General features: G+C 44.7%; 3 protein-coding genes and 1 long non-coding RNA gene across 6 annotated transcripts; 2 read left to right on the plus strand and 2 right to left on the minus strand.

Annotated features, from left to right (window-relative positions):
• The first annotated feature begins 5,724 nt into the window (after positions 1 to 5,724).
• Positions 5,725 to 20,904, plus strand: SASH3 (SAM and SH3 domain containing 3). 2 transcript variants are annotated; one of them, XM_002763250.6, is made up of 8 exons: positions 5,725 to 5,913; positions 13,462 to 13,557; positions 13,918 to 14,064; positions 16,669 to 16,810; positions 18,034 to 18,182; positions 18,333 to 18,542; positions 18,695 to 18,845; positions 19,349 to 20,904. In XM_002763250.6, the coding sequence occupies exons 1-8, from the start codon at positions 5,857 to 5,859 to the stop codon at positions 19,537 to 19,539; spliced, it is 1,143 nt and encodes a 380-aa protein (XP_002763296.1). In that variant the 5' UTR covers positions 5,725 to 5,856; the 3' UTR covers positions 19,540 to 20,904. The 2 variants fall into 2 exon arrangements, with proteins under 2 accessions (XP_002763296.1, XP_008988118.1); XM_008989870.5 differs by having other exon boundaries at positions 18,034 to 18,542.
• A 7,801-nt stretch (positions 20,905 to 28,705) lies between these two features.
• On the minus strand, positions 28,706 to 66,031 carry ZDHHC9 (zDHHC palmitoyltransferase 9). The gene is made up of 9 exons (XM_002763251.6): positions 65,813 to 66,031; positions 53,721 to 53,881; positions 47,860 to 48,018; positions 39,813 to 39,950; positions 38,822 to 38,870; positions 37,977 to 38,079; positions 36,372 to 36,475; positions 35,882 to 35,978; positions 28,706 to 31,902 (listed from the first exon to the last, which is right to left on the minus strand). Exons 1-9 carry the CDS (start codon positions 65,977 to 65,979, stop codon positions 31,786 to 31,788), a joined length of 1,095 nt encoding a protein of 364 aa, XP_002763297.1. The 5' UTR covers positions 65,980 to 66,031; the 3' UTR covers positions 28,706 to 31,785.
• Positions 66,032 to 99,341: 33,310 nt separating this feature from the next.
• LOC128930581 (uncharacterized) lies at positions 99,342 to 118,643 on the minus strand. The gene is made up of 3 exons (XR_008478819.2): positions 118,468 to 118,643; positions 106,969 to 107,114; positions 99,342 to 100,971 (listed from the first exon to the last, which is right to left on the minus strand). It is a non-coding gene; the product is annotated as an uncharacterized LOC128930581 (long non-coding RNA).
• Positions 118,644 to 118,716: 73 nt separating this feature from the next.
• UTP14A (UTP14A small subunit processome component) lies at positions 118,717 to 142,086 on the plus strand. Of its 2 annotated transcripts, XM_035288252.3 has the most exons (16): positions 118,717 to 118,788; positions 120,152 to 120,227; positions 120,752 to 120,823; positions 121,364 to 121,434; positions 121,970 to 122,034; positions 123,848 to 123,990; positions 124,599 to 124,754; positions 131,458 to 131,577; positions 131,678 to 131,772; positions 132,944 to 133,067; positions 133,160 to 133,237; positions 133,675 to 134,068; positions 137,297 to 137,688; positions 138,411 to 138,604; positions 138,733 to 138,832; positions 141,671 to 142,086. In XM_035288252.3, exons 3-16 carry the CDS (start codon positions 120,791 to 120,793, stop codon positions 141,941 to 141,943), a joined length of 2,238 nt encoding a protein of 745 aa, XP_035144143.2. In that variant the 5' UTR covers positions 118,717 to 118,788; positions 120,152 to 120,227; positions 120,752 to 120,790; the 3' UTR covers positions 141,944 to 142,086. The 2 variants fall into 2 exon arrangements, with proteins under 2 accessions (XP_035144143.2, XP_002763308.2); XM_002763262.7 differs by lacking the exon at positions 120,752 to 120,823.
• The last annotated feature ends 2,093 nt before the right edge of the window (positions 142,087 to 144,179 follow it).

Raw genomic sequence — 144,179 nt, forward strand, 5'->3', positions numbered from 1 at the left:
ACAGCCAGGAGGGGGAGGTGCTCCCCAAACCCCCACCCAGCTAGCCTTTGCCCAGAGGCCAGCCCATCTCTTCACTTCCTTGTTTCTTCGTGAAACAGGAACTGAGCAAGCAGCTTAAGTCGGGTAGGATGGGTGGTTGAGAAAGCCCCAGTGGTCCGTGGCAAGGCCACGAAGCTGAAAAGCTGGTTTCTCTCCCAGTGGGTCCCAGGCCGCTTCAGGCCCTCTTGCTTGTCACACCTCCTGTGTTCTAGAACAACTTGGGCTGAGGGATGTGCCCTTGACAAGGTGGAGACATCTAGGATATGGGCCAAAGGGTCATGTAGCAGATTCGGATGGGGACCATGAGAGACATAGAAGCAGGTGCCAGGGCAGGCACGTTGGCTCATGCCTATAATCTCGGCACCTTAGGAGGCCAAAGTGGGTGGATCACCTGAGGTCAGGGGTTCAAGACCAGCCCGAGCAACATGGTGAAAACCGTGTATCTACTGAAAATACAAAAATTAGTCAGGTGTGGTGGCAGGCGCCTATAATCCCAGCTACTTGGAAGGCTGAGACAGGAGAATCGCTTGAACCCAGGAGGCAGAGGTTGCAGTGAGCCGAGATCGCGCCACTGCACTCCAGCCTAGGGGACAGAACAAGACTGCCTCAAAAAAAAAAAGAAGAAAAAGCAGATGCCAAGGGGACACCAAAGGGAAAGATGGCAGCTCCAAATGGTCACCAAGGTCTTCATGGATTTGGAGAGGGGAGAAACTCCAGGTAGAGCCTGAAGTGAACTGATGTGGAATCACTCACCAAGTACCCAGCACTTTCCACTGGGCTGAGAGCACTCACTATGTGCATGCCACCTGAGTAGTAACCCTAGTCACACACCCCCACAAGAAAGGCCCACATTATCACTGTAACTGTCTTCGCTAAGGCACACTGCAGGTGACATCACTTGCCCAAGGTTATGCAGCCAGTAGGTGACCATACAACAGTCTGAATCCAGTCAGGACAACCTGACTCCATTTCTGAGAGGTATTCTGCTCCTTCTCTTCTCTGGAGCCCTGGATAATAGTCCCCATGGGGCAGGGGCCCACTGATCAGAGATGTTTGTCCTTGTAACCTTGGGGCAGAGATTCATGCAGAGTAGCCCAGCCCCTGCTTGTCTCCCATAGAAAGCACCACCCTACCCACCAGTGAGTCATGAGTGTGTTTTAATCTGAGCACCAAAGTCCAGCCTCCTCTTCTGATGGAAATTGACAGAGGTGACAGCAGGTGTTTTGTTTTGTCTTGTTTTTAAACCAAGACCTTATCACAAGTTCAGAGTTCCAAAGATCACTGTCTCTCCCTCCCCTCCCATCAGCCCCTGCCACTAGCTGCCCACTCTGTGTGTGCTTGTGTGCTGTACGTGGGCATGAGGAATGGGTGCAAGTCTCCTGTCCTTGTCTCCTTGCTTTCCTCTGCCTGTCTTCTCCCTCCCACAATTTTGCTCTTTCTGCCCTCCGTGTCTAAAATGACCACCATGAAATTTGCTAATGCGCTGAGCTACTAAAGTGGGCTTCACCTTAGAAATGTGCAGGTATTTTCAAGGAATTATGTGGTCTCTGCTTGGATATTTCTTTTCTCTTTCTTTCTTTCTTTCTTTCTTCCTTTCTTTCTTTTCTTTTCTTTCTCTCTCTCTCTCTATCCCTCCCTCTTTCTTTCTCTCTCTCCCTTCCTTCCTTCCTTCCTTCCTTCCTTCCTTCCTTCCTTCCTTCCTTTCTTTCTTTCTTTCTTTCTTCCTTCCTTCCTTCCTTCCTTCCTTCCTTCCTTCCTTCCTTTCTTTCTTTCTCTTTCTTTCTTGATGGAGTTTCACTCTTGTCCAGGCTGGAGTGCAGTGGTGTGATCTCAGCTCACTGCAATCTCCGACTCCAAGGTTCAAGTGATTCTCCTGCTTCAGCCTCCCAAGTAGCTGGGATTACAGGCATGCGCCACCATGCTGGTTAATTTTTGTATTTTTAGTAGAGACAGGGTTTCACCATGTTGGCCAGGATGGTCTCGAATTCCTGACCTCAGGTGATTCACTCACCTGGGCTTCCCAAAGTGCTGAGATTACAGGCGTGCCCAGCCTGCTTGGATATGTCAGGAGATGGGGAGCTGAACTACTTACCAGAGCTGAACTAGTATCATCTGAACAGCCAAAATTTCTTCCTTGGAATGAATCAAAACCTTCCATGTATCTGTTCCCCATCATTCATGGCCACTTGCTTCCCCACCTCAATCATCCAGGCAAAATGTGACAGGAGTTTAGTACTTCACATTTTGACATGGACTTCCCCATACTTCACCCCCACTTAATCAGCCCTAGCTATTGCAGCTCTGCACATGTGATGCGACTTCCAGACGCCCTCCCCATCTTGTTCACTCTCCTCTGGGCCTGCTTCAAGGTGTCTCTGTGGCACCTAGTGTGGCACCCAAACCAGCGTCAGATGCCAAGAGAAGGCTGCAAGCCGAGGGCTCCATAATTCTGTCACCTCCCCTTTCAGGAACTCCACATCAGAGGCACTTTAGCAGAGTGGTTAATAGTGTGGGCCCCGGCCAAGACCAGAACTGGATTTAAGGCTTGGCTCCACTGCTTACTAGCTGTGTGGGCAATTCATTTAACTCCTCTGGGCCTCAGCTTCCTCCCTGGAAAATGGGGATAACAACAGTGCCTGACTTGTCATGTTGTAGAGCCAACTGCCTGCCATGAAGTATAATAATTTTCAGCTAGATGCGAGGGTCGGAGGGGAGTGGAAAGAAGAAGCTTTGGGGCCGGGTGCAGTGGTTCACACCTGTAATTGCAGCACTTTGAGAGGTAGAGGCAGGAGGATCACTTGAGGCCAGGAGTTCAAGATCAGCCTGGGTGGCTGAGGTGGGAAGATCCTGAGCCCCAGGAGTTCGAGACTACACCAAGCTGTGACAATGCCACTCCACTCCAGCCTGGGCAACAGAGGGAGACCCTGTTTTGAATTAATTAATTAATCAATTCAACTTTGGGGAGGTTTTTCCAGATATATAGGTATCTCTCACTATCCAAACTCTTACTATCTCAAATCAGAAATACATCCATTCAGAGAGTGAGAGATGCTTTTGTACATGGTCTGGATCCCACCTGTCCTAAATATCCCACTCACGATCATCTACTAAATAAGAATTTCTTGGGGCATGCTGGTGTGGGAGCTGTCTTATCTCAATGTGGCCCACAATGACCTTTGTGTCTTTGGTAGTCCTCCATCCACCTTGTGAGGGTTCAGATTGATTTTATCAGTGGAACCCCAAAGTGCACGCGCACGCACACACACACACACACCCTGCAATCCTGCAGTGTTGGTGCTAAATCAAGGTTCTTCTGCCCCAAATCTATACTTCTGTGTACATCTTTAAGTTAAACTACTTGCCTCCGGGGTTTGTGGTGGGATTAATCATCCATCAAGTGCTTGGCAAAGAACAAGTGCTGGGCAAATGTAAGCTTGCCACCCCACCTAGGATGTCAGCTCCCAGGCACAAGGGACCCTGATGGCTATTTATTTTGTACCTCCTCATGGGGCTCAGCAAAAGGCTGTGCTTACAGCAAATTCCTAGGTCCTGCCTGTTGGCCCATTATCAAGTGTAAGATGACCTTGTTCACTGAACTACTGACTCATATCACTTCCTTAGCTGAGGGCTCTGTGTACCTGGAACAACATAACCTGTAAAATGCAAGTATGTTACCCAGAAGGGAACGTCTATTAAACACATGTTTAAGAGTCATTAGCCAGCAAGGACCTGGCCTGTTGGGATTGAGCCAAGGGGATCTGCTGGAAGAGAAAAACGAGGGGAAGGCAAGTCCCGATGGGGGTCCTGGACACCCTGCCTCCACTGGCTCCACCCCAGGTGGTGGGAAGGAGGTGTTGCTGATCAGAGGAGACAGATATGAAAAGGAGAAAGAAGGAAGCCATTGAAAACACTTGCTCCCTTCTGTTCTGGGAGCTGATCACCTCTCTATATTTCTCACAGAGGTACCCTCACCGCCCCCTCGCTACCTTTTCCCAAGCCTTGCCAGTCCTGCGCCCTGGTTTGCTGGTGGCCTTTGAAGGTTCTGTGGTTAGTGTGTGATCTTCAGTCGCTGCCTGGGCTGAGCAAACAGGAAGCGGGCACATCCTGCCAGGCGGCCAGGGACACAGCCGCTGCGCAGACCCGGAAGATTCTGCGAGCTGCTTCCTCCCTCACAGCTCCGGCTCCAGGTGCCACTACAGCGGCATCCCCGGTCCCAGAACACTCTGGGGCTGCCCTTCTGCCCCTGGTCACGCAGAGCCCGAAAGGCCTGATGGATCCCCTACATGGCTGCCAGGCTACTGCACATGCCGAAAAGCCTTAACCAGTTACCATGCTCACTCGTGCCCCTGGGCAGCCTGGGAAGGACTTTCAGGGTGGAAAACACGGGCCAGTGGGGAGGAGATCTGGGGTATGGAATCTCTTCATGAGTCCGCCTGGTAGGCCGAGTAGGTAAAAGAATGTATGGTTTCAGCTTAGGGAAGAAAGAGCTTGTCTTCCCTGAGCTCACCCTGAAGGTTGGATGGTCAGAGGGCATAAAGCAGAATCAGGGAGGAAGTCACGAGAACATCTTGGGAACAAGGGTGGACCAGTAAATGATTTCACAAGTACCACAGAATTGAAAGCCTTAAAAAGGTGCATACCTTTGACCCCAGCAATTCCTCTTCTGGATATTTCTCCTAAAGAAAAAAACTATGGATGTGGGCTGGGCGTGGTGGCTCATGCCTGTAATCCCAGCACTTTGGGAGGCCGTGGTGGGTAGATCACGAGGTCAAGAGATTGAGACCATCCTGGTCAACATGGTGAAACCCCATCTCTACTAAAAAAAAAAATACAGAAATTAGCTGGGCGCATGCCTGTATTCCTAGCTACTCAGGAGGCTGAGGCAGGAGAATCACTTGAACTCTGTCTCAAAAAAACAAAAACAAAAAAAAGAAAAAAGACAAAACTATGGATGTGAATATTTACCATAAGTATGTTCAATGAATAATTTAAGCCAACCCAAGTTCACCAGCAGGGGCTTGGTGAAATAAGCATGGCACATCCACACAATGAGATGTTCAGCAGCCGTTATAAATCATGTCATTGAATATTTCATAGCATGAGAAAATCTTAAAGATACTGTATTCAGCCAGCTGAATACATGGCTGAGGGATGTTAACTGTAGAGGTGAGGACAACAGCTGCAAGTGTGCTGATGGCAGTGGGGATGGCTGCAGGACTGATGGCTGTACAGTGATGGCTATTGAGAAGAGTAATGGTCACAGTGGTGATGGTCACAGGGGTGATGGTAATGGTAGTGACAGCAATGATAACCTTGAAGATGCAAGTTGACCAGGAGCATTGATCCATCTGGCAGACAGATGGTCCAATTTCTGGTTTCTGGATTCTGGTCACTGAGGTAAAGGGCTTGGGTAGGCCATATAATGTTGAGTTTGATTGTCCACCTCTGGGAAGATGGAGCAGAAGGACTGATGATGATTGACATGAGACAACAAAGTAGGGACTTTCTCTGACTGTTCAACCCAAGAGCCATCTGCATTAGAATCTCTGGAGACTGAAGCTTGGACTTCCTTCCTCCCTAGGGGCCGGCAGGGACTGCGATTGCTGTAAGAGCAGGTCACGTGGCAGGGCTTCCTGTATGCTGCTCCCGCCGGGTGTCCATGGCCCGCACCCCCAAGCTGCCACTGCAGCAGTCAGAGTGGCAGCTGAAGCTTCGGTTCATGCCGTGCCCCCGGGCAGTACTGGCAAGGCTGAGCAAGAGTCCTCTGCATCTTGACACCTAGGAGAGCAGAGACGGAGTCTCCCAGGGTGGAGGATCATGCTGCGCCGCAAGCCGTCCAATGCCAGTGAGAAGGAGTCCACTCAGAAGAAAAAGGTGAGGAGCATCTTTGGGAACTCACATCTTCCTTTCCTCCTCTGCTCTTTTGACCCATCCCCTCCAAGACTCTTGGAAGTGGGAAGAGCCAAAGGCCATATTTGAGTCTGTAGGTGAGAGCCACTCACCTAGAGGGCAACGGGACAGGGACCCAAAGGTTACAAGAGTAACAGAAATGCAGAAGAAACATTTAAAATTCTGAAGCAACAGAGTTACAGAAGAAATCCTTAGAAGTCTAGAGTCATGCAATTCAACCCTACAAGGTTGGGAAAAAAGATCTAAAATTAGGGGTCAGAATCTTAGACTAGAATTTGAGAATGACAAAATACAATGCCCAAGCTGAACTGTAAGCCTGTACTTAATTCTCTCACCTCTACGCTGGTCCTGCCGCCACTTCTGCCCCAGCCATGGCCTCTCAGGAGACATCTCACTCTAAGGGCCCCGCTGGGCTGCCCAGCTTGGAGCCATGATGCTCATAGGACCACCCCCAACCCCCCATCTCCACTTTGGCCATGGCTCAGACCCTGCTCACTTGGCTCAGTTCTGTGGTAGCTCCCCAGCCCCACCCGAGATGGAGCCAACCTGGAGATGGGGCCTGAGGCCATTCCAGGCTTGGGGAAAAAGGAGTCCGGAAGTACAGTGGAATGCAGGGGGCATGCAGATTCTTCCTGGGTGGGGAATGAGAAATGAAGCTGAAGTGGTGAGTAGGAGTGAAGGCTGAGGAGCGGGGATTTTAAAGGCTGGGAGGAAAAGCAGCTGCCATAGATGGCTGAGGTGTTCATTGTCCTGGGGCAGAGGCTGGACTGGAAGATTCCCGGAAGCTCTGCCAGATTTAGGATTTTGTGGTTGGATTTAAGGATTTCCAGATTTCTTTGGTTGGGTTTGAGGATTTCTAGACTTAATTCTTTAATTTGATTGAAGGATTCTCCCAGGCAATCATCAAGCATATCCTGCACATCCAGTGGGATGCTAGGATGGTCCCAAAGCACACCTGAGCTAGGTCCAAGAAGCCCAGGCTATCCACCCCAGCTTTCCCTGGAGCTCAGCCCAGGTGACCTATGGCGAAGTGCCTTGTCAGGGGAGCAGTTCAGAGATGGAGGCCAAGGCAGCTGAAAAACTGAGACTCGGGGCACTGGGGTGTGCATCCTGCCCCAGCTCTCAGGTCCTGGGGTGGCTGCCACTTCCGGCTGTATTCTCCCCACCCCAGCTGCTTCTCTAAGGTTGCAGTGGTGGTGGGTGGGGGAGGGGGGAGGTTCATGAATCTTCATACAGACTATGTCATCCTCATCCAAACCCTGCGTGGCTCTGGGCCCAGCAGGCCTGCCATTGGCTGCCACTTTTAGGCTAGCAGGGCCACTTCCCCTTGCTCTCTGGCTGGTGGGGATGAGAAACAGAGACTGCTCTATAGACACCCCTAGGCCCCAAACCACAGGGGCGCTGAGCTGGAGGATAATGTGAAAAAGAGCTGACACTTTGACACTGGGATCCTGTGCCACATCAGCAGGACGTGCCCAGGGGCACACAGAAGCCAGAAGTCCCCTTTTTCTTTCCCAGCTTCAATTACCCAAATTCTGTGTTCAACAAGCAGGTGAGCCTCTGGCATTTCCCCAGGCCTCTCCTAGGAGAAGCAAGATAAGTGGCTCTCTGAGGCCCATGTCCTTTAGGGAGGGCAGTCTGGGCAAACCCCACCCCAACCCCTGGCAGAGCTGATGCCAGCCTCCAGAGCTGGGATGAGCTTGCCTCCACACATTCTGCTAGCCCCAGACTGTGGAAATGCCATCTGAAAAGCCAAGCTTCCAGAAGGCACAGAGAATCTTCCCCAGGCCCAGAGGCAGCAGGCTGGCTTTATCACTGCTAGTCCCTTCCTCTCAAAGACTGAGATAACATGGTGGAGAGGAAGGCACAAAGGCAAGAGAGGCCTTTCTCTCCTGCCCTTTCTTCTCCTCCTGGGCCTGCCAATGGAGAATGTGCCAGGCAGGGGGCAAGAAAGCTGAGCTGGAATCCTACCATGTTTTAGCTGTAGGACCTTAGACAGCTCATTGACTTCCTTTGGGCCTCAGTTTCCTTGTCTCTGAAAAGGAGGATAACTCCTCATCTGTCCCCTCAAGAGGTTGTAGAGCTCATCCAAAATAAATGTGAGAGTACCCTGTCGCATGTATACATGTGCGCATGAGGGGGTGCCTCCTGTAGGCATGGGTGGGGATAGGGAGATATTTCGAAGAAGAACGAGCCATAGCCCCAGTGCTGGTGTGGAGAACACAAGACCTAATAGCACTAATAGCCACCACTGAGTGAGGGCTCATGGGATGCCAAGCACAGTGCTGTGCATCTCTTAGCTTGTTCACTCCCCATGACAACCTGGTGAGGTAGGGGCAGATATTGTCATTATCCCTATTTGACACCTGAGACTCACAGAGGTGAAGCAACTTGCTGAAGGTCACACAGCTAGGAAGCTGCCGAGCAGGGATCCAAGCCCAGATTTGTCTGACTCCAGAGTCTTTATCCCTTCTGTCTCTCCACTCTCTTGACCTCCTGTTTATCTCAAAGGAGCTAGAAGAGTCTGATGAGCGTAAAAGACTCAACCCATCAGTGGAAGAGCTCCGTTGGGCAGACCCAGATAGCTGTGGAATGAGTGACCTTCCAGCCACCAAAGCAGAGGAGGGGGAGGGCCCTCTAGAATGGTAGGGCCAGGACGTGGCATCTCCCATGGATCACGAAGGATCTGAGAGGCCCAGAGTTGGAAGGCAGACCCCTTAGCTGCACTTCGGAGACTTTCACTTCCTTCAAGTTCTTGCTCTGCATGCTCTTTGATCTGATTTCATCCAAAGGCCAGTGTTGAGGTGTAGGAAGTGGAGAGGGGATTTTCCTGGACTTGCTTCCCCTAAGGATGCTCCTACTCCACCACATTCCCTCTTTCTCCATTGCTCCCTTCCTACTGCACACCTCTAGCATAACCCCCACACCCCATCAGCATGCACTTTGTATTTTCAGTGGCTCCTCACTGCCCACAGGATACATGTCCTTGGCCTGGTTGGCAAGAGCCTTCCATAGCCTTTTCTACTCCACCACCCACCATCCCATCACCATGCTCTCAATGTCTCCAACTTTCATTCCTGTTCAAACCCTTCGGAGCTCCACCTGGAGAAATCCTGCCTCCCCTGCATGGCCCAACTCAAAATGCGCCTCCTCCACAAAGTCCCACCTGAGCCCTTCCCTCTCTGCACTCCCACCTGTTTTCCTGGGAGCTCTGTTCAAAAACCACCTGCATGCAGTCAGCGCTGCAGTCAATCCACTGCTAACTTCTACACTGTTGAGGCGGAGCAACAGCATGAGCTACAGGTTTGGTTGCTTGCTCTTCTCCAGACCAGCTGCGTCTACCTGCCTAGGGCACTTCATTCTGCATCTTGGTGTCCGCATCGAGGTGTGAATACGATGCGAGGTTGCGATGAAGCTGGAGTGTGCTGGCACACATGAAGCACTTGGCAGGATGTCGGGCATGCGGGAGGTGTTTAGCCCCTCATTGTTGGAATCACACACACACAGAGGCAGGACCGAGAGCTCAGTATATGCCCGGTACCCTGAAGGAGCAGAGGGGGTGGCTCAGGAGACCCCTGGGGGAAAAGCCAAATTTGCTCAGGAAGCAAGAGAAAAGAATGCTGGCTGGGGTGGTGTGTACTTCTGAGGCATGGTTTCTGTATGGATGCTGCCTTTTAAGCTGGAATTTGAAAATCTTTCTATAGAAGTGTAGTATCCATACAGAGAAGTGGATAAATCATGATTGCACCACCCAATGAGTTTCAATAATGTGAACACCCCATGTAGACAGCACCTAGATCAAGAAACAGAACACTCTCAGAAGTCTAGAAGCTTCCGTCATGTACCTTCCAGTTACTACATGCCCCCTTTCACCCAGGGCAATCACTGTCCTGACTGCCAACAGCATAGGTGAGCTCTGCCAGGCTTTGAACTTACAGGGGGAACCATATCCTGTATATATCCTCTTTGGTGGCCAGCCCCTTTACTCAACCGTATATTTGTGACACTCATTCATATTGTTGGGAACAGTTGTACTTTCTCATTCCTGGGTGCTATTCTTTTGTGTAACTCTGCCACAATTATTTTACCCATTATACAGATGATGGGCATTTGTGATTTTTCCACTTAAATTGGAAGGGGGAGAAGCTACGGCTGACAGAGAGAAGGGCAGAGTATTCCAGTGGGGAGATGCCCAGGGTAAGAGGCTGGAGGTGGGTCGTAGGAAAAAGCAAATATAAACCGACATTCCTCGAGGGACTGCTGTGTCAGACAACGATCCAAGCACTTATATGCGTACTAGCTCATTTCATCCTCACAACAGCCAGATGAGGTCGGTACTTTTGTCTTTAACTAAACTTTAAGGAAACAGAAGCCTGGAGAAGTTAAGAAACATACCCAGCTTTACGCAGTTAGTGGCAGAACCAAGATGGGAACCCTTGCCCTGATGTGAAGTGAGCTTCAGAGAGGTTCAATAACTCGCTGGAGGTCACACATCCCAGAGTTGAATTCAGCAATGTGAGAGTGCTGAGAAAGCTTGCCTCATGCCCCTGCCAGTCACTACACACCCCCTTTCTCCCACGGTGACCACCGTCCTGACTGCTAACAGCATAGGTGAGCTCTGCCAGGCTTTGAACTATAACTATATAGGGGGAACCATATGGTGTATATATATACTCTTTGGTGGCCTTACATTTCAAATGTATTGTATATGACATTTGAAATACATATTGAAATTTACTCAACAATATCTTTTCAATATATATTTCAAATATAACATACAATATTGAAATATTAAGATATACTCAATAATATATTTCAATATGAATTTCAAATGTGATGTACATTTGAAATGTAGCTCTTTCCAAGAGGCCCACACTCTCCTGAGCCATGAAGTGAAAAGGGGGCCAACAGTGTATGGTACCACCTCTCCCGTCAGGCATGACTCCCAGGAAGTCCTTGCTCCAAAGGGAAGCCAGAAGAAAACCCAGCCGGGCTCAAGGATTTCAACTCAACCCTGAGTGGGGTCATCTGTCCCTGAAAGGCAATCAAGATATTTGGGGTTGTCCCTGAGGTTAGAGGTAGGCTTGGCAAAATGCCACCCTAGAGGGTCCTGAAACTCGATCACCCAAAGAACACTGTGTTTGTCCTTTCCATCTCCCTGGGCTGAGAGCAGCCAACTGGACCCAAGCCCTAGCACCATCTCTGTAGTCCTTTGTGCTTATCTCCTCCTGCTTTGGACTAAAACTGGGACAGAGGGACCCTCGCACAAGGCCTGGGAGCCAAAGGCCTCTCCTCCCAGCCCCGAGACTGCAGATTAATGACAGGAAAAGGCCTTGGGAAAGAGCTGCAATTAGAGGGCAGGCAGGCGGTGAGTTTACTCTTCCCCAACAAAGCCGACTTCCGGCCCCACGTCTGCCCTCCTGCTTGCTTTCCAGCCTCACCAGTCCCTAGGGTTTCAGGGGCGACTCTTAGCCTCCTGGTCTGCAGATCGGGCTGAGGGTTGGTGGAGAGAAGGCCACAATAGGCCCCATCGGCCTATAAATAGCAGCCCAGCCTGCCTTCCTTGGGCCCAGGCCAGCCAATGCTCACTCTCTCTCTATTCCCTCTTTTCCATGCAGTAAGAGGAGGAAGTTACCCAGGCAGCTGCGTCCCGGCCGTATAAGAGGAGAAAATAAATGGAAGGTAGAGAGAAAAGGAAAGAAAGGGAGAAACAGAAAAAAGAACAGTGGGAGGAGACAACCAAGAAAGGAAGATGGAGAAGATGCAGAGGAACCAGAGTGGTCACCCTGTGGTCATGCTTGCTCCCCACACCCACTTATCACCCCCTTTTCAGCTGGCCAAGGCAATACAGAGGAGGCTTTCTGACTGAGGTTGCCGGCACCCCACCCATGAGGGCCTGATCGTGCTAGCATCTGCTTGGCCTGACCAGTGACCTAGTTTCTCATCAACTACCTCGCTGTCACTTTTAGGAATGTGTGACCCCTGACCCCCGATTGCTGACTTGGCTTTGGTCAAGACCCACCAAGAATGCTAAACTGCTACACTGCAGTCCCCAGAAATTTGGCCCAATTATATGTGTGTTAGTGGGGGGCAGATGATATTGCCCTTGCCCTGGGAGTTTGTCACTGGACACACAATCCCTTTATTAGGAAAGAGGATGTGAAACCTTCAGTGTTGTGTGGGTTTGGGGCTTCAGTTCCTCAAGCCCTTATCTCGGATGTCTGCAGTCTATCCTATTTTATCTGTCTGGCCATCTGTGAACCCTGGTTCCTGTGTGTATCTTCTGGTCTCGACTGTTTATCTTGATACAAGCTCAGCCTCAACCTCTTGTATCGAGCGCCCACCCCTGTTACCTGCCTTGCCCTGGTTTCTGGCTGCTATCTTGCTATGTGCGTGCATATACATTTAAGAAAGCTCAGCCAGGCATGGTGGCTCACGCCTGTAATCCCAGCACTTCGGGAGGCCAAGGTGGGTGGATCCCCTGAAGTCACAAGTTGGAGGCCAGCCTGGGCAACATGGTGAAACCCTGTCTCTACTAAAAGAAAAAAAATTAGCCAGGTGCGGTGGCTCATGCCTGTAATCCCAGCTACTCAGGAGGCTGAGGCAGGAGAATCCCTAGAACCTGGAAGGCAGAGGTTGCAGTGAGCCGAGATTGCACCATTTCACTCCAACCCTAGTGACAGTGTGAGACTCCGTCTCAAAAAAAAAAAACCTCATATCCTGAAAAATCGCCTCATCAACACAAACCACAAACAATAGGTCATGCCTGAAAGTCCAAACACCGGCAAATATCATGGTTGCCAGCTCACCACATCAGTGGCTAAGATTAAAAGCTGGGAAAAAAAGAGAAAATGGTCTTTCTTCCACCAAATTAGCCCCAGTCACGTGTGTCCTAAATCTGCGGGCCTCTTCTGTGAGCAAGCCTCTACTGTGGTTTTCCAGAAAGTGTCATGCCAGGTCTTGCTGGCTTCTAGTCGGATTGTCTTGCTCTTCGTGGGACACAAATTCATCAGGCTGGAGACCCCAGTGTGTGTGTTCCTATCACTGTGGCTGGGGGCCTGGCTCCGAGCACACCCAGGACGTGGAGGCCAGAGCCACGGGTTTTGGGAGAGATTTGCTCAGTTACACACCCGGCGATCTGCTCCTGCATACTGAAGTGTCTCTAGTGGTAGATACACGTTTACTCTGATTCTTGTAGTCTTTCACTTCAGGATTCTGGAGATCAAACTTGAGGAACTGGTGGAATTTCAGGCTTAGTCTGAGGCCCGATTGAGCTGTGAAGCTCTTGAGGTCAGGAGCTTGATCTGTGGCCAGGGCTGGGGTGAAGAATGGGATGAAGCCAGGTAGCTCCAAGAATATCGAGGACCATTTCCCTGGGCTCTCAGGGTAATGTGGCTCTGCCAGCCTTGGGCTGTGGCTGTTGCATGGCGGGGTGGCAGGGGACGCGAGTGTGTATGTAGGCCCTTGGACAGCCATTTAGCTCACTGATTGCAACACCCATGCTTTTTCCAGCTCTCCCTTCAGCGCTCCAGCAGCTTCAAGGATTTTGCCAAATCCAAACCCAGCTCCCCCGTGGTGAGCGAGAAGGAGTTTAATCTAGATGATAATGTGAGTTTCACGGTGTTCTTGGGGGATCCGGCTGCAGGCCCTGGGCAGGGGAGTGGGGGTGGGAGGGAGGAGGGTGAAGAGGAGATAGAATTGTTGGGGCACAGCCCCCATTAACACAGAGGGCCCACCTCTCCCCACACTAACAACTCCCCTGCATTCCTTTCAATTACAAATTAAATACCAAACTATTTATAAATTTATAGGGCTAAGGACATGGCTGGAGCTAAGAGGGGAAGTGATGGGGGCCTCTCAACTCCACCCCCTCCAGTTTCTGCTGTGACCAAAAGGCCTCTTGTGCCTCAAGTTCCGGACACAGGCAGGACCACTAGGGTCTCTGGATCGCCTCTTTTATTGTCACAGATTCCAGAAGATGACTCAGGTGTCCCCACCCCAGAGGATGCTGGGAAGAGTGGCAAAAAGCTGGGGAAGAAGTGGAGGGCAGTGATTTCCCGAACCATGAACAGGAAGACGGGCAAGATGATGGTGAAGGCCCTGTCAGAAGAGATGGTAAGGCCTGGGGATGCAGGGAAGGGGGTGTCTGGGGGCCGGGGACAGCTCTGGCAGAATGTGAGCATAACTACCTCAATAGCCACTACTCAGACCCGGAGGTCCTATTTGATGCAAGAAGGAAAGTCACATGGGAAGGAAAACTCACTTGCAGCCTCAGACAGGCAGCCAGGAACAGTCTTGGGCTGGGAGGAGGCTGGCTGGAGAAAGGGTGGAGTTTCAGAAGGGATTCAAGTCTGGGCAACAGGGCTGGGCATGGTGGTTCATGCCTGTAAACCCAGCACTTTGGGAGGCTGGGGCTGATCATTTGAGGTCAGGAGTTTGAGACTAGCCTAGCCAACATGGCAAAACACCGTCTCTAGTAAAATTACAAAGATTAGCCAGGTGTGTTGGCACATGCCTGTAATTCCAGCTACTCGGGAGACTGAGGCAGGAGAATCTGGGAGGCAGAGGTTGCAGTGAGCTGAGATTGCACCACTGCATTCCAGCCTGGGCAACAGAGCAAAACTGTCTGAAAAAAAAAAAAAAAAAAAAAAAAGAGGAAGAAAGAAAGTCTGGGCAACAGATGCTTCTTGAGGAGACAGGCCTGGGACAGAGACAGCTAGAAGAATGATGAGATGGCCTGAGGAAATCCATCCCTCAAAACTTTGCTTTGGAACTAGCCCCTGAGATTGGGGAGGCCTATTTTCTCTCATAGGATCCCTATAAGAGAAAACAGGTTGGGGATGGTGGCTCACACCTGTAATCCCAGCACTTTGAGAGGCCAAGGTGGGTGGATCACCTGAGGCCAGGAGTTCAAGATAAGCCTGGCCATCATGGTGAAACCCTGTCTCTACTAAAAATACAAAAAAATTAGCCAGGCATGGTGGCCGGTGCCTATAATCCCAGCTACTCAGGAGGCCGACGCAGGAGAATCACTTGAACCTGGGAGGCAGATGTTGCAGTGAGCCAAGATCATGCCATTGCACTGCAGCCTGGGTGACAAGAGCAAAACTCCATCTCAAAAAAAGAGAGAGAGAGAGAAAAAGAAAACAGAGAAGACTGTCTTCAGCCCCGGGAGGAAAGGTGGCACAGACAGCTGTGGGGCAGGCATGGCCCAAGTAGCTTAAATCACACAGCGAGTCCGGGGTATCACGGCTCTAAAAGGCAGTGGTGTGCTGGAGTTGGCACATACTGACTTATACCAGCTCATGAGAGCAATCGGCCAAACTGTCAGGAATTTTGCAAGCCAGTTGTTAAACACAACTATTATTAAAAATCAAATTATAGAACTTACAATTTGGTAAATAATATTTTTTTAAAATGTACACTGGGTGTGGCGGTATACACCTATATCCCAGCTACTTGGGAGGATGAGGCAAGATGATTGCTTGAGCCCAGTAAGAGTGCAGCCTGGGCAACATAGCGAGACCCTGACTCTAAATAAGTAAATAAATAAATAAAAATAAAATTTTGTAAAAAAGAACAAAAATAACAGTAAATCTTCAAAACTCATCACTTCCTAATTCTTGCACTACCTTTTATTCTTATCAGTGTTGTTGAGGTTACTTGCATCCATAGCATCTTCATGGTGGAAATAGCTTCGCCCTCATTTCAGACAACACATCCAATGACGTCAAAATGGTAGCTTGACATTGGCCATGGTGGGGAGTATTTACAACACAGGAATTGGCAACTCATCGGGGGGCCAGCTGTTAAACAGTTATCACCTCGCCAGGCACAGTGGCTCATGCCTGTAATCCCAGCACTTTCCGAGGCCGAGGCAGGCGGATCACCTGAGATCAGGAGTTTGAGACCAGCTTGACTAGCATGGTGAAACCCTGTCTCTACTAACAATACAAAAATTAGCCAGGCATGGTGGCATGCACCTGTAATCCCAGCTACCTGGGAGCCTGAGGCAGGAGAATCACTGGAACCCTAAAGGCAGAGACTGCAGTGAGCTGAGATCTCACCACTGCACTACAACCTGGGCGACAGAGCAAGACTCCATCTCAAAAACAAACAAAAACAGTTATCACCTCGCTGAGGTGTGGTGAGGTGGGGGCAGCTCTGGAGTCTGGCTGTCTTGGTTGTGGGTTCCCTTGGGTCTTGAACCTGAGTTCCTTTGGCCTGAGTTTACGAATGAGGACTAAGTAACCCTTGGGCCTTACTCTTCATTTGAAAACTCAGGCCAACAATACCACCTACCGTCAGGTGTCACTGTGAGGACTCCGTGAAATGGCAGGCAAGCCTGGCACACAGAATCACAGGCAAAAGTAGTTTCCTCCCCAGCGCCACTGTCTACCCAACTGTGTGGTAGCAATGGCTAGTCCAGGTTGTGCCACCGTGGTCTTTTCTGTATGCACATCGGCACTTGAGGCTGACAAAAGCACACCTACATGACACCCTGGTTGAACTCATTATGTTGAGGTAAGCGGGGCAAGGACTGTCACTCTCATTTTTACAAAAGGCGAAACTAGGGTTCAGGGAGTGCCATTTAGCCTGTAAGTGGCAGAGCTGGGGTTTGAGGCAGCCCCCAGGTCTTCACCAAGCCCAGGCCCATTTCCTTGGCTTCATGCACACCCCAGCAAGGCTCTTACGGTTTCCCTCCTTCCCTCCCTGCAGGGAGACACTCCGGAGGAGGGCTCTGCCTCCCCGACATCTCCAGACTGCAGCCTGGACAGCCCCGGCCCTGAGAAGATGGCGCTGGCCTTTTCTGAGGAAGAGGAGCGTGAACTTCCGGCGCTCAGCCGCCAAGCATCAACAGGTGAATAAGGGATGCGGGGACACCTGCTGAATCTAGAGGAAAGGACTGGGTTACAGCCGTGCTGGCGGCGGACTATCTGGGAGTGGGGTAAGATAAATGAATGCTTACTGTTTGCCTGCTGGGAACATTCCCAGCCCTCTTCACATTAAATCTTCTCAACAACTTCATGGGGCCAGTACTATTATCCCTGCTTTACTGAGTTGGAAAGAGTCTTAGGAAGGTTAAGTGACCTGCCCAAGGTGACCCAGTCTTGAACTCAGATGTACCATAGAGGAACTTCCACTTGCTGTCCCCAGGCCCTGGAGAGGCCCACAGGCAGAAGAAGTCTCAGTCACCCTCTTGGACCAGCCTGTCCCCACCCTTCCAAGGCGGGTAGAGGTTATGGCTCCCTTGGCCTCTGATGCCCCAAGCTGGGGTGGCGTATGAGGTCTCCAGCTGTGAAGAGGCAGCCTCTTGACCCTAAACCATGGTTGCTGGGCTCAGGGCATCACTTGGCATTTTCTAGAAGTCCATGGGGCAGAACAAGAGGTGCCAGCAGGGAACTCCTCCAGGAAGGGGCTTTGGGTCCCGTAGCCCCACTCAGGCCCATTCCAAGTTTCCTGCTCTTTCTCTGGCTCCAAAAACACTTCCCTGCCCCCCACTGAAAGTCATTCACAATGCCCACTACTCTGCTCTTCTCAAGGAGAAGGAGCCCAGCTGAGTTTCTATGTGACATTATAACTAAACATTGAGTTATTAAGCAGGGAAAGTCAAATATTAATGCAGCAGGTAGCTTTCTGTGCGGAGGGAGCATTGGAGCGGGAGTCAGGGAACAGGGAGTCTAATGGACTGAGTCAGCGCAGCCGATCATAAAAGAAGAGGCCTTGGGCAGTTCACTTGGTCTGTGTGACCTCAGATTTTCTCATCTGTTCATTGGGGCGTTGGCCCAGCTGGTCTCTGGAGGCCCTCCTAATTTGCCCATTCTTTGGTCAGTGAGCCGTTTCTCCTCCCGTTGTCAACTCTTTTCATGACCGAGGCCCCAGAGGCGAAGCTGTGCTCCTGCAGGGTAGCCAAGGGGGTGGCTCAGAATCCCGTCTGCAGTGTAAGGCTTGCCAGAGCCCAGCTGCCTTCCCAGTGTATGCCCTTGGGATTTCTAGGCAGACCCCCCTGGAAGGCACTTGCTAGGCACTGTCTCAGCTGTCCTGGGACAAAGGTGAGCCTCTTCCCTGCCCCATCTCCTGCAGGCAGTGAGCTCTGCAGCCCCAGCCCAGGCTCTGGCAGCTTCGGGGAGGAACCACCTGCTCCCCGGTACACAGGGCCCTTCTGTGGCCGGGCACGAGTCCACACCGACTTCACTCCCAGCCCCTATGACCACGACTCACTGAAACTGCAGGTAAGGTCAGCATCTGGGCTTCTCTGGAGCCTGGCAGGCTGCACCCAAAAAGGAAGCTGTACTGATCCAGGCTATGACAGTTTCAGTAGAGGCCAAGACCCCCACCTCCTCTGTCCCCTGCTCCCTTCTCCTCTCCTCTCCCCCCCACAGAAAGGAGATGTGATCCAGATCATTGAAAAGCCACCTGTGGGCACGTGGCAGGGCCTACTCAATGGCAAGCTGGGCTCTTTCAAATTCATCTATGTGGATGTGCTGCCTGAGGAGGCCGTAGAGCCTGCCCGCCCCAGCCGCCGACAGAGCAAGGGCAAGAGACCCAAGCCTAAGACCCTGCATGAGCTGCTGGAGCGCATCGGCCTGGAGGTTTGAGCTTGGACCTCACTAGTACCTAGTATCAGGGAGGCATAATTGCCCCAGGGATGGGGACCAGGAAATGACAACTATGCGTAGTTGGGGAGGGCCTTGGCAAGGGCGGCTGGTAAGCAGCTATGCCGGTGGCCTGCCTCTGCCCACAGGAGCACACATCCACCCTCCTGCTCAATGGCTACCAGACACTGGAGGACTTCAAAGAGCTGCGAGAAACACATCTCAATGAGCTCAACATCATGGACCCGCAGCATCGGGCCAAGCTGCTCACGGCCGCTGAGCTGCTGCTGGACTATGACAGTGAGTGGCTTTAGGAACAGCCTGGCAAGGGGGTGTGCCTGCCAGTATTCCAGGGAGGGGAGGCTTGCCCTGGCCCCACCCCGGGTCCACACTCTGCCCTAGGACCTCTCTGCAGTGAGAAGGACTTTCCAGTTGAATTAGAATTTCAGGGAAGGTGTGTGGGAGAAAGGAGTTGTAGGGATGATTGAGCCCAACCCCCTTTGAGTCAAAGGGGACCCTAAGGCCAAAGAAGGCAAAGCCTTACTTGAGGCCTCAAAGCAGATAAATTACAGAGCCAGGATTCAGGCCCACTGCCTGGCTCCAGCTTAGTAGTGCTAAAGAAGTGTGAGCTCCTGGGCTGCAGAGCTGGCCTGGAAACAGCTCCCACCGACTTCTAAGCTGGAAGTGGTGAGGAGAGAGGCAGGTTGGCGGCAGGTGCCCACAGGGAGAGACTGCCCGTAATGCACTTCCCAAGGTCCTTACCCCCACCCCCTTACTCTGTCTTCCTCTCTCGTTCCTGGCAGCCGGCAGCGAGGAGGCAGAAGAAGGCGCCGAGAGCAGCCAGGAGCCAGTGGCACACACAGCGTCCGACCCCAAGGTGGACATCCCTCGCGACTCCGGCTGCTATGAGGGCTCAGAGAGTGGACGTGATGAGGCAGAGCTGGCGGGCACTGAGGAGCAGCTGCAGGGCCTCTCCCTGGCCGGGGCACCTTGAGGTGGTGTTAGCAATAGGCCAAGGCTGGGCTCCAGCTGCAAAGGCTGCAGGAGTGGGCCCAGCTGCCCATGGTGGCCCAGGCCCAGAGTACTGGCACTGAGCCTGGCCCTGCTTCCCCAGGGACACTTAGGGCTGCAGAGGCCAGGCCAGGGCCCTACAGGTTCTAGGCTCAGCTAGAGTGGCTGAGGAGTCACCCAAGGGCACATCCCACCTGCCTGAGCCCCACCCTCCACCAGCGACTGACAGCGCAGCCCCTCCTGGCACCAACTGCTCCCCCCCATGGCCATGGCCACAGCAAGCGGGGCACTGGGAGACCCTGCCCATGTCCCTCACCACCAAGGCCCCCAAATCCTCCTGCCCCCACACCACCTACCCCTGTTGCACTGCTCCTGAAAAGGGGGCCAAGTCAATGTTTCAGGTCAGTCTCAAAACCAAAGGGAAGCTGGCCATTTAAAAGAACCCAAACTGACCATGGGTAAATCCAGTTTCCCTAAGTAAGGGCTGAAGAAATCCATTGGTACCATACCCACTTTCCTTCTCCTTGGCTTTCTTAGAGGTTTGACCACCAAATCCTATGAGGCTTGAACCAAGTGGCTTCCTCTTTCTAGGCTTAGGATTGGTTGGGGTTAAAATGGGTGATCACTGAAGGCCTTGCCAGCTCTGACATTCTGTGACGTTAAACGTCTATTCTCCTGTCACTTGTGGCCCGGGACACCAGTGGGGTTTATCGAGGGGACCAGAGGGGACTCGGTCTGTCAAGTGAAGTGGCTCCTTGTGCTCACCCACTTTATTCCTTCCCGTGTAACTCAGGACAGCTGCAACTTCCCCCAGCTTAAAACAATGCCCAAACCTCCTACGATATGCACCCTCCCCTTCCATCCCTGGTCCCTTCAAATGAGGCTTCTCACAAGGCTAATTGCAGATGGTCAGGCCTGGCTTCCAAGGACAGAATTGCCTCGCAGAAGCCAGCTGCGGATCTGGGTCCAGAGTTGGCCACTTGTGTGGGTCCTCACGAGCAAAGAGAGCACTAAACTTAACATTGGGGGTCCACCACTCCAACTTTGCTTTCTGAAGGTTTTGGTGTACACTGAGCCCCAGAAGGAAAGGAGAGTATCTGTGAGTGGGGGCCCCCCTTGACCCCAGTACCAAGTCTGTGCCCTGAATCCCCAGAGTAGCCCTTCCCGGGTGCCCAGCCAGCCTGGGGACAAACAGTGTCCACTACATCTAGAACTGCTGGCTAAGTGGACACATTTCTTGACCTCCTACCAGGAACTTTGACAAAAGCTAGCTTTGGGGAAGGGGTTGGGTGTAAATATGAGGGTGGAGGGAGACCAGCTGGTAGCAATAAACATGGGTAGAACTAAACTACTGTCTCCAGTTATCTTTTCTATGGGGAGAGGATTGTGGGGAGGAGCAGACTGGTCTTCAAAGCTGGTCTCAGCACATCGTCCCTCATTGTCCTTTCAGGGCCATCCTTCCCTTCCCTTAAATGTTCACTGCTCTTGACTCTGCTGACCTAAAGCGCCAGTCTGAAGCCCTAGCTGGTTCTGCCCTTCCCTCCAACTAGCCCTCCTCAGAACAAGTCTCAGGCTCCCATGGCACAGGCTTTGCTGGGGTCCAAGAGGCATAGGGAGGAATGGCTACTTCCCTCATCCAATAACTGTTCATTTTAACAGGATCCTTGAAAACCTTCACCCTGTGAAGAAGTACCCACACTGGGGAGCTGTCCAGGGTCTAAGAGGGGGAGATCTGGGGTCAGCGGGGTCTTTCCTCTGAGGGCACCTCTTCCTGACCCCACCCTGTGCCCACTAAAGCAGTACCATCTCTCGGGAGGTGGGATGGAGACAAAGACCCCCAGCTTCCTTTCTGTTTCTGCCAGAATTAACTGCATTGGGCATTGGGGAAGGGAGTTACTGGAGGGACAGCTGCCGCCAGAGTGAGGACAAGGCCACTCGATTTCCAGGGCTTGTTCTCAGCTGCATTCATCCCACCGCCCTTAGTGACTGGGGATGCCAGGAAACTGCAAGCATGATCCTCACCAAAGATACAAGAGCCCTAACAGCCTCAAAGCCCCAGTGGGTACTGAATAATTGCAGTCATTTAGGGAGCACATCCACTTGTGCCAGGCACTGGGCACTTTACATATAGCATCTCATGTCATCTTCACAGTGTCCCCCTGAGGCAGGTGCCCTCATCATCCCAGTTTACAGAGGAGGAGACTGAGGGTTGGGAAAGTTGAAGAAGTTGACTAGAAAGTAACAGAGCAGGAGTCTGCCCGACTTCAGAGCCCATATTCTGAACTCCTATGCTATGCTGCTTCTCCAAAGGCCTCATCCAACAAGCATTCAAAGGTCCTGGGCACTTTGGAGGGCAAGCTGACACTCTGACCCAGCCATTTCCCTTCTAGAATTTAATCAGCCACATAAGCGCAGAAACAGCCACATAAGTGCACAAAGACTTATGGACAAAGATATTCACAACAGCTCTGTCTGTAGTAGTAAAAGGTTGAAAGCAATGCAAATGGGGAATTAAATGCTTTATGGCTTGTTCATACACCACGCAGCCATGACACATGATGTTGTAGAAAACATATTTAATGACATGAGGAAAATCTTTGTGCTTTTTTACTCTTTGATGTTATGTATTTATTTTTCTAGAGACAGAGTCTTGCTCTGTTGCCCAGGCTGGAGTACAGTGGCATGATCATGGCTCACTGCAGCCTCGAACTCCTGGGTTCAAGCGATTCTCCCACCTCAGCTTCCTGAGTTATCTGGGACTACAGGCATGTGCCACCACATCCAGCTAATTTTTGTTTAGTTTTTGTAGAGACGGGGTGTCATTATATTGTTGCCCAGGCTGGTCTCAAACTCCTAGGCTCAAGAGATCCTGCTACCTCAGCCTTCCAAAGTGGTGAGATTACAGGTGTGAGCCACTGCACCCAGCCTTCTTTAATTTTAAATTTGAAAATTACGCAAATAGTGTATAAACATTTTAGTTGTAAAACAAATCTGCATTATAGCAAGGGGAAAAGCAAATCCTAAAACATCAGTAATAGGATGATTCCATTTTTATTTCAGAAGAGGAGAACGCATACATAGAATAAAGACTATGAAGATCTGTACCAAATGACTACTACTGGTGACCTTGTGAGGGCCGTGGGGTGGGACTAGGGGAGTGAAGGAAAAAAATGCTTACTTTCTACATTCTTAGTTTATTTGTATTTCAAAAGTATTATTTTTCTTTTTATGTCTATAAAAAAAGGAAACTGCATTTCAATTTTTTAAAAATAAAACTAAATTAACAAATAAATAGAGACCATGCCTCTGGCCTCCAATATGGGACAGCAGCAGCAAAATCATTATCCTGCTGCCTTTTGACACCAGTTCTGGAAAGATGAGAGGTGAATAATGCCCAAGGAGCTCAAAATCCATACATATCAGGGTGTGCCTATCAGAGGAGATTTCTAAACCTTTTAAAACCCCTATGTCATCGCTATTGCTCTGAGCTGGGGAAAGGAAAATACCAGAAAGAGAGGAATGCCCAGGAACATGATGTTTGGAAATCCTCCCTTTCCCTGGGCAGAGGCAGCTCGGGGGTGGGAGTGTGTCTCAGATATCAGGCGCAGTTTGGTGTATGGGATGATTACAGGCTTGAGGTAAGTAGCTGTGCAAGGACCCCAAGGATCACAGGAGTTTGGGAGGGGCAGGTGAGGCGGGGCATCAAGGGAATGTAGAACAGGCCAGGGCCTGAGGGGCAAGAAAGGCAGTGCTGAACAGGGCCACAGGGCCCAAAGCTTCTCCTCCAGGCAGGGCTGCTGGCACCTCTTGTCCTGCCCCATGCACTTCTAGAAGACGTCAAGTGGTGACCTGAACCCAGCAACCAAGGTCTAGGGTACAAGAGGTGAACTATACACAGCTGGAGACCACATACACCCACCCCAGCCTGGGAGGTCAGTGGCCCAGGGAGCTGTAGCCTCTAGCTCACTCCCCTTGGAAGGTGGGGGACAGGCTGGTCTAAAAGGCTGATGAGGTAGGCTCTTCCTCTGCCCATGGGCCTCTCCAGGGCCTGGGGAGAGCAAACAGCAGCTTCTCTTGGATAGGTAAGGCCTAGCATTTAGGAGCTTCAGGACTACCTGAGTTCAAGTCTTGGCTGTGTCACTTCCTAGCTGGGTCACCTTAGACAAGCCACTTAACCTCCTTGAGCCTCCATTCCCACAACAATAACATAGGAATACTAGCATTAGCCCCATGGGGCTGTTATGAAGTTTTAATGTACTAGTGTAAAGTACTTTGCACAGTGTCCAGCATAAAATACATGCTCAAGGAGTGATAGTGTGTCTGGCTGCCTTGATTTGTTCCATGCTGCTACCTCCATTTCACTCCTTTCAAGGCCCATCTGACCTTTGACCCCCAGTGAGTACAATGGAGTGACCAAGAGCAAAAGGCCTTGGAGTTCAACTAAAGTGTTTTCAAACTCTTGCTATACCACTTACTAGTTATATGACATGAGGTCAATTACATACATATACATTTCTGTGGAACAGGAATAATGATCTAATAATACCTACCTCTTGGGGGTCATGAGAGAAATCAATCAGATAACTCGTACAAAGTTCCTAGCACATAATGACATTAAATGGCAGCTACTTGACTTTTTTGTAACTTTCAGAGTACTGAGCTCAATACTGGGCACAAAAGCCATGTCATTGTCTGAGGACTGACTGATGTTCGGACCTGTCATATCCCAGAGACCACTGATGTCCAGGCCCCCAGGAGGTGTTGGGATTCAGGGATAGAGTGTGCCAGCTCTGGTGCCCAGAGAGGCTGGTGATGAAAAAAGTCCACCTGAGGAGCCTGGGGCAGCCCTGGCTCTGCCCAATCCACAGCAAGATAATTAGCCCCGGGCATTAGACTTCCTTTAGGGAACTCACTTGGACATCGAGGGGCTGGTAGAAAGAAGAGAATAAAGACCAGATTTCAGAAGAAAGAGTTGAACCTAGCCAGCTCCTCACCAGTTCAGAGTTAGAGCCACCTTCTGCCTCTCTTTCCCATCAGGAGAAGCAGCTGGAGGCACTGGTACCGTGTCCTCTCACCTGCTGCCTCAGTATCTCAGCCTCACCTTAGACCACCCAAGCAGGTTTTGATCAGTCCCCCAAAGGCCTCTGCAAATTCCCTCTCCTAAACCCCAAACCCTATGGCACTGTGATCTGACACATGGCACTGAGGCCCCAGTCCCTATGAGTCAGCTTCTAATTTCTTACTCACAGAGCTCCCCACCCACAGTTGGGCCATGAGAGACCAAGGACATTAAAACAAAGGCTAAACGGGGTTTCTTATGGGAAAAATAGGCACTGATCACCATCATCTCAACAAGGCCCAACACCTTCCCCCCTCCCAAGTCAGGAAATTCAGGAAGAGGTATGAGGTTTCCCACTGGGGAAAAGAAGTGGCTCTCCCACCTCTCCTTCACAATAGAGGCTACCATAGCTTCTCACACAACCTGGACCATATTACATATTATTCAGCCAACAACACAATCAAGTGGGAAGGAACTGCCTCCCCTCTAGACTCAGCCAAGACTCCTCGTCCAGGAAGGACCTAAATAAATGGAATTCTATAGCACTTGATACGTAGGCTTCACCTTTTCCTATAACTTCACAGTGACCAATATAGCATTTGTATACCATTGCCTCCGGGACCTGCCAGGGATAGCGTCAGAAAGAGCCCAGAGCAATGGCCCTCACAAAGGGACAGCCAATTTGACTGTGGGAACCTAGCAAGGCAACTTCCTGACTTTCTGTGCTAAAGAAACCACACCATCAGTTCAACCTAAATGCAGGGGTCTGGAGAGAGACTTAAGAGAGTTCAGTTTAAAACAAAAACCCAACAACCATTCTCATATAAGCCCGACTACGTATAGTCAGTCCTCTGTATGCCTAAAATGGAGAGCTCATCAGTACTATTCATCCAAAATGGCAAATAATCCAAAAAATCACTGCTGTTCCTCAGCGTACGAGAGTTGGTAACGCTATTTCTCCTGAAGTTAACCCTAGCACACAGTCAGTCTTCACCAAGTATTTATTAAACGTTAAATAAATGAAAGCTTCATTTCATTCAAGTGTCATGTGTAGTTATTTCAACTCTTTTATCTGTCTACACCTGCTTGACGGAGGACCAGTGGGTTATGCCAGAAAACTCTCTAGACTGGGAGCCAGTACATCTGAGTTCTGGTCTTGGCTCTACCAGTGACTCTCTATGTGACCTTGGGTAAGTTACAGTATTTAATTTGAGGGAGAAAGAGAGAGAGAGAAGCATAGACTACAAGATCAATATGTTCCCTTAAGCTGTGTTGTTCAACAGAATCTGCGTTTTATGGCAAATAATCATCATGTCTCCTATTCGGGCACAAAACTCCAACCCATTTAACCAAGTTGGAACAGTTCAACAGCTGAAGATGGGCAGGGGCTGGCAGAAATGGCAGTGAGAAGGCAGGCGGGGGAGGGGGCATGAAGAAAGTGAAGGGCTTGAATGTCAGGGAGGTAATTCTACTCTGGGTTCTAGAGTTGTAAAGCAACTTCCAAATCAAGCACCCCTTCATTTCCCGGCCCATGGTGGAGTGTGAGCTCTAAGTTCTAATTTATTAATCAATCAGAAAACCCCTTAACACCAGAAGAAAAATAGACAAAAGATTTGGACAGACAATTCAAAGAAATATAAATGGTAACTAACCTAAGGCAGAGGAGAGGTACAGAAAGTGTTTAACTTCACTATTAACTAAAGAAATATAAACTAACACTGAGATATAAGTTTACAACTATCAAATTACCAAAGGTTTGGGTCAGGCATGGTGGCTCACACCTGTAATCCCAGCACTTTGGGAGGCCAGGGTGGGCAGATCACTTGAGGTCTGGAGTTGGAGAACAGCCTGGCTGACATGGCAAAACCCCATCTCCACTAAAACCACAAAAATTAGCCAGGTGTGGTGGCACAGGCCTGTAGGCCCAGCTACTCAGGAGGCTGAGGCAGAAGAATCGCTTGAACCTGGGGGGCGGAGAATACAGTGAGCCGAGATCGCGCCGCTGCACTCCAGGCTGGGTGACAAAGCAAGACTCCATCTCAAGTAAAATTTCCAAAGGTTTAAATGAGATGGGTTGACTAGAGTCTTCTCTGATGTACTGCTGGCAAAACCAAGGGGGACAGCCTTTCAGTAAAGCAATTTGGCCATATTTATCAAGAGCTTTTAAATGAGCGTTCCCTTTGACTCAATAATTTCACTTCCAGGAATCTATGCTAAAAAAATAATCACAGATACACCCATATTTAAGGAAGTTCATCACTTCATTATTTGTAATAATGAAAAATTGGAAACTCTTAAATGTCTGACATTAGGAGGGTTATGTACGTGTTACAAAGTCATTAAGAAGTATTTTCTGCTGTGGCTCACACCTGTAATCCCAACAATTTAGGACATCCAGGCCAGCGGATTGCTTGAGGTCAGGAGTTTGAGACCAGCCTGGGTGAAATGGCGAAACCCCATCTCTACAAAAAATTAGCCAGCTGTGGTGACATGTGCCTATAGTCCCAGCTACTTGAGAGACTGAGGCAGGAGGATTGCTTAAGCCTGGGAGGTGGAGGTTGCAGTGAGCTGAGATCGCACCACTGCACCTCAGCATGGGTGACAGAGTGAAACCCTGCCTCAAAAACAAAAGAAGTATGTTCAAATAATTTATAATGGAATGGAAAATACTAGGTTAAAAAAGCAGGTTTACAAAACTATATTTATAGTTGAATTCCACTTATGTTTAAAAAAACATGTGCACAGAAAAGACTACCAAGAAATGCACAAAACATTAACGGTGATTATTCCATCTTGGTGATGAAGTTATAGGTGATTTTTTGAAATCTTACTATTCTGTACTTCTCCAATTTTCAACAGTGAGCTTTAAATTTTTAAAAAGCACATTAAGGGTGTGAGGGGAAGAGGATGTTTATTTTCTCTCTAAGATTTCCAAATGTTAAGAGTTAGAAAGCAGCCCTGGCACTCCCTTGGTATATGTAGTATTTGTAACACATCCTTTGCCACCCTGAAAAGAACTTTATAGTGAATATAACCTGCTTTTGCACATACTTTCAAAAACAGCAATATATTAATTATACTATAAAGATGAAATAAAAGGAAAGTAATCTGTAACAGGGTATGTAGTTCAATATACAAATACCTAAGGCAAGACTACACTAAAGCATATAATAGAGTAGTGAGATGCTTCTACCTATATGTAAACTCACTGTGAAAGCAACCTCTACAAATGAAGACTCATACAGTTATGTTATATTGGCAACTTAAAGACCCATGAATGGCACTGTCATCAGTGACATGATTTTCAAAAGTTGTGAGTGACTCTTAGTAAAGTTTTGGACAAAACAAAATATCCTTTTCCCCAGCAACTTCTCCACAGTTGTTGCCTTCCTGGAAATTCAGTGTATATATTAAAACTGTAAAAACATCTTGTGTTCATTTGTAAAATAATTAGGTCTAGCTAATTCTACCAGGGTTTTCCACCTATATTAATGTATAGAACATTGAAAGTTTTACGGATAGAGCTTTGTGAAACTCCCACTGCCCTTTCATATTAATCCCAAACATAAAGTTCACAATAATTCTCTTTTTTTGTGAGCTGGACTTGCATCTTTGAAAATGAATGATATTCAGAGCTGTAGCCTTTGACAGTTTCTAAAGCCTATCACCAAGAACAGCAAGAGATTCCTAGAATGTATTCTCCAAATTGACACAAATGCTTTTTGAATTACTGGGAACATGACTCTTCTTTAGTAGCACCAAGGCATGAGAACAAATTATCATTTTTTAAAAACCATTTACTGTGCTCCCTTGGTGATTTTCCCTGGCCTGGCCCCAGCCTCAGGAGTATAAAATGAACTGAGCTGGAAGAAAAGGACTAACAGGGCCAGGCCACCGGGAGAGGGGAAAGGGCTGAGTTGCTAGGTTACCACTCGAGCCGACCCAAGTGGTCCCAGAGGGGTACCAGATACAGGACAGGTCCTTCTCTCTCCCCACTAAGTTGGGGGCCCTCTCAGAGGAAGGGGGTCAAAAGGTTGGGGAGGGAGGCCAATCACTCACACTAGGCAAAAGTAAAGAAATGAGGCAGAAGCACAAAGAAACAGACAGCCCTGTATTTCTAAAACCATTCAAGGCTCCTTCATTAACTGGCTTCCCCCCAAAAGAAAGATTTCTTTATTAAGAAATACCAGAGAGTGAAAAACCCCCAACACATACACATTTGTAGGCTCACACAAAAGTGCAGAGATTTACATATTAAATTGCATTTAAGTTAGAAAATAGATTTAAAAACAAAATACTTTTTTCTCCAACAAGGTAAAGAGATTTGGTCAGTAGGAAAGGGTGCTTTAGGGGTAAAGGCAGGATGGTCAGGACAGGGAGAATGGAATTTAGCTGCTACAGAATCAGAATCCACCTCTAACCCAAACTCACTCCTGGGGGAAAAAGTAAAGGAGGAGACGATGATCTCAGCTCGGGCCAGGAAGGCCTCGGAGCTGAATGGACATGAAGAAATGGCTCAATACAGCCAATTTCCACCTGCCCACAGAGGTTTGGGATCAGTGCCAACCATCCTGGACTGGGAAAGTGGGGTGCAAAGGAAGCTCGAGGAAGAAGGAAGAAGGGGAGAGTTGGAGACGGTGTCAGCCATTGAAAAGACTAAACAATTTAAGGCCCTTTTCCCCTGGAAAGATTGATTCTTTAATCTCCCCTCTGATCAGATAGGGACAGTCCCGGCTGGTGCATGGTATGAATGGGACAGATCTTCAGGCCAACGTCTTAAATACAGAAGATTTACTAAGGAAAAGGAAGAGGGTGGGGAGTACAAAGAAGCGGAAACTTAAAAAAAAATTACTTCACACTAGAGATAAGAGATTTCCACTCTGACCCTTTCCATCAAAAAGAGAAAGCTTCTCTGTCTGACCTAAGGGTCCTCAGGAGCAGTTGAGGTAAGGTGAGGGAGGAGAGAGATTCATCTGAGCCCAGGAGAGGAGATGGGCTGAATACTTTCTAAAATGGGGTTCATATGAGTGCCAGGTTACCTGGGAAAACCTAACAACTTACAAATTCTCCAGGTTTGGCTTCATAACTTCAAGAAAAAAACTGAGAGAACCAGAAAAAGAATAGGAAGGTAGAAGCAGATAGGAGAAGGATCTGAGTCAGCCTCTCCCCATCTCTCTTCCAACCTCTCTCTCAGGAATGCTCAACTTAAATCCTGCTACAAGGAAAATAGAAAGTCATGGAAAAAAGTCTGGGAGCAGCCAAATTTCATTAATTCCGATTAATTGGGAAGTATGAGATGGGAATTGACAAGGAGTCTTGATTATACACCATCTAAGAAGAAATATATACCATCACTTGTAAAAGACCACTGATCAAATATTTCCAAGGGGAGGCCACGATGAGCCTGCTTTAATAACCGAGGCTCATTAAAGACATACATCTGCTTCAAAACAATATCCTAACATAGAGCTTCTTCTCTTAAGTAAATATAATCCTTCTAACTTTCTGATCTTGTTCACACTGTGTTTCCTTGAAAGTCCTTTCTTCATAGTCCAGAATAAGCTAAGCTTCAGGCCAGAATGTAGTATAGATCAATGAAGAGTGTGGGAACTATCTCTCCAATCCAAGGGTGCCCGGGTTAATGGAAGTTTGGGGAGTAACAAGCAACCCCTCCCAACCCCCACCCCCACCCTACACACAAACACATTCTTGAAATGGAAGGGGGAAGGAGGAGGCAGGAAGTTTGCATTAGACACAGTTTAATCACCTTCGAATAGATGAAAAGTTCTGGTTTATACTCCCCGCCCCATAAGTCATCCAGACAGGACCCTGGCTTAGAAAGCGAAAAACACAGGTGCTCTAGGAAATATAGCCACATATAATACATAAATCTTCTTCCCTGAAATAGAGCAGGTCCTGAGCAGAGCTGACTGGAGGGCCACAGCCCACCCCCAGAGTGAAGTGGCTCTGGGACTCTGCGGTGGAAGTGCTGGAAGAGTGGGGCTTGGAGGAAGCCCCCAGTGTGGTTACCATCGCCAGAGGCGGGCCGAGGCCTTGGAGTGAGTTACCCCAGAGGGCAGCAGTGCTGGGCTTTCCCTCACTCAGCCGAGGCTTAATGGAAGAACTGGTTAGCCATTTTTTTTTTTTTTGAGGGTACATTGGGGGAGAGGAGAGGAGAGGAGAGCCTCTCTGTGCCTTGGTTTCCCATTTGTGCATTCAGGGCCTCTGCAGGCCTCACACCGGGAGTCTGAGGGCGTAGTGTTTAAGTGAGCACTCGGGCTTCCTCTGAGGAAAAGAAATGACCAAAGTGCAGACTTTTATTACTGCCATTCCTGCTCCTAATGGGAGCAGGAGTCCAAAGGAAAAACAAACTAAAAGGGGCTAACGAGAAAGGAGGAGAGATGAGACAGAGAGTGTGAAGGGCTGTGCCGTTGGCATCTCATCAATTCTTACTGAGAATGGCACAGGTATTAAAAAAGTTTCTGGGTTGTCTATGAGAAATGTCAATTAGTATCTCCGCTACAACTACTTACGTACATCTAATGGGAAAAGAGTGGGGCTTGGGTGTCAGAGTGGATGGGAGACAAAGGAGAAGCTACACTAATAAATATAACAAGTGGAAGGTAGCTGTCCCATTGATTAGCGGGCAATGCTGGCACTTAGTGGCCAGGAGAATCCTCTGACCCCACTCTTTCTCCTCTTCAATCCTGAAGACCCCAGGAACCCAGTTAGGATCCCCTGGCCAGAGGTCTCTATGACTGCCTCTGGACTCGGGACATGCAGCAGCTTGGGAGGATTTGAGCCAGTCTCAAAAACCTTTAGCCCCAGAATGAGACCAGTGACCCCAAGCAAGAGGGCTGGGATCTGGAGGGTAGAGAGGGGAGTCCAAGGAGACCCTGTGGCTGAGGCCATGGAGAACCAGTGCCAGGGCCCCAAAGACCCATTTTTCCAGTTACCAGAGGTGACTGACATCTTCTGCCACTGCCTTGATTTCAGAAATTTAAAAAAGCTTGCAGCAAGAAAATGCCAGTGTGCAATTGGGTGACTAAAGACCAAAGAAAAACAGTTAAAAGGGACAGCTTACTTGCTCTCTGTCTCAGGTTTATCTTCTCACCTGAAATCTCTCATAGCCCTAATTAAACACAAACAAAAGTCTCTTCCATAGATAGGCTACTTCTCAGCTTCAGCTGCCTCCTGTGGTGGCTCTGGGGGCTCTGGAGGTGGCATCTCTTCAGGAGTGCTGGAGTCCTCCGGCATCTCATTTGAGTTCAGGTGTTCTGTGGGGGCCTGGGAAGGAAAAGATATCAGACTGAACACAAAGCTGTCCCTCAAAATTGAAATGCAGATAAGACTTAGACGCTGAACTCTTCCTCTCAGTCCCCTGACCACACTGATGCCACAGACATGCAGCCACCAATACCAAACTCAGAACCAACACCAGGCTACCCTCTTCTCAGCAGAATGGAACTGAAGTTTGAGTTCTTTCCTTAACTGAATGCTGGGGACAGGTTTTCTATTATTATTAATAGTCATAATAATAGGGACCACAAAGAACTACACAGGTCTCCTCCACTTCAGAACAAGTGTCGTAACATACTTATCTCACAAGGCCTGACCCAAGGTCCTCAAATCTATTGCTGCCCAAACACATAGCTCACTAGAATAGTGATTCTGAACCAAAGGCCAGCTGTCAATATTTTCTTTCTTTTTCTTTCTTTTTTTTGGAGACAGAGTTTGGCTCTTGTTGTCCAGGCTGGAGTGCAATGGTATGATCTCTGCTCACCACAACCTCCGCCTCCCAGGCTCAGGCGATTCTCCCGCCTCAGCCTCCCAAGTAGCTGGGATTACAGGCATGTGCCACCACACCAGGCTAATTTTTTGTATTTTTAGTAGAGATGGGGTTTCTCCATGTTGATCGGGCTGGTCTTAAACTCCCAATCTCAGGTGATCCACCTGCCTCGGCCTCCCGAAGTGCTGGGATTACAGGCGTGAGCCACCGTGCCCAGCCCAAATTTTCAGCTGGTCATATGTGGTTTGAAAATGTCCTCAAATGATTCTAAAATACAACCCTTTCCCCCTTTCAACCAAGAATAACTAACCTAGATTGTTACAATTTGAGTTCAGACTCATTTAAAAAATAATATTAAAAATGACAATAATATATAAACATGGGTTGCTGTACTATAAAAATAAATTCAAAATTTGTGAAAGGCAAAGTAGAGAACAATTATCTACCTTATAAAAAGCATTCACTTAAAATTAGGATTTTATTTTACAACAAAGTTCAAACTACTAAAAATGTATTAGAACTAATGAACAAGGGCCAGGTGCAGTGGCTCATGCCTATAATCCCAGCACTTAGGGAAGCCAAGGCAGGCAGATCACTTGAAGTCAGGAGTTTGAGACCAGCCTGGCCAACATAGCGAAACCCTGTCTCTACTAAGAATACAAAAATTAGCTGGCGTGGTGGTGGCCGCCTGTAATCCCAGCTACTTGGGAGTCTGAGGCAGGAGAATCACTTGAACCCAGGAGTTGGAGGTTGCAGTGAGCCAAGATGGTGACACTACACTCCAGCTTGGGTAACAGAGCAAAACTCCATCTCATAAAATAAAAACAAAAACAAACAAACAAAAAAGAACTAATGAACAAGTTTGGCAAGGTTTTAGGATATAAGATTCATATATAAAAGTCAATTGTATTTCTATACATTCCCAGTGAAAAATCAAAAAATTAAATTAGTAAAACAATTTCACTTACAATAACATGAAAAATAATCAAATACTTATGAATAAATGTAACAAAATAATTGTAAAACTTATACTCTGAAAGCTACAAAATGTTTCTGAAAGAAATAAAATCATACCTAAATACATGAAAATATAGTCCATATAAATGGCTCAGAATATTTAATCTTGTCAGGATCGCTATATTTACCCAAATCGATTCAATGAAATCCCCATCAAAATTCTAGCTGGCTTCTTTCGTAAATGACAAGTTACTCCTAAGATTCATATGGAAATTTAAGACACCCCAAAGAGCCAAAACAATCATGAAAAAGAAGTATAAAGTTGAAGGACTCACATTTCCTGATTTCAAAACTTACTGCAATGCTAAAGTAACGAAGACAGTGTGGTACTAGCATAAGAAGAGACATATTGAGCAATAGAATAGAGCTGAAAGTCCAGAAATGAACTCTCACATTTATAGGTTTTCAACAAGGGTACCAAGACAATTCTATGGGAAAAGAATAGTCTTATCAACAAATGATGCAGAGACAATTGGATAGCTACAGGCAAAAGAAAGAATGCGGACCCTCTACCTCACACCATATATAAAAATTAACTCAAAATGGATCAAAAATCTAAACGTGAGAGCTAAAACTATAAAACGCTTACAAGAAGACAGGGGCATAAATCTTCATGACTTTGGATTAGGCAACAGTTTCTTAGATATGACACCAACAAGTACAAACAACAAAAGAAAAAAATAGACATATTGGACTACATCAAAATGTAAAAATTTTGTGCTTCAAATGACACTATCAAGAAAATGAAAAGATAACCCACAGAATAGGAGAAAATATTTGCAAATTGTGTATCTGGTAAGGGACCTGTACACAGATTATATAAAGAACTCTTACAACCCAGCAATAAAAAAACAAACAATCCAATTAAAAAATAGACAAAAGCTCTGAAGAGACACTTCTCCAATGAACACATAAAAATGGCCAATAGGCACATGAAAAGATATTCAACATCATTAGTCCTTAGGGAAATGCAAATCAAAACCACAATGAGATATCACTTCACACTTACTAAGATGGCTAGAAAAAAAAAATGTCAGATAATAAGTGTTGCCAAGAATGTAGAGAAACTGGTACCCTCAGACACTGCTAGTGGGGTTATAAAATGGTGCAGCCACTTTGGAAAACAGTTCAGCAGTTACCTTAAAGTTTAAACATAGAACTACCATATGACCCAGCTATCTTACTCCCAGGTATATAACCAAGAGAAATGAAAATATATGTCCATGCCAAAAAAAACTGGTACACAAATGTTCACAGCAGCATCACTCATAATAACCAAAAGGTGGAAACAAACCAAATGTCCATCAACTGATGAATGGATAAATGAAATGTGGTATATCCATATAATGGAATATCATTTGGCCATATAAAGGAACAAAGTACTGCTGCACAGTACAATGTGGATGAATCTGGAAAACATGCTTAGTAAAAGAAGCCAGTCACAAAGACCACATACTGTATGATTTCATTTACATGAAATACCCAGAAGAGAGAAATCTATACTGAAAGGAAGTAGATTAGTGGTTGCCTAGGGGTGGGGCTGGGGAAATTGAGGGGAAAGGGAGAGTGACTGCTAATGGGTACAGGGTTTCTTACGGTGGAAGCGTAATGAAAATGCTTTAAAACTGATTGTTATAGCCGGGTGTGGTGGCAGGAACCTGTAATCCCAGCTACTTGGGAGGCTGAGGCAGGAGAATCGCCTGAACCCAGGAGGCGGAGGTTGCAGTGAGCTGAGATCACGCCATTGCACTCCAGCCAGGGTGACAATGCAAGACTCCATCTCAAAAAAAAAAAAACCTGATTGTTATAATGATTGTACAACTCTGTGAATATTCTAGACCGTGAATCATACATTTTAAATAGGGATCTATGGTATGTGAGTCATATCTCAATAAAGTTCTTATTTAAAAAAGAAAACTCAAATAATAATTTTTTAGGAAAGTACTTTATATGCTTTAAAGATATACTTTATATATCTTAAATAAGACAGCTGGGGGAGTTTCCATAACCTCTGCATATTCCAGTGAGGAAGCCCCCTTCTACAAAGGTAACCACGTCACTAACTCCAATACAATCCCCTGGCCTCTGTCTTTGCCCCTATAGCATTTTATGCTTCCCTCATCAAAGCACGTTTCCCCATGTTGAGCAATGGCCTGTTTACTTGTTTCTTGCCCCCATTAGACAATGAGCTCCTTGAGAGCAGGGATGTCATTTGCCTCATTCATTGGTATATCCCCAGCAGCTAGTGCAGTGGCTGGCACAGAGTCACTCAATATACACCAAAGAAATGACTAAATCTTAATCTACATCAAGGGCACAAAGATCTGAAGGCAATGTCAGGGCAGATGTAGAGGCAGGGAAGCTGGGTGATTAGAATACAAAACTGCCTAATCATATTTTTCCAAGCTGTAAAGTCAGCCCTCTCTATCATCAACCCAACCTTAAGTAAGGAATACTTACTGGGCTCTGTGGCAAGAGGCTACTACTGGTCTCTTGAGTACTGGGAGGTCGACTTCCACTTTCCTCCAGTGGCAAAATACCCCTTCGATCCAGCACACTAAAAGAGATAAGAGAGTTAATAAAGAAGTGGGCATTCACCCCTCCACCCACCCAGCCCACTGAATTTTGCTACATAGACTGGAAAATATAAACCTGTCCTTTGGCAATCTAGACTGATCCCAGCACACGCCTCTTATCTCCCATTCACTTTTTCTTCCACAAACCAGGGAATGTCACATTAAGCAGAGAACAAACAAATGAAATAAGAATGAAAGATCATGCCTCCAAAGCAACAAGCCCATGGTCTATGGCCCATGTAGACATGGCAAGCCCTGGAAAGACCTATTTGACATCAAGAGGCCACATTCAGAAAAACGCCTCAGACCAGGTAACAGGATCAGGTTGAGTTGCTCATCCCAAGAGTCCCAGGACTTTTGAGTTCCCTGAGTACCTGGGGGGCAAGGGGCCACACAGCACTTCGCAGCAGTTCTTCACAATGTTGCCATGACTGTAGGGATTCTGGACGCGATTCTTCCCTGTCCATGATCCTTTAATCTGCAAGATAAAAGCCAAGGCTGACATCAAAAATAATGTTAAAAAGGACAAACAATAATACTGAAATAAAAATAAAAGCACAAAAAAGAAAAAATAATAACAATAATGTTGAAGAAATGCATGCAGCATGAGTTAATGAAAAAGTTCTGGAAATGGGTGGTGGCAATGGTTACACGACAATGTGAATGCACTGAATGCCACTGAACTGAACATTTCGGATGTGAGGCAGAGCTGGCTGCAACATCTGTCACCCCATTGATCGCCAGAGTTGAAAGAGACATTTAATATAGCAGACGTTGTATTATGTATATTTTATCACAATAAAAAAGAAATACATACACAGTCATGAAAAAATGCTCACAATAGGGTGAAAAAAGCAGCTAACTGAATGATACATATTATTTTTAAAGTACATAATATAAACACATAAATAAACATAGAAACAAGTTTAGATTATATAAATCATACTACTAAAAAAGGGTGATGTTTAAGAAGAGGAACTTAGTTTTTCATTTTTGCTTATTTGTATTTTCTGATTTTCTTTTCTTTTTTTTTTTTTTTTTTTTTTTTTGAGACAAAGTCTGGGTCTGTTGCCCAGGGTGGAGTGCAGTGGTGCGATCTCAGCTCACTGCAACCTCCACCTCCTGGGTTCAATTGATTCTCCTGCCTCAGCCTCCTGGGTAGCTAGGATCACAGGTGTCCACCACCATGCCTGGCTAATTTTTGTATTTTTAGTAGAGATGGGGTTTGGCCAAGCTGGTCTCGAACTCCCAACCTTGTGATCCACCCACCTCAGCCTCCCAAAGTGCTGGGATTACAGGCGTAAGCCACCATGCTCAGTCTATTTTCTGATTTTCTATAATGAATGTGGATTAATTAGTAACTTTTTTTTTTGAGACAGAATCATGCTCTGTTATCCAGGCTAGAGTGTAGTGTGGTGCGATCTTTGCTCACTGCAACCTCTGCCTCCCAGGTTCAAGTGATTCTCCTGCCTCAGCCTCCCGAGTAGCTGAGACTACAGATGTGCACCACCAGGCCCGGCTTATTTTTGTATTTTTAGTAGAGACGAGGTTTCACCATGTTGGCCAGGCTGGTCTTGAATCCACCCGCCTCGGCCTCCCAAAGTGCTAGGATTACAGGCATGAGCCACCGCACCCAGCCTAATCGGTAACTTTTTATAAAGCAAGGATTCATCCAGTGCAACTGTCCCTCTCCATGCCAAACAGAGGCACCAGGTAGGCTTTAAGAACCTATGAACAGTTAAAGGCTGTATATCCACCCTACTTTTCAACCTCTTCTTCCTAATGCTCCACAAGCATTCAACTCCAAACAAAGCCCTCTACTTTCTCTTTCACACATCTGACTTAATAATCTTGCACACCACGTTTCTGCCTGCCTCAACCTCCCAGGCCCTGGAGACTCCATAGTTCTCTAGCAGATAGCAAGATAATAGGCTTTGGGGAGAAGAATATGTGGTGAGGAGAAGAGAAAGTTGACTCACGTCTTCATTGGTTGTCTGGTTGAGAGCCACAAGGAAAGTGTGAAATCCAGTCAGTCCCACGACGGACCAGAGTGTAAAGAAGCAAATGAGGACTTCTAGAACAGTGAGGTGAGGTTAAGGAATATTGATGAACTCAACAATATTGATGCCTCCACCCATATTCAGGACACCAGTCACACCATCTTTACCTCCTGGAATGTATATCACAAAAAACCATGTTTCCATATATAACAGATGAATTTGGAACTTGCTGGATAGATCCCTTATGAAAAGTAAAGAATTTCTAGTGTATCTAGTGTATTTAAGGGTTTGCCTATTTACTTATCACTGGCTCTTGGAAGGAGATGTGTGGGAGGGGCCAAAGCTAAACAATGTTGGCCATCACTGTCAATGGAAATTCTCTCAAAAAACAAATTCATAAATGAAGAATCAGTGGGGGAAAAAAGAAGACATGATTTATAGAAATCTCATCTGAACCCCCTTTGCAGATATGCAGCCACTGTCCAAAATAAGCCCTAGCTATAACAGAAAGGTGGGGCTTCCAGTAAGTGACAGAAGAGGTACACTGAGGTGAAGTACAGCCCACTAGAGGAGAAAGGACTGACCCTGGGATCAGAAAGACTTGGGAGGGAGGCAGTTGAGCAGGAAGTGAAGGAAAGACCTCCTTCTAGTCTTGGTCATCTTCCATTCTGGTTGCTACCACTAAGACTATATTGTTTAAATTCTTTTAGACCTTGGCACTCGCTGATGTCTGAAAAACTAGATAGTGGGAGAACTGTGGGGAGAAAGCATGCTGGGAAGTAGCTTAAGAAGGCTTCACAAGGACATACTGCCAGGGAGGATATGTTCCAGGAGTTTCTTTCAACGTCTCCAGGAAGCCAATTTTCAAAGATTCTGTGAAATTGGGAGGAGGAGTAGAGAGAAAAATTAGTGACTTCAGTCAAAACTACACATATCCTAGTGCCTACTCACTTCCTTCCCTCCCTATCCCATGTTACACACTGGCAGGAGGTAAGTGCTCCCTCGGGCAGGGTGAAGAGCCTCATCTCCAAGCTGGTAGTCTCATGACTAAAGAGTTCACTTTTCCAGTGCAGGACCAGGCCCTGGACTAGACAGGTGGGCAGAAGCCAAGCAGCAGGCTCCCTTCCCCTTTCCCTAGCCCCCAACTATGGACATGTTAGGGGGATATTAACAGGTAAAAGAAATCAGAAATACCAAAGAAAAATCCTCTCTCCTTGCCAATCTGTGTCCCTCCCTTGTTCAAAATCCAGCTCAGAACTCTTCTCTTTCCAGGAAGCTGTCTTAAGACCACTCCCTTAACTCGACATCACATCGGCCCTTAGACTGGGCTGTGTGTGTGTGTGTGTGTGTGTGTTTGTGTGTGTGTGTGTGTGTGTGTACATTTGTGCACATGCACACATGTGGGTGTGCTTTCTATCTCCCAAAGTAGACCGTGAGCTACCAAAAGACGTTTCTCAGGCAAAACCCTTTTCTACCCCTTATAAGGCAGAAGAAGAGAGGATGCTCAGAGACAAAATACATCCCCAACCTTTGGGATTACCTCAGAAATGCCCCTGTACTCTGGATACAGACCAGTAATTATGGCCCCAGTCCCCAGCAGTTGGCCAGAGAGAAGGCCAACACAGAGTAAACACTCATTAATGTGCACTGAGGTTTGCAACCCTGCTCGAGAGCAGATAATAGTGCTCTTTTCTAACCTGTCCTAAAGTACCTTTCACAATGGTACCACCAGGAAACCCAACCACCCTCTAAGCTGTCCTTAAGTCTTCCCCACCCCTCCCCACTCCAACAACGGAAACTGCCCTGCATACTCACTGAGAGCCACATAGACGATGTTGAAGGCGAAGACATAGATTGTGAGGAGGGAGAGAGAAAGGATGAAGAGGTAGAAGTAGCGGTAGTTCCTCTTTCCAACACAATTCCCCACCCAGGGGCAGTGATGGTCGAAGCGCTCTGTGGGAGAAAGAGAGAGTCCAATGCCAAAAGCCTCCAGAACAAAAAGCAACCCCGCCATCACCATAATACCACATTCAAACACCTCCAGGATCATTGCCTATTGCAGTTGTAAAAAATACTGGGTTCCCTTTTTTACTTTTTCAAAATGTTTTCATAACCATCTCATTTGATCATCACAATTTCCCTGGAACTTGGGCAAAAGGAGATACTCTTCCCCGCTTTACAGATGAAGAAAAAAAGGCACAGAGGTGTTAAGTGATCTGTCTCACTCTGCTCATTAAAAGCAGGGACACTGCTTTTCCAGATAAAATCTTAATTGGTGGGGCTACTAAGTTCAAGAAGAATAAGTGGAAATAGTCAAGAAAAATTTGAAAAAATGACTAGTGCAGTTTTTCTTGACTTCCAGGTATTAAAAATGTAAAACTACAATACTTAAAATGGTGTGGCATAGCTCAACAGACTGGAAAGAGCCCAGAAACAGACCCTAGAACATCTAAGATTTTGTTGTCTAATAAACTCAACATTACAAAACCAGAGGTGAAAGGAAGCATTATTCCATAAACAATTCTGAGACAATTGGCCATTTGGTGCAAAATAAGGATCGATTTTTTTGTCTTCATATTGCTTGTCATAATATATTCCAGATGAATTAAAGAGCTAAATGTAAAAACAAAGTGAATCCATAAAATAATTATAAAGAATACATGTATATTTGTCCTTTATATGCAGAAGGACTTTCTAAGCATAAAAGTACTGGAAGAAAACAGATGACAAGAAAATATAGATTTAACTCCATAAACATTAAAAAAATACTTTGTGGTTTTGATTTGCACTTCCTTGGTGATCAATGATGTGATTATTATACATTGCATGGCTGTATCAAAACTTCTCATGTATGCCATAAATATATGTGCCTACTATGTACCCATAAAAATTTTAAAAATATTTTGTGTATGTTAACATTACTATAAAGAAGATTAAAGAGAAAAGAACCAAGGGCAATCTATATGAAAAGTTCTTAAAAATCAATAGGAAAATACAAATACTTCCTCAAGAAAATAATAGTCAAAAGTTACTTGAAATTTGCTAAGAGAGTAGATCTTAATTGTCCTCACCACACACGCACATACACACACAATGGTAACTATGTGTGGTGATGAATATGTTCATTTGATTGTGGTAAGCATTACAGTGTATACATCTATCAAAGGCAGATACCAAAATCCACCATGCTCAAGTCACTCAGCAGCCCTGCAGAACTTACAGATAAAAAAAGTTGCCCCTCGTGTACACAGGTTTTGCATCTTGTGAATACTGTACATTTGAACCTTGAACAGCTCAGGTTTGAACCGCATGTGTCCACTCGTACATGGATTTGTTTCAATAAATACAGTTGGCACTCTGTATCAACAGTTCTGCATCCACAAATGAATTCAGATCAGAAATACGGTATTCACAGAACATGAAACCTGTAGATACAGCGGGATGACTTTTCATATCCATGGGTTCCACAGGGCCACTGCAGGACTTGAAAATGCATGGGTGTTGGTATCCAAGGGCAATCCTGACACCAATCCCCCAAGGATACTTAGGGATGACTGTATTTTGGATCCATGTTTGTTTGCAGATGAGGAACCCACTGATACTGTATTTATTGAAAAAAAAAGTCATTATAAGTGGACTCATGCAGTTCAAAACTGCATTGTTCAAGGGTCAACTGTACATAAAACAAAAACAGAAAACAGCAAAAGGAAATAGGGCAAAAACTAATAAATATCATAAAACCTATGTTTAAATTTTTTTCCTATTCAATTACCTCCACCTGCCGGGTTCAAGCGATTCTCCCACCTCAGCCTCCCAAGTAGCTGGGATTACAGGCATCTACCACCATGCCCAGCTAATTTTTGTAGTTTTAGTAGAGATGGAGTTTCACCATGTTAGCCAGGCTGGTCTTGAACTCCTGACCTCAGGTGATCCGCCCACCTCAGCCTCCCAAAGCGCTGGGATTACAGGCTTGAGCCACTGCACCCGGTTGAACTTAGTCAAATTTTTTAACTAAAGTTTGTATTGTTTGGGAAGCCCAGGAAGTCCATTCACGAAGTCAACAGTTTGAGACCAGCCCTGGCCAACATGGTGAAACTCCGTCTCTACCAAAAAATGCAAAAATTCGCAGGTCGTGGTGGCACATGCCTATAATCCCAGCTACTCAGGAGGCTGAGGTGGGGGAATCGCTTAAGCTTGGGAGGCAGAGATTGCAATGAGCCAAGACCATGCCAGTACACTCCAGCCTGGGTGACAGAGTGACACCCTGTCTTAAAAAAAATATATATATATATATACATATAAAATGGTAAAATATACATAACATACAATTTGCCATTTTAACCAATTTAAGTGTATAATTCAGTGGCATTAATTACATTCATAATGTTGTGGAACCATCACCATGATCTATTTCCAAAACTCTTTCATTACTCCAAACAGAAACTGGGCACCCATTAAGCAGTCACTCTCCATTTCCCCCTTCCCCTATCCCCTAGCAATCTCTCATCTTTTGTCTGTATGAATTTACCTATTCTAGATATCTCATATAAGCAGACTCATACAGTATTTGTCCTTTTGTATCTGGTTTTTTTCACATAGCATGTTTTCAAGGTTCATCCACATTGCATCAGTATTGCATTCATTTTCATGACTGGATAATATTATATATATACACCACATTTTGTTTAGCCATTCTTCTGTTGATAGACACTTGGGTTGGTTCCACCTTTTGGCTATTGTGAATAACAATGCTATGAACACTAGTGTACAAGTAAGTTTTGAGTCCCTGTTGTCAATTCTTTTGAGTATTGCTATGGAATGAATTGTACACCCACTCCCCGGTTTCATATGTTGAAGCCCTAACTCCCAATGTAGTTGTATTTGGAGACAGAAACTTTAAGGAGGTAATTGAAGTTAAATGAGGTCATACAGGTGGGGCCCTAATCCAATGGGACTGGTGTCCTTGTAAGGAGAGGATGAGACACCAGTTGTGTGTGAGCACAGAGAAAAGGTCACGTGAGAACACAGCAAGAAGGCAGCCATCTGCAAGCCAGGGAGAGAGGCCTCACCAGAAACCAACCCTTCTTGCACTTCTATTTTGGACTTCCAGCCTCCAGAATTGTGAGAGAATAATTCCTGTTGTCTAAGCCACCCTGTCTGTGGTATTTTGTTATGGCAACCCAAGCAGACTAATATAGACATACACCCAGGAGTAGAATTGCTGGCTCATGTGGTAATTCTATGTTTAACTTTTTGAGGAACCACCAAACTGTTCCACAGCAGCTGCATGATTTTACATTCTCATCAGAAATGTATGAAGGTTCCAATTGTTCCACATTCTTAAGTTTAATAATTATGATTACAGTGTTATAACAATGAATAAAATGCAAGAGGGAATAATGTCTACTGACAGAAGACTGCCTAAATAAACTTGAATATAACCATATGATGGATTATGCAGTCATTAAAAGAATATATTAAAGAAACATTTATTAAAGATGCAGAAAAATGCTCAGGATAGAATGTTAAATGACAAAAGCAAGATTAAAAACTCTATCACGTTACAGTCCAATTTTGCAGAAACACTGGAAGGAAATACAGCAAAATGAAGAGTAAATTTAGGATTAAGTTTTATTTATACATTCTGCACTTCCCATATTTTCTACAATGAACATGTGTTATTTTGATGAATAAAAGACTATGAAAGAATAAAATACATCAATTTGAACAAACAGTGAGCTGTGTACTGGTCAGAAAATAAGGCTGTAAAAATGGTCTATCTCCTGCTGAGGAGGCTACATCTTTTCAGGAAAGGGAAAAAAGGTATAGAGAAGAATGGTTAAACAAATACATATTTTTTACAGTATTTTAAATCACATTCTTTTCTGATAATACAAGTAATACATGCTCATTATAGAAAACTTGAAAAAAATAAAAAGAAAAATGAAGGAATCACAGTAGTGGAGGATGGCATATAAAAAAATGAAAGAAAAAACCACTCATAATCCCACAATCTATAGATAATAAACTATAAAAATTGTGGTATATTTCCTGTATTTCCTTGCATATTTCCTTATATGTCATTATATATTTTTAAAATAGGTAACTGACTTCACACTGCAAATGTAGCCTATCTCCTGTTTTATGTCATTTAGCTTTCTGGTATGAACTCTTTGCATTAGTCTAATGTATGAATGTCCTATAATTTATTTATTTATCTATTTTTTTTTGAGAGGGAGTCTCGTTCTGTCACCCAGGCTGGAGTGCAATGGCACAATCTTGGTTCACTGCAGCCTCCACCTCATGGGTTCTTAATTCTTGTGTCTCAGCCACCTGAGTAGCTGAGATTACAGGTGCACACCACCATGCCTGGCTAATTTTTGTACTTTTTAGTAGAGACGAGGTTTCACCATGTTGGTCAGGATGGTCTCAAACTTCTGGCCTCAAGTGATCCGCCCTCCTCGGCCTCCCCAAGTTCTGGGATTATAGGAGTGAGTCACTGCGTCAGGTCATATAATTTATTTGACTACTCTCCTATTGGTAGACGATTAGGTTCTTTTCAACTTTTAATTGTCATAATAATCCTGAGTTAAACAATTCCACCCCTAAATATTTTACCACATCTCTGATTTTATGGGATAGATTCCCTAGAAATTGAATCACTGGCATCAAAAGGTATAGATGTTTTAAGGCTTTTGGTTAATCTTATTAGGTAGCCTTCCAAAAAGTTTTGTTCCAGTTTACACCCTTACTAGTGGAAGAATAAACATTATCAGGTTTTCCTTGCTAATTTTCTAGATTTAAGAAAGCATCTTGGGCTGGGGGTAATGGCTCACGCCTGTAATCACAACACTTTGGGAGGTTGTGGTGGGTGAATTGCTTGAGCCCAGGAGTTTGAGACCAGCCTGGGCAACATGGGGAAAATCCATCTCTACAAAAAATAAAAAAAAAAAAAAAAGTCAGGCATGGTGGTACATGCCTGTAGTCTCAGCTACTTGGAAGGCTGAGGTGGGAGGATCACCTGAGCCAAGGAGGTTGAGTCTGCAGTGAGCTGTGATCATGCCACTGCCCTCCAGCCTGGGAAAAAGAGTGAGAGTCTGTCTCAAAAAAAAAAAAGCATCCTGAAATCATTTCTTTGACTCTTAGTCATTATAATTAGCCAATTATATTTTTATGAACTGTCTCTATTTCTTCTGCAATGTTAGTGCTTTTAAAAAATTGATTTGTATGAGTTGTTTATAGTTAAGAATATTAATAAGGAAAGGGAATTTTACCTCACATCAGATCTTCTTTTTTTTTTTTTTAAGTTCTAGGGTACCTGTGCAGTATGTGCAGGTTTGTTACATAGGTAAAAATGTGCCATGGTGGTTTGCTGCCCCCATCAACCCATCATCTATGTATTAAGCCCAGCATGCATTAGCTACTTTTCCTAATGCTCTTCCTACCCTTCCCACCCCCAAACAGGCCCCAGTGTGTGTTGTTCCCCTCCCTGTGTCCATGCGTTCCCATTGTTCTCAAAAGAAGACATTCATGCAGCCAACAAACATATAAAAAAAAGCCCAACACCACTGGTCATTAGAGAAATGCAAATCAAAACCACACTAAGGCACCATCTTATGGCAGTCAGAATGGCAATTTTTAAAAGGTCAGAAACAACAAATGCTGACGAGGTTGCAGAGAAATAGGAACACTATCGTTGTTGGGAATGTAACATTGTGGAAGATGGTGTGGCGATTCCTCAAAGATCTGGAACCAGAAATACCATTTGACCCAGCAATCCCATGACTGGGTATATACCTTCTTTAAGTATCAAGTTTCCTTCTTCATTTAAAATGGGTTTTGACAATAGACACTGACGAGGCTGTGGAGAAATAGGAATGCTTTTATACTGTTGGTGGAAGTGTAAATTAGTTCAGCCATTGTGGAAGACAGTGCAGTGATTCCTCAAGGATCTAGAACCAGAAATACCATTTGACCCAGCAATCCCATTACTGAGTGTATATCCAAAGGATTATAAATCATTCTACCATAAAGACACATGCACACGTGTTTACTGCAACACTGTTTATGACAGCAGCGACTCAGAACCAACCCAAATGCCCATCACTGATAGACTGGATAAAGAAAATGTGGCACATATACACCATGGAATACTATGTAGCCATAAAAAAGAATGAGATCGTGTCCTTTGCAGGGACGTGGATGAAGCTGGAAACCATCATTCTCAGCAAACTAACACAGGAACAGAAAAGCAAATACCACATGTTCTCACTCATAAGAGTTGAACAACGAGAACATATAGGCACAGGGAGACGGATAACACACACCGGGGCCTGTTGGGGGTGGGGTGAAGAGGGAGAGCATTAGGACAAATACCTAACGCATGCGGGGCTTAAAACCTAGACAGTAGGTTGACAGGTGCTGCAAACCACCATGGCACATGTATACCTATATAACAAACCTGCACATTCTGTGCATGTATCCTGGAACTTAAAGTAAAATAAAAAATAATAGTAATAAAATGGGTTTTGTTTTATAAAAATCTTATCTACATTTTTTAGTATATGTGCTCCCAAGAGCGCGCCATATAGCTTTTTACCATATAAAGCAAAATATCTCTCCCAATCTTTGCCTAAAGAATTGGCTAGTAAGAGGAAAGCAATGCCATCAGAATCCCACATGGCATTCAGAAAGAATATTATCCAATCATGGGAGCTCAAGAAAAAGTAATTTTAAAAAAGAATGTTAGAAGTAGGAGTAGTGATGATATAAGCAACTGCACATATAGGCCTATCAACAGGAATTTTTGTTTTTTGAGACGGAGTCTTGCTGTGTCACCAGCACCAGGCTGGAGTGCAGTGGTGTGATTTTAGCTCACTGCAACCTCCACCTCCTGGGTTCAAGCAATTCTCCTGCCTCAGCTTCCCGAGGGACTACAGATGCATGCCACCACACCCAGCTAATTTTTGTATTTTTAGTAGAGATGGGGTTTCACTATGTTGGCCAGGATGGTCTCGATCTCTTGACCTCGTGATCCACCCGCCTCAGCCTCCCAAAGTGCTGGGATTACAGGCGTGAGCCACTGTGCCCGGCCTCAACAGGAATCCTTGTGGCCCGTTTCTCATCTTTACCAGGGTTCAGCACACAGTAGGTGGTGATTATAACAAAGCCACATATATGTGGCTGGAAGCACAGACCACTGTATTATGTGCACATACACCTGACCCTTTTGCAGCAGCAGCAGAAAGAAGAAAGAAGCATTTTGGAATCAGACCTGCTCTAGCCTTATCTCATACTAATTATGTGAACTTACATACTGGTGCTTCACCTATTTCCTCATCTGTAAAATGGGGATAATACCAATCTCATGGGGCTATTAGAAGTTTTAAACGAGAGAAAGGTAAATCACTTAGCACAGTGCCCAATATGTAGTAGAAACTCAATAAATGCTAGCAACTTTCCTCTTGGGTTGCATCTTAGACAGGCCTTCCTTCCTCAATACTGCCCTCCAGTGGACTAGGAGTCTCCTCCCACTATGTAAGGTGGGCCCCACATGAAAATCCAGTAGAGGAAAATCTAAATTTCAAAAACAGGTAAAGTTTCTTTTTCCCATTTACTGAAGAATTTGCTGTAAATTTTAGGCTAGAGGATATTTAAATTGTGATTTGATCTACACAAATATATCTGATTTGCAGTTTTTCAGGAGCTTTTTGCCTATCTAAATTTCCTATCTAAATCTAGCTCATTTCTCATCTAAATGTCTTCCCTTCTCCACTGGTTTCTCCCAAGAATTGGTGACCACCCTGACTTTCTTGCTCAACTCAGCCTTTTCCCTAGGCAATGTCCCTGTGGGTTTACTCACCCACACAGTTGTCACAGATGCTGCAATGGGAGGCCCGGGGAGGCCGGAAGATCTTGCATGTGTAACAGTATTTCAGTTTCACAATCTGGTTGTTTATCTGGAAATTCTTGATACGAGGGGGTGGTCGCTGGCCCTGGGGCACCGCACCATTGGTAGCTTCTGTAAACCAATAAACACAGTTAACATCACAGCTAGCCATTATTTGAGCCCAAAAGTCTCACCACATTTGCAAAACCAATGCAGGCATTCAAAGGTTCTCTAAGCCCACTGTCTTCTCTAGGCAAGCATTTACAGACTAGATGTTCAACATCACAGAATATGCCCATAAAACTCCAGTAAGCTCATGCGGTTCTGCTGTATACATATGAAAAAGTGTTTCTGGCTGGATGTGGTGGCTCATGCCTGTAAACCCAGCTCTTTGGGAGGCCAAGGCGGCAGATCAGAAGGTCAAGAGATCGAGACCATCCTGGCCAACATGGTGAAACCCCGTCTCTACTAAAAATAAAAAAAATTTAGCTGGGCATGGTGGCATGTGCGTGTAGTCCCAGCTACTTGGAAGGCTGAGGCAGGAGAATCGCTTGAACCCAGGATGTGGAGGTTGCAGTGAGCCAAGATCACGCCACTGCACTCCAACCTGTTGACAGAGCGAGACTCTGTCTCAAATATTAAAAAAGAGAGAGAAAGAAAGAAAAAGTGTTTCTTCAAGGATTTTTTTCTGATTACAAAGAAAAACATTCATTTAAAAAAAGCTAAAAATACATTAAATGAAAACATACAATTTCACTAATAATCAGAGAAATAAAAATTAAAGCACAAAGATACCATTCCTATCTATCACATTAAAAGACACTAAAAAGAATAAAAATATCCCATGTTATCAAGGGTGGGGAAAAGTCATTCTTATACTTTATCAGTAAGCAATATAGCAGCGGCTACTAAACTTTTTTTTCTTTTAAGACGGAGTCTCGTTCTGTCGCCCAGCCTGGAATACAGTGGCACGACCTCAATCTTGGCTCACTACAACCTCTGTCTCCTAGGTTCAAGTGATTCTCCTGCCTCAGCCTCCACAGTAGCTGGGATTACAGGGGCCCACCACCATGTCCAGCTGATTTTTGTATTTTTAGTAGAGATGGGGTTTCACCATGTTGGCCAGGCTCAAACTCCTGACCTCAAGTTATCTGCCTGCCTCAGCCTCCCAAAGTGCCGGGATTACAGGCATGAGCCACAGTGCCCAGCCAGCTACCAAAGTTTCAAATGTGTATACTCATTTATCTAGCGAGTCTACTTCTAGAAACTTATCAGAATTATAACGAGATATGCAAAAGACATTTATATAAGGATATTTGTCACAGAGGTCCTTTCAATAGTGTAAAACTAAAAATAACTTCAATGTCACAATAGGAGATTGGTTAAGAAAATTATGTTATGTGCATAGAATGGAATACTATGCAATCATTAAAAATGATATAGACAAAAAAATGGTGAAAACAGGAAAATACAATATACGGCAACCTGAACATGTATGTTAAAAAGCAATATGTATAAAACAATTCTATCTTGCAAACATAAAATATATGCATGCAAAAAGACTGGTAATACTTACAAAAAGTTATTAAAATAAATGTAATGCTTGCTTATTGTAAAAATTTTTCAGGAAAGAAATAGAATAGGGCCAGATGTGGTGGCTCATGCCTGTAATTCCAACACTTTGGGAGTCCAAGGCAGGCGGATTACCTGAGATCAGAAGTTCAAGACCAGCCTAGGCAATGTGATGAACCCCATGTCTACTAAAAATACAAAATTTGGCCAGTTATGGTGGCATGCATCTTTAATCCCAATTAATCAGGAGGCTGAGACAGAAGAATGGTTTGAACCCGGGAGACAGAGGTTGCAGTGAGCCAAGATCACACCACTGCACTCCAGCCTGGGTGGGAGAGCAAGCAAGACTCCATCACAAAAAAAATTTTTTTAGAAAAAACAGAAAATATAAATAAGAAAAGATAAAAATCACTGACAGTCTCTCAGCTCAGAGATATTCGTATTTTTCGTGTATTTTCTTCTAATCTTCTTTTTTTTTTTTTTTTTTGAGACAGAGTCTCGCTCTGTCTCCTAGGCTGGAATGCAGTGGCGCAATCTTGGCTCACTGAAACCTCCACCTCCCAGGTTCAAGCGATTCTTCTGTCTCAGGCTCCTAAGTAGCTGAGACTACAGGTGTAGGTGCATGCCACCACCCGGCTAATTTTTTTTGTATTTTTAATAGAGATGGGGTTTCACTATATTGGCCAGGCTAATCTTGAACTCCTGACTTTGTGATCCACCTGCCTCATCCTCCCAAAGTGCTGGGATTACAGGCACGAGCCACCACACCCACCCTAATCTTCTATTAACAGCTAAACATTCATAATCTTAAAAAAATCGAAATCATAAACGCAATTTTGTACTGTGAAGTATTTACTTAATATTATATATGGTGGACATTTTCTCATTGTTAATTTTTTCTAAAACATAATTACTGGCAATATTCCATCATATATGATTTATTTAAATATCCCATATTATTGGGCATTTAAGTTGTGTCTGGTTTTCTACTATATAGGTGGCGTTACATGTAAAAATTTAAAACATTACAGATAAAAGCTTAAATCCCCTTGGATCACCACCTCAATCCTAGTCCCCTCCTCCCTTCCAAGAACATATTCATGTGTTAAAATTAATTTCTAAAACAGATAGAAAAAAAGAAAATGTTGAAGTCTAAGCAGTAATACATGAAGTTGCCGGCATTAAAATAGCTACTTATATTTAAAAGAAAGAGAAAAAGAAATAAGAATGCACCAAAAATCCTCCAACAGTGATTTGCAAAAATCTCTGTTTATCTCCTTTAGCTAAACCCTTAGAGAAGTAGAACTAATGGGCCGGGCACGGTGGCTCACGCCCAGCACTTTGGGAGGCTGAGGCGGGCAGATCATGAGGTCAGAAGTTCAAGACCAGCCTGGCCAACATGGTGAAACCCCGTCTCTACTAAAGATACAAAAAAAAAAAAATTAGCCAGGCATGGTGGTGTGCGCCTGTAATCCCAGCTACTCAAGAGGCCGAGGCAGGAGAATCACTTGAACCCAGGAGGTAGAGGTTGCAGTGAGCAGAGATCACGCCATTGCACTCCAGCCTGGGCGACAGGGCCAGACTCCATCTCAAAACAAAATAAAATAATAGAAGTAGAACTACTGGGTCAAAGGCTATGACCCTTTAAAGTCCACATTACTTATTGCCAAACTGCTTCCCAGACAGACCATATGAATTTGCATGCCTGCCCATCCGCAGCACATGAGAGTGCCTGTCTCGTGGCACCCTCGCCATGCAGTATAATTCTAAAAACAGAATATTTTTCAATTCACTTTGATTTTAAAAATATCTGCCATATGGAACATTTTTCCTTTTTTTGTGGAGTAGGGTGGATGCTGTGAAATCAAACAATAACAGTGTGTCACAAGTCTTAAAACGATGAGGACAGCTATTCATTAGAGGATAAGTACCAGCATGCCACCTTAATATTCTATGCATATGGTTTCCATGAGGGCACCTGGGAGACAGAGTTCATGATTCACCTTCCCCAGGAGGCCGTATCAGGCGAGGGCATCACATGACTTCTTCTCTCCCCATCCCCCACTCACAGCATACCCAGTACAGGACTGAATATAAGATGACAAAAACTTGCTAACATAAACACATATGAACTGAAAAACGTACTCTTCTATTGAGAGAAACATGCTAAATGCAGAGGCCACAGTGTGACAGCTTGAGTCTGGGCCCCAGGCCCAGTGATCAGGCAGAAAAGAGCTAACTTTGTTAACAACCTGCTGTGAGAGGCAAGAAACAAGTCAAGGTACTGCCTTGACCCTCAGTTTCTCCATATGTGAATGGGAAGGGAACTGGAAAAGAATAACCCAGATGGAGAAAAAACAGCACTCACTACCCTTCCTCACCATCTTGCTCCTAACTACTCCTAATTGTATCGTGTCTCCCCAGAACTCCAGCTGTGCCAGCACATGTCGCCTCTGCTCTCTTCCCACTATCCCCACCCTCACCCCACCCCCAAATAGTTCTAGCTCACATGTGCACAAACCCATTTCTCCTTAGCTCAACTAAAATGGGCTGGAATTTTTCAAAATGAAATCCATTCAGAAGCCTAAGAGAAAACACAGCTAAAATAAACAGAAGAAATACATGGGCCAGTGTGGTGGCTCACACCTGTAATCCCAGCACTTTGGGAGGCCAAGGCAGGAAGATCAGTTGAGGTTGGGAGTTCAAGACCAGCCTGGCCAATATGGTGAAACCTCTTCTCTACTAAAAATACAAAAATTAGCCAGGCGTGGTGGCAGGTGCCTGTAATCCCAGCTACTCCGTAGACTGTGGCATGAGAATCACTTCAACGTGGGAGGTGGAGGTCGCAGTGAGCCGAGATCATGCCACTGCACTCCAGCCTGCGGGGCAGAGTGAAACTGTGTCTCAAAAAGAAAAGAAAAAGAAAAAAGAAATACATGGAAGCCTTCAAAGCACCGTCAAAGAACTAAAGGCTAGTTACAGATTGGTGCTCTACTGGCACAGCTTCTTAGTCTTACAAGTCCTGGGTCCCTTTTTCTTCCTCTGTCTAGTTTGGATGCTGACTCAAGCTACCTAGTTATCAAACCTGACAACGATTTAGGTAGGCACTGCTGTTGATGTGGTGGGCTCCCACTCCCTCCCAGTACTTGCATCATAGTCTTCTTTCTCACTGTGAGCTCCCAGGATATCTCCTCTTCTGGCCCTGGGATGGTTCTGCTTCAATTCATGAAGCCACCCTGGCTCCTAGATAATGTAGCACTTCATCTCTGTACCAGAGATCCTTATCCTGAACGGCAGTCTGAACTCTGCTGAGCCTGCAATTGCTTCTTGTACCCCTCCTAGAATTCTCAGTGGTTCCTGGCACCACAGCTACCCTCTTTCATGTTGCATGTTCCCCTAAAGCAGGGGTTTTTGGTGTGTTTTTTTTTTTTTTGAGACAGACTCTCGCTCTGTTGGCCAGGCTGAAGTGCAGTGGCGCAATCTGGATTCACTGCAACCTCTGCCTCCCGGGTTCAAGCGATTCTCCTGCCTCAGCCTCCTGAGTAGCTGGAATTACAGGCACTCACCACCACACTCAGCTAATTTTTGTATTTTTAGTAGAGATGGGGTTTCACCATGTTGGCCAAGCTGTCTTGAACTCCTGACCTCAATTGATCCGCCCACTTCAGCCTTCCCAAGCGCTGGGATTACAAGCGTGAGCCACCGCACCAGGCCTAAAGCAGGAATTCCTGGTTGGGAGGGACATGAATGCGCTTCAGAAGATCTATGAATCCCTGAAATTACATCCAAAATTATGTACATGTACATGCATATAAGAACATTTTTATGGGAAGAAGGTTTATAGCTTTCATCGAAAAACCTAAAGTGACTCTTGAGCCACTTGCTCAAGCCCCCTCCCACTCTGTGGCGTGTACTTTTGTTTCAATAAATCCGTGCTTTCATTGCTTCAAAAAAAATGTGTTGGTGACCACCTCCCCCCAAAAATTAAAAAAACCCTTCTCTTGGGAACAATACAGCAGGACCTTGGTAACAAATCCTTCCTGAAATCTGACCTAATGCAGCAAAGAACAAGGTCTATGACTTTAGACTGCTGCTAAGCCGGCCTTACCAAATTTACAGGGTGCTCATGATCTCAGATTCAGGATCTCAGAGAGAAAAGGCTAGAAGTGACTGTTAATCTGCAACTACTATTATGATTCTTTTCTCTTACTGATTAGGGCCACCCACTACACAGCAGCTTGCCAACTGGTTGGGAGACTTACCTATCTCCATTTCTATGAAAGCTGCTTCATCTGGTAGCGCCCGAGGAATCACTCCAGGGTCACTGAAGCTCGTCCTCAAGAGCGTAGCCATGGAGAAAAGGAAGAGCATGGCAGCAAACACAGGGATGGCAGGAGACAGCTGAACAGCCAGGTAGCGGCACCTGAAGAAAAAAGGCAATTCAACATTTAATGATACCTACCCTATGTTGATCTCCAATTGTTACCAGTATGTCGGTCTGGCCTCCACAATAGAATGAGCAGCACCTCAAGAGCAGGGTCCATGTTTCTTCTCTTGAATTACCCAAAACTCCTAACATGTCTCTACCCATAGTAGGAGCACAACAAATAATTGATTGCTGCCACCTATAACATAAACAAGACAGTCTCAAGGACCCTCCCTTACCCCCAAGTCCAGTTTCTCCTATCAGCCCACTGGGAGCTACATTTCCTCTGCCTCAGAAAAGGCTCACACCTGCTAAGAATAGGGAAGCAACTGAGCCTGGATTTGTAAGCAATGCGGGTTGATCTCACTCTGGGAATGTCCAGGGATTTTCATATCCACTGATCTGGCATTCAGGTTGAGCTTGATGAGGAGAGAGAAAAGATGAGGACCAACCAGAAAGCAGGTTTACAGTATCAGAGAGTATCTCAGCATGCTTCAAGACCAGTGAAAACCTTCGGGGCTGTTCACTGACTCTGCAACATCCATTCCTCCGGTCTCCTCAATAAGCTCAGCTAGTAAGTGACTAATGACCATCACCAAGAGAATAAGAAAATCGTTTCTCCTTAGTACCCCTTCCCAACAACATGTTCACTCCCACTTTCCTCATAATGCACCTGGCAAGCTATCTCTCTTCCTCTCTGGATATCCCAACTCTACTCATCTTTCAGGGGCCAGAGACATCAATATCATCACTGTCATCATTGCGACTATAATTTATTGAGTGCCCACCATAAGCCAGGCACTGCAGTAGGCTCTTCATCTACATCATCCGCCCTCCCATCCAATTCTCACACTAAATTTATGAAATAGATTCTACTATACCCATTTGATAGATGAAGAATCTGAGATTTAGAGAAGTCTTACCTCCTCCAAAAGGCTTATGCTAAGCTGCACTAATCTCTCTCTTCTCTACTCCTTGTGGTCCTCACTTTCAGAGACTTGCATTATTTCCTAGCTATTTCTCAGTATGTTGATGGCATGTCCCTCAACTGGACTTCCTAAGAGCAAGGACCTAGTCTTATTGGACTGGAAATGCTCAGGTTTGAATTCTGGCTTTACCATCCCGTAGTTGGGTGACTTAATTAACTTCAGTCTCCTTATCCATAAAATGAGGATAATAACGGTACTTACTGAGGTCATTGTGTGGATCAAATGCACTAGTATAAATAAAGTGCTTAGAACTGCACTTGACACACAATAAACACTAAACACTAAGTAAAATGTTAGCTATTAACATTATCATCATGCTTCTGTACCTCTCAGAGCTGAATACAAGTAAGGGAACAAAGAAGTTATCAATAAATACTTGTTGATCTGAACTGAATTTCAAACAAAACAAATAGGAATATGTAATGAGAGTTATCACTGACCTATTTTTATCCTCCTCCTCCTGAGGCACATTTCTCCTTGAAAACAGACTTTTCACTTGGAGGCAGACTGTAAGTGGATGAGCAAGGAGCAGAGGGAGAGCAGAGAAAGTAAGCTAAGAAAAACGCTTACCTCATCAGCATGGGGAGTAAGCAAGCTGCTGGCCATTCAAAGCAAACATTTAACCCCCGGTTATATATTCACTGCAGTTTCCAAACAGCCCTCATGAGGTCCTCCCCTAGCTCCCTGCCACACGCACAATTGCATGGGGGAACACAGGCCAAGTTTTATATTAGGCTAAGCATTTTGTCATGAAGGTGAATATATGCATGGAACCTGGAGGATGATTTTAGTGGCTTTTTTGCTTGCTTGCTTATTATTATTCTTTTCTAGGTCAGAGAAAAAGTATGCTTGCTTATTTTTAACAAAATCCTTCGTTTTAGGTTGCTTTTTAGTGATTTACTTCCATCTCCTAAAAGCCAAGAGTTGGGGGGAAAGTTGGAGAACTGAAGGATCTGGCAGGTGAGTTCAGGGTAATTAAGGTTCTTACATATCACTAGCTTGTGGATTACCCTCTTTTCCACTACTCCTTTTCACTGGTACAGATTAACCAAAAAGGAAATTCAGAAGCAAAAATCACCACTTATCAGGAACCCAAAGTATGCAGGAGGAGCATGAGGCTTCATTTCATGAACAAGCCAAGTGAAATCACCACATTCACAGCAAACAGGCATCTTCCCAGCCACTGCCCATCACTAAGACAATTCTTGAAAACAAAGAAGTAATGTCTCCAGGACTCAAACTGCCTTGGATGTATAGTCTCTAATCAAAAGCCTTAAAAGAATCCGATCTATCTGATTGGCCACCAAAGAGAGTTTTATTTTTTTATTAAAGGTAAAAGATACAGAGTGAGTAGAACAACCATAAAAAAATTCTAAATTAATGCTGCCCCGCTGCACAGAAGGACCCGAGCTTAACTAAGTCCAGTTCCAACACCTGCTTGTAGGCCAGACAAAGGACAGCTTAGATTTCAATTACGCTACGCCATCAAGGATAAAGGTCTCTGTAATCTCCACACAGACCATCTTCTGCACCTGCTAAAACAATCCACTCTGTATGTCAACAAGTACACAACAGGCCTATTGTATTGTTCTCCTCCAGAGATGAGGCTATTGGCAGCCAGTCGTCTCTAGTGAGTGGGTGTGGCTGGGAAGCCAGATGTGGAACCAGCAGGCGTTTCCACTCTGAGTAAGGGGAAACTTCAAGCGCCAGCCACTAAGAGGATTGTGAACTACAACCCATAGTGTTTTTCTTCAAAAGTTATGATAAAAAAAAAAACACCCTCACCAGGGGTATTGGGAAGGGAAGATTGGGAAGATGTTTGTCAAAGGACATAAAATTTCAGTAAGGAAGAATAAGTTCACGAGATGTATTGCTCAGCATGGGGATTATGGTTAATAACACTGCATTGTATACTAGAAAATTGCTAGGAGAGTAGATTTTAATCGTTCTCACCATTAAAAAAATGATAAGTATGTCAAGTAATACATACGTTAATTAGCTAGATTGAACTATTCCAAATGTATACATGTATCAAAACATCATATTATATACTAGATATATACATATAAAACCTTTGTTGTTTTAAAAATACTTCAAAAATATCACCCTAGGCTAATCCCATAATTGCTATAAACTCTAAGTCTGTCTCTGACAAGAATAAGCTACGTGAAAGTCTCTGGTAATTCCCAATATCGATGTCCAAAGTCAGGAGGATCCTCAAACATCACTAATTTGTCTTAGATAAAGACCGGATCAGCTGGGCTCGGTGGCTCACTCCTGTAATCCCAGCACTTGGGGAGGCCGAGGTAGGTGGATCATCTGAGGTCAGGAGTTCAAGACCATCCGGGCCAACATGGGGAAATCCCATCTCTACTAAAAATACAAAAATTAGCTGGGCGTGGTGGCATGCTCCTGTAATCCCAGCTTACTCAGGAAGCTGAGACAGGAGAATTGCTTGAACCCTTGAGGCGGAGGTCGCAGTATGCTGAGATCACACCACTGCACTCTAGCCTGGTGACAGAGAAAGACTGACTCAAAAAAAAAAAAAGACTAGATCAGACATGTAAGCCCCAAACACAAGCTAACTGTTTTTGAAACTCCCTAGAACGTTCCATCTATATCACTACTTGGAATAATAATATCCATATACTTAAAACAGAACCCTCCTGTCTCCAAAGTACTAAGAGGCCTTCCTCCTTCTTGGGGATTAGAGTTCCTTTTCTCCCTTGTGAATTTTATAAATGCAACCATGTCCCAACTAAGTCTTCATTTCTGCCACCTGAAGAGATATCATCATTTTAAGTCATCCTCTATCAGCTTCTTGTCTGTCCTCAGGCTACCATAGCTGGACCAGACAACTGGCCTCCCACATGTCCCCTCAGGCGGCATAATGGTACTGACCAGCAGTAACCATCAGTGCCAGGCTGGGCTGGTGTGTCACATCCCATCCCCCATCCCTAGCATGCTAGTTCACTGGAGGGGTGATGATAATGACACAGACTTCAATTCACATGAAAACACTCAAAAGAGATTCATGAGTAGAATGGGTAAGAATCCAGACAGAGAGCCATGCCTTACAGATTGGCAGCTCGGATTGGTGTTCTGTACAATACTCTGCTTCGAAGTCTCCCTAATAGCTTTCTTGCTATGTTTTTGATTTTTTGTTTGTTCTTTTCTCAGCGTAATCAGTCAGCCAACAAGTATTTGTTGGTCTAACAAATGAAGAACAAGGGAAATAGGAGTTAATTTTGTTGGGGAAAACATAACTGCTACATGAAATAGCTAAAGAATAAGATGACTGATAATCAAGTGTAAGAATGGTGACTCAGCCTCTACAGGCTGTAAGTGGTCAGAGAAGAGTTCTGCAGGGGACCTGCTGGCTGCCTGAAACTGCTCCATAAGCAGCTGGTAAGTATGGCTTTAAGGAAGAAGGCCCAAGGATCAAAGCCCCATGGTACTCTTTGGTCACACATGAGATGAATAAGCCTTTGCTATAATACCTCCCTGATATGGATGGCCATCTGTCCTCTTACTACCTACCTGCTACTGGCTGAATGTCTGTATCCCTGCAAAATTCATATGTTGAAATCTTAACATCCAATGTGATGGATTTTGGAGCTGGGGCCTTTGGTGAGTGATTAGGTCACCTAAGGCTCCACCCTCATGAACGGGATTAGCACCCGTATAACATAAACCCTGGCAAGCTCCCTGGCTCCTTTGGCCATGTGAACACAGAGAGGAGACAGCCATCTATGAACCAGAAAGCAGGCCTTCATCAGTGACCAAACCTGCAGGCATCTTGATCTTGTACTTGCCAGCCTCCAGAACGGTGAGACACACATTTCTGTTGTTTATAAGCCACCCAGTCAATGGTAGTTTCTTACAGCAGCCAGAACAGACTAAGACACTACCTCCAGAACACAATAAATATGTAGAACCACCCATAAGACTGTTCCAAGATTCTTCTGATGACCCTCAGAGTCTACTGAGAGGGAAAGCTTCCCTTAACACTAAAACCATAATTTACAATCAGCCTCCAGATTTACTTCTATGTGAAGGTCAGAGAAAAATGTACAATGCTCTTTTGCTCCAGTAGCAATAAAGAAAATTAACCAAACAGGGATATTTTCAATTCTGAAGTGAAAAGCCATCCTCTCAGAGAGGAAGATCAAAATCTCTATCCAGGCAAACCTGCTCAGTAGTTTCCAAATTTCAGCTATGATAACAAAGTTCCAATTTCAATTACAACATATCCCTGCTTGAGAACTTAGAACCATTCACTGCTGCCTATTATATTATGCCCCAAACTCCACAGGTCAGTATTCCCAGGCTCTCCATTAACTGACTTTACCTAATCACTATCAAAAGGCCCCTGTCTTCTCCGCTCCATTCCAGAAGCATCCCGCTAATTAATTACCCTGAATTAGCTAGCTTCTTGCTACTGCAAGTAGCACAAGGTACCTCTTTTGTTCTTAAGCACAATACCAGCTCCAGCATCTTTAAGGAGAGATTTAGGAGTCTCTTCTTTCCCCTAGTAACATCTCAAGTGATGTCAGCATGTTGAGGAACATCCCTGTTCTCTGGGCTTGCTTTTCCCAAAACAGAGGATCGCTATATATAAAGACTCATCCTCAATAGATGGGAGAGGCATTCGGTGGAGACTAACACTGTGAAACTCATTACCACAAAAGGTAATGGAGGCTGAAAACGTAGAGAAATTCTGAATGATAGACCATAAAGGATTATTAAAGGAGCCAGGCATGGTGACTCACACCTCTAATCCCGGCACTTCAGGAGGCCAAGGCCACTTGAGCTCAGGAGTTCAAGATCAGCCTGCGCAACATAGTGAGATCCTGTCTCTACAAAAATACAAAAACTAGTCAGGCATAATGACTCACGCCTGTAGTCCTAGATACCTGGGAGGCTGAGGTGGGAGGACTGTATGAGCCCAGGAGGAGGAGGTTGCAGTGAGCCAAGATCGCGCCACTGCACTCCAGCCTGGGCAACAGAGGGAGACCCTATCTCAAAAAAAAGGGGGGCGGGGAGAATTATTAAAGGAAAGCAAACTGTTCAGGAGACACAACCCAATTCTTCCTCAAGGAATATACTTTATCGGGAAGTTAAGTTTAGCTAAGTACTGTAACAGACTGATATCAAAGAGACAACTATGCCTTTCTCAACTCAATTGGTTAGCCAAGTCACAGAAAGAATCCAAAGCTAGATAAAGCCAAGACTGACCTCCATAGAGTCACTCTCCAGAGAATGCACTCTTGGTTAGAGAGCACAACATAGTCACTTTTTCCTCTTCCCAATCTCACCTAAAGATGCTTTTCAGGAACCTGGACCTTGTCACTGTGGGCACTAACATTCTGACATGTCAAAGTTTGGCTTTGGTCTACATAGTCTTATGTCTCCTCAAACCTAGTCAGTTCGTATTATCAGGTCTGCTTTTCCTATTCCATCTGTCTGCCAGGACACACTGCCCCTTTCGTTTCAGTTCGTTTCTTTTCTTTCTTTCTTCCTTTCTTTTTGTGATGGAGTTTTGCTGTAGTTGCAAAGGCTAGAAAGCAATGGCACGATCTCAGCTCACTGCAACCTCCACCTCCCTGGTTCAAGTTATTCTCCTGCCTCAGCCTCCCAAGTAGCTCGGAATACAGGTGCCCACCACCATGCCAGCTAATTTTTTGTATTTTTAGTAGAGACAGGGTATCACCATGTTGGCCAGGCTGGTCTCGAACTCTTAATCTCAAGTGATCCACCTGCCTTGGCCTCCCAAGGTGGTGGGGTTATAGGTGTGAGCCACCATGCTCAGCCCACACTTTCCCTTTCATCAGGATAACTCACAAGATAACAATGTATGGAGCATACATTGCTCGATTTTTCTCTAAGACATCCTCATCTTGGCAGCAGGGACCAGGAGTGGCTACAGCAGTGATGATCCCTTGTTAACTCGCAAAGCTCCTAATGGGCTTCCCTGTTCCTGCAAGGCTACCACAAATGCCACGCCATAATACCATCAGTTCTCTGCAAAGATGCCTTCATTTTCTAGGAGCATGAGCTTGAGAGACCCAAAGAGCCTAGACGCCATTGGTTAGCACACACACTAGCTCCCAAGAATCCAGAATATGCTGGTCTAGTATTTGGTACTATGTATGCTTTACTAAAGCATGCGCATTGGAGTGTCTTCAGGATTCCATAGCCAAAGAATTGTTCATAACAATGAACAATGAGATGAAAGGTAGAAATTAGAAGAAAAAGCCTTGAAACAGTATAGAGACATTGACTGGCCAACTCATCTTTATGAAGGAACCTCACTTCTGTGGGCCTGGTTTCCTCACCCACACAAGGATGGAGATAGTCTCCAAAGCCCTTTCCAGCTTTACCAGCCTATGATTCTGTGGGTCAGGATTGTGAAATTTTAAGTAACATTCAGAACGTTTTGATTCAGCAACACTTATTGGCCATCTACTCTATGTAAGTCATGGTAGGGAGCACTGCAGGGGCTACACAGTCATAGGACATAGTCTCTGACCTTGAAAGAGACTAGCTGCAGGGGACAACAACTGTGAGAAATATAATCACCATAGAGCTCCAAAATATAAGAAATGTCAGATGATTATTTGTTGAATGAGTGGTGTGTACAATTAGCCCAATGAATGCAAGAAAGAATCTGAAAGAGGGGTAGCATTTGGATAGGCTAGAAAAGTGGGACTATTGATTACCAAGCAGTGTTACAAAGCTGTTTTCGGTTCATCCAATTCAATGACTCTTCTGCCAATACAAACGTCAAAAGCTGCAATGAGGACCAATCTGACAGAATCTGGTCTAACAGTGCCTTGATAAGATCTCCTTTATATACAGAGGACACAGTGAGAGCATAAGCACTGATTACAGCAGCGAACTGCTTCTGCTTCCGGAGTCAAGAATCACCCAGTCATTCTTGCCACAGGAAAAGTCTGAGGACCCTGACCCCACTAGTGGCCTGGTCAGAAAACTAAAAGAGAACGCTGGACGCCAATTCCAGGAGACAGTGCACTTATTCCTTTCTCCAGGATCACGCTTTAACAGGAAGTTGAATTTGACTGAATACCACGATAGCCTTTCATTAGCTGGATAGCTCCTAGGTGTCAGTGTCATTCTGTTGAAGTGTCCTGACACTCCAGGTGTAGCTGGCAGCTATGTGTTCATCACACAAGCTGGACAGAGCTTGAGCAGAAAGAACTGGAAATTGTTCATGTGCTCACAGCTGAAACTGGCAATACACACTCACATTTCCTAAATACCTCACCCTAAGAATTAATTAGAAAATCCTTTAAGCATTATACCATTTCACTCTGCTTTTAAATTAAAATACATTTACCATGAATACAAGTATATTAAATATAGCTACCTACTGGTAGTCTATAATCTCCTATTTGAATCTTCCAGACAGACACAGAGTTACACAGAATTTCAGGTTCTTGGAGTTGCAAGAGGCTTAGTGAATATTTGGCCAAATTTCTACTCTGTGACAGCAGCCCTGAGAGAGGCCCCCCAGCCTCCTCAGAAACACTTCTAACAGGCTGGGCATGGTGGTTCATGCCTGTAATCCCAGCACTTGGAAGGCTGAGGCAGGTGGATCACTTGAGGTGAGGAGTTTGAGACAACTCTGGCCAACATGGTGAAACCCTGTCTCTGCTGAAAATACAAAAATTATTTGTATTTGGCAGGTGTCTGCAATCCTAGCTACTAGGGAGACTGAGACAGGAGAATCACTTGAACCCAGGAGGCAAAGGTCGCATGAGCAGAGATCATATCATTGCACTGTAGCCTGGGTGATGGAGTCAGACCCTGTCTCAAAAAAAAAAAAAAAAAACCCACTAACAATACAGAGCTAACTGTCCCCAGGATGGACAACCTTTTTCTGTTTTATGTATTCAATCTACTGTCTGTCCACTGGAAATCACAGGTCGCTCCTTTGAAAGTCTTCTAGAAGATATGTAAAGGCATAATCCAAAAATAAAAGGACATCCGCCAGCCCAGCTAACACTGTGCGTTTTTCATTAAGGGGCACCCACATGCCTGACCAAGCTTCTCAAGACATCTGGTTGGCCCAAAGCTGTGCTGCAGGCAGCTATAAATCAACTCACACTTGTTCCCAAGCACCTGCTGCAAGCAGGACCCTGCTACTAAAATGCAGATCCAGATGTGTCTCAAGATTTGGACTATCTTCCCACAAGGCAAAAATACAGCAGCCAGAGGATGTGGAGTCTCTACTCCTGGGCAATATAAGAATGAAAATAGATCACCAGTTGTCTATTCAGACACCTTCACCTGCCTGAAGGCAAGGGCCTAGATCAGCTGATTTCCTGAGGCCCCTCACTAAGTTCTTTGTTTGTTTGTTTGTTTGTTTGTTTGTTTTTTGAGACAGAGTCTCACTTTGTCACCCACGCTATGATCTCAGCTCACTGCAACTTCCACCTCCAAGGTTCAAGGGATTCTCCTGCCTCAGCCTTGCGAGTAGCTTGGACTACAGGAACACAACATCCACAGCAGGCTAATATTTGTATTTTTAGTAGACAGGGTTTCATCATGTTGGGCAGGCTGATCTCAAACTCCTGACCTCAAGTGATCTGCCTAGCCTCCCCAAGTGCTGGGATTACAGGCATGAGCCACTGCGCTAAGTTCTAATACTAACAAAGGAGCCCACATTCTGCTCCCTAAACCCTGCCCCAACTATGTGGTGAACCGGAAATTATAGATACCAAAGAAAAAGGCCAAACAGAAAGAGACTTCATTCCTCAGAGGCATGCTCGTGTACCTTATACAACCTTGCACTGGCTAGGCACCAGGCAGCCACCACCTAAAGTGTCTATATTTCTCTATATGACAGACACACACACATACACAAGCACGCACATTCACAAACACAAATTCCACCATTCTCAGTACAAAGTATTCATCAGCAGGGTCCTCTCCTCTTCGGTCATATTTACACCTTCCCGCTCCCACTCCTCTGCTATCACATTCACTTTCTTCTCCTTCTTCTTCCCACTACTCCCTCCTCCAGCCCTATCTTCCGAAATACTTAGTCTTTCACACAGACAGCTGGAACTCAAGGAAGTTTTACTAACAACCCCGCCCTTCAAAATGCAAGAAATAACCTGGGGGGAAAACATCATCATGGTAGAAAACTCAACCTGCCTCTGTCAAAGGTAACTTGGCTAATTACAAGCTTCATCCCACCAGCAGTGTTCTTCAGAGGCCTACAGGAACCTCAGTGGAACAGATTCCAATCAGATTCTTCTGCTGCCTCCCAGATACAAAAAGGGACAAATGGCAGTAGCTCCAAATTTCAAGTACCCCTGGCCAGTCAAACCAGAGGTCTCCTGGGCCCAGAACTACCAACTAACTCAAAGCCTGGGAACAAGGCTCATCTCTGTTTGGAATGGTCGCAATAATAAAAATTTAACCACGGGGTGGGGACAAAAAGAGCAAAAGAGAGGACGAATGATAAAGAACAGAGGCCAGCTTTGCACTTCCAAGAAGAAGTAGGGCAGGAATGAGGCAAGGAAAACTTGGAGAGAAGGAAAAACGATTTTTAATGCTAGGGGCTTATGCCTGGCTGACTACACATGCTCACTGGTGCCACACACAAGCACGTGAGTGCACACATGCACACACACACTCTCTCAGTCAGGAAACTCAAACTGGAAAGCAAATAAGAACCTTCAGCAACCTGCCTGACTTAGCCAAATACTTCACAAAGTCAGCAGCAGCAGTAGCAGCAGCAGCAAAAGGACCTTTAACAAAGAGTTCCTCTGACCTTACTTTCCCAGCCCCGTTATAAACTGGGTCCCCCTCCTCCCCCTGCTGTTACTCAAGCCAGCTGCAACCATCCAAAAGTCTGGCAAAGCAGCCTGAAAATCACTCTGGGTGCACCGGGAAAGCCTGAAGTCCTCACAGAAGGACAAAACTGAGCCCCAAGGGACCAGAGCTCATTTTAATTCCCGACTAAGGCTGGCCAAGGCGCCCCCTCCTACCTCCCATGGCCACACCCCAGCATGGGAGCTCCATTTCCAGGTCACTCATGTACACACACCATAGCAGGCTCATTTCAGGTATGGCTCACAGTCTACACACACACCTATTGGCTCTCAAGAGCCTCCACACAGTAATCCCAAAACAATTAGCAATGCTCCCATCCCTGGAGTCTAGAGCATTCTCAGTACACCCAGGAGACACGCCACAGTGCCCTAGAATCCACCGGCCACCTCCCCTAGAGACATGACCTACACAGACTTCAAACAGTGGCTCGAGTACTAGGTATTACACCACAGAAAAAAATCACTCCAAGGCTGGTACCAGGCATACACAGAATACAGAGTTGTTTACGTTGAGCGATTTTGAGGGAAAGAAAGAGCAACTCACTTCAAATAAGCACATATGTGCCACAAACACAACCAGCATGTGGTCCAGCTGAGGCTGGAACCAATCCGAACGTTCCCAATTCAGTTGGCTTTCCACTGTAACTAGCTGAGAGCCAAGCCTTAAGGAAACAGGACCCAGAATAACAAAATAGGTGAGGATTGCTGAGTGATGTAACGATGAGAGGTGGCCTTAGGTCTGTGTGTGGGGGAGGCAATCTGCCATTCAGCTCCTAAGGGGACCACTAAAAGGGAAAGGTGAGTAATTAAGACAAACTTCCTTATTTCTCAAGTCTGTCAAGGGTAGCCCCAAATCAGTACTATAAAATTGGTATCAAAAATATTGGTCTTTTTAGGAAGTGTATACTCTGCGATGACCACGAAGCAATGAATTCAGCTGGCATCACCTACAGACATTGCTCAAGAGGACGGTAAAGTCATCCAAGGACCAGCCCCAAACTCCCCAGAAAGCAGGTTCTTCCCCTGAACCCAAAGTAGCCATAATCAGGCAACTCTACTCAACCGAAACTCACTCGAAGGCGAAGAAGAGTGTACATGTCCCCAGGATGAGGAAAAGGGTCAGGTAGAAAATGCCCTTTTGCCGGGCCATCATGACGCGGCCATCACAGCAAAAGGTGTTCCTGCCTGGGAGTTTCTCCCATTTCCGTGTCACCTTCTTTCTCACCACCATCACAGACATGATTGGAATTCCTGCTCCAAAATGCGTTTTGTGATTACGCGAGAGAAGAAACAGAGGCTGAGCCCAGCTTTGAAATCACGTTGCCTGCTATTGCTGCCGCTGGGTCAAACATCATCAAAAGTCCAATTGCTACCCCTAAGAAAAAGCATAAAAAGAAAAAAAAATGAGGCAAGAATAAGAAAATACAGTTCAACCCTCCTTTCCCAGAGGCAGAAAGTTGAAAACTGACTGAAGGGGTGGGGATAGGGAAGTGGGAAAAGTTTATCTCCAATTCGTGTTTGTCCTCTAAAAGAAGAAATGATTAAAGGTTCTCAAAAAAGGGAAGGGGCTAGTATTTCTTCTTAAATAAGCCTCTATGCTTCCAATCTAATGCTGATGATCTATCTGATCATCACAGACCCTTGGAATTAGGGAGGATTCCATAGGTGATCATGCCAATTATTAATACTTGGTTTTGTAAATGAGTAAACTGAGGCCAGAGAAAAGAAATAACTTATCCAGGGTCACACAGCAGCTATGCTGATCCAGTCAAGGGTATGTCCCACTATGCCACAATGTTCTTTCAACATCATTAAAAGGACTCCAAAAATAATAGTAGTTTCTGTCCTCATAAAGCCTCCCTCCCTCCCTCCACTTCACCTTCTTTCTTCAATTAGCCACTCGAATATGAATAACAGCAGGGAACAAGTCACCCCGGGCCAGGAGGTTCTGGACTCTCTGTGCACCTACGTGCATTGTATTTATACAAAACAGATTTCCCTTCAACAAACCCCCTGCAACTTCCTGAGTCCGGGAAATGAAACAATCTGGCTGGTCTAGCCTAACATTTGTGGGAATCTTAATGAAACCACATCAGAGACCTATAGGTGAAAGGCTGACTTAAGCAGGAGAGATTCTGGAACGGTTGGTGACTGCTGATGGCTGGTTGGGGGGGTGGGGAATGGCAGCAGCTAAGAAAAGTCACAAGGGCGCTTTCTGGGACATGTCCTAAGTACCATCTCCACTCAGCATCCTGAATTTCCAGGCCCAGCCTTTCTCAGCCCCTGCCACCCTTCTCCGCTCAGGTGTGGTGCTGTGGCCTCTATTTACTGACACCACATGCCCCAAGCTGGTTGGACTGGGGCGGAAGCCTGCAGCCCGACGGACAGAGGGAGAAACAGCCAACTCGAGATCATTCCCGGGCTGGAGAGGGCAAAGGTCCAAAAACAGCCTAGGAGCAGAGCAGGGAAACAAGAAGGTAGAAGGCTCCGGGAAGGGAAGGGGGCCCAGAGGTGCAGAAAACCCCGTCCTTTGTGTAAAACTAACCTGGAAGACAATCTCCTCCCGATAAACCGGCTCAGCGGGAGAAGGAAGACCAGGAAAGGGGAGCTGGCCTGGAAGAACAAAGATCAAAATCCGTCGGGAAGCAGCAACCGGCTTCCCAGCCGGGGACCGGAGGCCAGAGTCGGGGGCCGGAGGCCAGAGTCCGGGGCCGGGCCGCTGGCGCCGCCTCGCAAGGCCCGCCCTGCCTCCGCCACGCCGCGGACCACCGCCCCAGGCAGGTTGGGACGCGCGCCACATCCACACGCACACGCAAGCCACACGCTCGTACACACTCACACACGCCCCGCCACGTGTAGTCACCCCGGGCCAGGGGCTCGGCGGTGCCGAGTTGAGAAGGGCGGTGCCGACGTCCCCGCGTGCAGGCGCCGCGGATGGGGAGGCAGCCCACCCAGCAGCCGAGCCCAGGAGACCCCCGCCCCCACCCCTCGTTACCTGAACCCCAGAGACCCAACTCGGCCGGCAGCTGATGGCAGGAAACGGACCGTCCCAGGGGATAGCGTCGGCCGCCAAAGGTGACAGCGACTTCTCCTCCCTGGGCCAAGAAGCTGTCTGTTCCTGACAAGGGGCCCCAGTGGTCGGGGCCCTAAACCAGCTGTGGCTACCGCCCACCGCTGGCCGAATGGAACGCTCCTCACGTCACCAGGTCGCTCCAGTAGTTGCTCACCCTCCATTGGCCGATCGGCCTCGGCGCCTCCGCCCCGGCCTCCCGTATCCCGAACTGCCATTGGCTATGCCGAACGCCACTCGACGATGCCTCCGCCCACTCCTCCACCCATCTCCCTGCTGCATGCCCACCTGCCAAGCCACTGCCAGCCTCTCTTTGGGGTCTGAGCGCCAGTATGTGAAGTGTTGCCTTCTATTAATATAGTTACGCAGAGACGGAGGTGAAGGGTAGTGCCAATGGAACAGCGAACGGTGGAACCAGCCTACATACGCTCTCGCGCGCGTCCGCGCGCGCGCGCACACACATACACATACACACACACACACACACACACACACACACACACAGTGAGATGCTGAAGCAACACTAGCTCACAGATCCGGGTGCTCACCCCAAACTAGGTCTGCCGTGGGCCTCTCTAGCCCTATTTGCATTAAAACCAACGGCAACTTGAGATTTTACTCTTTATCGCCATAAAAACAAGCCGTCTGCCTCCCAAGTCTCATTCAGTAGCCAGGGACCCCATATCTCTCCCAATCACCCTAGCCTCCATCTGTAAGGCTTTCACATCAAAACACACAAACAAGCATTAAAAGGATGTTGTAAAGGATAAACGTCCCCCAAAACACAGTATCATTTTGCGGCACCTAAAACAACTAACTGACATTAATGGACTTAAAGAAACTCCAGTGAAAGGACATAAATTCTTCCAGGTAGGTAATGAAGTAAAGATTGCCAAAAAGGTTGTAAATTTTTATTCGGTTTGGAGAGCTTATGATAATTAAGGGGAGAATCCAACGCAGAATTCCCACCCGTCAGATTGATTCTTTCCTACTGCCACCCAGCTCTGCATTACTGCCACCATGAGCCACTGTTACTGATCCGAGTGAGCTGCATGCATTAAAACTTTAGATTGGGCCGGGCGCGGTGGCTCACTCCTGTAATCCCAGCACTTTGAGAGGCCGAGGCAGGTGGATCACCTGAGGTCAGGAGTTCAAGACCAACGAAGCGAAAACCCGTCTCTGCTAAAAATACAAAAGTTAGCCTGATGCACTGACACTCACCTGTAGTCCCAGCTACTAGGGAGGCTGAAGCAGGAGGATTACTTGAACCCAGAAGGTGAAGGTTGCAGTGACTCAAGATCATGCCACTTCACTCCAGCCTGGGTGACAAAGCGAGATTCTGTCTCAAAGAAAAAAAAAAAATGCTAGACTGAAGTGGGAAAACAATTGAGAACCACAGTATTTTAGAGTGACTTTAAAAAACACTAGGTCTGTTTTCACTAGTATGGCTCTTGCCTTCCAAATATAAGAGGAAATATGAGAAAAGGTTGAAGGTGGCATCTCCTTTACAAATGTAAGAAGAAATATGAGAAAAGGTTGAAGATTTGAGGAGAATGCCTACATTACCAGCCTGGGTTTTCCTAAGCATGACAAAAATGTCAGAGCTTTAGAAATTTGGTATTTGGAATTAGTACAGAAGAAACTGCCAAAGCTCTTCCTGAGGCAATTGTTTGTCAGTTGAAGGACCACATACCTGGTCAAGAACTATTTTTCCTTTATAGTATTTGTGTCCCACACGATATGAAACAAAAAGCTACATAATAATTACATTTGACACTTTCATGGCACCCTTCAATCAACATTTTAAAAGGATTTTAAACATCACTAGGTAATTCTGAGATGTGCAGTAATTAATTTGCAGGGAAGGCTTGTCTTTATAAAGCTTCCATTGTTCCTTAGCACTCATGCTGATTATAATCATCAGTTTATTCCTCACAGAGCGTATGATCAGTATCGTTGCCTCCAATTCTCCCACTTTGAATTCTGGAGGGTGCTGGTATTGCATACACTTGGTATGGGAGGGAGAAGAACCTCCCTAAACCTCATCAGCTCTGTGGATTTCCAAGCCTGTGAACATCAGACGCCCTTAGGAATAGTATGATCACCCCAGCTGCCACCCTTCTGACTATGGAGCAGTGAAAAATAAGCCTCTGCAGCACTCAAACATATTTTCTCCATAGCTCAGGTGCAGGTGAAGCCTGAGGAGTCCTGGAATCAATGTGTCATGGCGACGCATTCCTGAGCTCTGTCCCTCCCTGCTCTGGGCCACATTCCCTCTGGGATTAAGTGGCTATGTGAGTCAGGCTTGTATTATTACAATCTGTTATTATTTGTGCTCACCACTCAAAGAAAAATAAGGAAAATGTATGTGGACAAACATCTCATAGTACTTCCTTCTATGTAATTACATCATTTTATATAATCCTTAAAATCTTAATACACACACACAACTAAATTGTGACTATAAACTGAGACTGCTTTTTCCTATTCTTTTCTCTTCTTTTTTCAACAGACTTCCCACTTTTTACATCCAAGTCAGTGTTGGCTCTTTCAAAAAGAGGTTATAGGTTGGGCGCAGTGGCTCACCTCTGTAATCCCAGCACTTTGGGAAGCCAAGGCGGGTGGATCACTTGAGGACAGGAGTTCGAGACCAGCCTGGCCAACATGGTGAAACCCCATCTCTAATAAAATAAAAAATTACCTGGGTGTGGTGGCAGGTGCTGGTAATCCCAGCTACTCAGGAGACTGCAGCATGAGAATCACTTGAACCTGGGAGGCAGAGGTTGCAGTGAGCCCAGATCACACCACTGCACTCCAGCCTGGAGGACAGAGCGAGACTCGGTCTCACAAAAAAAAAAGAAGAAAAAGAAAGAAAGAGAGAGAATGAAAGAAAAAGAAAGAAAGAAGGAAAAAAGAAAGAAAAAAGAAAAGGGGTTATAGTCATGTGACAAACACTAGAAACACCGCAAGAATCAAGGTATAGCCTTCCAATTTATAAGTCAGCTCCTTGTGTTATCATACATATTCTGGAGTACTTGTTTAAAAATACCTGTCTCCATATTTATGCTGTGTGTGTGTGTATGTGTGTAGGTATAGTAGGTATAGGTGTAAGTGTAATGTGCTGTTTTATCCTGAGTGCCACCACTGGGTTGAAGCTTTCCTCTTAGTGTTGCTTCAAAGACTCTCTTCTGCAACCACCCAGAGACCCATTCAGTACTACATCCAGGAGCAGACACACAAAGCATCAGCCCCCCTCGTGCATTTGAGCTCATGATAGCTCCTTTTTTCTCTATTCTCTGTAGCCTCAAACTTGCCATGTCTCCTTGCCCTCCACCCCCCACACATGGCCCTTTCCACCCCTCCTTCCTGACTTGCACATCTCTCTCTGCTTTCTGGCTATAAATATATGTGTGTGTAGAATGAATTGATGAGCAAAAGAATGAGCCACGGAATGCCCGTCCACTTATGATGAGCTAGTATTCTTAAGCAACATCTGTTTCTCTGAGGCCTGGGCTGCTATCACTGACACAGAAGAGACAGGATGGTAGGTAGCACAGAAAGCATGTAAGTCTTATGGCCAGACAGGCCTAGGTTCAAATCCTGGCTCTGCTACTTTACAGCTTGTATAACCTTTGGCAAGTAATTTATCCTTTCTGAGACTATTTCCTCATCTGTAAAATAAAGCTAATAGTTACTTCATAGAGTTATAAAGGGAACTGTGTGCTGTCTGGCATGGAAGAGAGACACAGTCCATGCTGTATGTTATGATGACATCTCCATTACTGCCCCCTCCCACCTCCCTCTTTTAGCCACCCTGCTGACTGGGGATAGAAAGGCAGAAAAAATGAGACCCATTCTTCACGTTATAGAATCCTTGTCATCAGTGTGCTACCATGTTTTCATAGCCTCTAAATTCATCACTGAATTGAATCCTTATCTGACTGGGTTTCCCACTCCCCCACCCCACCCGGGACTGGGGAAAGCCTGGATAGTAATCTTGTTCTAGTAGAATGGCTGATCCTTAGCTTCATCTTCTCAAGTAAATCATTGACATTGTTGCCACATTATCTGTTTCAACAGGCAAAAAGTAAATGGGATTCCTTTCCCTGAGCACCTCCTATGTTTGCAGCCCTGTGCTGAGATTGTTGGCTTCTCTTGGGGACAGAGCGCCACCTTAAAGACGTCCTCACATGGCCAGGCATGGTGCCTCATGCCTGTAATCCAAGCATTTTGGGATGCTGAGGCGGGCAGATCACCTGAGGTCAGGAGTACAAGACCAGCCTGACCAACCAACCTGATGGGGCAAAACTCCATCTCTAATAAAAATACAAAAATTAGCTGGGCTTGGTGGTAGGTGCTTGTAATCCCAGCTGCTCGGGAGGATGAGGCACAAGAATCGCTGGAACCCAGGAGGCAAAGGTTGCAGTGAGCTGAGATTGCACCACTGCACTCCAGCCTGGGCAACAGAGCAAGACTCCATCTCAAAAACAAACTAAAAAGGTAGCCTTGCATGAAAACCAAACATGCAGAAAGCCCCTCAAAAAAACAGCCTGGGATGGCCAGAAAAGTGTTCATCACAATGCAACTGAACTGCCCAAACCCAGGTCTCTGTTTCTGCTTCAGATGGCATGGCTGCTCCCACTGGTTCCCAATGTGACTTCATCTCTAGACTGTGAATTTCTGACTCCACCTGGGATGGTTTTGGGTCCTATGCTTGACCCCTCAACACTAGCCCTAAGACAATTCTCTCATTAAACGAGCATGATAACAGCAATAGAGACCATTTATTGGGGACCTCCTCTGAGCCAGGGATTGTACTAGGTGCTTTATACAATTCGAATCTCAGATTACAGTCTAAACTTGATGTGCAAGTGAGAGCATCTGATACTGACCTGGCACAGCCCTAGCCTCTGACTCTGCCCAGCTCTCTCATTCCAGGAACTGACCTCAATCACTGTGCAGCCCAAAAATAGAACCAGTTTATCAGTCAATCATGAAGTATGTATTAAGCAGCCACAGTTTGCCCAGCCTGTACTAGGCACTATGGGAAATATCAAGGAAGTAATGACATGATCCCAGCCTCCAAGGAACTTAAAATATTCTAAGGGCAAAAAAACTAGCACCTATGAAGTCACTAAAGATAAATACAAAACAGTGCAGAGTCAAATTCTCAACCACGCATAGCGAAGTCTCCAACATCTTAAGGTGATCTTGCCTCAAAGGTTGTAGCCTCTCAAATACTATTGGTAGAAGAGTAAATTGGTAAAAGTCTTTCAGAGGGTCTATTTGGCAGTATCTCAACATTTTTGCATTACACAACCACTGATGCAACAATCCTACTTCTGTCTAGAAATACTAGCACAAATGTTCAAAGATATATGTTTGAATTTGTTCACTACACACATTGCAATTGTTTGTGAACGTGCATGCTTGTGTATATGTAATTGCAAAAATTAGCAAACAGAAAAGGCCATTAACTATTGGAAATACATATCGTGGAGTACTATGTAACTATTAAAAATAATGGTATATAATATTCCTACAGAAAAGAGCAAACCACTGCCTTTCTGTATGAGAGTATATTTCAATGGAAATTTTCCATTAAAATATTTTCTTGAGGCTGAGGGCGATGGCTCATGCCTGTAATCCCAGCACTTTGGGAGGCCGAAGTGGGCAGATTGCTTGGGGCCAGGAGTTCAAGACCAGCCTGGCCAACATGGCAAAATCCCTTCTCTACTGAAAATGGAAAAATTAGCCAGGCGTGGTGGCAGGTGCCTGTAATCCCAGCTACTCAGGAGGCTGAAGCAAAAGAATCACTTGAACCTGGGAGGCGGAGGTTGCAGTGGGTCGAGATGGCACCATTGCACACCAGCCTGGGTGACAGAGTGAGACTCCATCTCAAAAAAAAAAAAAAAATCTACTAGCTTTCTGAAGAGGGGGTGGTGGGTGGGGGGGTGGGGAGGCTTAGCCTGGACGGTGGTAGTGACAGAAGCCCAAAGACCTAAACCTGCCCAATGCCAGCATCACCAGGATCAACAAGGAGGCGCTCCTGGACAATGTCAGCATCTCCAAGGAGGCCCGGAGCGCCATCTCCCACGCCGCCAGCATCTTGGTGCTATACACGACATCCTGTGCCAACAACTTGGCAATGAAAGGAAAGTGCAAGACGCTGATGTGCTCTCAGCCATGGAAGAGATGGAGTTCCAGCAATTCGTTATCCCACTTTTTTTTTTTTTTTTTTTTTTGGAGATGGAGTTTCACTCTTCCTGCCCAGGCTGGAGTACAATGGCCTGATCTCTCCGCTCACCGCAATCTCCGCCTCCCGGGATCAAGCGATTCACCTGCCTCGGCCTCCAGAGTGGCTGGGATTACAGGCATGTGCCATCACGCTTGGCTAATTTTGTATTTTTAGTAGAGACAGGGTTTCTCCATGTTAGTCAGGCTGTTCTCAAACTCCTGACATTAGGTGATCCGCCTACCTCGGCCTCCCAAAGTGCTGGGATTACAGGCGTGAGCCACCGCGCCGGCCATAGTCTTTGACAGTAGTAGCTTGCTAAGACACGTCAGAATAGTAAGCTTTAGGAAACTACCAAAATGCTGTGAGAGAATAACAAAATCTGTTCTGTCTCTTTAGCTGACAGAAGCATTAACTGAATTTGTTTTTCATAGACCCGCTTGGCTCAAAACCTTTCTATATTGCCTGTAGATGTTCGACCTGCTGGGGTGGTGGTAACCTGGTCACAGATGTTCTTAAATCAGCAGTTTAGAGTGGTATTAGTCAAGCAGGGGTGCCAGCATCTTACTGTTACAAAAACAGATGGCACTGCGTCAGACGTACCTTACTATCTGCCACTGTACAGCTTTAGGATTTGTCATCACCTCCTGGAAGGTGTAAAACCCCAGGCTTCCTCTTCTTGTAGTCCATCTCCCAGATTTGTGACTAAGCCTTTTCATTCTTCAATTCATGATGAGTTCCAAGCTTTATTTCCTCTAGGCACACAGCTTTCTCCCTCTGTGCCTCTTGCTTCCTTTCTCTCTTCTGTCTCTCCTCTGCTCCCCATTCCACTTTCTCCTCTCCCCTCTTTTCTCGCTTCTGTCAGTCTAGGAGCTTTGATTACCTGCTTAGTACCCCAAAGTGTGAGTTCCTCTGATCTCTTGATTCCTTAGTTCTAATCTCATGGGTTTTTGTTGTTGTTATTTTTAAGAGATGGGGTCTCTCACTCTGTGGCTCAGGCTGGAGTGCAGAGGCATGATCATAGCTCACTGCATCCTTGAACTCCTGGGCTCAAGTGATCCTCCCGCCTTAGCCTCCTGAGTATCTGGGACCACAGATCCATGCTAATGTACCAAGCCTGGCTAATTTTGTCTCATGTCTTCTAAAAATTATTTTGTATCTGATGGTGCCCAGGAATATAACGCTTCCCAAACCATCCTCTTTGACTGCTTCTAAAATATCTCTGTTGGCCTTTCTTAACCTTTTTTCTGTTTCCATTCAGTGCTAAGCACTTTTTGTTTGTCTCTAAGTTGAGTGCTTGAGGTTTGACAGGTAGTGACGTGTAATTTGGCACTGTTAACTTGTTAAATAAATACGGTGAAAAGTCTGTGAATGAAGAACGCTGAGAAGATTGTAATGCTTTGTACAAATAAAGAATACTCTTGTTAAAAATACATGTTTTTTTTTCAATAATTAACTATGTATGTGTTGACAGGAAAGTGTCCCCTATATATTGTCTAAACATTTATATTAACAAAATACAACTGTTAGGCCAGGTGCAGTGGCTCGCACCTGTAAGCCCAGTACTTTGGAAGGCTGACATGGGCGGATCACCTGAGGACAGGAGTTTCTGATTTGCCTGGCCAACATGATGAAATCCTATCTCCACTAAAAAATACAAACATTTTATATTTTGTTTAAAATTAAATATATTTTGATATTTAAAATTATATTTAATTTTATACAAAATTAAAAGGCATGGTGGTGGGTGACTGTAATCCCAGCTACTCGGGAAGCTGAGGCAAGAAAATCACTTGAACCCAGGAGGCAGAGGTTGCAGTGGGCCCAGATCATGCCACTGCACTCCAGCCTGGGCAACAGAGCAAGACTCCATCTCCAAAAATAAAATAAAATAAAACAAACAAAGAATTAACACAGGAAGCGGGCTTCAAGAAGAATGAACTTTATTCTGAGCAATAGACAAAATAAGGAAGAAGCTGGAAGATAGTATAAATATGGTAAAGAAAGCAGATAGTTTATCTACAAAAAAAAAGGCAATCGAGAATGCCATCTTCTAATAATAAAGACAGCTAGAACATGGAATGATATACAGTATTTGACAGAGGTTGTGACATTGGAACTATAAAGAAGAAAATGTGGGCAATGCAATCAAGGCACACCCCTTGGCTTTACACGGAAAAATATTTATATGATTAGAATAATGTGAACCCTATCTTTAATGGTTTTCAACTTTTGGAATCTAACCTAGAGACAAATCACAGGAAACTTAATTATGATTACAAAGTATAAAGGAAATGTTAATAAACTTAATGTAAAAGCATAGCTTAGAGAAGTTGGAAAGTAGACAGAATTAGGAGAGGTGGAAGGATGTGTAGCAGCACTAATACTTTAATTTTAGAAAGTGTACAATCAAGAGATACTATCTATAGTGAACAAGAAATAGAGTTTTATGTACCTTATACCAAGGCACAAAGAGGCCAGGCACAGTGGCTCATGCCTGTAATCCCAGGGCTTTGGGAGGAAGCCTGAGGTGGTGGATTACCACAACCCAAGAATTCAAGACTAGCCTGGGCAACATGGTGAGCCCTTGTTTCTACAAAAATAAACAAAAATTAGTTGGGCATGGTTGTGCAAGTCTGTCATCCCAGCTACTCAGAAGGTTGAGGTGGGAGGATCACTTGAGCCCAGGAAGTCGAGGCTACAGTGAGCTGTGATCACATCACTCCACTCCAGCCTGGGCGACAGAGCAAGACCTTGTCTCAAAAAAAAAAAAAAAGGCACAAAGATAACCAAAAAGGCATACAAATAAAAAGGTACCATTAGAAAATGATTGCCTCTGGGGAAGGAACCTAAACAGAGAAACTAAAATTAGTGATGTATTGGCAAGAAGGAAAAGATGGTGCTGACTTCTGTCCACATGTCCTATACGAGCTTTCATTATCTACAAATGCAAATCCCATATTGCCTCACTCTCCCTTCACTGCCTCTTCCTGCCAATCTGATTCCTCCCCTTGCTCTTCACGAGTCAGCACTCAACACTACCGCCTTTCTATTTTATCCTAAACCCCAATTTCAACATTTCTCCCAGACCACAACTCATGCTGTAATGCCTTCTCTGCATCTCCTTTCTGTCATTTACACAGCACCTCTTTGATGAAATTCTCTCCAACTTCTTGGAAAAGAGTGAATGATTTCTCCCTGATTCCATCTAGCATAAAACCACAACCCCCTCCTCGCTCAACAACCTACCAAAAGCACCTACTTTTTTACACAACTGCACTAAATAAATATGAACTGTCTGGATGTGTTAGGTGTTTACTTTCTTGTGTACTCATGATAAAGGTGTCTGTGTTCATGTATGTCCAGCTAGAAGTGGTTTAGACAAGTGTCTGCTGATCCAATCTGGGAATATGGTTTCTAAGGAGAGGTTTGAGAAGGAACAAGGGTGGTCACTGTTCCATGCTACTACTCAGAACATTAGTTTTCACCTTAAACAGCAGCATTGTTTTGTTGCCAGGTACTGTGAGCTTGCTAAGGAGGGGGAAATGTCCTGTTTCAGAATCAATGCACTGTGGAATATTTGTAAAAGGAAATACAAAAAAGTTGTAATAGTGGTTACCTTCAGGGGAAGGCACTGGAGAACTTGGAAATAAGAGAAAAAGAGAGACCTAATTTTCAGTGTATCCCCTATTATAACTTTGGGACTTTGGTCCATGTGCATGTATTAGCTATACAAAAATATTAATTTTTATATCAGTATATTGTACAAAACTATACTTTTTTTTGAGACAGAGTCTCACTCTTGTTGCCCAGGCTGGCATGCAGTGGTGAGATCTCAGCTCACTGCAACCTCTGCCTGCCGAGTTCAAGTGATTCTCCTGCCTCAGCCTCCTGAGTATCTGGGATTACAGGCACATACCATCACACCTGGCTAATTTCTGTATTTTTAGTAAAGACAGGATTTCACCATGTTGGCCAGGCTGGTCTTGAACTCCTGACCTCAGATGATCCACCCACCTCGGCCTCCTAAAGTGCTGGGATTACAGGCGTGAGCCACCCATGACATGAGCCACTGCCCCCTGCCAAGCTATACTGTTTGGATCTTAAACGAAACCTCTACACAGCTACAATTGGCTGTAAAATTATCATATTTTTTATATTCAAAACTGAAGTATTAGATATGTATTTCAGCAGTCTATTAGACTCTGAATCCCAAACTGTGAAAAAACTAAAAAGAAATAAGGTCAGGCGCAGTGGCTCACACCTGTAATCCCAGGACTTTGGAAGGCCAAAGCAGGTGGATCACTTGAGCCCAGGAGTTTGATATCAGCCTGGGCAACATGGTGAGATCCCCATCTCTACAAAAAAGTCAAAAAATTAGCTGGGCATGGTGGTGCACACCCGTAGTCTCAGCTACTTGGGAGGCTGAACTGGGAGGATCGCTCGACGCCAGGAAGTCGAGGCTGTAGTCAGCCATAACCAACTGGGTGCACTCCCACCCAGGAGACAAAGGGAGACCCCATCTCAAAATAAATAAATAAAATTGGAGCTCTGAAAAAGTTGCAGTGACAAAATTTTAATTACATTTCAATGTATGATATATAATTGATTGATCAAGACTTTTAGGTACTCTAATACAGATGACAAGTGAAGACCATTTTATCAAGGAGTAGATAGTTCCCTGTCTTGTTTAAATTTGGATGTAATAATGACAGAGACCAAATACTTTGGGGTAAAAGAATGCTTTATTGAGAACTCCTTTTCCTCAAAATTTCTGCCTTTTCCCAGTGACTGTAAGACCAAATGTCACATTTTTTTTCTTTGAAATGGAGTCTTGCTCTGTCACACAGGCTGGAGTGCAATGGCATGATCTCAGCTCACTGCAATCTCCGCCTACTGAGTTCGAGTGATTCTCCTGCCTCAGCTTCCCGAGTAGCTGGGACTACAAGCATGCGCTACCACGCCCAGCTAATTTTTATATTTTTAGTAGAGACGAAGTTTCACCATATTGGCCAGGCTGGTCTCGAACTCCTGACCTTGTGATCCACCCACCTTGGCCTCCCAAAGTGCTGGAATTACAGGCATGAGCCACCGCGCCAGGCTGAATGTCACAAATTTTAAGCACATACACACACATCGAAATTTCCCTTATCCAAACTGAGCCTCTAATATGAAGATACACTCCTTTTTCATCTGACCTCTAAGGCATGTCTAAATTTGAGAATGTCAGCCAAACCTCTGGTCATCCAAGATAAATCTCTTTTTTCTTTATTTCTTCTAAAAAAGAAAGAAACAAACAAAAAACCAAAATGGGATACATGTGCAGAATGTGCAGGTTTGTAGAACCAACTCAAATGCCCATCAATGATAGACTGGATAAAGAAAATGTGGTACATATACAGCATGGAATACTATGCAGCCATAAAAAGGAATGGTATCATGTCCTTTGCAGGGACATGGATGAAGCTGGAAGCCATCATCCTCAGCAAACTAACACAGGAACAGAAAACCAAACACTGCATGTTCTCACTCATAAGTGGGAGTTGAACAACGAGAACAAATGGCCCCCATTCTAATATATCTTCCCCTGGTAAGCGCAGGAAATTGGCTTTCATTCCCATTGATGAGCCTCATCCTACTGGCACCTCCCAACACATCTTCCTTCCAATCTCTGAATTCATTTGCACAAAAGCTAAACTGAAGACTAATTTTCAAAAGGTGATGTGAGTATGTAAAAAAATGAAGAGGAAGAAGAAGAAAGAGGAGGAGGAGGAGGAGGAGGAGGAGGAGGAGGAGGAGGAGGAGAAGGAGGAGGAGAAGGAGGAGGAGGAGGTGCTTTTTAACCTTTCTCCTCTAAATGAGGAAGGTGTCAGGCTAAGTAGAGTCCAGCCATGCTATCTACCTTACCTGGAGCTATTCAGTATGCCTTCTGTCCTGCTACTCTCTGTTTTTCTGTTCTGGGTTAGATAGATATCCCACCAGTTATTAAATTTATCTGTGGAAATTTAATCTCTCTAATCCTTTTTTTTTTTTTTTTTGAGACAAAGTCTCGCTCAGTAACCCAGGCTGAAGTGCAATGACGCAATCTTGGCTCACTGCAACCTCTGCCTCCCGGGTTCAAGTGATTCTCCTGCCTCAGTCTCCCAAGCAGCTCAGATTACAGGCATGCACCACCATGCCTGGCTAATTTTTGTTTTTTTAGTAGAGACACGGTTTCACCATGTTGGTCAGGCTGGTCTCAAACCCCTGACCTCAAGTGATCTGCCCACCTCAGCCTCCCAAAGTCCTGGGATTACAGCAGTGAGCCACTTCCCCCGGCCTAATCTCGCTAATTCTAAAATAAAAATATCAGGACAGGCATGGTGGCTCACACCTATAATCCCAACACCTTAGGAGGTTGAGGCAAGAGGGAGTTCAAGACCAGCCTGGGCAACATGGTAAAACCCCATCTCTACAAAGAATACAAAAATTGGCCAGGCATGGTGACACACGCCTGTGGTCCCAGCTACTTGGGAGATTGAGATGGGAGGATCACTTGGACCTGGGAGGTCAAGGCTGATGTGAGCCATGATGGCACCACTGCACTCCAGCCTGGATGACAGAGAGACTCCATCTCAAATAAATGAATACATAAAATAAAGTCATCTCTTCACCCTTACAAAGTCTATTCCTATCTAACAATAGCTTAATTGATTGTGCATGTACACTGACTGGTGTATAGTCTTCTCAGGCTGCCGTAACAAAATGCCACAGACTCAGTGGCTTAAACAGCACAAATGTATTTTCTCAGAGTTCTGGAGACTGGAAGTCCCAGATCAAGGTGCCAGCCAATTTGATTATTTGAGAGTGCCCTCTTCCTAGCTACAGAAAGGAAAGAAGAAACAGCAGCACTCTATTCTCACATCCTTTAAGCAGGGAAGTGCTGAGATGCCAGTAAAGTCTTTTATCAAAGCCAACAAATGCCACAACATTGATTTGTCTTCTTTGAATCCTCATTCCTCATGTCCACTAGGTCAAAGCTCTGCCTGGGAGACGGGAATACAGACATTAGCCTAACCTGTCCTATTCTGATTGCAGGCTCACAGGAAAATGGCAACTGTGTCCATTTAGCTCACTCTCTACAGTATTGTTGAGCAGAGAAGCATTTAAATGGTTTTGATGATGATGATTACAGAGAAAAATGAAATATAAATGGCTACTGACAAGTTTCATTGAAACAACTTTCATAACCCCATTATCAAGGAGATGAATATCTTCATATTCCTAAACAAGAGGTAATAACATGTCTAAAGACTTTTTGCCCCTCACTTATTTTGTTAAAATGCTATTCTCATTTATCCTCCATCTTTTCCCCCTTGGTGTGCATTAGTTGCTATGGAAACATCAGGATACCATGGTTTGAGCTTATCAACATTCTCAAGTTCTATTAGAGTATGAAAGCAATTTATATCAAGGTGTTAGAGAAGGGGATTGTTGCTAAGGCTTACAAATGAATGAAAGAGAAAATAAAATGTATGGCACAGCCAGACAAACAGAGGCCTTAATCAGACAGCACCAGAGAAGGGTTAAGAGTTCATCTCACCTGCCCAATTTATCTACCAGAATCCTGAGTGTAATCAGTGAGGTCTACCACATAAATATATTTATACATAACACCACCACCCTGGGTTCTTTCAACTCAGAGCTTTAGGGGAACAGTTTTAAAAATTAGTCAAGAGTGACTGAACCACGCACACTATGGAATTTATTATATGCACATTACTGAACAATTGACTTCATTATAAACAAATACACACCCCCCACACACACACCCCCCAGGCACATCGAATATGAAGTCCACATTCCAACCACCATGTTAACCAAGCTACATGTGTCTGTATCTATTCTTTCTGCCTTTCTTCCTATTACAATATATGGAAGTCCACTTTTATGATTTCAATTATCACCCATAAGCTGAAGATTTCCAAATACATATTTTGATCCCAGACCTTTCTCCACTTGCGTGTGGGTATCTAGTATATATCTCCACCACAATGCCTCACATACAATTAAAAGTGAATTTGGATGAGTGCTGTGGCTCACGCATAATTCCAGCACTTTGGGAGACTTAGTAGGGTAAATCACCTGAGGTCAGGAGTTCAAGACCAGCCTGGCCACATGGTGAAACCTGGTCTCTACTAAAAATACAAAAATTTAGCCAGGCGTGGTGACAGGTGCCTGTAATCCCAGTTACTCAGAAGGCTGGGGCAGGAGAATCGCTTGAACCTGGGAGGGAAAGGTTGCAGTGAGCCGAGATCACGTCATTGCACTCCAGCCTGGGGGACAAGAGTGAGACTTCATCTCAAAAAAAAAAAAGCTGAATTTATCTTGTGTATTAGTCAAGGTTCTTGAGGGTTCTTCAAGATACATACAATGAGAGAAACAGGGACTTAGTATAAGGAATTGGCTCATGCAGTGATGGAGACTGAGACATCCCATCTACAAGCTGGCAATCCAAGAGAGCTGGTGGTGTAGTTCCACTCCAAGTCTCCTGAGAATGAGGAGAACCAGGTATAAGTTCTGGTTCAACTGCAAGAGAAGACCAATGTCTCAGCTCAGAAACAGTCAGGCAGAGAAAGTAAATTCTCCTTTACCCTGTCCTTTGTTCTATAAAGGCCTCCAACCGATTGGAAGAGACTCACACACACTGGGGAGGGCAATCAGTTTTACTTGGTCTATCAATTTAAGTGTTAATCTCATCTAGAACCACCCTCACAGACACCCCCAGAATCATCTTTAGCCAAATATCTGGACACCCTTTGTTCCACTCAAGTTGATACATAAAATTATCCACCACATCATCTCCCTACTTGAACTAGGTAGCACCCCATATTCTTTACTTCAGTTGTGATATCAAATTCACCCAATCATTCAATCTAGAACCCTTCAAATCACCTTTGCCTCCTCCCTCTCCCTTATTCACTGTACTAGGTTAATCACCAAGTTCTACAATTTTTTTTTTGAGGCAGAGTTTTGCTCTATCACCCAGGCTGGAGTGCAATGGCGCGATCTTGGTTCACTGCAACCTCTGCCTCCTGGGTTCAAGAGATTCTCCTGCCTTAGCCTCCAGAGTGGCTGAGATTACAGGCACCCACCATCATGCCTGGCTGATTTTTGTATTTTTGTAGAGACAGGGTTTCACTCTGGCCTCCCAAAGTGCTGGAATTACAGACATAAGCCATTGCACCTGGCTTATATTTCTTTTTTGACATTATCTTTTAATGCTATGAGAGATGCTATGTTTTTTGAGACAGTCTCACTCTGTCGCCCAGGCTGGAGGGCAGTGGCGACTGCACATCAGTCCATCACGACTCACTGCCACCTTGACCTCTCCAGACTCAGGTGATCTTCCTGCCTCAATCTCCTAAGTAGCTGGGACCATTGTTGTGCACCATCACACCTAACCGATTTTTGTGTGGTCTTTTTTTTTTTTTTTTTTTTTTGTAGAGATGGGGTTTCACTATGTTGCCCACGTTGGTCTCAAACTCCTGGGCTTGAGGGATCTGCCCAGCTCAGCCTCCCAAAGTGCTGGGATTACAGGTGTAAGCCACCGGGCCTGGCCAGAGACAATGATTAAGCTCAATTCCACCATTCCTACCTTCTATCTAGCCCTTCCAATAAAGTTGTAGCATTATTTTTATAGGTATTTTTTTCACTTTAAATAATATACATCAACTTGTATTTTCTGTTTAATCAACCATAGATAGTATTTCCTTGACTGCTTACTTTGTAAGATGAAGACATATTAGTGTTCTGTATTTCTCTCTACCTCTCCTTACCCTACCTCCCACCTATATCTATTTCACCACATCTCTATTTTCACCCTTTAACAAGCATCATCCTAACAAGCCAAGTGCTCCAGTGAACCCCCCAGGGAATGGTGATGAAGTAAATGAGGATAAAGCGATGGTAAAGCAGCTTCAGTGGGTAGAAAACTCACATCTCTAAGAAATGCTGTGCAGAACTTGTTAGCATCTCTGAGTTCTTGGAACATAAGAAAAATCACACTAAAAATCTACCTGTCCTCACTATGAATGACACCAAGGAGCCAGTGCCTTCAGAAGACTTGTGCAGCTGTACCAAGCCACCAGCCACCCAGTCCAAGCAGAAAGGATAGTCCCAGGGAAAATGGTGGTCGCTAAGGGGACATGAAGGAGAAGCTGGGCACAGAGTCTGTCTTGCACTTAAAGACAGAGACTGCCCTACCATCCACGCCCAAGAACATAAGTTATTTACCCAAAGGCAAAGTGGCCTACATTAATATGATTCTTCTGGCATTACAAGGAGTCAAAGGAGTGGAAAATCAGTGGAGCTCATATGCACTACTGGACCCCTTGCTCAGTGCCAACAGCATCTTTTGGGTCCTTAAGCAGATCTTGTGTCTGCAGCAGCAGCAATGACAGCAGATACTGCTCACTGAGCAGATCTGCATTCAAGTGAACTCGTGGGTCTCCCACACCCTCCACTCAGGCTAATACCCCGAAGACCTTATAGCCATATGTCCAAGCAAGTTTCTGCAGCTGAGGCTTTGCTCAGAGAAAGCTGGAAGCCAAGGTCTGTCTCTGGACATGTTAAACAAGCCAAGCCATCTCGACGACATCCCTTCTACTGCCAGCTCTGTGACCCCATGGCTGACATCTTTCACCCTGAAGCTGGATAGGACATCGGTGCTCCTGAATATTGTGTCTTAGCTCCAAAGTGGTTTGCTACCTCAGGCTTGGGTTCTGTGGTCTTCCAGAGTTATTTCTCTACTGTGGCATTATACCCATCCAAGAAAAAGAGAAGCCACTGAACATCTGAGATGTATGTCGAACCCAATAATGAGGCCATCCTCTACAAGCACAACTGTGAGAACTGTAGCAAGGTTTGGGAGACTGCTAACTCCTTGCAGATCCATCCCCACATGCATACTGGAGAGAGCCATTTCATGTACTCTGTATGTGGTCACGGCTTCACTACCAAAGGAAGTGTCAAGGTATACTTTCATCAACATCCCCAGGTGAAGGCAAACCCCCAGCTGTTTGCCGAGTTCCAGAACAAAATGGTAGTAGGCAATGGCACCCCATGCACTCTCGTACCTGTCCCCATAGATGAATCCAGTTGCTCTTTAGACAGCAAACTTGTCTTGTAACAAGTACCCGCTTCATAGAACTACCTCAAAACCTTTCTTCAAGGGCTAACCCTAAAGACCACATGGGTGGCTCATTGCTGGGCCTCCTCCAGAAAATGAGGCTGGACCCACACTCCCTGGAGTGGGGCCAAACCATAATTCCCCAAGGGTCGGTGGCTTTCAAGGGAGTGGGACCACCAAGCCAGGGTCAGAGAGCATGAAATTGCAGCAGCTGGTAGAGAACAGCAACAAGGCCACTTCTGACCCCAGTGAATGTCTCATTTGTCACTGAGTCTTAGGCTGCCAAAGTTCCTTCGTGTGTTACCTTCCTTGGGAAAACTGGCCTCATACCTTGTCTACACAGTCCCTGTACAGGGTTCCTGACTGATAGGTAAAGAATGTCACTTTCTAACAGGCCCAGAAGCCCCAAGTTATCTTGGGACCTCAATAGAAGAGGAAATTTACCCAACTCATGGTATTTGATGGTGTTTGAGCCCATGGCTGGGCTCAGCTTTATAAAATAAAAGTCTTATCTGAGATTCCTTATGGAAGAGAGTTCCGTCAAAGACAATTTTAAAAGCCTATGTTAAAAATAATTATTCTTGAGGCCAAGGCAGGTGGATCACTTGAAATCAGGAGTTTGAGACCAGCCTGGCCAATATGGTGAGACCCCATCTCTACTAAAAATACAAAAATTAGCTGGGCATGGTGGCATGTGCCTGTAATCCCAGCTACTTAGGAGGCTGAGGCAGGAGAATCACTTGAACCCAGGAGGCAGAGGTTGCAGTGAGCCAAGATCACACCACTGCACTCCAACCTGGGTGACAGAGTGAGACTGTGTCTCAAAATAATAATAATAATAATTATTATTATTGCTGCACTTTGTACAAATAGTCAGGCCAAGTATAGTAAAGCAAATCATTGTTACCATGATTTGTCTTTAGTACAAATGAGACTGGAGAGAGAAAAATTGTTTCAAGAACGATGGTACATCCGAGTCATGGCACAAAGAAAAAAAAAGAACGATGTACAACCGTTATTCAATTCTAGTCTCATTTGTTGTTTTTAAGGTTTTTTGTTTTTGTTTATGTTTTGCAATTTAGACTAACCATACTTATTCCTGTGAACCAACCAGTTATCCCTGGCTACTGCTCAGAAGAAACAAGAGGGATGGGTAATGTAATAATCTGGGTCAGTATCCTAATTCTGGGCACGTATTGGAATTAGCGAGCAACACCATATCAGCTTGGTTTCAACAACTGCCCAGTTCATGGAAAGCCTTCTTAGTTTACTTTGAATAATTTTATTTATTTTGTTCTACTGTTATGGAATATACTGCTGGTGTACTCTTTGTATAGGAATGAAGAATAAACTTACTCATCTTTTTCTTAAATTGAATACTTATTAATCCTCCAGATATCACTTTTTGTCAGAACTGAAGAATTATGGATGGCCCTCACCATATCTACACTTTCTGACTGAGCTCCTCTCTATCCTGAATGCAAGAGACCCTACTAGTTAGGCAGGAATATTATCACCCCACTTAGCCTGAAGAAGTTACGGAAGATGGATTTTCATCCCTCTACAACCCTTCAGATTAAGGGCTCCCTTGTAAAAGGCAGGGGAGAAACATGTCAGAGGTGTTCAAACCAGAGTACCTGCATCTCGAATAGGGGCTGGGTAAAATGAGGCTGAGACCTACCGGGCTGCTTTCCCAGGAGGTTAAACATTCTAAGTCACAGGATGAGATAGGAGGTTGGCACAAGATACAGGTAACGAAGACCTTGCTGATAAAACAACACGTGGTAAAGAAGCAGGCCAAATCTCACCCAAACCAAGATGGTGAGGAAAGTAACCTCTGGTCGTCCTCACTGCTCATTATATGCTAGTTATAATACATTAGCATGATAAAAGACACTCCCACCAGCACCATGACAGTTTACAAATGCCAAGGCAACATCAGGAAGTTACCATGTATGGTCTGAAAAGGGGAGGAACCCTCCATTCCAGGAATCGCCCACACCTTTCCCGGAAAACTCATGAATAATCCACCCCTTGTTTACCATATAAGCAAGAAATAACCACAAAAACAGCCAACCAGATGCCCTTAGGGCTGCTCTGCCTATGGAGTAGCCATTCTTTTATTCCTTCAATAAATATGCTCTCACTTTTTAAAAAAATGCATTACCACACCCACACTGGGAAGAGACTCGTCCAGTGTGAAATCTGTGGCCAAGCTTTTTCTACTAAAGGTGACATAAAGACACTTCTCAGGGTTCACTGAACCAACTCATCCATAAGTACATACCCCATTAGTCAAAAGAAATTTAACAACATGGTAATGTTGCAACATCTTTGGATGCACATGGGCAGTCAGATTCCCAGCATGCCCCTGCCAGAGAATCCCTGTGACTTTAGGGGTCCTGAGCCAATGATGGTCAGTGAGAATGGCAGTACAAGTGCCTTCTGTCATGATGTCGAAAGAAGGCATCACTGTGGACAAAATCAGCTCCCAGGATGTCCCCAGTAGCTTCTCAAAGGTCCTCACACCTCTTCTTCGCATCCACTTAATATCATCCACCCTAGGGTTTGCCATGAAGGCTTCCCTAGCAGTCACCAGGAAAGTTGGTCCTGTTCCTTCTGGCCTACAGTGGCAGAGCAGCTGAAAAAATGATTCAGCGGAGAGTAACAGTTTAACTAATTACTCATTCTCACTGATGGGAGACCAGGAGTATTAGCCAAAGTCCAGATGCCGTGGAAACCACATCCTTCCAGGCACACCCCCTGGCCAATAGCCAAGCAGAAAGCATCAAGTCAAGGTCTCCAGATGCTGGGGTCAAAGCTAAGCACTCCAAGAACAGCCATACTGAGATGGGCAGTCTCCCATCAACATTTTTCTGAGCCCAATCAACCTATGTTAAGGTTTAAGTTTTGACTGGCTTGGTGGCTTGTGCTTGTAATCCCAGCTACTAATGAGGCTGGGGTAAAAGAATCAGTTGAGCCCAGGAGTTCAAGGTTGTGCTAAGCTATGATTGTGCCACTGCACACCAGCCTGGGCAAAAAGGAAAGACCCTGTCTCTAAAAAATAAAAATAAAAAGTTGAAGTTCTGGTGATACAGACAGGAGACAGGAAAATACTGGGCAGAAGAGGGCAGTTCCCTGGCAAAGGCCTCACCCCCAAGCCTGAATACCCATAAGTGAGAACAGGCATTCCTGTTTTTGTGCTGAAAATGTTGCCTTTTGGCCCATTATGCCCCATATAAACCCCAAACCCGAGGCTCCAGAAGCGGGAGATGAGGAGATGAGCAGACAAATGGCAAAATGGCACAGCAGAGGAGAGAAGAAACATCAGGAGGAGTTTGGCTGCGGACAGTTGGAGAACCAGCCACTGGATGGCTAAACTCCAGGGGAAGATCATCTTCCCACTCCGTCCCCTGTCCAGCTCCTCATCCATCCTGCTGACAGCCACCTCCACCACCCAATAAAACCCTGCATTCACCATCCTTCAAGTCCATTTGTGACCTGATTCTTCCGGGACCCTGGACAGCTCAGGATATGGAAAGCTACCACACTTGCCCTCTTCCTTTGCAGAAAGGCAGAGGCCACTGAGCTGATTAACACTTAAGCCATCTACAGATGGCGAGGCTAAAAGAGCACACTGTAACACACGCCCACTTGGGCTCCTGCACATGTCGGTCTGTGTGCTCCCAGTCCTGTAAGAGGTTTGAGCAGCAGTGGTGACCAGACAAGCCACACCCCTGTCACACATATTGTGAGAGGGATCAGGGAACTCTCCTGTTTCACTGGCACATTTGTTGGACCCTCCATCATGTCCCTGGTGTTAGCAACCCAGCCACACTGACAGGCCAAGCAACACAGCTGCACGGTGTGAGAACTTCTTGTCCACTACTGCTCTTCAGATTCACAAGTGGACTCACACTAGAGAGAAGCCTTTTGTGTGCAGCATTCATGGGCAAGCTTTTACCAACAAAGGCAACTTGAAGGTCCACTGTTTGCATGGAGCAAACAATAACTCAGCACAGCAGAGAAGGAAGCTAGCCATTGAGAACACCATGGCTCCATTAGGTATAGATGGAAAGAATCTCAGAAATGTTTCCCAGAAATCCTGGCCCCTTCGGTGAAGGTGGAGGAACCGATACACCAACATGCTCAACAGTGGTCTTGTCATGAAGACTAACGAGATCTCTATGATCCAGAATGGTGGTGTTCCCACCTGCCCAGTTTCTGTGGGGGCCAAGTCTGCTGTGAATAACACTACTGAGTCCAAGATGGATGTCTCCCAATCAGGTATCAGTGCCAATGTGGAAAAACCAGGTGCTACTGAGAGTATTCCCACACACTGGTTCCCTCAATTCCTGGAAAAAAACGAGATTGTGGTCAGCTATGCTAAAGGGGGACTTGCCAGTAAGAAGTGCAGACAGAGTGAAATGTCTAGACCAAGCAAGCCTGTCCAACCCTCTGCCCACAGGCCACATGCAGCACAGGACAGCTTTGAATATGACCCAAAACAAATTTGAAAATTTCTTAAAACTTGCTGAGATTTTTTTTGTGAGGTTTTTTTTTAGCTCATCGGCTATTGTTAGTGTTCATGTATTTTATGTGTGGACCAAGACAATTCTTCTTCTTCCAGTGTGGCCCAGGGAAGCTAAAAGATTAGATACTCCTGGTCTAGACTATGCTTTTTATTCATTTATTATTTTTTATTTGTATAAACGTATGCGGTACAAGTATAATTTGGTTACCTGCATAGACTTTGTAGTGGTGAAGTCAGGGCTTTTAGGGTATTGATCACCCAAATAACCTACATTGCACCCCTTAAGTAATCACTCATTATCCACCTGCTCCCATTGCCTTACCCTTCCAAGTCTCTGTTGTCTATCATTCCACACACTACCTCTGTACACTTTATTTGGCTCCACTTATAAGTGAGGATATGAGATATTTGCCTTTCTGTGCCTGGCTTGTTTCACTGAAGTTAATGGCCTCCAGTTCCATCCATATTGCTGCAAAAGACATGACTGCATCCTTTCTATGGCTGCGGAGTATTCCATGATGCATACGTACTATAGTTTCTTTATCTAATCCTCCACTGATGGACACTTAGGTTGATTCCTTATCTTTGCTATTGTGAATAATGCTGTGATAAACATACTAGTGCAGGTGTCTTTTTGATATAATGATTTATTTTCCTTTGGGTACATACCCAGTAGTGGGATTGCTGGATGAAAAGAGGCTGCATTCTTAGTTCTTTGAGAAATCTCCATACTGTTTTCCATACAGGTTGCACTAATTTACATTCCCAGCAACAGTATATGAGTTCATTCCCTGTTCTCCGCATTTTTCTCCTTTTAATAATAACTATTCTGACTAGTGTAAGATGGTTTCTCATTGTGGTTCCAATTTGCACATCCCTCATGATTAGCGATGTTGAGTATTTTTTCGTATGTCGGTTGGCCATTTATCTTCTTTCAAGAAATGCCTATTCATGTCCTTTGCCCCATTTTTTAATAGGATTAATTTTTTTAAACCCATCTCCTCCTGTTTTCCTTATTCTTACTGATATGCAAATGATATTTACAGATGGCAACCTCAGGCAGTTCTACAATCACAATTGTTGTCACGCTGCTTTGCAAAACATAAGAACAAAAAAACAAAATCAAAAAAAGAAAAATATCTATACCAAAATAAAGACAGACTGTAATTATTTTTTAATTTTGGAAAGAAGCAAGTCTTGAAAGTAGCTTTCTTACTTCCAACAAACTGTATAAGAGAAATTCTGTACAACCCATAGACTGTTACCTATTTCAAGGTGGAACAGTTTGAACTTACTGAACCACAGTGGAAAAGACAACTACTTAGCTTAATGTGGTGGGGAGGAGTACTGTATACTTCCATGATAACTGTCTGCAAGTAAAGGGACAAGGCTGCCATCTAGTTAGGGACCTGTTTTGTATGCCTCCCACCCTATACCCATCTTTTGTTTTGTTTGGTTTTTTGAATGTACTTTCAAAAACAAAGCAAAAAAAAAAAAGACTGTAGAATAACAAATTACTCCAAAAAAAATTTTTTTTACATGGAGTCTCAATGTCACCCAGGAGGCTGGAGTACAATGGTGCAATCTCAGCTCACTGCAACCTCCACCTCCGGGTTTCAAGGGATTCTTCTGCCTCAGCCTCCAAAGTAGCTGGGATTACAGATGCCCACCACCACACCCAGCTAATTTTTGTATGTTTAGTAGAGACAGGGTTTCAGTTTCGCCATGTTGGCCGGCTGGTCTCAAACTCCTGGGCTCAAGTGACCAGAAGTGGTGGTGTTCCCACCCTCCCAGTTTCCGTGGGGGCCAACTCTGCTGTGAATAACACTACTGAGTCCAAGATGGCTGGCTCCCAGTCAGGTATCAGTGCCGATGTGGAAAGACCCAGTGCCAATGTGGAAAGATCCGCCCACCTCGGCTTCCCAAAGTGCTGGATTACAGGCGTGAGCCGCCACCGCACCCGGCCTCCTTCAACTTTAGAATCTTAAGTCGGATGCCCTCAAATGGACTTATTTTAGTTGTTAGGGAGTCAGTGTCTGCTTATTTAAATACAGTTCAATTGGAGCCACAAGCATGCGAATGTATTCCCTACACTTTCCTTTGCCTTCCTGAACACCAGAAGAGGTGGGCCAGATAGCAGGGAATCTCAGGTGACTTAATTTAGTTCACCAGTGCCTACTCAGTTGAAGAACTGAATTTTCATTCCAGGGAAGAAACTGCTTTTCAGAGGAAAGGAGCAATTCCTTTCACAGGTTCAAATACTAATTTTTTAAAAATACAGTTGGTGCAACTTATGTCAAGTAATCATGCAGATTTTTTGCCCTGAGTATTGCATGAAGGCCACAAAGTTGGAACAGGCAAGTCCTGGATATGAAAGCTTTAATTTAAATACCTCACTTTTCTTTTGTAGCCATCATCTCTATTTTCTTATTTTATGACCACTGAAGTATTCCTAGGCCCTGTCTTTTTGTTTGTTTTTGAGATGAAGTCTCATTCTGTTCCCTAGGCTGGAGTGCAGTGGCACAATCTCGGCTCACTGCAACCTCTGCCTCCCAGGTTCAAGGGATTCTCCTGCCTCAGCCTCCTGAGTAGCTGGGATTACAGGGGTGTACCACCACGCCTGGCTAATTTTTGTATTTTGAGTAGAGATGTGGTTTTACCATGTTGGCCAGGCTGGTCTCAAACTCCTGATCTGAGCTGATCCATCTGCCTCAGCCTCCGAAAGTGCTGGGATTACAGGTGTAAGCCACCTTGCCTGGCCTCTGTCTTTTTTTTTTTTTTTTTTTTTTAATAGATGGGAGTCTCGTTCTGTCACCAGGCTGGAGTGCAGTAGTGCAATCTTGGCTCACTGCAACCTCTGCCTTCCAGGTTCAAGTGATTTTCCTGCCTCTGCCTCCCAAGTAGCTGGGACTACAGGCACCTGCCACCATGCCCAGCTAATTTTTGTATTTTTAGTAAAGACAGGGTTTCACCATGTTGGCCAGGATGGTCTCGATCTCTTGACCTAATGATCCACCCACCTCAGCCTCCCAAAATGCTGGGATTACAAGCATAAGCCCCCGCCCCAACTGCCTCTGTCTTAAACCTAAGTGTTACTGGTGGAGGGTGTCCAGGTTCTTGGTGTATTGGACAAAACACACAAAGCACAGAAAGAATGAAGCAACAAAAGCAGATTTATTGAAAATGAAAGTACACTCCACAGTGTGGGAGCCGGCCTGAGCAGTAGTTTAAGGGCCCAGATACAGACTCTTCTTGGGTCCAAATACCCCTTAGAAGTTTCCCATTGGCCACTTGGTTTTCACCTCATGTAATTGAAGTGGTGGCCTACAATCACTTTGATTGGTTGTGGACAGCAACCAATCAGAGGCTGAAGTTACAAAATTACACTCTTAAGCAAACCTCTGACTTGCAACCAATCAGAGGTTTGCATAAGAGTATAATTTTGTACTTTCAATTTGCCATCTGCTGAGCAGAAAAGGTGGGGGTTTGCAAAGGGAGTAGTCTCTGGTCTTTTTGATATTTAGGTGTGGAAAGTTGGGGTGTCCCTTTCAATTTAGTTCTAGGAAGTGAGCGTGAAACAGCCTTAGGTTCCCTGCCTCCAGACCCTATTCTCCTGCCTCATAAGAGTTGATGTATTGGTGGGAACAGCTGGACATATAAGATGTTTTCATGATTCCTTTTTTAAGATCCCCTTTTGTATATGTAATAATACTGAGCAAACAATGAAATGTTGCTCTAATAATTAAACAAGGAAGGAGAAAGACTCTAACTTGTGGGTGGAGAAATCTTTCCTCTCTAAGTAGAAAGCCCTTATTGAAATATGCAGCAAGACTGTTACCCAAAGTTTTGTCTCTTAGTTACCGCACCTGACTTGAGGATACAAAATTTTTTTTGTCTAGTTGTGCCTTTCCTTCTGGAATTGTAAGTGAACACAATAATAGTACCTCTTTACACTGTTAAGTGGACATGTTACAGCGAATGCACCAGTGGTTTTTCCACTGTTGAACTACCGATGCTTTGTGAATGTACCATCTATGGAGAATCCCCTGTAGTTGTACCTGCTGATGTTGTCTTGTCTGTTGGGAAAACAATTTTGCATGTTTTTCTCTCCAAAATAATAATTATATTATTTATATTACAATCAGTATTATAGTAAATGTAAATGAAATAAGTACTACACTCAAAAGTAAGGGCTAGACTGGGCATGGTGGGATGGTGGGTCATGCCTGTAATCCCAGTACTTTGGGAAACTGAGGCAGATCACTTGAGCTCAGCAGTTGGAGACCAAGCTGGGCAACATAGCAAAAATACAAAAAAAATTAGCCAGGTGTGGTGGTGCACACCTGTAGTTCCAGCTATTTGTGTGGCTGAGGCAAAAGGATCGCTTGAGCCTGGGAGGTCGAGGCTTCAGTGAGCCATGTTTACGCCACTGCACTCCAGCCTGGGTGACAAAGTGAGATCCTGTCTCAAAAAAAGTAAGGGATTATCAGACTGGATTTAAAAACATGATCTAACTATATGCTGTCTAGAACAGACACTTTAGATTCAATGTATAATACAATTAGGTTGAAAGGATGGAAAATAATATACCATGCAATAAACATGAGTGAGCCAGCTACACCAGTGTATTAGTTTTCTATTGCTGTGTAACAAATTATCATAAATTTAGTAACTTAAAACAATAACCATTTATTATCTCATAGTTCTCTAGGTCATAAGACCAGGCAAGTTCTCTACTCAACGTTTCAAAAAGTTAAAATCAAGATGTTGGCGAACACTTTTACACTGTTGGTGGGAGTGTAAATTAGTTCAACCATTGTGGAAGACGGTGTGGCGATTCCTCAAGGCCTTAGAAATAGAAATTCCATTTGACCCAGCAATCCCATTACTGGGTATATATCCAAAAGACTATAAATCATTCTACTATAAGGACACATGTACACGAATGTTCATTGCAGCACTGTTTACAATAGCAAAGACCTGGAATCAACCCAAATGCCCATTGATAATAGACTGGATTGGAAAAATGCGGCACATATACACCATGGAATATTATGCAGCAATCAGAAATGATGAGTTTGTGTCATTTGTAGGGACATGGATGAATCTGGAGAACATCATCCTCAGCAAACTAACACAAGAACAGAAAATGAAACACCGCATATTCTCACTCATAGGCGGGTGATGAAAAATGAGAACACATGGACACAGAAAGGGGAGTACTAAACACTGGGGTCTATTGGGGGGAAAAGGGGAGGGCCAGTGGGAGGGGGATGTGGGGAGGGATAGCCTGGGGAGAAAAGCCAAATGTGGGTGAAGGGGAGAAGAAAAGAAAGCACACTGCCATGTGTGTACCTACGCAACTGTCTTGCATGCTCTGCTCATGTACCCCAAAACCTATAATCCAATAAAAAATTAAAAAAAAAAAAAAAGATGTTGGTCATGTTGGGCTCTTATATGGAAGTTCTAGGGAAGAATTCACCTGCAAATAAAAAACAGAATCTGCTTCCATGTTCATTCAAGTTATTAACAGAAATGTAGTTCCACGAAGCTGTAAAACTGAACTCTCCATTTCCTTAATACAGAGGTCCCCACTACCATCAAATAAACAATAGAGCATCAAATCCTTTTTGTGCTTTGAATCGCTGATGACCTCTTCTGGTACTAGCCAGAGAAAACTCTCTGTATTTAAAGGGTTTCCCTGACTAGGTCAGTTCTATAATCTCCATATACTGTTAACTGACTCAGGACTTTAAAAATATCTGGAAAATCCTTCAGAGCAGCACTCAGATTAACATTTTAATTAATTTAAACTTGATTAATTATAATTGACAAAGAAAATGATACATACCCATGGTATACAATATGATGCTTTGATATATGTATACATTGTGAAAGTATTAAATCAAGGTAACTAACATATCTGTCACCTCACATACTTATCACTTATTTGTGGTGAGAATGCAGTTATCCTCACACCATTTGTTGAAAATGTCATTTGCACATTGAATTATCTTGGCACCTTTGTCAGCCTTCAGCTGACCATAATATAAGGATTAATTCATGGACTCTCCATTATATTTCTATCCTCATGTCAGTATCTCATGGTCTTGATTACTGTGACTTATATATATAGTAAGTTTTGAAAGATGGAAATGACAATTCTCCTATTGGCTCTTTTTCAAAATTATTTGGTTATTCTGGGTCCTTTGCATGTCCATATCCTGTATATATTTTAGGAACAGATTACCAATTTCTACAAAAAATAAAGGAATGCTTTCTAGAATTTTTATAGGGATTTTGCTTCATTTTTATTTTGTTATTTTTGGTTTTAGAGATGGGTTCTCATCCTGTCACCTAGGCTGGAGTGCAGTGGCATGATCATGGCTCACTGTAGCCTCAAACTCCTGGGTTCAAGTGATCCTCCCACCTCAGCCTCTGGAGTAGCTGGGACTACAGGCATGCACCACCATGCCCGGCTGGGATTTCATTTAATTTATAGATCAATTTGGTGAAAACTGTCATCTTGGCAATACTGTCTTTCAATTCATGAAGATGGAATTTCTCTCCATTTTTAATTAAATTTAAAGATCTCTAATTTCCCTGAGCAATGTTTTATAGTTTTTGTGTATGTCTGCATTTGTTTTGCTAAATTTATTTCTAAGTATTTTATTCCTTCTGATGTTGCTGTGAATAGAACTGTCTCCCTAATGTCATTTTCACTGCTAGTATACTGATATATAATTTATTACATTTAACTTTTATCTCACATGCTCACTAAACTCACTTATTAGCCTAGATGCCTTTTTGTAGATTCCATCCGACTTTTACATTAAAGACCATCAACTGAAAAGAATGCTGGTTTTACTTCTTTCTTTCCAACTTGGATGGCTTTTATTCCTTTTTCTTTTCTGATTGCACTGGCTTCAAATGTCCAGGACAGTGTTTAACACAAGTGGCAAGAGTAGACATCCTTGACTTGTTTCCAATCTTGGGAGGACACTGTTCACTGTTCACTTTCACCAGCAATGTTACGATGATGTTATAATGTGACCTGTAGACTTTTCTCATGCCCTTTATTAGTTTGAGCAATTTACCTTGTATTCTGATTTTGTTGAGGATTGTTTAAAATTGTGGTAAAATATTTATAACATAAAATCTACCATGTTAACTATGTATATCGTTCAGGGCATTAAGGACATTTACATTGCTATGCAAGCATCAACACCATCCATCTCCAGAGTTTTTCATCTTCCCAAACTGAAACTCTGTACCCATCAAACAGTAACTCTCCATTCCTTCCTTCTTTCTCTTTCTTTCTTTCTTTCTTTCTTTTTTTTTTTGACAGAGTCTTGCTCTGTCGCCCAGGCTGGAGTGCAGTGGCATGATCTCGGCTCACTGCAACCTCCACCTCAGGGGTTCAAGCAATTCTCTGCCTCAGTCTCCCGAGTAGCTGGGATTACAGGCACCCGCCACCACACTGGCTAATTTTTATATTTTTAGTAGAGATGGGGTTTCACCGTCTTGACCAGGCTGGCCTACTTTCTGTCTCTAAATTTGGTTACTCTAATTACCGCACGTAAGTGGAATCCTTTTGTGTTTTTTCCGATTCTATCTTATCTCCACTAACAAATCATTTTTTTTAGAGACAGGGTCTCACTATGTTGCCCAGGCTGCAGTGCTTTTCACAGGCACAATCATAGGGTATTATAGCCTCAAAATCCTGGGGTCAAGCTGTCCTCCTGCCTTGGCCTCACAGGCATGCATCACTGTGTCAGGCAAAACCTATCTTATCTCCATCAAAAATGGAGATAGGCTGGGCATGGTGGCTCATGCCTGTAATTTCAGCACTTTCCAAGGCCAAGTGGGTGGATCATTTGAGGTCAGGAGTTCGAGACCAACCTGGCCAACATGTCAAATCCCTATCTCTACTAAGAATACCAAAATTACCTGGGCATGGTGGCATGCACCTGTAGTCTCAGCTACTCAAGAGGCTGAGGCACGAGAATCACTTGAACCCAGGGGTGGGGGAAATAGGTTGCAATGAGCAGAGATAATGCCACTGCACTCCAGACTGGGTGACAGAGCAAGACTCTGTTTCAAAAAAAAAAAAAAAGGAGATAAAATAGAATAATAAAAAAATACACAATCCAAAATAAGGCAGGAAAAAGAAAATAAAAGGAACAGAATAGGTGGGGAAAATAGAAAATAATTATAAAAAATAATAGATTTAAACTTAATCATAGATGGGCAAGGTGGCTCACACCTATAATCCCAGCACTTTGGCAGGCCAAGGTGGAGAACTGCTTGAGCCAGGAGTTCAAGACCAGCCTGGGCAACACAGCCAGACTCCATCCCTACAAAAAATTTAAAACTTAGCTGAGCATGGTGACCCTCACCTATAGTCCTAGGTACTTGGGAAGGTGAGGCGAGAGGTTCACTGAGGCCCAGGAGTTTGAGGCTGCAGTGAGCCACGATTGCAACACTGCCTTCCAGCCTGAGCAACAGCAAGACTCTGTCTCAAAAAAAAAACAATAAATAAACTTAATCATATAAATAATCACATTAAATTAAAATGGCCTAAATACTCCAATCAAAAGCAATGATTATCAGATTGGATAAAAAAGTAAAAACCAACTATATAATATCTATTAGAAACACACAGCCGGGTGCAATGGCTCACACCTGTAATCCCAGCAATTTGGGAAGCCAAAGAGGGTGGATCTCTTGAGCTCAGGAGTTCGAGACCAGCCTAGCCAACATGGTGAAACTCTGTATCTAAAATAAATAAATAAATAAAAAATAAGATAAAATAAAAAATTAGCCAGGCATGGTGGGGTTCACTTATAGTCCCAGCTACTTGAGGGGCAGAGGCAGGAGAATGGCTTGATCCCTGGAGTTCAAGGTTGTAGTGAGCTATGATCGTGCCACTGCACTCAAGAACCGTGGTGACAAAAGTGAGATCCTGTCTCAAAAAAAAAAAAAGAAAAAGAAAAAGAAAAAAAACAAGAAAGAAACACATTTTAACATGAAGCCACAAACAGGGTAAAAAGTAAAAAGGGTAAATTTAAAAAAAGACATGTCTTGTTAACACCAATCAAAAGAAAGCTCTAGGAGCTATATTAATATCAAAGTGGATTTCAGAGGAAAGAATATTCCCAGAAATAACAACGGTTATTTTATAATGATAACATGATCAATTAATCAAGAAGATTTAATAATCTTAAATGTTAGGCCAGGCTTGGTGGCTCACACCTGTAATCCCAGCAGTTTGGGAGGCCGAGGTGGGCAGATCATAAGATCAGGAGTTTGAGACCAGCCTGGCCAACATGGTGAAACCCTGTCTCTACTAAAAATACAAAAATTATCCAGGCATGATGGTGGGTGCCTGTAATCCCAGCTACTTGGGAGGCTGAGGCAGGAGAATTGCTTGAACTTGAGAGGTGGAGGTTGCAGTGAGCCAAGATCATGCCACTGCACTCCAGCCTGCTCTACAGAGCAAGACTCTGTCTCAAAATAATAATAATAATCTTAAGTGTTTATGCATCTGTATTAGTTTTCTATTATTGCATAACAAATTCTCACAAGCTTAGCAATTTAAAACAACATACATTTATTACCTCTCAGTTTACATGGATCAGAAGTCTGGGAACAGCTTAGCTAAGTCCTCTGCCCAGAATCTAAGGAGGCTGTAATCAAGGTATTAGCTGATAGCTTTATTCTCCTGGGGAAGCTCAACTAGGAAAGCATATACTTCCAGGCTCATGGTTGGCAGATTTTACTTCCTTGTGACTATATGGCTGAGGGCCATACCAACTTGACCTATTCACCAACTTCACCTAATTGACATTTATTATACTCCAACCAACCATAGTAGAATATACATATTTTTCAAAAGCACATAGACCATTTACCAATATACACCATATTTTGAGCCATAAAACAAGTCTCAATAGATTGTAAAGGATTCCAGTCATAAAAAGCATTTTCTCTAACCACAACTGAATTAAATTAAAAGTCAATAACAAAAAGACTTGTGGAAAATCTTGAAATATTTGTAAATCAAATAATGTATTGCTAAACAACCCTTGGGTCGAGGAAGATATCAAATGGAAAATTGAAAAGAATTTTGAGGCTAGGCACGGTGGCTCACACCTGTAATCCTAGTACTTTGGGAGGCTGAGGCAGGTGGATCACTCGAGGCCAGGAGTCCAAGGGCAGCCTGATCTACATATTGAAAACCCAACTCTACTAAAAATACAAAAATTAGCCAGGTGCGGTAGCATGCACCTGTAATCCCAGCTACTCAGGAGGCTGAGGCAGGAGAATCACTTGAGCCCAGAAGGCAGAGGTAGCAGTGAGCTGAGATCATGCCATTGCACTCCAACCTGGCTGACGGAGCAAGACTCCACCCCCCAAAAAAAGGAAGTATTATTCTAAAATAAAAATATATAAAGTTCTGGTTGATACATGCTTCAACACAGATGAACTTTTACAACATTATGCTAACTGAAAGAAACCGGTCTCAAAATACTACTTACTATGATTCCATTCATATAAAATACCTACAATAATAGGCAAATCTATAGAGAGGAAAAGTAGATTAGTGGTTGTTTATGGCTGGAGGTGGGGAAATGGGGAGGGACAGCTAATTGGTACAGAGCTTCTTTCAGTGGGGACAAAATGTTCTAAAATTGATGTTGGTGATGGTTGCACAACCACGTGACTATATTCGAAAATACTGTACACCTTAAATGAATGAAGTGTATGGTATGTGAATTATATTTCAACAAAACTGTTAAAAAATTCTAAATAAAAAGAAATTCTAAACAAAAGTTGAGCAAATCAAATTCAACAACATGTAAAAAGGATAATATATCACAACCAAGTGGAGTTTACCCTAGGAATGGAAACTTGGTTTAACATTGGAAACCCAATCAATGCAGCTGGGCAGGGTGGCTCACACCTGTAATTTCTGCACTTTGGGAGGCCAAGTCAGGTGGATCATCTGAAGGAGTTCGAGACAAGCCTAGCCAACATGATGAAACCACATCTCTACTAAAAATACAAAAAAATTAGTTGGGTGTGGTGGTGCACGCCTGTAATCCCAGCTATTCAGGAGGCTGAGGCAGGAGAATCACTTGAATCTGGGAGGCGGAGGTTTCAGTGAGCCAAGATCAAACCATTACACTCCAGCCTGGGCAACAAGAGCAGAAACTCCGTCTTAAAAAAAAAAAAAAAAAAGAAACCCAATCAATGCAATTCACATATTAACAAACTAAAAAAGAAAAACCATGTGATATCTCCATAGACATAAAAAAAAAGCATTTGACAATCCAAATGTATTCGTAATAATAACTCAGCAAACTAAGAAGAGAAAGAAAATTTCCTCAACCTGATATAGGACATTTACCAAAATAAAAAGTCTATGGCTAAATCGTACTTCATAGTGAAAGACTGAAAGCTTCTTAAGATGGAGAGCAAGACAAGGATGTTCATTCCAACCTCTCTATTTAAAATATTGTATGGTGGCCGGGCGCGGTGGCTCAAGCCTGTAATCCCAGCACTTTGGGAGGCCGAGGCGGGTGGATCACGAGGTCAAGAGATCTAAACCATCCCGGTCAACATGGTGAAACCCCGTCTCAACCAAAAATACAAAAAATTAGCTGGGCACGGTGTTGCGTGCCTGTAATCCCAGCTACTCGGGAGGCTGAGGCAGGAGAATTGCCTGAACCCAGGAGGCGGAGGTTGCAGTGAGCCGAGATCCCGCCATTGCACTCCAGCCTGGGTAACAAGAGCGAAACTCCGTCTCAAAAAATAAAATAAAATATTGTATGGTAAGTCCTAGGCAATGAAATCAGATAAAGGGGAAAAAATGAATGCCATGAAGATTGGAAAGGAAGAAGTAAAACTTTTTATTTTATTTTTTTGCAGATGACATGATTGTTTATGTAGAAAATTAGATGGAAATTACAAAAAAAGCTACTAGAATAAGTGACCTCAGAAAAATTACAGGGTAAGAGATCAATATACAAACATTAATTTCATTTCTACATAATAACAGTGAACAACTGGAAACTGAAATATAAAAAGCAATGAGTTTTGGGGTTTGAGACAAGGTCTCACTCTGTCCCGCAGGCTAAAATAAAACAAAACCAAACCACATTGATGAGAATATTCCAAAGAGACACAGGATTCTGAATGCCATTTCTTCAGCGAAAAAAAAAAAGGGAGAGAGAGACAGGAACCAACAGAAAGAGCTCTCAATAATTTCAGCAACAAAACTAAATAGTGTTGGATTACAGCAAAAATTATAAAATCAATGCCCAGGAGTGCATATTGGTATAAATAAATTACTGAATAAATTAATAGATATGGGAGAAGAAATAAGTTCCATGGGCAGAAAGATTCCAGATAATTTATGTAAGCATTCAGCCCTTGAGGAGAGGGTACCTAACTCTCCACTTGAGTGTGTGCTGTACATACTGACTTCCTGCTGAAGAGTACAGCAAGGAAAACAGGGGAAAGGAGTCACTTTACTATGAAAAACCTAACAAACACTGCCTCAGCCAAGTGATCAGGACTCTGATATGGTTTGGCTCTGTGTTGCCACCCAAATCTTATCCCCACATATCAAGGGAGGGACCTGTAACCCCCACGTATTGAGGAAGGGAAGTAACTGGATCATGGGGGCGGTTTCCCCCATGCTGTTCTCGTTATAGTTGGGTGAGTTTTCCTAAGATCTGACAGTTTTTCTTTTTTCTTTTTTTTTTTTTTTTGAGATGGAGTCTTGCCCTGTTGCCCAGGCTGGAGTGCAATGCATCCTCCACCTCCCAGGTTCAAGGGATTCTCCTGCCTCAGCCCCCAAGTAGCTGGGATTACAGGCACCCACCATCATGCCTGGCTAATTTTTGTATTTTTAGTAGAGACAGGGTTTCACCATGTTGGCCAGGCTGGCCTTGAACTCCTGACCTCGTGATCCACCCACCTCAGCCTCCCAAAGTGCTGGGAATACAGGCATGAGCCACTGCACCCAGCCAATCTGACGATTTTATAAGTGTCTGACAGTTCCTCCTTCAAAAGCACATCTCTCTCCTGCCTCCTTGTGAAGAAGGTTCTTGCTTCACCTTCACCTTCCACCATGATTCTGTTTCCTGAGGTCTCCCCAGCCATGCAGAACTGTGAGTCAATGAAATCTTTTTCCTTTATAAATTGCCCAGTCTCAGGGAAGTTCTTTACAGCAGTGTGAAAATAGACTGACATAGACCCCATCAACAGTGAGATGTCATGTCGACAATATGAGCCTTTTTTTAAACAATATGTGCCTTTGATATGATGTGATAAAATGGCACTTCTTCCCCTAACTCATAACCAAGTCTACTCGTGAGAAAACAACAGGCAAATCCCAATGAATGGGGCATCCTACAAAATACCTGACCAGTACTCTTCAAAACCGTCAAGGTTATCGAAGACAAGGAAAGTCTGAGAAACTATCACAACCATCAGGAGCCTAAGGAGACTAAATGTAACATGATATCCTGGATAGAATTCTGGAATAGAAAAAGGACATTAGGTAAAAACTAGGAAATTCTGACTGACTTTGGTTAATAACAATGTGTCAATGCATTATTGTAATTTTGAGAAATTTGATCCAGAAATATATAAAAATGATATCATGACCAAGTAAGGTTTATCCCAGGAATGCAAAGTTGGTTTAACATTTAAAGAAATCCATCAATGTAACTAACTGACCACCTTAACAGAATAAAGTTTTAAAAAGTATAGATTTGTTTTAAAAAATGCAGAAGAAGCACTTGAAAAATCCACACCCATTTATGATATTTTTAAAAAATTTGACAAACTAGAAATAAAAAAATAATTTCCTCAATATGATAAAAGGAATCTATGAAAATCTTATAATTAACCTGATACTCAGTGGTAAACTATTGAGGCTTTCCCCCAAAGAATGAGAACAAGGCAAGGATGTCTGCTTATACCATTTCAATTCAACATTGTCCTAGATGTCCTAATCAGGGCAATAAGGCAATAAAAAGAAATGAAAGCCATCCATATCGAAAAGGAAGAAATAAAACTGTTTTTATTCATAAATGACATGGATTTCCATGCATGGAAAATCCTCAGGATCCTACAAAAATCAACAGAACTAACTAGTGAATATAGTGATATCACAGGATGCAGAGACAATATACAAAAATTAATTGTATTTCTATATGCTAGCAAAAAAATAGAAACGAAATTTTACAAAATATTTACATTAGCATCAAAAATATGAAATGCTTAGGGACAAATTAAAGAAATATGTGAATAATTTCTACATTGCAATCTACAAAATGTATAGAGAGAAATTAAAGAAGTTTTAAGTAAACAGAGAACTATACCGTGTTCATGAATTGGAAGGCTCAGTATTAAGATGTCAATTAAGGCTAGGTGCAATGGCTCACGCCTGTAATCCCAGCACTTTGAGAGGCCAACGCAGGTGGATCACTTGACGCCAGGAGTACAAGACTAGCCTGGCCAACATATGGTGAAACTCCATCTCTACTAAAAACACAAAAATTAGCTGGGTGCAGTGGTGCATGCCTGTAATCCCAGCTACTTGTGAGGCTGAGGCTTGAGAATCACTTCTACCCAGGAGGCAGAGGTTGCAATGAGCTGAGATCGGGCCACTGCACTCCGCCCTGTGACAGAGCAAGACTCTGTCTTATCAATAATAATAAAAAAAGATGTCAATTCTCCTCAAATTTATCTATAAATTCAATTAATTTCAATCGAAATCCCAGTAGGTTGTTTTTATAAAAATTGAAAACCTGGTTTCAACAATTTATGTGGAATAGAAAAATATTACCAGGCATGGTGGCACACACCTATAATCCCAACTACTTGAGAGGCAGAGGTGAGAGGATCGCTTGAGGCCAGGAGACCCGTCATCTCAAGAGAGGTCAAGAGAGGAGGGGAGGGGAGAGGAGGGGAGAGAGAGGGAGGGAGGGAGGGAGGGAGGGAAGGAAACTTGTAATAGCCAGAACAATTTTTGAAAAACAAAAATGAAGCTGAAGAACATAAACTACCTGAATTCAAGACCTATTATAAAGCTACAAATATGCAAATATCTAAACAGCATAATTGTATAAAGCTGCACCAAAAAAAAACAAAAAACACCCTGGCATAGTTATTGTGTAATAATAGACAAACAGATCAATGAAAGTAAATAGAGAGACAGTAAACAGACCCACATATTTATGGTGAATTTATATTCAACAAAGATGCCAAGACAATTCAATGGGGAAGGATGGAGTAAATAGAATTTGAAGAAATAATGGCAAATGATTTCCCAAATTTGGGGAAAGACATTTATGTTTAGGATCAAGAAGTAACTGAACTCAAGCGGGATAAAAACAATGTCTTGGTGCATTATAGTCAAACTTCAGAATACCAAAAATTAAGAGAAAATCTTTAAAATATCCAGAAAAACATGATATACTACATACTAGGAAATGGTAATCTGAATAACTGTTGAGTCCTCATAAGAAACTATAGAGGCCATTCAGCTGGGGATGATGAAATAAATTGAAGATGAATGGTGAGGAGGGTTGCACACCAATGTGAACATTCTATTTTTTTTTTAAATAGAGATGGTGTCTTGCTATGTTGCCCAGGTTGCTCTCAAACTCCTGGCCTCAAGTGATCCTCCCACCTTGGTCTCCCAAAGTGCTAGGATTACAGGTGTGAGCCACCATGCCCAGCCATGAATGTTCTCAATGCCACAAAACTGTACTTAAAAATAATTAATCCTGAGAAGATGCATTAGAATAAAAAAATGGTAAAATGGTAAATTTTGTTCCGTACATTTTACCACAATTAAAAAAAAAAAAACTATAGAGTTCAAAAGACCGTGGAACAGCATCTTTAAAATGCTGCAAAAAAGAAAGGACAACAATCAGGCCAGAATTTTTTTTTTTTTTTGAGACAGTCTCATTCTGTCTCCCAGGCTGGAGTGCAGTGGCACAATCTTGGCTCACTGCAACCTCCATTTCCCAGATTCAAGTGATTCTTGTGCCTCAGCCTCCCAAACAGCAGGGATTATAGGCGCCCACCACCATGCTGGGCTAATTTTTGTATTTTTAGTAGAGACATTGTTTCATCATGTTGGCCAGGCTGGTCTTGAACTCCTGGCTTCAAGTGATCCACCCACCTCAGCCTCCCCAAGTACTGGGATTATATGCGTGAGTAACCACATCTGGCCCAGAATTCTATATCTGGAGATAATATCCTGCAAGAATGAAGGTACTCATAACCCTCTTACACAGCGGGGGGGAATGTAAAATAGTATAGCCACTTTAGAAAACAATCTGGCAGTTTCTCAAATGATTAAACATAGAATTACCATATGACCCAGCAATACTCAAAAGAATAGAAAACAGGGCCGGGCACAGTGGCTCATGCCTGTAATCCCAGCACTTTGGGAGGCCGAGGTGGGGGGATCACGAGGCCAAGAGATCGAGACCATCCTGGTCAACATGGTGAAACCCCGTCTCTACTAAAAATACAAAAATTACCTGGGCATGGTGGTGCGCACCTGTAGTCCCAGGTACTCGGGAGGCTGAGGCAGGAGAATTGCTTGAACCCAGGGGGCAGAGGTTGCGGTGAGCCGAGATTGCGCCATTGCACTCCAGCCTGGGTAACAAGAGCAAAACTCCGTCTCAAAAAAAAAAAAAAAAAAAAACACTGAATTGTACATTTAAATTGAGGAAATCATATGATACGTAAATCATATCTCAAGCTGTGGTTTTTTCTTTGTTTGTTTGAGACCAAGTCTCACTCTGTTGTCCAGGCTGGAGTGCAGTGGTGTGATCTCAGCTCACTGCAACCTCCACCTCCCAGGTTCAAATGATTCTCATTTCTCAGCCTCCTGAATAGTTGGGACTACAGGCGTGAGATAACATGCACAGCTGGTCTTGAACTCCTGACCTCAGGTGATCCATCTGCCTCAGCCTCTCAAAGTGCTGGGATCACAGGCATGAGCCACTGTGCCCTGCCTATTGTTTGGTTTTGTTTTGTTTTTCTGAGATAGGGTCTTGCTCTGCTGCCCAGGCTAGAGTAAGATGGCATCTCAGCTCACTGCAACCTCTGCCTTCCAGGCTCAAGCAATTCTCCCACCTCAGCCTCCTGAATAGCTGGGACTACAGGTTCACACTACCATACCTGGCTAATTTTTGTGTTTTTTGTAGAGACAGGGTTTCTCCATGTTGTTCAGGCTGATCTTGAACTCCTGACTTCAAGCAATCTGCCCACTTCGGCCTCCCAAAGTGTTGGGATTACAGGCATGAGCCACCACATCCGGCCTCAAGCTGTTTTTTGAAAAAGAATGAAGGTGGAAACAAGACATTTTCAGATAAACGAAAAACAAGAGAATTCATCACTAACAGAGTGCCTAAAGATGTTTCTTAGGGTCGGAAATACATGATACTAGAAGGAAAGTCAAAGCTTTAGAAAGGAATCCTAAGAACATTAAAAATGATAAATAATTGGGTAAACATAAAAGACTATTTTCCTCTTAATTTACTAAAAATACCTTAAATTTCTTTTTCGTTTATAGAGATAGGGTCTTACTCTATAGGTGGGAGAATAGTGGCACAATCCCAGCTCACTGCAGCCTCAACCTCCCAGGCTTCAGTGATTCCCCCACCTCAGCTTCCCAAGTAGCTGGGACCACAGGCGAACCCCACCACGCTTGGTTAACTTTTTAATTATTATTTTTGTAGAGATAGTGTCTCACTCTGTTGCCCACGCTGGTCTCAAACTCCTGGGCTCAAACAATCCTCCTGCCTTGGCTTCCCAAAGTGCTGGGATTACAGGCATGAGCCACCACACCCAACTATAAATTAATTTTTTTTTTGAGATGGAATCTCGCTCTGTTGCCCAGGCTGGAGTGCAGTGGTACAACCTCAGCTCACTGCAACCTCTGCCTCCCCGGTTCAAACTATTCTCCTGCCTCAGCTTCCCAAGTAGCTGGATTACAGGCGCCTGTCAACAAGCCCCACTAATTTTTGTATTTTTAGTAGAGACAGGGTTTCACCATGCTGGCCAGGCTGGTCTTGAACTCCCAACCTCAGGAGATCTGCCTGCCTCAGCCTCCCAAAGTGCTAGGATTACAGGCATGAGCCAGCAAACCCAGCCTATACATTAAATTTTTTTTTTTGAGACGGAGTTTCGCTCTTGTTACCCAGGCTGGAGTGCAATGGCGCAATCTCGGCTCACCGCAACCTCCGCCCCCTGGGTTCAGGCAATTCTCCTGCCTCAGCCTCCTGAGTAGCTGGGATTACAGGCACGCGCCACCATGCCCAGCTAATTTTTTGTAATTTTTAGTAGAGACGGGGTTTCACCATGTTGACCAGGATGGTCTCGATCTCTTGACCTCGTGATCCACCCGCCTCGGCCTCCCAAAGTGTACATTAAATTTTTTAAAGCCAAAATTGTAACATTATCTTACGGGGTCCAAATATGTAGTTGCAGCACACATAGCGTTTCAGCATACAGATTGAGTGGAGGAAGATACTTTAAAATTTGCTGTTGCTTTTCTTTTCTTTTCTTTTCCAGAGATAAGGTCTGGCTCTGTTGCCCAAGCTGGAGTTCAGTCATGTCATTGTAGCTCACTGCAGCCTGAAGTTCCTGGGTTGAAGTAATCTTCCTGCCTCAGCCTTCCAAGTAGCTAGGACTACAGGCACATACGACCATGAAAAGTTTGAAATTTTCTGTAGAGATGAGGTCTTGCTATGTTCCCCAGGGTAGTCTTGAACTCCAGCCTCAAAGGATCCTCCAACCTCAGCCTCCCAAAGAATTAGAATTACAGGCATAAGCCACCATGCCCACCCTATATTGCTTTTATAATCTGGGAATATGAAGATATTTTTCTCTCTAAATTTAGGAACTCAAATAGCAAACCTGAATGGAATGTATATCCTAGATTAGAAATGACTGTGTGCCAAAATCTTTTGTGCCTAAGAATTAATGTTAATCAAATATTTCCTCATTACACACTGTACCATATTGTTGATAATTATTGTGAGCAGTAGCATTTTCAGTTGGGAGGCAGAGGCAAGAGGATTGCTGAAGCCTAGGAGTTTGAGACCAGCCTAGACAACACAGTGAGACACTTATCTCTATAAAAAATAAAAATAAAATCAGCCATGCATGGTGGCATGTGCCTGTAATCCCAGCTACTCGGGAAGCTGTGATGAGACGATCACCTGAGCCCGGAAGGTCGAGGTTGCAGTGAGCCATGATTGCACCACTAAACTCCCACCTTGATGACAGAGTGAGACCCCCCATCTCAAAACTTTAAAAGAAAAGTATAACTTATCTCAGGTTAATGCTTTTGGTGATGTATGCTTATAACCATATGCCCCATCTCTGATGTCTTAACAGTTTAATCAGGTAGATGTCAGCAACTCTAAACTCAGTACAGAGAGGGGCTGTTTGTCGACAGTGTCTAGCTCATTCCCAAAAGACCTCCATAGAAGTTGTTTTTTTTTTAAACGAATAGAGACAGGGGTCTCGCTATGTTACCCCGGCTGATCTTGAACTGCTGGGCTCCAGCAACTCTCTCACCTCAGCCTCCCAAAGTGCTAGGATCACAGATATGAGCCACCACACCCGGCCCTTGGAAGTTTTTGATAAGCTGGGTGTGCACCTGGTATCCCAGCCACTCTGGAGGCTGAGGCAAGAGGATCCTGGGAGTTTGAGTCCAGTCTGAGCAACATAGCAAGACCCTGGCTCAATATAAAATATAAATTTTAGGCTGGGCATGGTGACTCATGCCTGTAATCCCAGCACTTTGGGGGGTGTGACTTGCTTGAGCCCATGAGTTTGAAGCCAGTCTGGGCAACATAGGGAGACCCCATCTCTACCAAAAATTAGCCAAATGTGGTAGCATGTGCCTGTGATCCCAGGTACTTAAGAGGCTGAGGTGGGAGGATCACTTGAGCCTGGGAGTTTGAGGCTGTGGTGAGCTATGATTGTGCCACTACACTCCAGCCTGGGTGACAAAGCAAGATCCTGTCTCCAAAAAAAGTAAATTTTATTGAATTATTAAAAATAAAGAAGTTTTTATTAACACATTGACTTCTGGTATTTCTTTTTTAAATTTCTTTTCATTTATTTATTTTTAGATGTGGTCTCACTCTGTTGTCCAGGCTGGAGTACAGTGGCACGATCTCAGCTCACTGCAACTTCTGCCTCTGGGTTCAAGCAATCCTCCCACCTCAGCCTCCCAAGTAGCTGGGACTACAGGCGCATGCCACCATGCCGGGCTAAATTTGGTATTTTTTGTAGAGACAGGGTTTTGCCATGTTGCCCAAGCTGGTCTTGAACTCATGGGCTCAATCAATCTACCCGCCTCCGTCTCCCAAAGTGCTGGGATTATAGGCGTGAACCACCACACCCAGCCCTCTTTTTTATTTTTAACTTGACTAAGCTTACTGGATTCTTCCTGTATTTCTAAATATTGTTGCATGTTAACTAGTATTAATTTGCATTCCTCTCAGTGAGCATAGGATATAGCTGTTTAGCCAAATTTATACAAATTACATAGATAACCACCATTTTGCAGCTCAAATAACATTTAGAATCATTTATTCTAAGCAGTGAAATACCAACAAATGTTTAACAGACTGGGATAGGGGGAAGTAATGCTGGCTTGTAGCATCCTGATTTCCATGATGTAAATACTCCCACCATGACCAATTTCAAATCACCAATGTGAAGTCAATGAGCTCAGGACGTTCCCGAAATTCTGACAATCAACCTTTGGGAGCTGGTATGAGCCGGCTCTAACTCCACTAACTCTACACTCACTGATTTACATTTTCTCAAGGTTTTGTGTAATGGATAGACTTGTAAAGAGAAACAAAAGCCGGCTGGGTGCAGTGGCTCAAGTCTGTAATCCCAGCACTTTGGGAGGCCAAGGCAGTTGGATCATGAGGTCAGGAGTTCGAGACCAACCTAACCAACATGGTGAAACCCTGTCTCTACTAAAAAAAATACAAAATTAGCCAGGTGTGGTGGCACACGCCTGTAATCCCAGCTACGTGGGAGGCTGAGGCAGAAGAATCACTTGAACCTGGGAAGCAGAGGTTGCAGTGAGCCGAGATGGTACCATTTCAGCCTGGGCAACAAGACAGAAACTCTGTCTCAAAAAATAATAATAATTAAATCACATGAAAACATATGTCCACCAAGAGCAGCCAAAAACTAGAAACAACCCAAATGTTCATGAACCAATGAATGGATAAATTTCAGTCTATCCATATATTGAGAGACTATTCAGCAATAAGAAATGAAGTACTGATACATACTATAACATGGATAAACCTTGAAAAATTATGTTAACTCAAAGAAGCCAGTCACAAAATACTACATATTTATGATTCCATTCATATGAATTCTCCAGAATAAAACCTATAGAGACAGAAAATAGATAAACAATTGCCTAGAGCTGGGAGGGGAAACAATGAGGGGTGATGGCTAAGGGATACAAGGCTTCCTTTTGGGATGGTGAAGAATGTTCTTAAAATTTACTGTGGGCCAGGTGTGGTGGCTCATGCCTGTAATCCCAACGTTTTGGGGGGCCAAGGTGGGTGGATCAAGAGGTCAGGAGTTTGAGACCAGCCTGACCAACATGGTGATACTCCGTCTCTACTAAAAATACAAAAATTAGCCAGGTGTGGTAACTTGAACCTGTAATCCCAGCTACTTGGGAGGCTGAGGCAGGAAAATTGCTTGAACCCAGGAGGTGGAGGTGGCAGTGAGCCGAGATCACACCACTGCACTTCAGCCTGGGTGACAGAGCAAGACTCCATCTCAAAAAATAAATAAATAAAAATTTACTGTCGTCGTGGTTGCACAACTCTGGATGTACGAAAAGCCATAGAATTGTACACTTAAATTTAAAGTTAAAAAAAAAAAGGCTGGGTATGGTGGTTCATGCTTGTAATCCCAACATTTTGGGAGGCCAAAATGGGAGGGTTGCTTGAGCCCCGGAGTTTGAGATCAGGCTGGGCAACAAAGTGAGACCTCCGTGTCTACAATTTTTTTTTAAACAAATTAGCCAGGCATGGTGGCACTTGCCTGTGGTTCCAGCTACTTGGGAGGCTGAGTTGGGAGGATGGCTTGAGCCTGGGAGGTCAAGGCTATAGTGAGCTGTGATCTTGCCACTTTCACTTCAGCCTGGGCAACAGAGCAAGATCTTGCCTCAAAATGAAATAAAATAAAAGAATAAACCATTGATTGGCCAGGTGTGGTGGCTCACGCCTGTCATCCTAACACTCTAGGAGGCCAGGGTGGGTGGATTGCTTGAGTACAGGAGTTTGAGACCAGCCTGGGAAACATGGTGAAACCATGTCTCTATTCAAAAGTAAAAATAAAAAATAAAATACTATTGATACAGACAATAATCTGAATAAATCTCCAGTGAAAATACCCAATCCCAAGAAGTTGCATCCTGTATGATTCTATTTATATAACATTCTTGAAATGACAAAATTATAGAAATGGGGGAAAGATGACTGATTGCCAGAAGTGAAAGAGGAAGAGGGGTGGGAGGGAAGTGGCTGCGCTACAATAGGGCAACATGACTGATGCTCCTGGTGATGGAGTTTTTCTGTACCTTGACTGGATCAATATCAATATCCTGGCTGTAATATTGTATTAGAGGTAGGCTTTTTGTTTTTTTGAGACAGAGTTTCATTCTGTCACCCAGGCTGCAGTGCAGTGGGGTGATCTCAGCTCACTGCAACCTCCACCTCCTAGATTCAAGCGATTCTCCTGCCTCAGTCTCCTGAGCAGCTGGGCTACAGGTGCGCACCACCAGGCCTGGCTAACTTTTTGTATTTTTAGTAGAGAGGGGGTTTCACAATGTTGACCAGGCTGGTCTCGAACTCCTGACCTCAAGTGATCCGCCCACTTCAGCCTCCCAAAGTGCTCGGATTACAGGCATGAGCCACCACACCCAGCCACTTAGAGTTGTACATGAATCTACAAATATCTCAAAATTAAAAGTTTAACTAAAAAAGAATCAAATAACATAATGGGTGTAAAAGCACTCTAAATTCCATAACTGTGAGCAATTTACTATTATGTATACTATGAGAACCATAGCACGGAAGTATTATGACTTTATTCACTTATTCACTTAAAAAGCACTTACTAAGTCCCTACTATGTTCAAGGACTAGGTTAGATGTTGCATGGCACACAAAATTATAAACTTATGGCAAAATCATCAACTGTTCTCATGTTGCAAGTTTTGGCTGAGCCTGTGTCCTTTTTGTGAAATATAAGTTGGATGAAATACAAACATACTTGTGATGGGGAATGTACATTTTTATTTATTGATAACCACTGATAGCTATAACCAAGATCAAATGCTGATAACTAATTATCTTTCATAATTCCTATAGCTAACTTTATAACTTGACCAAAAAAACCTCAAAAGTTTAACAGTGAACATTTGGTCTCGCTCCCCAAATCTGTTCCCTCCATCACTAGTCTTCTTCATCTCAGTAAACAGTCTACCACCTATTCACTCGTTCAAGGCAGTAACTCAGGCATAATCTTTTCCTCTTACCTCCCATATTCCTCTGGTGGGCCCATCAATAACACTGTCTCCACAACCACCACCTTATTCTAAGCCATCACCATCTTCTGCTGTGCTTCCATTCTTGCCCCCCTCCAATCCATTCTCCACACAACAACCAAAGCGATTTTCTTAAACCTGAGCTCGTCACCCCCTAACATAACCCTTTATTGGTGGCCTATTTGACTTAGAGCAAAATTCAAACTATACCACGTCCTACAAGGCCCTACATGGTCTGAACCCTGCCATCTCTCCATCCTTCTCTGTCATTTACCTTCTTATTCACCATGATCCAGCTGCACTAGTCTTTCAGTTGCTAAAGTAAACCAAGCTTTTCCCAAACCTGAAGGTCTGTGTACACATACCCTTTTTCTTTTGAGACAGGGTTCTCCCGGGTGAGTCTACAGTGGTGTGACCATGAATGTCGCAACCTCAACCTCCCAGGCTCAGGTGTGTTTTTCTTTGAGACGGAGTCAGGCTGGAGTGCAGTGGCACAATCTCAGCTCATTGCAACCTCCACCTCCGAGGTTAAAGCGATTCTCCTACCTCAGCCACCCAAGTAGCTGAGATTACAGGCACCTGCCACCATGCCTGGCTAATTTTTGTATTGTTAGTAAAGACGGGGTTTTGCCATGTTGGCCAGGCTGGTCTTGACCTCCTGACCTCAGGTGATCTCTCAAAATGCTGGGATTATAGGTGTGAGCCACCGCAAGAGACCTCAAGTGATCTTCTTACCTCAGCCTCCAAGTAGCTGGGACTACAGGTGTGAGCCACCATACCCAGCTAATATTTTTGTAGAGATAGGGGTCTCCCTATGTTGCCCAGACTGGTCTTGAACTCCTAGACTCAAGTGATCCTCCTGCCTTACCCTCCCAAAGTGCTGGGATTACAGGCATGAGCCACTGTATTGGGCCCACATTATTTTCTTTCTTTTTTTTTTTTTTTGAGACAGTCTCACTCTGTCACCCATGCTGGAGTGCAGTGCTGCAATCTCAGCTCACTGCAATCTCCACCTCCCAGGTTCAAGCAATTCTCCTGCCTCAGCTTCCCTAGTAGCTGGGATTACAGGCGCACCATTACGCCCAGCTAACAGTCGTATTTTTAGTAGAGACAAGGTTTCACAATGTTGGCAAGGCTGGTCTTGAACTCCTGACATCAGGTGATCTGCGCGCCTCAGTCTCCCAAAGTGTTAGGATTACAAACGTGAGCCACCACGCCCGGCCAGCCCACATTGTTTTGTCTTGAACAATCTTCCCTAGTTCTTTGCAAAACTGGCTCCTTCTTATCCTTTAGATCTCAGCTAAAATACTGCATTGGCTGTTCCATAATTCGACGTAAGAGGGAAAAGGGGCAGCAATCTGGTTAAAACTGTGAAGGGGAATACTTAGGGGATCTGTCTCAAAGCTGCATTTGCATAGCAAACACACTGTCTTTACTTAGATTAAGTATAGATCAATAAAAATGTCAATGTTTTCTAAAATGCTTTTATTCATACTTTATGTAAGATTAAGAAAACATCATTTGTCCATAAAAATGTAATTTGGAGTACCCTGAGGGAAGTGGGAAGTGTTTCAAACAGGATGGAGAGACTGACAAGGACTAGAGAGTTTTTTAAATCTTGGTGATAAGGCTCTATTTGCATTTTTTAAGTAGGGGCATGCCGTGGTCCAATTTAAATGATTGGATGAAGTGAGACTAAAGACTAAAAGGTCAGTGAAATAATAATTATTAATATTATAACATTTATTGAGCATTTAATATGTGACAAATACATTGTCCCTCAGTATCTGGGGAGGGTTGGTTCCAGGACCCGCATGGATACCAAAATCCAAAGATGTTCAAGTCTGATATAAAATGGCATAGTATTTGCATATAACCTATGCAAATATTCTTACATACTTTAAATCATCTCTAGATAACTTATAATACCCAATTCAGCCGGGTGTGGTGGCTCACGCCTGTAATCCCAGGACTTTGGGAGGCAGAGGCAGGCAGATCAGCTAAGGTTGGGAGTTCCAGACCAGCCTGACCAACAAGGAGAAACCCATCTCTACTAAAAAACACAAAATTAGCCGGACATGGTGGCGCATGCCTGTAATCCCAGCTACTCGGGAGGCTGAGGCAGCAGAATTGCTTGAACCTGGGAGGCGGAGGTTGTAGTGAGCCGAGATCATGCCATTGTACTCCAGCCTGGGCAACAAGAGCAAAACTCCATCTCAAAAAAAAAAAATACCCAATACAATGTAAATGCTATTGTAAATACTGTATATTGTTCTATTGTATTTTTTGTATTGCTTTGGGGTTTTGTTTCCCAAATATTTTATTTATTTTTAAAAATAGAGATGGAGTCTCACTCTGTTGCTCAGGCTAGTCTTGAGCTCTTGGGCTCAAGTGATCCTCCTGCTTCGGCCTCCCAAAGTGCTGGGATTACAGGCGTGAGCCACTACTCTACTAAAAATAAAAAAATTAAAATAAAAAATTAGCCAGGCATGGTGGCTTGAGCCTGCAATCCCAGCTACTCTGGAGACTGAGGCAGAATTGCTTGAACCCGGGAATCAGAGGTTGCAGTGAGCCGAGATCAGGCCACTGCACTCCAGTGTGGGCAACAGAGCAAGACTCCATCTCTAAATAAATAAATAAAATAAAGATGAGAAAACAAAGGCACAAAGAGTTAAGGGACTTACTCAAAAATTATAAAACTAGGCTGGGTGCAGTGGCCCACACCTGCAATCCTAGCACTTTGGGAGGCCAAGGCGGGCAGATTGCCTGAGCTCAGGAGTTCAAGACCAGCCTGGGCAACATGATGAAACCCCATCTCTACTAAAATACAACAAATTAGCTGAGCATGGTGGCATACTCCTGTAGTCCCAGCTATTCAGGAGGCTGAGGCAGAAGAATTGCTTGAACCTGGGAGGTGGAGGTTGCAGTGAGCTGAGATCACACCACTGCATTCCAGCCTGAGCAACAGAGTGAGACTCTCTCTACCCACTCTCCCCCCCAAAAAAACTATAAAACTAGTAAGTGACAGAGCTAAGATTCAAACCCAGAGAGTCCAGCTTCAAAACCAGGGCTCTTCATCACAAAATGAATTTTTTATTCATTCATTCTTCATATTTCATTTCATGAATATGAAAATGCTATAATGCTTCCCTTTTTTGTAAGATTACTGCAATGCCACAGGCTTGAAATTGCAAAGGTCTGAACTAATACAATGGCAAACACGATGGAGAAAGGTAAGGAGATATCGGAAAGAGACCCAGGGAAGTAAAATTGACAATGTGGGCAAACAGCTGCAGAGCATAAAGGAGAGGGGACTCTAAAATGACTCTCAGACTTCAGTTCATGGGCCAATCATAGAAATGGGAAATTCAGGAAAGGAACTCTTGTGGAAAAAATAGAAATTATTGGTAATTTTATGTTTGATGTGCCTGTGGGACAAAACGAAGAGCCAGAAGGCAATCAGAGATACAGTCTGGAGCTCAAGAAAGAGATTAGGGCTAGAGATGTAAATTTTGTTCTCGTGAAGGTGTTAAAGGCAATTTCACTTAGGAAGAGCATCTGTAAGAAACAAAGAGGGATTAAAGCAGAATTCTCAGAAACATCATCATTTAGGGAGCAAGTATATTAAAACAATCCAGCAGAGAAGACTGAGGAAGATGGTCACAGGGCTAAGAAAGCAGGGGAAAGTGGTGTCCTGAAATCTCAGGATGGAGTTTCAACAATGACAACATTGTCTTTAACCCCACTAGAAAGTAAGGTCTAGAAAGGCATGGGACATATTTGCTTTGTTCACCAATGTATTCCCAATGCCTAGAGGCCTGGCACATAGTAGATAGCTAAAAACATTTCCTAAATAAGAAAACAAATCGGCTGGGCTCGGTGGCTCATGCCTGTAATCCCAACACTTTGGGAGGCCAAGGCGGGTTTATCAACTGAGGTCAGGAGTTCCAGACCAGCCTGGCCAATATGGAGGAATCCCGTCTCCACTAAAAATAAAAAATTAGCTGGGTGTGGTGGCGGGCATCTGTAATTCCAGCTACTTGGGAAGCTGAGGCAGGAGAATCGCTTGAACCCAGGAGGCAGAGGTTGCAGTGAGTGGAGATCGTGCCAGTGCACTGCAGCCTGGGCAACAAGATTGAAACTCCATCTCCCAAAGAAAAGAAAAGAGAAAACAAATCAACAGTATTAAATGCCACACAAAGTTCTGGGAAGCCAAAGACTGAGAAGTATCCATTTTCTTTAGCAACTTTAGGTGTCCCTGATCTTGTCCGGAGCAATTTCTGTGGAATAATGGGGGAAAGGCAAAATGGGATGGCTTAAAAGAATGAAAAGAATGTTATTGTCTATTATTTGTCTACAATCTCTAATTTTAAAAAAGATTATGAGGCTGGGTGCGGTGGTTCACGCCTGTAATTCCAACACTTTGGGAGGCCAAGGCGGGCAGATCACCTGAGGTCAGGAGTTCAAGACCAGCCTGGCCAAGGTGGCAAAACCCCTTCTAAAAATACAAATATTCGCCGGGTATGGCGGGTGCCTGTAATCCTAGCTACTCAGGAGGCTGAGGCAGGTGAATCGCTTGAACCCTGGAGTGGGGGTGGGGGGCGGTGAGCCGAGATCACGCCATTGCACTCCAGCCTGAGCGACACAGCGAGACTCTGTCTCAAAAATAAATAAATAAAATTATTAAAAGTTGATGGGAAAAAAAAAAAGTTGTTTAAAAAAATTTTAAGTTGATGGGCGGTTAGGAAGCGTAGCTTCCGACGGCCCATTCTTGGGTAAAATCTTTTGAGTCTGGAATGAAGAACAGAGCTGCAATTACAAGGGATCAAAAGAGATTTTTCCTTAAATGGAAGGAAACTTGTTTTGTTCACTATCGGATCGCCGGGTCCTGGCACAATCTGGCCCCTTAATGGGCATTCAGTAAACCCCCGAGCTGACTGGTGGCAGGCTTGCAGGACGCCGTCGCACAAGGACGGGCGCCGGAGTCTTTCCTTCTGGATTAGGTAGGGACAAACGAAGGCGCGGTTTCAGCCCCTGACAGCACAGCATCCTCGCCCTAAACTCACCCACCTTGGGCTGCGTGGAAACCAGGGGCCGGGAGAACAGACACCGGCGCACCAGGGAAATACGCGGCGGGTGGAGAAAGGAAAACCCCACCCGATGGCAGCCGTTTCATCTCCAGCCTCCCCGTTTTCTGCAGGCCCCTCCCGACACAGCTCCCTCTTCTCACACGCCTCACACGGAACGGATGTGACGTCTCCGTCGCCAGCAATTGACGAAAGCAGAAATTGCTTTGCGGCCGGCACGGAAATTGCTTTCCTTCGGCTTCCGTTCTTGGTCCATGTGAGAGAAGAGGGCTGCTGAGATGACTGCGAACCGGCTTGCGGAGAGGTGAGGGGCAGACGGGAAGGGGGATTCTGTCTGGGACTCGTTGGGGGCCGGGTTCCCCAGCTTTTGGGAAATGGGAGCCCCCTTTTAACAGATGGCAATGGTTCCCCTTAAGAACTGGCCACTCGTTCCTATTTTCCGCGATCCAGCCTTTAAAGCCCTTTTAATTTCATTCACTTACTGCGCTCCCCACCGGTATAGCCGCATCCCCATTGGTCCTGATGCTGCTTCTGCCTCCCCAGCTCATTTACTATTTCACTTTCTTCGTCACGTGACCCTTTTTCTGCCTTTGCCGCGGCCTGATTTAATCCTCTGCGCAGGCAGTGCAGGAGTTATAAACTTCTCAAATCTTGGAAACCTTTGCTGGTTGGAGTCATCCACCACGTTTTCGCTCCCGTGATGTTTCTTGCCCCCGCCCCCCACCCCTGGAACTAATTGTAGTCCCTTTAGTAATGTTGGCTTTGCAAATACTAGCAATATATGCTGTTAGCTAACAGTAAGTTTTATTTGTTTGTGGGTACCAATCTCCTTAGTTAAGCAACTACTTTGCTAAGCAAGCCCCAAGGAAAATGGCTTACTCAGCTGCTTTTGACCTGTTTCTCCATTCCTGGAAACAAGTAATCAAGATGACACTTTTGATTAGGCTGCCTATCAAGGAGTCAAACATGTGGAGGATGCTTAGAAATATTAATCGTGAGTCCAGGCACGGTGGTTCATGCCTGAAATCCTTGCACTTTGGGAGGCCGAGGTGGGAGGATTGCCTGAGCTCAGGAGTTCGACACCAGCCTGGACAACATGGTGAAACCCGTCTCTACTAAAATACAAGAAATTAGCCGGGCAAAGCGGCCTGCGCCGGTAATCTCAGCTACTCGGGAGGCTGAGACAGGAGAATCGCTTGAACCTGGGAAGCAGAGGTTGCAGTGAGCCAAGATCATGCCACTGCACTCCAGCCTGGGCGACAGAGCAAGACTCCATCTCAAAACATACATATATATCATGAAACTGCCTTGCCTCCAGGGCCAGCAACAGCATCTTTGGCCATATTATTCCAGGGTTTGACATTTTTACAGCTTCCTATAGGTCATAGGAAATGTTGTACCTATCACTGAAAAGTATTAGTTCTTTTACATGCACTCTTGGAGGTGATGCCTGACTAGAGTCTAAATTTCATGTCATGACAAGTTTCCAAAGGCTTTCACGCTGCTTTATATGTTACAATGTTTCTGAGATTGTTTTAATGGATTAGACATTATTTCAAATGATACTTTTTATTTAAGTTCAACTTTTGTTATAATTAAGGGATACATATGCAGGTTTGTTAGATGGGTATATTGCATGAACGTTTCTTTGTTACTTCTTTTAACAGCCTTCTGGCTTTGAGCCAACAGGAAGAACTAGTGGATTTGCCAAAAGACTACCTCTTGAGTGAGAGTGAAGATGAGGTGCGTGACAATTGCTAAACTGCCTTCAAAATTAGGTTAGAGAGCACATTCCTGGAAAGGAAAGGTGTGGCAATGTAAGATACTGTATAATATTAAGTGCTAAATTAGCCAGGCGTGGTTGATGGTGGCATGCGCCTGTAATCCCAGCTACTATTGAGCCCAGGAGGTGGAGGTTGCAGTGAGCCAAGATCGTGCCACTGCACTCCAGCCTGGGTAACAGAGCAAGACTCCATTTCAAAAAAAAAAAAAAAACTACATACACACACATGGTCCTCATGATATGTTTCCCCATTTCCCGAGTTTGGAATTCTGTAGAGAGTTATTTAATTATCTGACTGAAATATGCATATGTATTTTAAGCTGGATCTCCAACAGATGCTATAGGAATTCCAATTCTTTATTCTCCTGACAAATAAAAAACACCCAGTGTTTTTTTTTCCTGGGGTTGGGGGCACACAACACATCTATTAATAACAAGGAGAGGTTTTTTTTGTCTTTTTTTCTGGTGGTTGTGTTCTTCCTAGGAAAAAGCAACTTAACTTGGAAGCCAGGCGCAGTGGCTCATGCCTGTGATCCCAGTACTTTGGGAGGCCAAGGTGGGCAGATCACTGGAGGTCAGGAGTTCAAGACCAGCCTGAACAACATGGTGAAACCCCATCTTTACTAAAAATACAAAAATTAGCCAGGCGTGGTGGTGTGCACCTGTAATCCTAGCTATTCCGGTGGCTGAGGCAAGAGAATCGCTTGAACCCAGGAGGTGGAGGTTGCAGTGAGCTGAGATCGAACCACTGTACTCCCTCCTGGGCAAGACAGAGTGAGACTCTGTCTCAAAGGAAAAAAGCCAACTCGGTAACTGGCTATGATTTACACTACATGTCAGGGTTTCTGTGTTAGATGATACTATATATTTTATACAGAAACACCATTCTAAGCCCTTTTTGTCCCAAAGAAAGTTAGGACAGACGCATGACATTACCTCCGTTTTAGTTTGAGCTGAAATGTTTGCACACCAGACCTCTTCCAGTTCCCCAGTTCTCCACTGACCAAGAGTACGAGAGATTTTACGTGGGCCTCAGTTTCCATGTTGTCTTTTCCCTCCCGCTCATCCTGATAGTTTTTCTTTTGCTGTGTCTTAGGGGGACGGTGATGGAGAGAGAAAGCATCAGAAGCTTCTGGAAGCAATCAGTTCCCTTGATGGAAAGAATAGGTAACGTTCCCACCAGTTAGGGCAGGTTATAACTAGCCGATTCCATGTGATTTCTTTGCAGCTAATATTTATTGAGTGCTTCATGTAAAGATCTTAATACCAGTGCCTAGCATATAGTAAGCATTATATAATTAACTGTTAGCTATTATTAGTCTTAGTGCTATTATTGTAAGCATTCGAAGTCTTATTCCACATGAAAATCTTTTAAAGCATTGAGCAGACATTACTGAACCGCATTAGAGAACTAAATTGACTTACCCCCAAGGTCACCTGGCTCATAAGTTGCAGGTTCAGATATGTTTGAATCTAAGTTCAGTATGTTTTGCATTATGCTTACCTTGTAATAGAAGGGATGAGAGTTAGACAACCAAGTCCAAGTTAGGAACAGATTTCCTTGCTGCATCATGACCAAACCTGACCCTAGAAGAAATACAAGAAACCAAAGCCTTGTTTGAAGACAGAAGTGTTTGTCTCTCTCACCCCCGACCCCCATAAAATGTATCCATTACTATTATATTGTTTGGCCTAATTTCAGGCGGAAATCGGCTGAGAGGTCCGAGGCTAGTCTGAAGGTATCAGAGTTCAATGTCAGTTCTGAAGGTAAGTTGAACAAAGGAAGATACCCATGCATGAAGCTTGTGGGGTTTCAAAGGCAAAGTGTTCACCTCACCCCCCAGGAACTATTTTCGATGTGGTTAATGACGCATACCATAAATACCTGGGAGAGTAGGTGAGGAAGGGTAGTCAGATGCCCTTCAATTTCTTTCCATCTCAAAGCCTAGAAGGCTGTGGTCAAGGTCTCCTACAGAGTTTGATGAGATACTTCTAGGATAGAGGGACATGAATGAAGACAGCCGCCTCTTAGTCATAATTCATATTGTACAATTTCATTTTTATTTCAGTTCTCTTACAGTGCTTCTAGTTAGGAGACAGCCAAATATTCTCTTCAGCCAGAGCTCAGAGAGGTCACGTCACTTATTCAAGGGCCTTCACCTAGTACAGTGTCAGTAGCAATATCAGGAACTGTTGTAGTACCAAGGCTACAGCAGCAAATAAGATGTGAGCTCATGGGGCTTACATTCTAATGAAGGGAGACAATAAGAGAGGATGATGCAGTAACGTGACTAAGTGGCTCCTTTAGATGGGCTGGTCATGAAAGGCCCCGGAAGAGGCAAAATTGAAGCTGAGATGTGAACGACAAGTAAAGTCAGCCATGCAAAGATGGGGGAAAGCATTTCAGGCCAGGGAACAGCTAGTGCAAAGGCTCTATGGTAGAAACATGCACAGTATGTTGAAGAGTAGGAAAGCGGCCGCTGTGACAAAAGGTGGAGGGTAGGGGGTGAAATGAGGTTAGAGAGGCAGATGGGTACTAGATTTCATAGGGCTGTGTCCTTTAGGTAGATGAGATTCAAAGTATAATGGGGAGTCATTGGAGGATTTTCAGCAGGGTCATGACATGCTGTGGATTATATTTTCTTCTTTTTTTTTTTTTTTTTTTTTTTTTTTTTTTTGATGGAGTCTTGCTCTTTTTGCCCAGACTGGAGCACAGTGGCGTGATCTCAGCTCACAGCAGCCTTCACCTTCCAGGTTCAAGAGATTCTTCTGCCTCAGCCTCCCAAGTAGCTGGGATTACAGGCACCCGCCATCATGCCTGGCTAATTTTTGTATTTTTAGTAGAGATGGGGTTTCACCATGTTGGCCAGGCTGGTCTCAAACTCCTGACCTCATGATCCACTCGCCTCAGCCTCCCAAAGTGCTGGGATTACAGGTGTGAGCCACTGCGTCTGGCCTGGTTTATAGTTTCAAAAGATCATTTTGGTCCAGGCGCAGTGGCTCACCCCTGCAATCCCCAGCACTTTGGGAGGCCAAGGTGGGCAGATTGCTTTAGCCCAGGAGTTTGGGACTGGCCTGGGCAACATGGCAAAACCCCATCTCTACAAAAAATTACACAGGTGTGGTGACACGCGCCTACAGTGCCAGCTACTTGGCAAGCTGAAGTGGGAGAATTGCCTGAGTCTGGGAAGCAGAGATGGCACCACTGCTCTCCAGCCTAAGTGACAGAGTGAGACCCTGTCTCAAAAAAAAAACCAAAAGGATCACTTTTTCTGTTTTTATTTTTGGCTGTTATGTGAAGAATGAATTGCAATGGTGCAAGAGTGGAAGCCCCAGGAGAAAAGCAACTGAGTTTTGAATAAATATTTTTCTGCTCTCTTCCATCCCCTAACACATTTGGGGTGAATGCAGAAGAGTGATAGTGTTGGCATGGCTAGAAATAGGGAATTGAAGTAAGAGGATTATTCCTGCTTCTGCACATTTGCCATCTACTGGCATTTTCTACGGAGGCTTCTCTCTACACTTTATTGAGATCTTGCCTCACTTCTTGGTCTGACCAGAAAGTTTGACCTTTCTACAGGATCAGGAGAAAAGCTGGTCCTTGCAGATCTGCTTGAGCCTGTTAAAACTTCATCTTCTTTGGCTACTGTGAAAAAGCAACTGAATAGAGTCAAATCAAAGAAGACTGTGGAGTTACCTCTTAACAAAGAAGAGATTGAACGGGTAAGCTACAGAGAAGGTGGTCTATTAAGGGAAAGAAATTGAATTGACAAGGGAAAACAGGGTTAATATAAGAGAAAGAAGGGAAAGACCTGAAAAATGGGAGGAGGGAGAGTTGTGATTTCCCCACTATGGATAAAATTAAAAACAATCTAGGAGTGCTGGGCACGGTGGCTCATGCCTGTAATCCCAGCACTTTGGGAGGCCAAGGCGGGCAGATCATGTGAGGTCAGGAGTTTGAGACCAGCCTGGCCAACATGGTGAAACCCCCTCTCTACTAAAAATACAGAATTAGCTGGGTGTGGTGGCACATGCCTATAATCCCAGCTACTTGGGAGGCTGAGGCAGGAGAATAGCTTGAATCAGGAGGTAGAGGTTGCAGTAAGCTGAGATCACACCATTGCTCTCCAACCTGGGTAACATAAGTGAAACTCCATCTAAAAATAATCATCATCATCATCTAGGAGAAACTGCAGTCCTGAGAAGCAAGAGGTAACCTCTAGCATCCTGATTCTTGGGCTAAGAAACATTGCCTCCTAATTTCTTGTTAGTCCTTTGGGTGTGATACTTAATCTCGTGGCTCTTCTTTTTATATACCTTGCCTGCTTCAGATCCACAGAGAAGTAGCATTCAATAAAACCTCGCAAGTCCTCTCCAAATGGGACCCTATCGTCCTGAAGAACCGACAGGCAGAGCAGCTGGTTTTTCCCCTGGAGAAGGAGGAGCCAGTCATTGCTCCCATTGAACATGTGCTCAGTAGCTGGAAGGTGAGTACAACAAAATGAAACTGAACTTCACTGAAAGGTGAGATTTTGTAAGTTGGAGATTTCAGAGCCTGCAATTGATTTGTGTGGACATGTTAAGATAAACCCCAGCTAAAGTCATTTTAGCTTTGTGCTTAGAAAGAAGGGGTTGCCCAGCATCATTGTCAGTCAGGCAGTAACTAGTCACAATGGCCCTGTGATCACTTTTTTTTTTTTTTTTGAGACAGAGTCTTGCTCCATCGCCCAGGCTAGTGCAGTGGCATGATCTCGGCTCACTGCAGCCTCCACCTCCTGGGTTCAAGCAATTCTGCCTCAGCCTCCCAAGTAGCTGGGATTATCAGCATGCGCCAACACCCCTAGCTGATTTTTTTGGATTTTTATAGAGATGGGATTTCACCATGTTGGCCAGGCTGGTCTCAAGTGATCCACCTACCTCAGTCTCCCAAAAGTTCTGGAATTACAGGCGTGAGCCAATGCACCCAGCCTCTGTGGTCACTTGTCATTCGCTTGTAGTATACAGTACTTGGCTATTCCCAGGTTTTTGTGTTAAACCATCTGATTGCCAGTATAGCAGGAAGATAATAATTTCTTTTACCCCAGTTTTTAAAAAGCATTTATAGCCACCTTCTAATCCTAGAGAAATCAGGAACTCGGTAGCATTAACGATACCTTAGTGAGGATATGTGAGCAAAAGAACCCTAAGTTTGCTTGTACAGGAATACTGCATTAAAATATAATGTGTTGCTGACAATGACTAGAACTTCAGCAGGTAACTTATGACTGAGCTGCAGGGCAGGGGTTGATGTTTTAGAGCTGGGTTTCCCAAACACTGACCCCTGACAAAGTTTCTGTTTGAACCAAAAGGATAATTGTAAGTATGTTTGTTTGGTGGGTGTAAGGTTGCCAGTTCTTTTTTGTTATAAGGTTATTCTTTCTACTTTAATGGTGTTAAAATATCTTTTCTTCTAAGAAATTATGGTAGTAAATGATGGGATTGGGAGTGGAACAGTAGTTATGCTCTTAGCAGGATTAGAAGTTGGTAATCTTATGTTGGTCCCCAAAGTCTCGATGTTTAGTCCGAATAACTGCTTTAGAACAGCTAGCCTACTTTTCCAATACACCATTGGCATAGAGTCTATAATGGGCTGATTATTCTTGAATAGATGCCCTCTTTGTGCTTCTCCTCTTTACTTTCCAAAAACCCAAAAATGGTAGTTTCTTAGGTGTTGGGAATTTGAGCTAATTGAGCTAATTAAAGCTAATGAAAGTAAACATTGCTTGCCACAATAGCTGGAAATTGAGCGAGTAGTTGCTTATAACACGGATAAGCTGTTTCTGATGTTTTTGCTGAAGTCACTACCATTCTCTTTCTAGGAGGCTTCCTTTTCTACATGAAAGAGAGATCAGGTTTAAAGTATGGCTGCAGGATGAAGGGAGACTAGAAAAAAAAGTAAGAGGTAAGGCCAGGCACGGTGGCTCAAGCCTGTAATCCCAGCCCTTTGGGAGGCCAAGGCGGGTGGATCTCAAGATCAAGAGATTGAGACCATCCTGGTCAACATGGTGAAACCCCGTCTCTACTAAAAATGCAAAAAATTAGCTGGGCACGGTGGTGCGTGCCTATAATCCCAGCTACTCAGGAGGCTGAGGCAGGAGAATTGCCTGAACCCAGGAGGCGGAGGTTGCCGTGAGCCGAGATCTCGCCATTGCACTCCAGCCTGGGTAACAAGAGCCAAACTCTGTCTCAAAAAAAAAAAAAAAACCAGGGGTAATACAATTTGTAGGATTCAAAAATAAAAAAGCATAGAAGATATGTAGTGAAAAGTTCGACTCCACTCGTGTGTCCCATCTGATCATTTCTACCCCTGTACTCACTCAGAAGTAACCATGTGCATAAGTTTGTTGTTGTTGAGTTTTCTTTTCTTTTCTTTTTTTGAGACAGAGTCTTGCTCGGACACCAGGCTGGAGTGCAGTGGCAAGATCTCAGCTCACTGCCACCTCCGCCTCCCAGGTTCAACTGAGTCCCTTGCCTCAGCCTCCTTGAGTAGCTGGGATTACAGGTGTATGCCACCACGCCTGGCTAATTTTTTGTTGTAGTGGAGACTGAGTTTCACCATGTTGGCCAGGATGGTCTCGATCTGACCTCATGATCTGCCTGCCTCAGCCTCCCAAAGTGCTGGGATTACAGGTGTGAACTACCACGCCCGGCCTACAGTTTTATTTCTATATTCATGTTTACCTCCTTTTTAAATCAAAAGAATGGTAATATACTACTACACACTGTACTGCACCTCGCTTTTTCCTTACAACTTAGAGTGCAAAGTACCAACAACTAGTATATGCTGTATTAGGGTTTCTGGAGATTGAAAATCAAGGCTCAGGTGAGGCAGGTGGATCACCTGAGGTCAGGAGTTCAAGACCAGCCTGGCCAACATGGTGAAACCTCATCTTTACCAAAAACGCATAAATTAGCTGGGCATGGTGGCATATGCCTGTAGTCTCAGCTACTCAGGAGGCTGAGGCAGGGGAATTCCTTGAATCCAGGAGGCGGAGGTTGCAGTGAGCCGAGATTGTGCCACTGCACTCCAGCCTTGGGGAACAGAATGAAACTCTGTCTCAAAAAAAAAAAAAAAAAAAAAAAAATCAGAAGTCTGTACTATAGTTTTGGTCCAGCTTCCTAAAATTTTGTTTAGCTGCAAAGAATGAAATGAGATAATGTATGAGAAAGCATTGGTAAACTGCAAAGTGCTAGAAATGCTGTAAGGTAACTTCTTTCACGCCTCTCTCCTCAGTATTCTCTGTCTACACTGGTATTTCCCAAGGCATTATCCTTGAAACCTTAGTTTCTCAGTATTCCCTCACAAGAGGAAGCACTGCTAGGAAATGCTGCATGCCCCTCCTGGAGATTAGAGAATCACATATGCTTTATCATTTTAAAGGCTGCGAAACAGGCCAAACATATGTGGTAGCTCACACTTGTAATCTAGCACTTTGGGAGGCCGAGGCAGGCAGATTACCTGAGGTCAGGAGTTCAAGACCAGCCTGGCCGACATGGTGAAACCCCGTCTCTACTAAAAAACATACAGAAATTAGCCAGACATGGTGGCTTATGCCTGTAATCCTAATTACTTGGGAGGCTGAAGCATGAGAATCACTTGAACCCAGGAAGTGGAGGTTGCAGTGAGCCAAGATCACGCCACTGCACTCCAGCCTGGGCAACAGAGTAAGACACTGGTCAAAAATAAAAATAAAGGCTATGAGAGAATGGCGAAGACACCTGTTGGATCTAATTTAACTTTATACAAGCTGACTTTATTAAAATTTCAATCAAATTTTTAGCTTTTAACAGGGGAAGCAAATCTTGTTATCTGATGAGGAATGTGTTTGGGGAAGAGCTGGTCTGTCTCCACTGCTGCCTCCTCTTTCTCACCTTCTTCCTCACTGCCCTACTAAAACTTCTCTCAAAAAGCATTAGTGAGGGGCCTCCAAACTGCCAAATCCCAGGTCCGCTTAGTTTTTAGTGTATTTGACACCTTTGGTGTGTTTCATTCTAAAAACCTCTCCCCTCTGACTTCTGTGTCATACTCTCGGTATTTTCTCTCTCTCTGGCTTTCCTTAGTCCTTTTTATTCTTCCTCTGTAAATTCTATAACTTTTGACCATCACTCTCAACCCCTTCTTTGAAGCTCCAGTCTCATATTCCATGTGACGGGCAGGGATCACCTGGGTTTCCCATAACTTAGTCCAGTCCAAAGTAAGCTTCGCATTTCCTTTCCCCAGACTTCCAAAACCTATACCACCCCCTTCAGTCTGCAACTCAGTTAACAGCAGAGCTCCCTACCCCAGTCACTTAGGTTGGAAATCTCAGTCATTTGATTTCTACTTGTCCCCTTCACTCTCCCCCTCTCCCCCAGTTATAGGGGGTTAGGCCTGCAAATTCTGTCTCTGTAATAAACCTTAGGCCCCTATTTTCTCTTCAGTTTCATTTTCACTGCCCTGATCGAGGCCCGCATCGAACCTTTCCTTTGGAACTTTACATATATCCTCTACACAATTACCAGGATTTTCTTGCTGCAATACGAAACTGATCATTGCTCTCCTGCTTAAAATCCTTCTGAGGCTGTTCACTTACAGAATAAAATAAAAGTACCTAGCATTTTAGCTATGCTGGACAGCATGTTGTTCTGTTACATGCTATTCCTTTCCCTGTGTCTGTGTTTTTGCTTATGCTCATCTGGATTTTTTTTTTTCCCACCTGACAGAATTGTACTTAGGCCTAAAAGCCTAATTCAAAAAGTCACTTCCATGGCCAGGCGTGGTGGCTCATGCCTGTAATCCCAACACTTTGGGAGGCTGAGGCAGGCGGATCATCTGAGGTCAAGAGTTCGAGACCAGCCTGGCCAACATCTTGGGTAGTCCCAGCTACTCAGGAGGCTGAGGCAGGAGAATTGGCTGAACCCTGGAGGCAGAGGTTGCAGTGAGCCAAAATTGCACCATTGCACTCCAGCCTGGGCATCAGAGCAATACTCCATCTCCAAAAAAAAAAAAAAAAAAAAAAAAGTCACTTCCTTCCCCAAGCATAACCTACCTCCTAATTATATTTAATGGTGATTTCCTCTGTGATTACCCCTATAGAATAACATAGTGGTATGTTACTTAAGGGTAACATAAAGGATATTTAACCCATTATGTTATGTTGTTTGTACTGTATGTGTCTCCGCTCCAAAAGGCTGTGAGCCCTATGAGGATAGGAACTATCTTAATTGTGTATTCCTAGCACCCCACACAAGTGCCTGGAATATAGCTATAATCAATAAATATTTGTAAATTGAATTGAAGGGACATTACAACATTGTAGTATAAATCACTTTGTAGCCTGTGATTGATCACTACTGCAAATACTAAAAATGGAAGAACACGTACCTTTACTATTCAATAGAATAACTTTATGTTTAAATCAATAGCATCATGTAACATGTGATAATGTGCGTTTATGCATTTGTCCAAATATTTGTAAGTTTAAGACTGACCATGATATATATGGCTATTGAAGAAAACCATACATAATATGCATGTGAGGTTTATTTTTTCACCATAATAAATAGAGACAGGGTTTCACCATGTTGCCCAGGCTGGTCTCGAACTCATGGACTCAAGTGATATGCCTGTCTCGGCGTCCCGAAGTGCTGGGATTACAGGCTTGAGCTACTGCGCCTGGCCTGTATTTTTTTAAAAGCAATATCCTTTTGTGCTCAAGAAATTAAAACACACACTGCACCACACACTGCACCACAAACTACATTTGAAGACTGTACCAAAAAATGCCATGTTTTTTCTCATTTTCTTTCATCAGAATTACTCATACCAACAACACTTATAAGTATGGTTTATAGCAGTTGGCTATGGTCAAAAAAAGTTGGGCTTCCCCTCTGAGACATTTGCAGATCTATTTTCTAGGTACACCATCAGTGGCAAATACTGCTTATCTTAAGATCTAACCTCACAGGGTACAGTGGGTTCACGCCCGTAATCCCAGCACTTTGAGAGGCTAAGGCAGGAGGATTACTTGAGCCCCAGAGGTAGAGGTTAGAGTGAGCTGAAATTGTGCCACTGCACTCTAGCCTGGGTGACAGACTAAGACCCTGTCTCAAAAAAGTAAATCTAACCTCTTCTTCCCTCTAGAAATATTCTAAAAGAAGGCTTATGATACAAATTTGAGATTCACAACTATAAAGTAGTAGTTATGTGCTTCAAATGATACATAACAATACAGGGACTCTAGGGTAACCTGCCTAGATTCTTAAGAGAATGGAAATCTTCAACATACATTGCTAACCTGAACACAGTGATCCCCTCAGCAGTACTAGAGAGTAGCGTCAGTGTCTCCCTGCTGAAGTTGTCTTTTTTTTTTTTTTTTTTTTTTTGAGACAGAGTCTCACTCTGTCGCCCAGGCTGGAGTACAGTGGCACAATCTCGGCTCACTGCAAGCTCCGCCTTCCAGGTTCAGGCAATTCTCCTGCCTCAGCCTCCCAAGTAGCTGAGACTACAGGCGTGCATCACCACACCAGGCTAATTTTTTTTTTTGTATTTTTTAGTAGAAACAGGGTTTCACCATGTTAGCCAGGATGGTCTCAGTCTCCTGACCTTGCGATCCGCTCACCTTGACCTCCCAAAGTGCTGGGATTACAGGCGTGAGCCACCGCACCCGGCCAAAATTGTCTTATATAAGAATCAAATATGGCTGGGTGCAGGGGCTCACACCTGTAATCCCAGCACTTTGGGAGGCCAAGGCGAGTGGATCACCTGAAGTCAGGAGTTCGAGACCAGCCTGACCAACATGGAAAAACCCCGTCTCTACTAAAAGTACAAAATTAGCCAGCCATGGTGGCACATGCCTGTAATCGCAGCTACTCAGGAGGCTGAGGCAGGATAATTGCTTGAACCCGGGAGGCGGAGATTGTAGTGAGCCGAGATTACACCATTTCACTCCAGCCTGGGCAAAAAGCAAAACTCTATCTCCAAAAAAAAAGAAGAATCAAATAAGGCTTTATTTACACTGCTGACAGGAAGACTGGAACCTCCTTTTCTTGCTGTAACAGCCAATCCTATCCACTTATGATTCCAATTATAGTGCCATAAGTTAGAGAATCATAGGAATGTAAAGACAGAAAGCTATAAGAGCAAGGCTTAAGACGTTTTGTTACTTTAAGGCAAGAACTCCCCTGGAGCAAGAAATTTTCAACCTCCTCCATAAGAACAAGCAGCCAGTGACAGACCCTTTACTGACTCCCGTGGAAAAGGCCTCTCTCCACGCCATGAGCCTGGAAGAGGTAAGTGTGTCATACGCCCTTGAACATACCCAGGCATGTCACGCCTCTCCTAGCATTTGTCCTCTAGCCCTAGTCTCACTGTCAATGTCATTTGTTGTAGGCAAAGATGCGCCGAGCAGAGCTTCAGAGGGCCCGGGCTCTGCAGTCCTACTATGAGGCCAAGGCTCGAAGAGAGAAGAAAATTAAAAGTAAAAAGTAAGGAGGACTTGGGTTCCACAGAAGAAAGTCATGTGGCTCGTCATGAATTCTTTGGAGAGAACCTTTGATGCGGCAGCTAGAGTCATGTAGATGAGGTCCCAAACAGGAGTGACTAGCCTCTTTTTTCCCCGCAAAACAGCCTCCTACAGTTTTGCCAAAAGGAGGAGTATTCAGTTACTTTCTCTCCCTTCCAAGGCACCAGAGTGGTTCTGCAGAATGAATTCCAGACCTGTTGAGGCCAATAGGGCTTCCTTCCTGCCTTTTTGCCTCTTTGAAACTGAAACTCGTTCGGCTGGGTGTGGTGTTTCATGCTTGTAATCCTAGCACTTTGGGAGGCTGAGGTGGATGGATCACTTGAGCTCAGGAGTGCAAGACCAGCCTGGACAACATGGCAAAACCGGCCAGGCATGGTGGCTCACGCCTGTAATCCTAACAATTTGGGAGGCCGAAGTGGGTGGATCACTTGAGGTAAGGAATTCAAGACCAGCCTGGCCAACATGGCAAAACCCCATCTCTACTAAAATTACAGAAATTAGCTGGGCATTGTGGCAGGTGCCTGTAATCCCAGCTACTTGGGAGGCTAAGGCAGGAGAATTGCTTGAACTCGGGAGGTGGAGGTTGCAGTGAGCCAAAATCACACCATCGCACTCCAGCCTGGGTGTCAAGAGTAAAGCTCCATCTCAAAAAAAAAAAAAAGAAGAAAAGGAAAAAAAAAATTGCAAAACCCCATCTCTACAAAAAATACAAAAATTAGCCAGGTGTGGTGATGTGCACCTGTAGTCCCAGCTACTTGGGAGGCTGAGGCAGGAGGATCACTTGAACCCAGGAGGTGGAGGTTGCAGTGAGCCAAGATCACGTCACTGCACTCCGGCCTGGGTGACAGAGTGAGACACTGTCTAAACAAAGAAAAAATGAAACTTGTTCTACTCCTCCCTTGAGCTATAGAGGCAGACTGGGCTGCAGAGGTCTACCTGAGGACTGTGGGTACCAAGAGTCTTGCCAGTCCTCTCAGGTCCCAAGCTGACTCTCTACAGCCAACTAGCTCTGTGATGCCCATTGCAGCCCCCTGCCCTGGGAAACCCATCGGGTGACATGGGTACTTGTGCCTACGACATCACTGCTTCAGCAAAATCGCTAAACTCTTCCCTCCTACCCTCTTACCTTACAGGTATCACAAACTCGTGAAGAAAGGAAAGGCTAAGAAAGCCCTAAAAGAGTTTGAGCAGCTGCGGAAGGCTAATCCAGCTGCAGCATTGGAAGAACTGGAAAAAATTGAAAAGGCCAGAATGATGGTGAGACTGCCTCTTGCCCCACCCCCATCCCTTTCAACCAGCTTTCCTTGGAAGGCACCAAAGGTCGAAATCTCACTCTTCTTTCTTTCTAGGAAAGAATGAGCCTTAAGCACCAAAACAGTGGGAAATGGGCCAAATCAAAGGCAATTATGGCCAAATATGACCTGGAGGTAAGAGACCCTTGGGGTGAGAGCAGATCTGGAATTGGAGGATGCTAGCAGAAGCAGAGTTGGAAAAGAGCCGTGAGGATGGATGGAAAACCAGGAATCTAAAAAAGACATCAGAGAAATCTCTAAGTCAGAAAGGAAAATGACCAGGAACAAGGTAGACAAGGAGAGATGAAAGGGAACCAGCATTGAAGGCAAGTCCAATAGGGTAGAGGAAGTTTTTAAAATCTTATTTCACCTGTTGATTCCTTGAGGACAAAGAATTTGCCTTCCATTTTATGCCATAGCTATTAACACAGCGTCGTATGTGCAGTTTAAACAGTGGGTACCAGTAAGAAATATCAAGTCAAATTGAGAGGGAGCAGCTTTATGAAATGGACCGGGAAAGGTGTTATTGTGGTCATTAATGACAAGGCTCTCATGCTGTGACTTTCCTCCAGGCTCGCCAAGCTATGCAAGAACAGTTGGCCAAGAACAAAGAACTGACACAGAAACTCCAGGTAGCCTCTGAGAGTGAGGAAGAGGAGGGAGGCGCAGAAGAAGTGGAAGAACTCCTTGTCCCTGATGCAGTGAATGAAGTGCAGATGAATGTGAATGGACCGAATCCCTGGATGCTCAGGAGCTGCACCAGTGACACTAAAGAGGCTGCAGCTGAGGAGGACCCTGAGCAGCTGCCAGAGCCTGTGGCTCACGAAGTTTCTGAAAGTGAGGGAGAAGAAAGACCAGAGGCAGAAGACGACACTTTGTTGAGAGAATTTGAGGAAAGGCGATCACTTAGAAAAAGATCTGAGCTCAACCAAGATGCTGAGCCAGCAGGCAGTCAAGAAACAAAAGGTGAGCTGTGATCAAATGGAAAGGCGAACTTCCTAGTGCTATGGACAGACTATGGGAGAAAATAATGTCCACCCCCACACACACTGCATAGTGATTAGGCTCTGGGGACTTGCAAGAGTGCGTGCACTGGATCCCTGAGAAGAATTAGATTCATAACTATTTTTCTCAAAGGCATTTAATAAGCAGTCATCTGCATGGCCATGCAATGTGTTCAGGCAAGTTTTCTGTTCTTGGGGGCTTACAGCCTTTAGAAAGTCATAATAACTAAACCATCCTCGAAGGCAGGGTATGAGTTAGTGTTCCTGGTACCCACACACCAGGGGGAAGTATGTATGGTAGAATGGCGAATCTGAACGTCTGTTCACACCTATACTAACAGGTAGGTAGATTTTGAGACACTGAAACATTCTAATTGCTGGAGTTTGTTAGTTAAGTAGGAGTAGCATTTTTAGCACTTCTTGATGCTAGTTTATGTGTGTCTATATGGAGTAAGACTTTACAGAATGATTGACTCCACGGGGCTACATGGCAAATTAGAATTGTGACTCCATGCTCAGGCTTTATTTGTACGTTGTATTTTCTACGTGTTATCTTGAAGAGATCTTATTAACAGTGTTAGCAACCGAGAGATTGGTCAGAGAGTTCCCATTCTGGCAATAAACCAGGACACTAAAAAGCCTGCCTAGGAAACCACCTACATTGAGAAATCATTTGGCTATCTGGACAAATTACCAGGTCTGGTTCAGTTCCACATAGGAATGCATTTAGATGATGGCAAAAATCTGGTTTTCAATGGCAAAAAATTATCTTTTCTACTTTTTTTGTTTAAGAGACGGGGTTTTGCTCTGTCACCCAGGCTGGAGTATGGTGATGCAATCATACCTTACTGCAGCCTAAGACCTCCCAGTCTCAAGCAATCCTCTTGGCTCAGCCTCCCAGCTAGCTGGGACTACATGCCTGTGCCACCATGCTGAGCTAAGTTTTTGTAGAGACAGATTTTGCTCTGTTGCCGAGGCTGGTCTTGAACTCCTGGCCTCAAGCTATTCTGTCACCTCAGCCTCCCAAAGTGTGAGGATTACAAGTGTGAGCCACTGCACCCAGCCTCCTTTTTTTTCTCCTTTTTTTTTTTTTTCAAGTTTCCACATATAAAAATTTATTTTAAAAGAGCTATCATTTAGAATGTATTGTAGGGACCTTTACTTAATGGTTTTGGCTGGATATTTCTGGAATTAATAGTTGCAAGTAGACACTTCTGAGGGAATTTTGGAAAGCAGCACAGCAGGCTGAGATTGTGGGGGTGTCTCTATATGACCACAGGACCCTAGTGGCTTCCTCATGAGCCCCCTCAACAACTGGCCATCTAGCTAAATGTGCAGAGCAGTTCACTGTGAAATGAAAGTATGAAAGATAGATTTGGGCTGGGCGCGGTGGCTCACACCTATAATCCCAGCACTTTAGGAGTTCAAGGCAGGCGGATCACAAGATTAGGAGATCGAGACCATCCTGGCTAACATAGTGAAACCCCATCTCTACTAAAAATACAAAAAGCCAGGTGTGGTGGCACGTGCCTAGTCCCAGCCATTTGGGAGGCTGAGATAGGAGAATCACTTAAACCCAGGAAGCAGAGGTTGCAGTGAGCTGAGATCGAGCCACTGCACTCCAGCCTGGGCGACAGAGCAAGACTCCATCTCAAAAAAAAAAAGAAAAGAAAAGGTAGATTTGGATTTCCTTGGACAGTAAGTAAATTGAATTTTCTCAAACCTTCCAAGATTGTCCTACAATACTGGAAAGTCATGGACTCCAATGAAAATGAACAAGGAAACTTGATTCTTCAGAAATAAACATGCCTGTGTCCAAAGGCCAGATCTAAGGAGCTACAATGGCTTCATGGCAAAGCTAGAGAGCAGGATCAACTTGGGAATGGGGCAAACTGAGTCAATGCAAAGGACAGTTTAGAAGCATGACACTGCCATGCTTCCCTCCAGACTCTTTTTTTTTTTTTTTTTGGGGAAACAGGTCTCTGTCAGCCAGGCTGGAGTACAGTGGTGTAGCCTCTGCTCACTGCAAGCTCTGCCTCCCAGGTTCAAGCAGTCCTTCTGCCTCAACCCCCCAAGTAGCTGGGATTACAGGCATGCACCACCGTGCCCAGCTAATTTTTGTATTTTTAGTAGAGACAGGATTTCGCCATGTTGGTCAGGCTGGTCTCAAACTCCTGGCCTCAAGTGATTCATCCACCTCGGCCTCCCACAGTGCTTTGATTACAGGTGTGAGCCACTGCACCCAGGCAGCCCCTCCAGACTCCTGAGACTAGTGTTATTTGCTTAGATGCTGACAGTAGAAGTGTGAGCTACATCCACTAGATAAAGAAGCTGCTTCACCCCTTGACTCAGCCACAGCAGATTATGAAATACTGCTTTAAGATATGAAGTAGAAATTCTTGAGTCAAGATAAAATCCTGGATAAGGTTTTTACAAGCAGTAAAGCATATATTACGATGAAATTACATTTGGAAGCCACCTGTTAAGGTGGCTTCCTTTTTTAAAATTTGAAACTAAGGGCAGTCTTCCCAAGCAGGGCTTACTGCACAGGGAACTTAAGCCACAGTCTCAGTCATACAGTGAGTCATTGGCAAAACTGGGGATAGGGCCTAGGATATCTTCTTTCCAACATGCTACTGGTATTTTTGAGTTTTTTTGTTTTTCGTTTTTTTTCTCTTTGAGACATGACTTGCCCTGTGGCCCAGCCTAGTATCCAGCGACACCATCACAGCTCCCTACAGCCTTGACCTTCCAGCTCCAGTGATCCTTCCAGCTTAGCCTCCCAAGTAGCTGGGACTACAGATGCACACTGCCATGCCTGGAAATTTTTTGGAGGCAGGAGGGTACTGGTAGAGATGAGTTGATGATTTCTTACTGTGTTGCTTAGGCTGGTCTCGAACTCCTGGGCTCAAGCAATTCTCCCCACTCCGCTTCCCAGAGTGCTGGGATTACAGGTGTGACACACCATATCCGACATTTCACATGCTACTTTTAATTAACCAAACTCCATTGCCTGCTATAATTAGTGTACTCTCTAGGAGATCCAATATGCAGAATCTTCTTTTCCCCATCTGTTCTTGTTAGAATGCATTATGTGGTACCTAGCACTCACTGGGTGTTCAACAAATGCTTACTGACCAGGCAACATACAAACCTCCTTTTCTGACAGCTTTCATTCTTTTTCCCCCAGATTCTAGCAGCCAGGAGGTGCTGTCTGAATTGAGGGCACTGTCTCAGAAATTGAAGGAAAACCATCAGTCCAGAAAGCAAAAAGCAAGTTCAGAGGGGACTGTTCCCCAGGTCCAGAGAGAGGAACCTGCCCCAGAAGAAGAGGAGCCCCTGTTGCTACAGAGGCCAGAAAGAGTACAGACGCTGGAAGAGCTAGAAAAAGAAGAATGTTTTCAAAATAAGGAGCTTTCCAGACCTGTGTTAGAAGGGCATTGGTCAGAGAAGATCCCAAATAATCACCCTGATGCCCCTCAGGAGAAGAAAAAGGAGGAGGAAATGATTGACCTCCAGAACCTCCTAACCACACAGTCTCTCTCCGTGAAGTCTTTGGCAGTTCCCACAATAGAGATGCTGGTGAGCAGAGCCAGGGTCATGGGCCATTGTGGGGGAACAGAGCTGGTTCAGAAAGTGTCCTTCTTGCACAAGGAGTAATGAAGCTTTGTTTTGGTGGGGGCACATTTCAGTAGTTGAGAAGTCCAGCATAGTGTAGGGTCAGGCTAGTCCCAGTGATGTTTTAATAGCTGCAGATATGTGGGTGCTGCCAAGACCCCATTTCCTAAATCCTGATTCACCAAAACTTCTCTGGGGTAACTCTAAAACTGCTCTCAGAGGAAAGAGGGAGTAACTCAGAGCTCTGACCAGATCCCAGGCAGGACAACTCGAAGGTGAGTCGTGAGCTGTTGCCAAAGTTGTACTCAGTGGGATCTCACATGGTCTAAGACTCCCCAGTTAATTTGAAACTTAAAGGGAGGCATCCTGGTACATGTCTTTTCAGGGATATAAGCTAGAGGAAGCCCACAGTCTAGCCACTTAGAGCTCCTACTGCTAACACAGGCCATTCCTTCCTCCACCCTGCAGCTTCCTTACTGAAAAGTTTAAAATTGTGTCATATGATAATGAGCTAGGGATATTTACCCTAGAGAGAAAAAAATTGGAGCATGATTACCCACGATTGGTTTGTATCGCAAGATCATCATTGTTCAGCACTTCCCCCTAGGGGGCGCTAAAATTCAAGCGTTCTAGCCATGAACCCCTGCTCATCAGCCAAGCTGTAGCTCTCTCTTGTTTCTTCCCAGGAAGATGAAGTGGAGAGAAACCAAAGGCAGATGATAAAAGAAGCTTTCGCTGGGGATGATGTCATCAGAGATTTCTTGAAAGAGAAGAGGGAAGCTGCGGAGGCCAGTAAGCCAAAGGACGTGGACCTGACACTACCTGGCTGGGGCGAGTGGGGTGGTGTGGGCCTAAAGCCCAGTGCCAAGAAAAGACGCCGGTAAGAACACGGAGGAAAGCCTGTCAAAAGGGCACCAGGTTCTCCCCCCTCGCCCTTCAGTGTCCTCCCGGCCCTTCTGACTAAGTCCTTAATGCTCCTAGTCAGATGTCCTATGATTTGCCTTCCAGATTTCTCATTAAAGCCCCTGAGGGTCCTCCAAGAAAAGATAAGAATTTGCCAAATGTGATTATCAATGAGAAGCGCAACATCCACGCAGCGGCTCATCAGGTGAGAGCTTAGAGCTCTTTAGCTGCCTGCTCGTTACTGCCTGGCTCTCTTGCTTGAAAAGAATATACTAGTGATCGTGGTCAAGAGAAACGTGTAATCTTGACCACAGAATCAACTCTCTTGTTTTCACTGAATGGCTATTAGATGTACCATTTCAGATAGACTACGCTGTTTTAATTACTGGCCAGTAAAAAAGTTTAGAGTCAAGGTAATTCTCAAACAGAGGCTATGAGGTTTGAGCTGTATCTTAAGAAAAATGAAGACAAACCGGTACTTGTTCAGGAGAATGAGAAGATTGTAAGTTGTGTCACATGATAATGAGCTAGAGATGTTTACAAGAGAAAAGAAAAGTTGAATGTGATTACAGTGTTCGAGTATATTGAAGGTTATTGTATGAAGTCACATAAAGTAGAAGTTAAAGGAGAAAGAATGCAAGGCTGCTCTGGGAACATGAGTATGAGTAAAGGGGACTCAAGAATGAGGTTGGACTAGATGATCTTTATGTTCCTTTCAATTCTGAGATCTGTCCCCAGCCAGTATATTGAAATGAGTTACATTTTTCCCCCTGAAGAAATAAAGAACTAATGGGTACAGAACAGAGGTAAGAAGATGTACATTTCAATAACATTCTATTTGATCTTATTTTGTGAACCAATCGCTGCAAAAACTGGATTGTAACCACTGTAGTCCCAATTAAGGATCTATAACTAGAAAATAGGCAGTTACGGGATAAGGGAAGGGGGCAAGGGTGCTTCAGTGGGCCAGGATTCCAGGTGATGGGCAGAGTATGGCGCTCAATAAAGACCACCATTTCCTTCCAGGGGTCTTATCTGTTTGTTTTTTAATACAGTCATGGCAAACTGACAAATAGTTTTCCAGGAATCTCCCCTGATTTTCATCTTTTTAATAAGTTGCTGCAGGTTCCAACATGCAGTAGAATAAAGTGCTTCAAGGTGCCTAGGGGGATCTTTTGAGACTGAATGCTTGGTCCAGGTGTTCTCTTTCTATTGCCCTGGTTGACAAGCACAGATGTAGCCATCAACCCAAATAAGACATTCCCTTAACTTAAAGAAAATCTGTTTCCTTCGCCACTACCAGGACCATGTAAGTACAAGTAAGAGAGTACTTAGTTCTCTTTTTTTTTTTTTTTTTTGAGACGGAGTTTCACTGTTGTTACCCAGGCTGGAGTGCAATGGCGCGATCTCGGCTCACCGCAACCTCCACCTCCTGGGTTCAGGCAATTCTCCTGCCTCAGCCTCCTGAGTAGCTGGGATTACAGGCACACACCACTCTCTTGAGTATTCCACTAAATATTTCCAAAGACTACTGATTTGGTTTTTTTTTTGTTTGTTTTTTCAGATGGAGTCTCACTCTGTCACCTAGGCTGCAGTGTAGTGGCACAATCCCAGCTCACTGCAACCTCTGCCACCCAGGTTCAAGCAATTCTCATGCCTCAGCCTCCTGAGTAGCTGGAATTACAGGCATGCACCACCATACCCGGCTAATTTTTGTATTGTTGGTAGAGACAGGGTTTCACCATGTTGGCCAGGCTGGTCTTGAACTCCTGACCTCAAGTGATCCGCCTGCCTTTGCCTCCCAAGGTACTGGGATTACAGGTGTTGAGCCACTGCACCTTGCCAAAGACTACTGATTTTACATCCCCATTTTCTGCTTATCTGTTTTTCCTCCTTTCACCACTGGGGAAGTGTTGAAAGATTTTTTTTTTTTCTTAAGATGGAGTCTGGCTCTATCAGCAGGCTGGAATGCAGTGGCATGATCTCAGCTCACTGCAACCTCCACCTCCCAGATTCAAGCAATTCTCCTGCCTCAGCCTCCCGAGAAGCTGGCAGGCACCCACCACCACATCCAGCTAAATTTTTGTATTTTTAGTAGAGACAGGGTTTCACCATGTTGGCCAGGATGGTCTCAATCTCTTGACCTCGTGATCTGCCTGCCTCGGCCTCCCAAAGTGCTGGCATTATAGGCATGAGCCGCCACACCTGCCTGAAAGATTATTAAAATATCTGAAGGTAGTAATGTGGTGGAGGAGTACCAGGCAAGGAAACAGGAGCTGTGGGTTCTGTTCTCCAATGCTGCTCCTCATTTACTTAGGTCCATCACTTCCCCGCTCTAAGCCTAATCTTCAGGCCAAGGGGGATGACCATTGCCAATATCTAGGGCCTTCCAGCTCTACAATTCTGTGATGCCAAAAGAAGATGAAGCTAAGTATAACAGCCTGGTAGAGTTCAGGATTCCGGTTCCTTAAAACATCAATCCTAAGAGAGGGAAGGAGGAGACTGAGAGCATAAAGAGGGTAGAAAAGACATGAAATCCATAGGGATACACAAAGGTGTAAGTTCTTGCAGTCACAGTGTTATATAGGAAAACTCACTATGGGACAACAGCCCCGGAGCGCCTACAGCTAGACAGGGACAGTGTCACTTGTAATTCCAGCTACTCGGGAGGTGGAGGCTGCAGTGAGTGGAGATCACGCCACTACACTCCAGCCTGGGCAACAGAGCGAGACTCTGTCACAGAAAAAAAAAACCAAAAAGACAGGGTCAGTGTCTCGGTGGTTTTTCAGACCCTAAATTGTTGAATAGGGGATCCAGAGCCAACTTAGTCCCCCACCCCCCCCAATCCCAGTGTCATCAAGCAGATTGGACTCCTAAGGGCAGATGGGAGCACTGGGATGCCTTGATCTCTCAGTGTCTTCACTTGCAGTCATCATGTTGAACCATGGCCTGTACCAAAACAGTACCTGATGAGAGCTGCCATTCCAGTAGACAACTGCTCCCCAGGCCTGCCTCATACCAAAGCATTCTCCTTCCTTCCCAGGTACGAGTGCTTCCATATCCGTTTACCCACCATCGGCAATTTGAAAGGACCATCCAGACCCCTATAGGATTCACGTGGAACACCCAGAGAGCTTTCCAAAAGCTGACTACTCCTAAGGTCATCACCAAGCCAGGTCATATCATTAAGCCCATAAAAGCAGAGGATGTGGGCTACCGGTCTTCCTCAAGGTCGGACATCTCTGTCATACAGAGAAATCCAAAACGGGTCACCACGCGTCACAAAAAACAGCTGAAGAAAAACTCTGCAGATTGAGTTGCTGGAAGAGTGATAGCCAGGAACCCTGACTCCACTTCCTTTGGTCCAGTTTTACTCTGCTATAAGGCAGATTCCAAAACTGGCTCAGCACCTTGCATGTAGTTGAGCCACATTTTTAAAATAAAGGCTTTTTAAATCTATCTGGAATATACGTTGTGTTGTCCCCCGGTGAAATCATTTCGTCAAGCCGCACACCTATGGACGCTCCAATAGTGCATTTCTCGAGTTGTACTTGTCAGGGGCACCTCTTTTTCTTACTGAGGATTATGTAGTTGGTCCTAAATCGAAATGGAGAAAATTCACTGTAGTCTGTGATCTTAAATATATCACATCAGATATGATCCACCAGTAATTACTGCCAACTTGAAGAGACAGGGTTAATTATGATAAAATGTTCTATATTTTGACCTCTGAGCCTAGGAAGAAGATGTACAAACTCTGCAATTGGATTCTGTCCTAGACTGATCCTAAGACCAGCATGGTGCTGAAGCTGGGTTCTTTCCCCACAAGTCTAGCAACTGTCATTTTTTTCACATGTGAGCTTTCCCAGCTTGTACGGGCTGCTGTCTACAATATCATGTATATAACCTTCTTTTCTCAGAAGATCAGGAGGTTTTACCCTTATCTTGTAGATAAAGGTAGATGTGATTTCAGAAGTAAACCTCTATTGCTTTTCCTTCCTAACTCAGAGCCCACTCCTCACCATTGAAAGTGTAGTTTATTTAAGCATTGCTTTGCTATGTGACAGTTCACATGGGCTTCTCAGCTCTGAGGAACTTGGTCTGCCTTTGGATGACAAGAAATATGTGGAAAGATTCCCTGCAGCCGAGCTTCCTAACAAGGAATTTGGGAAACACCTCTGATTTCAAAATGACACCACGACTGCACCTTGCCTCCTGCCTTGGAGGTTCAGTCCCATCCCCAACATTTTAAAACCAAAGTGGGTTCACTTTTGTGTCACAGGCCCCTCTAAAAATATGTTGAAGTTTATGAACCGCCTCCAGAAACGTGCACACACACGCTTGTATGACATTTTACATACAGTTTCAGGGGCTTTTGAGACATTTGGAATCCCTGGGTCAAAAGCTGTACCACTACAAGTTTTCTTTTGCAATCCCCCTCCCCCGGCCCCACACAGTTACTGCCTTCTCTTCTGAGCACAGCACTCTCCAAATCAGTTCCAAAATGTTTAGACCTCAAAGGTAGCTAGTCCCAGTACCTTTATACAAGAAACTGTTCAGAACAGTGATGTATCTGGTGTTACAACATTAAACTGGTGACTGAATGTGAGACTAGAACCCTAGACTAACAGAAGTGAAAAGCCAAAGATAAATTTCTATGAATTTCCCAGCGGTCCCTGGTGGCCCCTATCATTGCTCACCCTCTTAAGAAACAACCTGGGACTGGGAAGGGAAGGGAAATGAGTATGTTCAGCAGTGTTCAGTGCCCAAAGGGCATGCTTAAGTTATCCATCGGCTTGAGATTATCCACGATCCACTCGCTGGTTGACACAAGTCAGCAGCCAGTGGTAGGGGATGCGGCACCATGCCCACTCCTGCCTTCGTTTAAGGGACCACAACATTATCTTGCACTCTTTTGAGCACAAAGCTGCTACCTCCGTCCCACCCACCCCACCAAATTGAAGCGCCCAATCAAGTGTCACCGGTAAATGGCCAATCCCCGTCTACTTTCCCGGGACCCTCTCGAGCTCCGTTTGCTCCCCACTGCCCAGGAGTGATGCAAGCGACCCCATCATTCAAAGGAGAGGCAGGTGCCGGAACGTGCTATAAACGACGCCCACTTCCACCCTTCCAAGCCCCCAAACGGATTCGATTGTTGTTTCGTGGGGCTTTTTTTTCTTTTCTTCCTCCGAACCTCCGAAGTGTTCTCCCTTCCCATTGGCCGAAGCTGCCCCTTGACGCCACCCCGGCCTTGCTCGCTGATTGGTCCGTTCTGGATGTGCCCAAGCCTTTTTCCCAGGGTGTGGCGCCCCCCCGCCCCCAACAGGGTTCTGACCCCTGGCTCCTCCCTTCCCCCCCCAAGCCCCCCTCTCTGTTCCGAATGGTACCGCCCTGGCTCGGCTCCCCCACGGCCCAGGCCGCTGCCCTTAGGGCCCCCGGACGGGGCGGGGCACGCTGGGGACGGGCAGAGGGCGGTGGTGGCGCCTTCCTGCCGAGCCCGAGGCCGCCCCCGCCACCCTTCTCTAGCCCTTGTAGGTCCCACTTTCCCCTGG

Source organism: Callithrix jacchus, chromosome X (genome assembly GCF_049354715.1).
Source record: "Callithrix jacchus isolate 240 chromosome X, calJac240_pri, whole genome shotgun sequence".
NCBI classification, from domain to species: domain Eukaryota; kingdom Metazoa; phylum Chordata; class Mammalia; order Primates; family Cebidae; genus Callithrix; species Callithrix jacchus.

Coding starts and splice junctions, on each gene's coding strand:
- SASH3 (XM_008989870.5), top strand. CDS start 5,857: ATGCTGCGCCGCAAGCCGTCCAATGCCAGTGAGAAGGAGTCCACTCAG. Junction 14,065..16,668: donor AGGCCCTGTCAGAAGAGATG/GTAAGGCCTGGG, acceptor CCCTCCCTGCAG/GGAGACACTCCGGAGGAGGG. Junction 18,543..18,694: donor TGGAGCGCATCGGCCTGGAG/GTTTGAGCTTGG, acceptor CTCTGCCCACAG/GAGCACACATCCACCCTCCT.
- ZDHHC9 (XM_002763251.6), bottom strand. CDS start 65,979: ATGTCTGTGATGGTGGTGAGAAAGAAGGTGACACGGAAATGGGAGAAA. Junction 38,871..39,812: donor CATCGTCTATGTGGCTCTCA/GTGAGTATGCAG, acceptor CCAATTTCACAG/AATCTTTGAAAATTGGCTTC. Junction 38,080..38,821: donor TTGAAAGAAACTCCTGGAAC/ATATCCTCCCTG, acceptor ACCTCACCTCAC/TGTTCTAGAAGTCCTCATTT.
- UTP14A (XM_002763262.7), top strand. CDS start 118,763: ATGACTGCGAACCGGCTTGCGGAGAG. Junction 133,238..133,674: donor TGGCCAAATATGACCTGGAG/GTAAGAGACCCT, acceptor ACTTTCCTCCAG/GCTCGCCAAGCTATGCAAGA. Junction 138,833..141,670: donor TCCACGCAGCGGCTCATCAG/GTGAGAGCTTAG, acceptor CTTCCTTCCCAG/GTACGAGTGCTTCCATATCC.